Source organism: Nipponia nippon, unplaced genomic scaffold (assembly GCF_047370975.1).
Source record: "Nipponia nippon isolate SJK-2023a ecotype South Korea unplaced genomic scaffold, ASM4737097v1 scaffold_7, whole genome shotgun sequence".
Classification (NCBI taxonomy): Eukaryota; Metazoa; Chordata; class Aves; order Pelecaniformes; family Threskiornithidae; genus Nipponia; species Nipponia nippon.
Window position 1 is genome coordinate 35,537,922 of NW_028262391.1, and position 140,000 is coordinate 35,677,921.

At 41.2% G+C, this 140,000-nt stretch overlaps 1 long non-coding RNA gene across 1 annotated transcript; it reads right to left on the reverse strand.

Annotated features, from left to right (window-relative positions):
- Positions 1–25,393: 25,393 nt before the first annotated feature.
- Positions 25,394–93,151, reverse strand: LOC148051006 (uncharacterized). Its single transcript, XR_015700796.1, has 4 exons — positions 93,060–93,151; positions 90,829–90,915; positions 28,242–28,416; positions 25,394–25,537 (listed from the first exon to the last, which is right to left on the reverse strand). It is a non-coding gene; the product is annotated as an uncharacterized LOC148051006 (long non-coding RNA).
- Positions 93,152–140,000: the final 46,849 nt, after the last annotated feature.

The window sequence follows — 140,000 nt, forward strand, 5'->3', positions numbered from 1 at the left end:
AACCTATTAATGGGTCTGTAATCATTGTTTGGCAGCATGGCTTGATTTGCTTCAAAGAAATAAATACCCCAGTGCTTTAGGAGGCAATTTAATTTTCTTTTTCATGGGTCTTGGATCCCCAAAGAAAGCAAATGCCTGTAAAAAGACTGCATTGACTTTGCACTCATTACTCCTTGAAGGCAGCAGTGCGCGTGGGGGCAGGGGATGGGGAAAAAAATCGCTTTCCTGAAGTAAAAGGTCTATTCACTAAAGCATGTGATTCTTCTGGGCACCTCTCATGCTTAAATGCACACAGAAGAGGAATGCGACACCTTAACTGGGCACTACATTCCCACAGCTTCCCGGTGTCCATCTTCACAGCCAAACTAAGATCCGTGAGCCAGGTGATGTTGTTCAGAAAGGTGGCCAAACAAAGGATGCTTAAAAGTTTCCTTTTCATAGCTCCATAGATTCTTAAAACTGTATTTGCAAAGAAAACCATTGACAGGAGGGGGTGAAAGCTATTTGGAAAAAACAGGTCAGTTTAGCTAACTTGATTGACACCACAGTTTAACAAAAACAGAATTCAGCTGTAGTGGGACTTCATGTTACCTGCTCTTGCTGCTATGAAAAGGGCTAAAAGCAGAGATTTCAATATAAGCAGCAGTATTGCGTTTCCATGTGCTTTACCATATTCCACAAGGTGATCGGGATTTCAGCTGGCCATTTTGCTTTCATGGTCTTGAGCAAACCTTGTCTGAGTCCTGGTGCATAACATTAGCAAGGCCTGAATAGCTGGTACATAAAGGCTCTGCAAGGGACTCAATAGCCTGGTCGTGAGCCCACACTTAATGGATGCTTTTTCTAGGCTGCAGTAGCGTACCTTCTGTGTAAGTAATTTGCAATATTCATGTTGTATTTGTAAACCTGGATTTTCATTCTAGACCTGAATAAGCTCATAGGTAACTGGAAACTTGCACAACTAATCACAGCCAGGGGAACGTTAAAACCAAGTTAGTCACAACCATTGCAAACAACCAAAGGAGTCTCGTCCTGGCTCTAATGTACACAAGGTTGGAGGCGGCTTCTGGTATGTGATTTGAAGCCCATGCTGCGTATAACAGGCAGTTCCCACAGGGACTACACTGCCACTGTCCTCTTCATCTCTTGGCAGCCTCTACCTTATAGTGTTTTCTGACTGGGTTCCCAACGAAGTCTAAGAGAATTAGCTGTCTACTGCTATCAGAAGCCAAGAGGATTTGGATACCCAGCACTGCTTGGCTCCTCTGCAACCCTCAGCTTCAAACAGTTTCTCAATATTTCATGGCATTCTTTGCTAGATAAAATAATCCTTCTAACCAAAAAGAAAATTAATATGTAAAAAATAAAAATAAGACAGACGTCCTTTTCATGCCCTGCTATCTGTGCAGAAACTAATCAGGTTGCTAAGGGTTAAATCTGATCGTGAATTGGCCCAATCAGGTTCATTTTTACCATCTTATTAGGTTAAATAAATAGAAACTTCTTGCAATATCCATCCATAACGATAAGCAATTCCCACTATAATGGATGGCTAATATATAAATTCAGCCCACATCAGTTTTGTGTCAACTAGCAAAAACAGAAACAATGGAAACTAGACAGTCATGGCTCTGCATAGGTCAACAACCAAGGTTATCTGTATTCAATTACTGGTATCTGCAAACTTGCATACTGTCAGCTGATCATAGACTAAATGAAAACTTATCATGCACAGAGGCAGCAAATACATTTATTTGAAGCAGGCATCATATTAGTTCACTGGTTTGACTGTGGTTAAGGGAGAAAAAGTGGTTATCAGTCTTTTGGGAAATTCTTTCAAATATAACCTGCAGCGAATATCTAAAATTGGGGATTATCTATGTTATAAATCTTTGTTCAAAAAGTAGAAAAGGAACAGAAATTGCTCCGTAGCCCTCTAAGACGATAAATTATATTATTTAACAATAGATAAACTTAGGGCACCTTTCCTGTGGTACAGCCCTATTGTGAATTAAGCTTTAATCTGCTTCACCTCAACATCTGTTCGGTGGAACCAAAGATCTGGCTGTATTGGACACAGACAATAATTTGTTTGTTAACCGCTTCTCCGGAACAATATATCATTTCAGAAAACAAAGCCTACTAACACGGCGCATATTTATCTGTTTCCTCTATCTGTGTTCCTTTTTCCATAAGTGCAAGTTCAGGCTTTTGAAATGTTTTCCTAGCGATAATTTGTGATGCTGTGAGACTCATAACCCTGGAAAAATAGATATTTTTTTTCAAGGTTTTTTCATCTTTGACCAACAGATGTTCTGTTCAAAATCTGAAAGTACTCATGATGTACGTACTAGCAAATTATAATTGTTAACGCCCCTGTGGAAGGAAAATGTCAATAAATATTTGCTATCACTAGACTGTTTGGAAACAAAGGCATTTGCTTCACAGAAGTTCATGTGCTCAACCTTCCTATGCGGCTTTTCCAACAGTCTATCAATTACATATTTAACATTTTGTTTCTTTTCAGAAGAGGAAGTGAAAAATAACTTCACAGAAACAAAAATAAAACATAAAAGCCTGCGAGCATCCTATATTCCATTGTAAAATAACACTTCAACTCATTTCAGTGATGCAGAGGTGACCACAGAAATGAGCTGTGATCCAGCTCCAGCATTTTACCACTGCACACCAAAGTGGCAACTGAGGAATAAAATACATCTGGGATTGTGATGCAGATAAATGTCCAAACATCTGCCTTCTAATGAGAGCTAGCCACCCCTACGGATAGTCTCCCCTGGCCAGATGACTTTGCTAAAAATCGTATTTACCTGCGAGTCTCCACCTCTCGTGAGAGATACAGTGATTGGTTGGTTCATACTTCCCGCTAGTATTTTTAAAGGTCAGATTCATGCCTCCATTGAGGGGGCTAAAATGTCTTTCTTATTCTCTGTCTTTCTCTCTGTCTTTCTTTCTTTCAGCTTGAAACAAGCAAATCACTATAATTTTCCGCAGCAGGATGGTGAGCTGGTGTAGACTGTCAGAACTATCCTGCAGAAATATCATAAAGCCATATCCTGCCACTTCAGCAAAGAGCTCTACGCCATCCCTGTATTGTGTTGTATTGTATTGTGTTGTATTGTATTGTGTTGTAGTCGCTTCTACTCTATTCTATATGTCATTGAGTTCTTTTATCTCCCTCATTGTATCCCTGGGTGTGTCCGAACCCCTGATAGTGCTATACAAAAGAACAGGACTAATGTCTAACACATGCTGTGATGATTTGGGGAATCAATCTCTGTACCGCTAAAATGAATTCCATTTTATAGCGTGGACTACACTTCAGACAGCAAACCCCATATGGGCTGGAGTTTCCTGGCCATCTCTGCAGCCTCTGTCCTCTCATTGATGTAATGACCATAGGAGATGCAGGGTACATCCTCTCACCTGGCTACGGGGCTAACAGTGGAGCATTATTAAAATGGGAAAAATCAGCCATGCAAGTCAGACAGAGAAATGGCTGCCACCCAAGGCAGAGGAACTTTTCCAAGTCTAAACCCTATGCAGGCAGCAGCTTAGTAACTGTTTGTTTTGTGCATTCATTTGATGAGCTGATGAAGCTGATAAGAGGGCACCTGAGGTGTTATACAAATCAGGAGAGACTGAGAATGCATGTTTCTGAGAAGTCAGAGGCAGGAACTTGTGTCTAGAAGAAGAATTGTGACCTACTTAGAAGAGTCTGACTTAAGCCCCAAATAATGCTCTTGCTCAAGCATGAATTACAAGCAGCTGAAGAAAGATGAGCTTTTGCACTTGTGCTCCAGCCAAGTTTGCCCACATCTAATGAGGAAAAGTAGGACTCGGTGCCATTTTGTATTCCCATGACATGGTGCAGATGGAGAAGCTGCTCTGAGTGTGGATCCAGAACCCACTCCTCCAGGCGCTCCACACGTCCCGCCTCGTGCCTCTCCTTGCAGAGCCCGGAGCTGGAAAGCGTCAGGTTCGAGAGTGGAGGAGCAGCAGCAGTTGTGAGAAGCTGCCTTAAAATGGGAACCGGAGCTGGCAGCAGCACCGGTGTGTCGGGGATGGACCAGGCTGGAGCAAAAGAATTAAAAGCCCCTTGGCCAGAAGTCTGGAGCATTAGAGAGCAGCAGCCACGCATGGACGGAGGGGAAATGCTAAGCTATCACACCTAAACATGGGTACAATAGTCTCAGTATGGTAAACTTCCCTTGGGCAAAGAAGGTGGTGAAACTATGGGTCCCATTTCACCCCTGTGCTGGGCAGATGCCTCGCTGTGTGTCGAGTCTGGGCGGATGCCTTCTGTGTTGTGTTGCTTGGGCCAAAGTCCCACAGAAAAAAAAAAGAGTCCAAATTGAAAGATGCTATGAGTCAGTCTTCTGATGAAAGAGAGGAACATGATGTTGGGGCTGGCAAACTTGATAGTGCTGTGGAAAAGAAAAAGAAAAAAAGAAAAAAAAAGAAAAAAAGAAAGAAAAAGAAAGAAAAAAAGAAAAAGAAAAAGAAAAAGAAAAAGAAAAAGAAAAAGAAAAAGAAAAAGAAAAAGAAAAAGAAAAAGAAAAAGAAAAGAAAAAAAGAAGAAAAAGAAAAAGAAAAAGAAGAAAGGAGGGGAGGGGAGGAGGGGAAGGGGAAGGGAAGGGAAGGGAAGGGAAGGGAAGGGAAGGGAAGGGAAGGGAAGGGAAGGGAAGGGAAGGGAAGGGAAGGGAAGGGAAGGGAAGGGAAGGGAAGGGAAGGGAAGGGAAGGGAAGGGAAGGGAAGGGAAGGGAAGGGAAGGGAAGGGAAGGGAAGGGAAGGGAAGGGAGAGCCCTCAGGGAAAGGGCATGCAATTGATGGGAGAAAGAGCGAAATAGGACATATTGTTCAGGGATGCTTCAGACTGATTGGTTGAGCAGTTTGTCAATGGAAGGAATCAAGAAGACATCTTCTTCATCACAAGCACCGGACTGGGCTTTAGGCAGTGTGCAAGAGATTCCCGGGGTCCCTGGCAGGGCTGGGACTGCCCTCCGCTCGCCGCACGGCCCGCCTTCGGCAGGCAGGTCTCAGTTGCTGCCTGGACACTGTCTCACAATTTGCAGTACCAGGGACTTAAAGTATGTATATATTATGGAAGTGCAAAGTACAAAGCGTTACATAAGTTACAGCTCCTTCTGTCTGGAGAAATTTGGGACTTACTGGTTTATGAGCACTATTCAATATAAAACCATCTAAAAATTAACTTGGAAAATCTTCATGTTTCTCTCCTCCCCTGTGAGGCTTCCCCTTCCCTGAAAAGTGAATGCCTGGCACTGTGGGTTTCATTGCATGGCTGTGACTCCAGAAGCTGCTGGTGCCTTTAAGCAATCAGTAACTCGACTTTACCCACCAGCCAGAAGGGCTGATTATAGACGTGCTGTCCAGCTGTGCCTCAGACCGGTGCGACCCTGGCCCTCGGCAAGCATCGCCAGCCTCATGGCTTCAAATGGTGGTTGCAGTGGGAAAAGTCGCTCCCTAACACCCTTTATTTTCTGCTCCTGCATCTGTGCCATAGCTTTCCTTCTTCAGGGGTGTTAGCCAACCCCAGATATGGCTTTTTGTTAACCTACTCATCTAACCCCAAGCAGTTTCCCCCATTGTTTCGTGTCCATTCTCACCTCGGCACGCTGCTGGCCGGTACCTAGCCAGATTTTCATTGCTACATCCCTGCTTCGCCTTCTCCTGGAGCGTTGTGGCTTTAGCAGTGAGTGAGATCTTCCACTTGGGATTCAGAAGTCAGAAAGATGTAAAGAATAATAACTGAAGCATGACAATGACCTTCACCATAAAGGTGTGTTAGTCTGGTCTTAAGGCTACCTGGGATTCTGACATAACCGCATCCCCTGGATGTGGGAAAGCGCCGGGTATTGCATGCTGCGAGGCAAACCTTCATTGAGAGGCATGGCCTAAAAGTCACACAGTAATCACTCTGACCCACACTGGCAAAGCAGGCAGGCCTGCAAGCCGGCACTTCCTAGGACCACAGCTTTAACTGAGACTAACTTGAGTTAAAACTCGAGTTTTAATCATCCCCTGTTATCTGCAAAAGGAAAAATGAACACTGGCATCGATACTGCCTGGCAAGGGCAAAGGGAAAGCAGGAATTGCACAGAGGGCACAGAACAGAGGAAAAAACTGACTGTGAGGGATAGCTGACCTCTACATGGTTTTGGTTAGCAAGAGAAGTGTTTTCTACATAAAAGGCCCCAGATTCAAAGACACCGTTTTAACTTAGCCACAACAGCGCTGGCAATCCAGGCAGGGTAAAAGGAAAAGTAGAAGAGATGGCTGTTGTCAGAAAACAGTTTCTGGAAAAAATTAAAGTTCTCTTGAGGCATGTAGAAAATTTCCAGGACACTGTATTATTATTGTTATTATTATTACCCTTGATCTTTTGGGAGGTGGGGAGGGAGCACATGCAGTTTCAAAGAAAGAAGACAAGACATCTGTAGCCTTTAAAAAGAAAAGCACGAAAGCTGCTAGGCTCTCCTTACAACATTTTTAATTATCTTCCTTAAGTTTCCCAAATAACACATCGCATTGAGCCTCACCCAATAAAACTATGTGGGTAGATACAATACCTATTGTCTAATCAATATCATATTGCTCATGGCTTTGGCTTGTTCAATAGCTGGGATCACTGACTCCTGAGTTGCACCTAAGGATGCCAATATCTGCTTCGTGTTGGAGAAACTACATTTGTCATTCCCAGTAACTGAGTTCTTTAATCTCATTAATAACCCACAGATACTAAAATACAGCTTCAAATAAACTGGCTGGAATATGCCAGGTTTCCAGTGTGCACTTTTAGCTCAAGGGGTAATGTGTTGCAGGTTAAATAAGCTCACTGGCCCTGCAGAGGATGCAGCCCTCCTGAACTCAGACACCCGTAAATAGCAGCAATTGCAAAAAGATAAAACCCAAGAGAAGCTGTCAGATGTGGAGCATCAGAGGCTGCGGAAGATAAGAGAAATGCTGAATTGTGTTTGTATTATTTGCATCGCAGACCCCATACCATGTTGCCTGTTAGTTCAGTGCATGCAGCAGTGACCTTAACCCTAAGTGCTGGGGAGGCAGGGGACACCTCCTTGCTCCTCACGCCTCCTCTTCCTGAGCTCGCCTGCGTATGGCAGCAAACCCGCATACTCCAGCGTAAGAAGTATGCATCAATAAATTATCTTCATTGGAAACACATTGCAAACAAAATGCAAATGGCAAGAAAGTGCTTGTTCTCAAAGGCCTGACTTGAGAGTTCATCTACCCAGATTATAAACACTTGATAAGTATCCTGGTTTTCAGGCTAACTGTCTGTATGGCAGATCCCAGGACTAGGCTCCTGGGATTTCAAAATGTATCATGAAATAAAAACAGCTGCAAGGGAAACTCATATGACTAGGATAGGTGCCATATAGCAATTAACAGCCAGAAGTTTTGATCTGGAAAATCACATTTATTTTAATTGCTTCACTGTTGTGTTCATAAAGAATTTGGCTCATTTGATTATTTTCCTTATTAGATATACTACTTAACTTTGGAACAATGTAGTCATTAGTTCCATTGTTCCAGGTTTTTCATTGCAGTGAAATGAATGACAGAGACATGTTCTGCAAGGAAGATTGTTTATAAATATTTATCATAGCCTTAACAGATATTTGTTTAATCCATCCTAATTTTTCTAACACATAATTCACCAGTTATTTAATCTGTTGCATGATGAGCGGCAGGGTTCTTAACCTGTGAGTTCAATAAGGTATTTAAAGTGTGTGATCTCTTATCAACAGAACAGAACAGGAGAGCAACGCTTTTTTTTTATATATTCCTTTGAAAGCTCATATTCTCTCCATTGTCCTTTAGTGGTCTCATTAAAGAAGATGCACATGTCTGATTACTTTCGCCTCTGTCATTTATTTATTTTTTGACTCAGCAAAACGGTATGGATAAACCCTACCTTCAGAAGCCCCTGCCCGGCTCCCTGGGTACCGACGTGCGCAGGACGGGGCCGTGCGCGTGCAGGCGTGGCAGGGAGCGAGGGCACAAGCACGCGCCCGGGCACTCGCAGCCGTGACGTTGTGAGTGCGCCTGAGAGAGGGGGTTAGCTGAATCCTACCTTCCATACTATAAAATATGCATAGACCCTTCTGCGGCAAATGAATCTGCCTAATTGAAAGGAATCGGGAGGTGAAAAGTGAAATTTGGCAGTTCAGCTCCGCTCCGCCATTTGCTGGTTGTTGTGGGACTCCAGCGAAAGGGAGCTATCACTGCGGGCATAATTTACTTGATTTTTAAGGATCTGTATGAATTCTGGCGACATACCAAGTATCCATTAGCTATGAGGAGTGTTTCCCGACGCTCATTTGTTTTCCATGTGTGAATTTTCACTCTTCCAAACTTTCTTTAGAAAAAAAAGTATTTTTTTCATCATCAATTCCATGTGGAAAATACAACAAAAATACAGATAATAAATTATTCAAGAAACAGAACAGAGTTGTTTTTTTTTTTTTTTTATGGAAAAATACCAGTTCTGGAATAAAACTGTCAGCTTGCTTTGATTTTGATATTTTAAGTTAAGTGTTATAAAATGATATGCTTGTTCACATGCTCAAGGATAGTCTTTCTGGGCAAATTATCCTAAATAGGGTAACTCAATAGCAAAGTAGGCAGGCTTTTAATGCTATTACTATTAGGAAAATACCATTAATATGAGACATATGCAGGATGCTATTACATCAGTAGGCTGCATTTATTTAGTCAGTATGCAGGAACAGTCCTATGGATCAGAGCGGAGATTCTGGGCCTTTAACACATGTAGCTTGGCTTAGTCTTGAGGTCAAAATCTGCTAATGCAATTTTCTGTATAAGAACAAGAATTTAAAATCCATGTGGTTTTAATGACACATTCCAAGATTGGGGGAGTGGGGGGTTGTTAATTTTGGTTGTTTTGGTTTTTTTTTAATTTGTCCTGCTAACATTAAATGTAAATTTCAAATTCTTTGAAATGTGTATGTGTGTGTGTCAGACACTGAAACTAATTTGTGAAATAAGACAAAGTTTAAAAAAAAATCTCCATTTATTTGCTTGAAAAGTTTGATTTTGGTCAAGTTATGTTTCAAATTAAAAAGATCATTATTGGTAATTTGCATTTACTTATTGAAGCATTACATAATAAACCAAAACCATGTGTCAAAATGTAACTCATAAAATAAGTGCACTGAGATAAAGGGGCTTCAGAGATTTAAAAAATCAATGTGACACTTAAATAAGACATCTAGAAAGGGTGCCTGCCTTTAAAAAGAGAGTGTTTCTATTTCAAATAATTAATATGTTTTGGTTTCTTCATTTTTGTGGTCTCGTAGCACAACTTGTATATAAAGCACTATGTTGAACATGCATATTTTGGACCGAGCTCTTGTTTGTGTCTATTTAACAACTACTCACAGCTGTCTCTGCTTTAAAAGTATTGGGATAAAATTTCATCACAAGCCCCAGTCCATACAAAGCACTAACATTATTTTAAGTGTCCCTGGCTGGGCTGCGTGGCCGTGGCTGGAGGGAGGCTGGTGCAGGCAGGGTGCAGGCAGCTGCCTGCCCGCAGCGCTGGCCGCCCCTCCTCTCACCCAGGTGTCCCTACGTGCTGCACCACTGCTGAATGGCACACCTTGAGTAGATTTTCCTTCTGGACAGACAGTCTGCAGCTTATCTGATTAATACAGAGATTTATATTGCAAGATTTGCTGCTAATTTAACTGTGCAAAACAGACCTGCCTGCCTGAAATGTTAGCGAGTAACGGGGAAAGCAAAATTGTAATTTGCATTTTTCTTGGTGTACTAAGAAGAAAGAGAAAGTGAGTGGTTGCTTACTGGGTCTGGAAAGCTTTTATCAGTGTGAAAAGAAAACACAGAACAGGGGAAGGTTTCATGATTTCACTTACTCAAAAAGTTACGGAAATGTTGTATTAAAAGAAGACTTCTCTCCTGAGATGGCAGTGTTTGATCCCTTTTGCCATTCAAAATTCAAACTATAACAGCTTCTGATGGCACACCGGCATCGCCCCCTCACGAAGATGAAGTGCAAACGAGCACGCGCCAGCACACCTCCAGCCCTCGGGGCAGGAGGCGGCCGTGGCTGGGGGCTCTCGTGGGGTTACAGAGAATTGCAGCGATCAGATGCTCTGCTCAGAAAGGGAAACAGTTTATTGCTGTAACAAGCAAGAAGAAAAAGCATATATTGAAAGCAAGAGGCAGCATATATATACAAGAGGGTGTAAGTCCCCTTTGCTGCAGAACTCCAAGCGCTGGCCACCACTCAACTCCGCATCAGGGCAGCACACCAGCACCTGAGCAATCATTCACCAATATCTGTAGGAGACTGTATTTTTAAGGTTAAATATGCTAAAGAGCTCTCCTGACCATGTCTCTTTTTCATGTAAGCGTTCTCTCTAACTCGAATTTAATTTTCATTTTAAATTTAATTTTAAGGGCTTTTCTTTGACCTCACTAGTCTATGTGAATCCTGGCCAGATTTTATAACCAAACAGCCCCGTCAGATCTCCTTTGGAAAGCTCAGTGGAGGCTGGTGGGTTTGCATGCACAGAGCACGAGCTGAGCAGCTTACGGTACATCACGGATGATGAGACGTGTGAGGTGATCAGCTAAATTCCCACATGCTGATAAATTGGGTGCCAGGTCACACCATACCTCTGCGCTCTCTCATAGGGGCACATCTCATCTTACTCTTCATGTTCACGCATCCTACTTATGTTTCTGTTTCCTGCTGGTACCAGAAGAGCTGAGCACTGAAGCTGAGGTGAGGAGAGTCACCTATGGTGTGTGAACTTTAACATTTGCCTTGACCTGCTTCAGCCATCCCCACCAGCCACGTATATGGTGGGACCCCTCCAGGTCTCAGCCTCCGTCTCCCCACACTGGCTGCGGTGGCCGATGCCGCCTGTGCCCTTTGGGGTCTCACAGCCCAAGTTCAACACCTGGGGGTAAAACTTCAACTTGTGACAAGCCCCTTGGTGCATGAGGAGCTGATGTGTTTTAAACACTGGTGATGCTCACGTAGCCAGCTCTTTGTGTCATGTGAGGCTCTGAAGCGATGGCATGGCCATGCTGGCAGTTGCGTCGCAGCACTGAGGTCCCTTCACCACGTCACCTGCACCTGATGGGTGGGGAGCAACCTCTTCCCTTTCTGAGTGTTTGGAAGTTAAAATGGCCAAGGGTTTTTTCATGATCTCCAAGCATGTTGTTCTCATTTTTGTTTCTATTTGTGAAATCAAACAAAAAGACCTCATGTAATGATTTGCTCCTTGTGCTTAGTCCCCTTTTGCCCACAGAACATCACCATTTAGATAACGTCCCTCAAAACCTTTTTCTGTTTATATACCTTTGTCAAGCATTGGTTTACATAATTTTTCATGCCTTATATTAATTAGCAGTAGGTGAAATGCAATAGGCGACATGAAGCACAGGGTTTTGGTTGGCGTGCCCGGTGGGGTGGTTGAGGTGTGCCCCTTTCCTGCGTGCTGGGCAGCGGGGTACGGCGATGCCTGCCGGCTCGCAGCTCGGCCATCACTCCCTGCCCACAGGCCAGGATTGCAGTGCTGGGGTTTCAGTGTCCAGCAGTAGGCAATGTTCCACACCGCAGGCAGAAAGCCATGGTATGCTGCAGGTAGGAGGCCAAATTGTCAAGGTGGCTCGATGGAAGTTTTGAAAGCTGCAGCAGTACAGGCTGGGTATTATTTTCCCAGCAGGTCAGGCTTAATGAACTTAGTGGTCCCCACAACCCAACGTGGCACAGTTTGGCTGCCTCCGGTGCCACTGGTCATACTTTGAGAAATCTTACTCTCTCTCATCGCCATTCCATGGTTTTGTCCTCCGTTTGTAGGTTCCTCCAGTGTGGCCATGTCTCCATCCCCAGCACCGACTTCTCTGCTCCCTCCCTCACCGGACTCTACTGCACACATGGCTCCCCTCCTACCAGCGCACAGGCCAGGCTGCTTATATTTTATAATTTAGTCTTAGTAGATAGGCTACATATAGCATACACTATATGTGTGTGTGTATATATGTATACTTATCTATATGTATGCTTATATATACACACAATGTCCATATAGCACACATGGGGTGTGTGTCTGTGTATATGTATATATGTATCCACACATGATTTACTATGCATACATATATGCATATACATCATACACATCAACACACATATACATGTATTTATATGTGTGTGTTACAGATACATAAGCCAGCGCTTCCTTCTGTTACCTCCCAGCCTCCTCTCTCCTGCTGTTGTTTCAGTCCTGGCAGCATTACACCGCATTCTGCTTGACCCTGTGATGACGACACAGTCTTGCATGGGGTTAGCTGTGTGTTTGGGGGTTTTCTTTTGGTCTTTTTTTTAAAAAACCACCTGTTCCTGGAGATTATCCCTTGAGCCTTACACCTGACAAAGGCCTCTGGGCTTTACCGTTATTCAAATGGTACATTCATAATACTTACAATTAGCTTTGCTAAGCATATTTTTGATGCTTTTAACATGAACAGCTCTCATTTCATTGACTGTAGCTGCAGAATACTTTTACAAAATTTTAATTATAAACCTAGTAATTATATTAACTTAAATTATTATATATTAACTTATAACCGTGATATGCCTTAATGACAACAGCAACACAGACAGACATGCATAAGAAATTACAGTGAATTGCTCCATAGTACAGATGACTTATGCTCTTTCAAGAGGCGAGCTGGTGCTGGGAGAGACAGACTCTGTTCCCAGCAGGCAGAACTTTTACACAAAGAAAATAAAATTCTTTTTTTTTTTTTTTTTAACAACTGCTCCTTTTCACTTTCTCAGTGAACTCCACATCTCTGTTTTATGGTGCAGCAGGCCTGGCTTTCCAAAGTTTCATTCTTCTGGTTTGCAATACCAGAACCATACAACTATCTGTGTGAATAAGGCATTTTCTCCAAGAACATGCCTAATGGTTAAAGTCAGTCTACCAGATGGGTTGTAAAACACTTTGAAACAACTCCACTCAAAGGATATTATACTCCTGAAGCTGTATGTTTGTTTTATTATAAACAGAGCTTTCTAAGTAAAAAACGTAGAAATGCTGTCTACTTCTGAAGCAAACTGACATGTGGAGCCGTGCTAGATCTCTGCTGAAACAAAACTTAATTTATCGTTCCCCCTAAATATCAAAGGGGCTTGAGGAGGAGCTGTATCACTTTTGGTCTTTTTAACTGAAAGACATTGTGGGTGACTGAAAAGCCCCCGTAGTTTTAATTTATCATCTAATTGATAAGCATTAGATGGTCTGCCTCCAGCGAGCTGATTTCAGGCCTTCCCTGGTCTAACTCCTGCAACCTCAGCAGCAGCCCTGCGGGTGTGAGGAGCACCTTTGTAGCCAATTTTTCTCATCTTATGTCAGCCTAGAGGGCCCTGCAAACCTCAGTGCTCAGCTGGAGGCAGAGCATCCAGCTGGCGAAGCGCTCCTGGGGGGACCTCCTGATGGCGGACAGGGCTGAACCGCTGGCCGCGGACACGGCAGCTCCCACATGCTCACCTGCGCCAGCGTTTACTGCTAACAAACACCACCAACAGACATCATGTCAAGCCCATTTCAGACTGTACCTTACCAGCCATATCCATGCATGCTACACTTTAATTATAAAATGGTCCTTTGTACAATTTTTGTGTAATGCGAGATAATGCAAGACCAAGCAGTCTGCTTGACTATGTTAAACAAGTAGGTCTAATAATTCTCCCAAGAAGTAGGGAGAAAAGTCAACATGTTTCTGTGCCACAGAAGTACCATCAGCCCTTCGGTGGGGGTAGAGCTCATAGCACTATTGGCCTTCTCCTCTTCTAGGGTGTGATTTTCCTGCCTGAAGTCAGCAATAAAAGTTCCCCCCAACAACTCACACTTAATCTGACTTCCAAACTGTGCCATGCATGTGAAAGACAGCTGCTCAGAAGAATCCGTATGCGAGATGGGAAGAGAAGCACTGACTCTAAACAGCCACCATCTACAGTCACCGTTTTATTCCTTCAAAACCTGAGAAACTGGAATTGTCCCTGTAAAAACACAATTAGCGTCCACATTATGATTCATCAAATACTCATAAGAGAAAAGCTAAGCGGATTTTTTAATCTGAATTTGTACAAGCTTTTCTGTCATTCTTTAAGCAGCCTCATTATTACTTTTTCCCATAATTTGTATAAAGTACTTAGCATTCAAAACAGATCCTTTTTAACCTTTTGCCCAACTTAGCTTTTTGTACTTTTTTAAAAAAAAAGGGGGGGGGGAGATGGAAAGGGAGAGAAACCCTTTAAGTACCCTGGGCCTGGGTTCCTTCAGTATGCAGGCTGTAAATGTTTTACTTTGATTTGAGATACATGACAATAAATTAGGGGACATTTATCAAAGCTGCTTTGTTGCATTGCTGACAAAAGCTGCTTTTTGCATAAATTACTGCATTATACAAATACACTTAGCAGGATCCTGTTTCTTTGATGTTAGTGGAGGAGATTTATGTCCAATGGAGTTTTTATTTATCTGCCCTGTTCACCTCAACAAGGGCAGGACATATTCCTCAATTAGTTCCATACCCCTAGAAATGACATATATATCTCACAACTAGAAGCAGAGAAATTTAAACAAAACAAAACAAAAAAGCAAGTGCACTTTTTCTGGCAAGTCTAAACTACTGTACAGTGTAAAAAGTAAATATTAGGCTGGAGCTGTAGCTTTGAAATCTTTGTTCTCAGACTGCTTTGAAAACTATTTAAGTAGGCTAATTTTGACAAAACAATATTCCCTTTGCAGAAAAGCTTTTCTAGATTTCATTAAGAGACTAAGTAAATACAAGTCCATTTCAACAAATACTGGATAGCTGAATGAGTAGGTTAAAAGAATAGATTCCCTGGGCACTAATCCTCTCTGGAACTGTATTTATGCTAAAATCTCTTTCGATGAATATCTAATAAACTAATGAAGGCCATCTTAGGCTAAATGGTGAATTAGGATGGTTAAAAAGGAACTTGTCAAATGAATAAACTGGCTAAACAGTTACATTACTTAAATGAATACAGAATCTCTTGAAAACCATTTCTGAGTGCTATTCTTCTGTCACTCACCGTCTCCATACCTCAGCCTACACATAATTTATTTTGTTCCTAGGTCAGCAGTTCAAATGCAGCCCTACGTGGCAACTCGGAGCTGTTGCTATACAATGGCCTGAAATCATTCCAGAGACCTCTTTTCTGTCCCAGATCTAAAAAGAAAAAGAAACAAAAAGCAGAAATTTACTATTGCCCTCCCCTTAATACATATATAGTGACACTTCTCAGTCTTCAGTGTGCTTTTTTTAATTAACGCCAGCTCATCACTGAGCAAGACCATGCAGAGGATATGATCTGTATTGGAGACCACTCGTTACAGCCCCAAAGTTGTCAGGACTTGTGTTAACTTTAAAGCTACGCCAACGAAATGAAAGATTTGACGATGAGAGGGCTGAATCAGCTCAAGCAGACCGTTTGGAGCATTGTCCTCCCCACCCTTGGACAGTGTTTCCCCAAAACTGGAGAGAAGTCCCTACCTCTCCAGAGCCCTCTGCTGAAGCTAAAAGGGCCCTAATTGGGTCCTCTCATATTTCACACTTTCTCTACTGGCCTTTGCAAGGCACTTTTTTGATCAAAATGTTTCTGTTGCAATGACTTTGAGCTTTCGTTCATTCATGTCTATGAAGTTATTGAAGGTTTTCAACTTATAATAAAATTCTTTTTCAAAAATAGTTATAAAATTTCATTAGCAAACTCTTGTTTTGTTTGAAGGAAAAGATGTTCTTACATGTTAATATTTTTTTTTTAATCAGATCACACTCTTTTTCAAAAATTCTGGAAAAAGCTCTCTCCTTTCCCCTCCATCCACCCCTAAGGAAAAAAAAAAAAAAAAGAGAGAGTGAGATCCTTTGAACATTTAATGAAGATAGGGAAACAATAAAATTATACAAAAATAGATTTTCATTATTCAGGCGGCTCTGGGGAACATATTCCACCCAGTGCATTTCAATGATCCCAGACAATGGATTACTATCATAATTTGTTCTTAAAGTCTGTTTAATTGGCTTACTTAGCCACCTGTTCAGAATAGTTACCATGAAAACAGTGGGTTTGCTGAATTTCTGAGTGCCAACCTTTCATCCTTTATCCTGCCTCTTTCTCCCATTCTGGCCGTTATAAAGTATCGAGCAATGCTTAGCACAGATTTAAAAATAATCTCATAGCCATACAACATATATTTTAACTAATCAGGAAGGAACTGCAAAGTTATAACAATAACATGCTAATCAGGGAATTTACTCACTGTCAGCTCGCTCTGTTCCTGGGTGAGTGTCAATTTATTACATCCCACTGCACATATAATAGTGGGGGAAAAAATGTAAAGAATGATACGCATGTTTAATGTATGTAAATAGATAGATACTACGCACCCCTGTAGCTGAATTATATCAGCCAATTTCACATTAAGAAGTTCCATAAAAAGCATTAAAATTGCGAGAGGAAATTCAGCCAAGGACTTTGAAAATGTTGTCCTTTCCTCCACAAAAAAAAAAAAAGCAAGCAGAGTTAAAGGCATGAACTTCCATTTAGTGCCGCTTACCACATTAAAAAAAAAACAAAACAGTTATAAAGCACTGGGGCACCCTTTGTTGCCTGCTGCGAGTCAGATTGCTTTCCCCAAGACTGGTGTAAAGTATTTTTGCAGGACAGCAGATTCTGAGAAATAGAGGGGTTCAGCAGCAGAGCGTAATTAGCACTCTCTAAAACTGGAGCTACAATGTAAACAGCTCGAGTCTTCATTGCACAAAGCAAACAAACAATCCCAGCTGAGAATTCCCTGGCAGGGCTCGAGCAAATACGGCCCTTGCTGCTGACTGCTGTTATTGCTATGGTTGCTTAATCTAAACAGACAGCAGCATGTAAAAATGTAAATATTTGATATTTGTTAATACAGTCCTAAGTTATTGCTCTAGCCGGCTGTTTTGGTTTTCATGCATAGGGCCGCCTATGTGCAACCCACTCTTCATAGATTCCAGTAGAGGAGTATTTTTAAGAAGCCATTATCTAAACTGCTGATGTAATAAGGCACCGGTATATGAAATACACTTAATAACTCAACTTTAGTTATTTATTGTGAATGAGGGTGCATTCTCCTTGATTCCATTTCCCAGCGAAATATAAGTGGAGCTTTCATCATGAGTGCTTGAATTTATGGCAAGCAGACCAAGTGACATTAAGAAAGCCACACAATCCCTTCATTCAGGCTTTAATAAGGAAGCCAAGGAAAAATTATCCAAGCTGGTTTGCGGGTGACAGCACAAGAACTTTTTGGAGTCAGAAAGTTAGCACGGAGGCTCCCTGTCAGCCCATTAAAAAGCAAGGTTGGCATTCCCAGATATTGGAACCATGTGTGCAGAGGAATTTTTCTTCTGGTAAGACATTCCAAATATTGTCCCAGAGCCAAACACTTCGGTGTTAGACTAATTTAAGCAGTATGTTGGAATCAGCTCTCAGGACTTTGATCATATGGAGATCGTTTGTTACAAATTGAACTAACCCAGTCTCTATTTCTGGTGGATCAGAACTATGGATTTGTTGAATTAAATGCCTCATTTAATGCAGTTTGCACATGAAAAGAAAGCTGCACTCAGGAATCTGATAGTGAATTTTTCACCTAACCAACAGGTCTACTTTTTTATTACTTTTAAACCTAATCCATACTCAGTCCACACTGTTCTTAATAAGCCCAAGGCTGTTTGGAGTGAAGGTTTAAATCAGCTCGTATGTTATGGGGGGGAAAGCATCACTGAATTATCAAACCGTGTAATAAGGAACACATTTGAATCCAATTCAAGAAATAATTTTATGAAGAAAAATAAATTAGTCCTCGGTTGTTATTTACCATCCAAATAGCGCAGTGCTCTTTCATGACAGCAGCGGAGGGAAAGCTGAAAAATGATTTTGCAGACATACGATTTTCTCCCTGCCTCTCGTTGCTGTCCCCATTTTTGCAGCTGAACTATTGTGAGGGTTAAAAGTGCACAAAATAAAGCATTTCCACATATGGCTGCACTTTCTTTTCATTTCTTGAAGTTATAATGTCTTTAACTGTTGATAATGATATTATAAACTGTCATTTAGTGCATTTTGAGTATATTAAATACATGAAACAAAGATGTGTAGTTCCAGCTGGACCCTGATCAGAAACACTGAGATCTGACTCACTAATACTGCAGATAGCTACGTGCAGGGCTTGCAAGGAGCATTGTGGAACAGGTAGTAGTTGCAATAGTAATAGAATAAAATAATAGCATAAAATAAAAGAACTCGGCATCAATTATTACTCCAGGAGTGGGACGAAACTGAAAAACAGGTACCCAAATGATAACTAATAGAAGAGTCATTGGCATGCTGCTACACAGTGGGCTGATACAGGACTCAAGTATATCACAATTCTCTGCCTTGGGGAACTCAGGATTTACACTATTTTCAACACATTTTCATCTGGAGTCTTGCACAAAAAAAAAATGGGAATGCCAGCAATTCCCAGGAATCCTTCCCCTTGGTCCCACGGGACCACAACACAACAGAGCTTATTTTGAAGGAAATGGGAACACTGGTTTCTGCCCAGAAGGAGCAAAATGAATGTCTCCAAATTCACTGCTTTGAAAGGACCCTCTAGCCGAGTTGAAAACCTCTGATATACGGATATAATTTTTGAAGACATGTCTTACTATTTGACTGGTTTAGCAGAGAGATAATATGCCTTGGTATGAATAGCCTCAGCCCCTTGGTGCTGTTACAGGCATATCTGGCCACTGCAGCTGGCAAAGGAAAGAAACTGAAGGGTTAAAAGAAAAAAAAAATCATAAAATCAGTGTCCAGATATAAGCCCTGAGCAAGACCCCTCCTTCCGAACAATCAAGACTTTTCTGCGTCTTAGAGACAGGAACAGAAAATAGTGACATGCAAATAACATGGAAACACCCTAAGCTTGACCAAGGCAAGCTCAAACCTCAGCTCATGTGGATCACAGTATTTCCACTGCGATAACACAAGTGCTAAGGCAACTGGCCTGAGCTTACGCTGTCCTTAACCAGGCCACGAAGAGGGGATCATGAGATTGCCACAACTGATGCAGAACACAAGTCAGATGGGGGAAGCAATAAATGTGTCCTGTGCTCTAAATCCCAATCTGGCGGGGGGAGTAGGAAGGCTCTCCCATGGATTGTTCCTTCTATCTCTCATTGCATGCACACAGCAGAGTTCTGGGAAACTGTTCCTTTAAAAAAAAAAAAAAAGTTACATAGCAGATACTGATTTATACACACACACACACACACACATATATATTTTATTGGCAAATAAAGAAAGACCAGATCTTTAATGAAATCAGGATGGGTTTGGGAGGTGAACTTGAGCTGAACTCCCCAGATTTTCATAGAACTTCAATTAAAAGAGTTTCAGAGGAGTTGCTGAAAGCCAAGCACTTGCCATTGAAAGCTTAATTTAAAATGAGAAGCATTTTTACACCACATTTCCCAGTGAAATTCCAGCCCTGATCCTAATTATGTATTTTTTTTCTTGAATGATAAGGGTTTTTTTCTTTTTCAGATAAGTTGTGTAGCAATGTATATAAGTTTTATGCCCAGGTGTTATGACCAGTGCACATGTAGTGGCTACACTGACAGAAGAGCCAATCATTACTGTGCAGAAAATTAATCTACCCTCTCCACTCTAAAACTAGCGGTGAAATTTCAGTCAGCTCTTGTTTTCATGTGCAATATATAAGGATTTAGATGTCTGATAAATGCTATGACTAGCAAAAAATGTGGTTTTGGGGAAAGGAGGGAAATCTGGCTTCAGAAAACAAAACAGAACAAAATAATTAAAAATAAAGATGTTGGTTTAATTTCTGCTTACCAGCCTATTCTCATACAATCCTAGGAATACAAGGTTAATACAAAGCCTCACTGTAGGGCCCTTTTGCATACCAGTGGAGTCATGCAATTCAGTCCGTCAGCTTTGCTTTGAAAATGTATCCCTTGCTTGATCAGATGCACTACGATTCAATCTGAGCATCAGCTTCTGGGCGTGGAAAGGGGACACCAACAGTGTTTGAAGACTGACCGAAACTGGACAGTGGATCCTAGAGTATCAATGGCCTGAAAGCATTAAGGGAAATGATCTTGTTTTAACCAGGTACTGGGAAATAAATTACTTCGGAAACCATTTAAATAAATAATACTTTACTGTATAATGAAACATGATGGAATAGAAATTATTCTGAAACTGTTTTAAGTAATGGTGGGGGGAGTTGTGCCTAAAATAACAAAATCCAACACAGTTACCAAGACAAACTTTATGTGTTGTGGGGCTGAACCTCTCCCCCTGCCTGAGTTATCTGCAATGCAATTGAATAATAACAGATCCGTAAACTACAGCTGAGCTCTTGGTGCTGTCATATAAGGAGCAAGCACTGTAGTTTCATGGTCTCACATGCAAATGGCAACAATAAAAAGGCATAATTCCAATTAAAATATTAATTTATCATATTTCTTCTGGTTTTCATTTTACTCTAATCATTTCTTCTGTCCTCACTGTAGACCAGAGACTTTTAACTCACTTAAGAAAAGGTAAAAACAAATCATCCGCAAAGGCTCCCCTTCCCAGATGCTTTGTGAGGAGCCTCGAGAGGAGGTCTTCTTTCACCTTTTTGGGAGATCAGCCATGTCCTAGTACCTTCTCTGACCTCATTGCATTCCACAGCTGTGGGGAGTAAACTCCAAAACAGTGCATTTTTGTAATCCGGGAGATGAACTGAAAGTTCAGATTGCCAAACACGGGCGCTAGCAAAATTAGTGTGCTGGATTGTCTCTTAAAGGGCTGAAATATGGTCTTAAAATTGCCTGAATACTCAGAATATTCAACCTTCTCATTGTTCATCCCCCATGAGATCCTCCTCATTTATACCACAGGGGTGGATCCTGCCCTGCTGAAATTTTGCAGTGTGAGAGCATCAGGGGGCAGCCAGCCATTCCCAGGTCGGTATAGTGTGACTGGGTTGGTGATTAATGACAAGCTCCTACCAGAGCCTAGGACTGAAAAGCGTCCTGTTAATGTTCATAGCCAACTGTGCCTGACCAGATACGCAGCAGGACAAACACAATGAGGCTCTGGAGAGGGGTATGGTTGCGGCTTTGCTGGGTTGACCAAAGCACTCAGTTTATGCTGGCTGGATGTCTACTGATGGAGCAGTAGACAGCCGGCACGGCATGGACAGACAGCGTCTGGTCTTGCATACAGACTGCCCAACAACAATTTTTATACCTGCAGAGTGGTGGTATACCAAATCAGATCTCTGTATGGTGTGTTCATGAGATTTTGGGTTGGTACCAGAGGCCCTACCACTGGGATTGACACACCATTGAACCATGTACTAGGACAAGTGTTTAATATAGAAACAGATAACCTGGTACGAGTTAGAGGAAGCAGCTTGTGAGCTAGTGCCTCCCCCTCAGTCTGCTGCACAGACCTGAGCTGACACCAGCTAAACCAGGCTGCTTCCAAGATGTCCAGGATTTCACAGATAACGAGAACCTTCCAATTGATGTTTTCAGCCCGCTACAATGCAGCAAGGGGAAAATCAAAGCAGATTTTTCTCTCTGCTCATACCTTCCATTTGAAGCATTTCCTATTTTACAAAGAGACTGATGCTATTTAGAACGCCAGATCCATTAAATCTTTTGTTTTCTCTAAATAAGAAAGAAAATGATTGCTCACAGTTTTATGGGAAGCCATCGATCTTTCCCAAAGCAACTTACTGTACTGAAGAAAATAAACATCGCTGTGTATGTAAAGCAGAGCAGAAAGGCTGCAGTCATGGGCAAAGAACTGCTTTCTTTAGCAGTAACAACATATTAAAGACAAATGTAGTCCACTGAAAGTGACATAAATAAGTGGATTTCCCATCTGAAACATTGTTTTTAGCAAGAGAAGCTTTTAATCCCCTTAAGTTCATTTCTAATCTGTCTTGGAAGTGCTTGTCTAAAGAATATTACATTGATATAAAGGATTTAATTTATTAAAACTAAACAGCAGCCAGCATACTACTGAAGAATATCTTGTACGCAGTACTCTCCCAAATGAATAAAGCTGCTACAGGTAGAAAAAAAAAATGCACAAACACTTGGCACAGCATTCATTAAAAATTCACACATTATGTTCCTGCACTCTCTTGCTCGCTGTGCTTTTCCCAATAAAGCAAACACTTTAGAATTCATAATACCTCTTTATCCCATGTGCACAAGTGACCTCCTCTCCTTTATGCACCTAGCAAATGAACAAGTACAAAAGGGAATAGAGTAAGCAGAAAACTAAACATGCCCTCTCCTACCCAAGAGCATAAAGAGAGGGCAAGCAGAGGTTCTCTGAAGGGTTTAGAGCAGCCTCTACCAAGATGCCAGTGCTCTCGCTACCCATCAGTTTTGGCTGGTGCACACTGCATAGACAGCATCAATTATACAGTTCATCAGTCAATTAATTTTAAGGGATCTTTCTTAAGATAGCAGTTTGAGGAAGCAAAACCTGCCTTCAAACTACATTTAAATCACTCGTTAGCCACAAGTTTGGCAGACTATTTAATAAGCAGCAAGAAGCCAACGACTAAATGACAAAATGGCCTTCTTGTCTCTTTCTGAGGATATGAAAATTTCTCCATGTTTCTAGCAGTCCACCTTGCGACATCATGAGACACCTCCCTGGTTTCTCCACGAGTGCTTTCAGTATGTAAGGTGGTGTCCAAACACAGTAGTTTCAGACAAGGTCCCAGAGATCTTTTAATCCTGCACCCCAATCGTGGAAAAGACCTGCAGAAATTTTGTGAAAGTGAGTAACCATCTTAAGGGAAGATTTAGTCCACAAGGAACAACCTACACATTCAAAAATGTACTGTTATGTATAAGGCCTCTTTCCTGAACTGTGCAGTTCAATATAGTATAGATTTTCAGGATTTCTTTTCCTGTCTCTTGCCAAAAGAGACATTATTTATGGAGAAAATTCTGCTCTGCTATGGCACAGTGTATGCGTTGTGACTCATCTTACATTACACCCATTGATTTCTTCTGAAGTCACAACGGAAGCATACTGTTGCAAATGAGATCAGCATTTGGTCGCATATTGTTATCACACTGGATCTTAGATGAAATTATACATGACATAGTTTCCGTTCATTTTAATAATGGCCAGCAGCCATACTGCCTCCATTTCGAGCCTGCATACTTTAAGTCAAATAGGGTCAAGATTGGTCAGAGCTGGAAGGTCTCCAAAGAAAACCACGAGGCAGGCGGAGGTATTATTCAGGGATTGAGATTTTAAACCTGCTAAGAAACATGTTCATGAGGAGTCAGTGTATTAGTGGGTGTTTTTCGCAAGGCAGTCTTGGATTGGTGCTGATGCTGACTAAACACCCCCTAACCAGTCTGACCAAAAAAAAAGAGTCAGCAAGTCATGCTGGCTTTTGCCCTACTACATGATACCAGCATCAAGTGATTCTCACACTATCACATACACGCAGTCATGGCAGTTCTAGCAGTATCGGCATACGGTTGTGTGAGTAGAAGGAAGATTGGCTTTCCTGAGCTCTTGCAAAAGAAAAAATGTTCATGAAACTGGGGGTCTTTCATAGGAAACCATTTTTCTGTGGGTGTTATATAGGTGCACGTTTAACACAATAAGCAAAGGCAATGACAAAAAAACCTCTCCTTTAAGGAAAAAATTAATTAGCACAGACAGTAAAGGCTTCTGTCTAATAGGAAATCCCTTTTCTTCCCTGCATTCTTCCCACCATTTTAGATGGTGCTGTAGCACAGTCAAGTGGTACCTACTGACATTTTTATTTTGGGTAAAAGCCCATGAAAACATTAAAGCATGAACAAGTCATCAAGTCAGTTTATGAATCAATATACAGATTTCCTTCATGCCCATAGCTGATTTCCATAACCATGAGCGTGCTGAAATCCTGTCTAGATGCCAAATCAATTTTTCTTATATATGAACATCACAGCTACTTGAGAAAGGGAATCTGTGCCAAAAAACCTCACGCTCTTAACTAATTATTTCTGTGACTCCCTCCTTGCAAAGCACAATGACTGCCACATAAATACACACAACATTTATTAGGAACAGGCACACTTCCCACAGGTTCAGCCTGAGTGCAGCAGCATCCCTGACAAGCTCATCTTCCCGAACTGCGCAGCCAGCCTTTATCACAAGAAATAGTTCTGCTTTTCCCAGGACTTTTTTGCTGTGAAGTACTCGAGCACTTACTGTCTCAGGCAGGGCAGCCAGGAGGGTATGGAAATTTGCAGCTCTCCATAGAAGCATCCTGCAGAGAGAATTGTTGTCTGGCATTTGCTTTTGCTACTGGTCTTGCCTAGTGTCATCATGTCCTCCCATGTGCCCCCTCTGCATAACATCCAGAGAGATATATCTCCTAACAGATGAAAAACCTGTTAGATCTCCTCCTGGACCCAAATGTATTGATAACATCAATTTGCACTTAGTTTGTCCTGAAGACAAACCCCTAACGTGCCTGGATTACGGGAGGGAAGCAATAGTGCTGCTGGGAAACTCTGCCGTAATCTCTTTGTCATGCAGCCTCACACTTGGATAGGGGTGCACTGCTGATGGGATATCCCAGCGTTCGCAGCAGCTGAGCTGCTCCATGAATTCATTGCAGGGTCTCCCTCTCACCCAGCCCGGAGCTGCTGTCTGTGGCACAATACTTCATGTAAATAATTTCCAAGTGGAGGTACTCATTATTAATGCAGACAGTTCTGAAGGTAAAAGCAAACAGCATTTGGCAGCAAGAACTATTAATGAGAGTGTCATTAGGGAATTCATTCTGCAAACCACACGGCGATTTGCAGGGCATTTCCTTACAAGGCATCTTGGAGCAGATGTTGTGCAAGTACCACTGATGCGGAGCAGGTGAAAAGTGGGGTTAAAGTACCAAACCAGCACAGATGACCAAGTAGAGAGGAAGACAAGAGGCTGCCAGGATAGCAGGGCCTGAGGAGATGTGGGTTGGTATTGGCAGACTAAAAGTGTGCTGATGTAATGAACTACCATTGCACAACAAGGACGGTGCTGGGGTAGGTGATGGTTAGGTCCTGTTTCCAGCCTCCAGACATTGTCGGGCTTTCTGGACTTCAGGCACCATTATGCATCTGTGTGCATGTGTGCACAGGCACTTGTGTGTGTGTGTAGGCATGAGGAGCAACATCTAGGCTAACTCTTCTAGGCTACCCTTGAATCGGCAAGTCTTGTTAAAAGAGCATGAGATCAGTGATGGACTAATGACTCCTGTGGGCTGCCCTAGATACTTGTTTCTTGGCGTTTCTTCATATTTTCACAGTCTCCAACCATCTGAAAAAAAAGGAAAAAAAATTATAAGTACAAAATAATATACATTAAAGTAGGGAATATAATAAATAAAATTAGATAATAATTTTAGCTAGTAGATTAATTTACTTAGATAATAAATAAAATATATAATATAATAAATAAAAATATTAGAGAAATTATAAATAATGGTGTATAAAAAAATGCCCTAAAACACAGGAGGTAAGGAGAGCAGGAGCTCTTTGCTCTTGCTGGAAAGGCAGGGGCAAAACTAATCTCAGACCATTCTCCCTCCCCAGCAGGTCCTGTGGAAGCATGTAAAATAGCCAGCTAAACTGACCCACCTGTAACATTAAGGTTTTGAAGGGAAAAGGGCATCTGTTCAAAAAATACTACTCTTATCTTTCAAAGTCGGTTGGACTCGATGATCTTAAGGGTCTTTTCCAACCTTGACGATTCTATGATTCTATGAAAGTCGGCTTCTGTCATTGAAAAATAAAGCGGGTGCAGAAAAGGAAAAAAATCCCTCCCTTGTTTTCCACATTAATGTATACTTTTGTTGAACATACTGCTGGCTCCCGCAGTCCCACCGCCCACAGCCTGAGCTCTTGGCTACCCTTCCCCATGTAGTTCACTTGAGAAAGAATAAATGTTCATCATTTCAAGCACTAGCAGTAACAAAAAAAGGAAATGTCCCACTCAAACATCTCCCAAATTACCACATACATAAGTTACAAATTAAATATATTATGCAAAAATCTGAATCACTTACATAATGCAAAAGGACAGAGTGCATTCCAGGCTGCCCGATAATGTGCTGGTTATCTGAAGAAGGTCTGAGGGAAAACTGCTTCCCTCCTTAATAAGGTCTGGGGAACATTGTGCAGTGTCCTTCACCAAGGCATTTACAGGAGAGGATGCCACCCAAGAGCAGGCTGACACCGGGCAGTGTATTCACTGCCAGAGTTAGGACTGGAGTCCAAGTCCCCTGAAAATCAGCTGAGAGCAGCCTGTCGCTGTGCCATGGCCATGCGATGAGGCACTGCGTATTGAAGCACTAATTCTGTGGTACTTTCTGGTGCTCCAGAGCCTTGGCCCAGCACCTGGGACAAGTGTTGGTACCCTGAGCATCAGTCGAGCTCTGAGGATTTGTCTGAGTACGTCAACAGGCACTCTCACGCTCTCTCCTAATTTATAGTGACATTTCACTTCACTGATGGCAAAGTTTCCCGGCAGCATAGCCCTGTCCCCTGTGCTAATCCCCCGGCGCGCACAGGGCGCGCTGCCAGCTAGGTGCTAAATGCTGGCACGAAGAGGATTATCACTTTCCCTCCCTGCCCTGCCCCAGCTGAGCTGCGGCGCAGGAAATGCCGCAGCCATCGCACACCGCAAAGCAAAGCTTCTGCAGATTCCTGTTGGGGAGAGAACAGGAAAAGTGGGTTCTGAGCTAGTGCTCTCTGCTGCGATGAGGCTGAGCCCTTCCCAGAGGTCTCACAGAAACTGCCCATGTTACCTGGCAGGGCAAGCAGTCCAAGGCACTGCTGGGGGACAAAAGGCAGCCAAGTGCTCACTAAAAAACTTCGTGAACACTGCAAAAGTCATAACACTCAAGGACTGCAATGCTGCAAGCAGTATGCATCTTACCCAGCTGAGACTTTTTTAAACCCTTTGTTTCAGATCAAGCACATACGGTCCCAAGCTCCGTACAAGTACATCAACCCATGGCACCTCTGAGAAGCAAATAATCGAGTAATTGTTTCCAACACACACAGGCAGTACCATTTTGTAACATCATCTTGCCATTAGCAAATATAATCTAAATACCTAAGTAGAAATAAAAGCTACAGACAGGACAAAGCGTGCCTATGTAACAAATCCATAGCTTTTCTAGGTACTTGGTGCATCAGTATCCTAATCAGTATCCTAATTCTATTACAATCTAATGGCTAATTCTTGATCAAATAGTTAACACTAATGATATCAACAGTTATTTCTAAATGATTTAAAACTTGGGGAGAAAAATATCCACCTTATGCTTCTTGTTTGTGGATGTTTGGTTTTGGCGTTAGAGCTGCAAAACTAAAATGCTTACTATGACTCAGAATTTACTATATTCTATCTCTGTCCCCTAGTTTATATAAAGAGATCATAACCTCCTCTGGCACCATAAATAACCATGCTTCTACAGCAGCAGAGGCAGGCACAATGGACAAAAATCATCAAAAACACTAACCAAACAAGCAGAAGGGGTTATTAAAGAACGCTTAAGCTCCCACATGTTTATTTTCAGTGATTTCCACTGTGAGCACTGCCTTGGCTCTCCCAAGGAGAGCCAGGACACTGATTGTGCTCTCATTAAACAATGCCCTATCATCAAACAGAGATGCTGGATAAAATGTATGGTTATTAATCCCTTCAACATAATTATAGATGACGAGAAAAAAGAGGGAAGACCACTTCAGTGGAACAACTTCGCTCACAAGAAGAGAGAATAAATAAGTATGATAGCAGAAGTTATAAATGTTTCTAATTCAACTAAGCTGTAATTTTTTTGTTTTTCCCAGTACCATCCATTGGGTTTCACCAACAACTATATACATACACTACTTGGTCAATAAGGTTGGAATTCTAATAAATATAAAAGAAGGCAATGTTTTTATTAAAAATAAAATTAATTAGCCTTTATGTCATCAGCAAAATTAGTTTTTACTTCAACAAAATGACAAACCTTCTGTCACAGCTTGGCTGATAACCTGGTGACCCGGCTCCAATGTACGGTTTCCATCCACATTTTGTGAAGCCATGGTTATGTCTTTGGCTGTCTTTCATTGCGTCTTGTGGGTGGAGGAGCCAGGCGCAGTCACAGCGGGTGGTGTGTTGATGACCAGGACAACAGTTTTCAGCTGAGAAAAGAAGGAAATGGCTTGATGAGTAACAATTTTCTCCAACCTTTTTGCAAGAGGCTGTGGAGACACCACATGTGAAAGGAGGCAAAGTTAAGGACTTCTCGAAGGAGAAGGAGGGACCTATCGACAACCTCTGATTTCTTATGCTTTCTACAGCAAAGCATGGGAGATTCAGGAATCGTTTACAAAGCTTGTGTGACTTAGTGGACTGTTGAGTCCAGGATGAGGTGACATGTGTCTGGGGAAAGACGTTCCTGAGCTACAGAAGAGGCGTTGGGTGAGTCGGGGAGATGGCAGAGGAGCAGGGCTACAGCAGAACTGTGGTAAGTGAGTTACAAGATGGGAGCGGGAGCTCCAGGAACACGTGAGGGTCTGCAGCTATGGAGCCTTTGCTGCACAAGAATTGATACCAGATGACTCATCCGTACAAATCTGATACAGATCACACTATGGACATGTGACTGCTTCTACCAAATTAGATACAGCACATGATGCAAGCTTGTGCCAGCTTCACTCAGACTGCTGAAAGACAGACAATAAGGATGAATAGTTTTGAAGACAGCATGGAGCAGTCAACCACCACCTATTCAAACAGAGATCTTCTCCCCAGAATTTACCCCTCCAAAACAGTGAACAAGCTTAAACCTGTGATGTTTACTAGATCAGTGATTTGCATTGCAGGGCCATAACATTTTCCATTCAGTAGCTGGAAACTTAAGCCAGATGAGCTGTGTCACCAACAGCAGTCAGTGCCACACCATGTGCAGGAGGAGGAGGACGTGCAGTGCAGTCCCACGGCGGAGGGGCTCTGCTCTAGCAGCTAGGAAAAGAAAGAAAGGAGACTAATTTCTACCTGAGACCCAAGAGAGCAGATTATGTTGAAAAGTCTGACTTTCTCATAGGCCTGTTGTAGAAGATAGGTCTAAAACTCAGACTATACTGTTTGCAGCATCCCTGGAACTCTGATTTGCAAAACTCTGAAGAAAACCAAAACAACACCAAAAAAAACCCCAAACAAACAAAAAAAAACCAAACCAGCAACCCAGACCCCAAACCCAAACGTTCTGGCTAGTTCATTCAAGGCTATTTTTCATTCTACTTATCACTGCCACCAACATTTTGCTTAGTCTTGAAGAAAATGTTGTCATTCCGCAGTCAGATGTTTTTACATGTACATCCATCATCGCCTGATGTATCCTGACCTTAGTTAAAACTTATGTTTTCTAAATTGTACTTTTATGTTGAGCAAGCCCTTAGGCTATGCTGGTAAAAGTTTACGTTGAAAAATCATTTATAATTGGTTTGTTTGAGTTATGCCTGTTGCAAAGCCATCAGAGAGGGCAGTATTAATTAACAATGGCTTACATATAGTCTAGACAATAAAAAAGTAAGTAATTTTAGCTTTTTAAGAAGCTTTCAGTATTTTACCAGTTCTAACAAATGATACTGATATAAATTACATTTAAGAAAAAAAAAAATGCAGTATGATTTACAACAAAGCTCGGCCATTTGAAGAATTTATTTTTCGTTGAAATATTTTTATGATATACACACATTGCTCAAATAAAAATATGTTTATTGTGAAACTGAGACAGCCAACAAAAAAATCTTAATTAATTCCATTTGCTGTGCAACAGCTTGGTTGGAGGATTAAACAATGAATTTCAGTTTATTGCATAACATCCTAAGTTTCACTATAAAAGATTTGTTTTCATTTTGGATACATAATGATGATAATTGCACAGAATATTTAAATAGCGCGCACAACAAAAAACCTTCCAGAGCAGTAGCAAACCCTTAGCTGCATGTATTGTTTCAGCGAAATTAAGGAGGCAGTTCATCTGGGTTAGACACTGAAGGATTGAGCCTGTATTTCCAAACATCCCCTCTAAGTGCCTGACATAACTTTGCGAAGTCTTATTAAACATGTATTAATGAATCATTGGAGTTGATTTTATTTATTCACAATGTCATTGCGAAGAGGCATAGGAGTTTTGGATCATGGCACTTTGCAGCAGATGATGTTATTTTAGTTCATAATTGGTGGTGACAAAGCCACAAAACAGTAACAGCATTTGGTTAATGCCAAGAAAAATATAATAGCAGTCAAAGAATTTATCTTACATCTACCTTCATTTGGAAACAGATTGCTTTGTCATCCTTGAGGAGACTGACAACAGATCACAATTTCTGTATCGGTTTGGATCATAACTTGCTTTCTGCCCAGGACCACATATGTTGCAGTTTATCCTACTGTCACCTGATACCATGGAGGTCAGCGTGGCGGGGGGCGAGGAGGAAGAACTGACAATACAAAAATGACTGCAAGCAAAAGGCATTCTTTGGGGCTGATTCTGATCTCAGAGCAATCAAAGATCAGCATGTATTTAAACAGATAGGGTTACTTTAAATAAATGTACAGTAGCAAAAATTCCAGGAAACCCTAAGGCAAACTGGAAAAAATAATCTGCTCTGTTTCCTTGTAGTTCTTTCCTATTTTGTATTGGAAAAAAAAAAAAAAAGGTGGGTTTTTTTTCCCAACAGATAGAACAGCTGAAATGAGGGAAAGAGGGAGGACTAACATGCTTCTACCCCAGGGCTTCACTCAGCCTGAAGACAACCACTAACTCAAGAGACATTCCCTTCTTTCATCTCTCCCATTTTTCACTGACAAAGGCAACAAACTGTAGATAAACAAGGACAAGAAATATAAAGCTCCATCCTTGAGCTGTTTCTTGATCCCTTTCCTATTCTTACCTCCCATCTTCTGTTCTTCTTTTACAGACCCATCCTTTCCCAACAGCTCCAGGCACACATTTTTGAAGTAAATTAAGCTGATTGAGATCTTGCTGACCCAGGTTAAATACAGATTTATGTCATGGAAGCCAGAGGAGCTGTATCAATATCAAACCGGTGTGAGCAAAAGTAGAATCAGACCCAGTAGTATAACGGTATGGAAACATATATGTCCCAGTCGCCTTTTATTCACATCAGTTTAACATTAATGAGGTGCCATTGGCTTCGGTGGAATGGTTGCTGACTTACAGAAGCAGAAGTAACTGGAGATGCCAACAACGCATGTGTTGTTTGGCACCGCTCTCCCTGTGCAGTGCAGGAGCAGAAACACCGGGAATGCCTTTCCCTGCCTGACCCTGCCCTGAGCCCTCTCCCCTACTCCCGGCTGAGGTTATTCTTGCCCACCTGCTCTGGCAAGAAGCTCCCGCACATGTGCTTGGCATGAAGCACGGCCATGGAGGTTCTCTCTATCCTTTGGCATCACATTCGGGTACGTGGCTGAGGTGTAGTGGACCGGCTCCGTGGCACAGCCCCTGTTTCCACGCACAGCATATTTCCCCATGAGTCAGTCTCAAGTGCCGATTTGTACCCAGTCTCACTGCCAGGTTAAAGAGCAGTTACCACAGGCAGAGGGAAAGAAATATTTTACAGGTTTGTAATTCATTAAAGCACTGGACGTGTTCCAATATGAGTCTACTGTTGGGTAGGAAAGAAGGGAGACATGTTCAGACTGTGGTCTACAGCAACACACCTGTAGAATTTGGGAGCATTTCTCCTGATTAAAACTCTGTTTTCTGGGTATTCTGTCTGTGCCAAGAGACTCAAGCACATAAATCCAAGGTAATGCTCTTTTGCTTGCAAGATTCAGGCTTGTGTCATTTCAAGTTTTAACGGTAGATTTTGAGGGTCATTTCAACCATGCCCTATTAGACAAACACTCATGAAACAAAAAAATTCCAGCATAGCACAAACAACAAAATTACCTTAGATCTTCTTGGGTGTGGTTCTTTGGTGCCTTATACTTCAGGGACTTCTATGCATGTGAAGGAAAACACTTCAAGGATCCTTCTAATACCACTATAGTCACACATTTACCTGGTTGGAGAAAAGAGTTCTTGTCTTTTCTCTTTTAGAAAACTTGTAAAATATAATTTACAAGACTTCAGAGTCTTTGGCCAAGATCCAGAAATCAGTACATATCTTTGTATTAACCAGAAATTAAAAGTTTAAGTAGAAGTCGGTAAAATTGTGTTCTCTGACAAAACTGATGACCATCTAGTAGGATCCAACAGCATTGACCTTCAGATGCCAACCTCAGTCACCTGTTACTTTCCATCACAGCTCTAACCAAGGTCTTTCACGATATAAATAAAAACTTTTTTGTTTTTAAAATTCACAGAAAGCTTTAAATTCCTCCTCTGTTTTCAAGAGGAGGCAACATATGTGTGACACCAGGGGAACACTTAAAAAAAAAAGTACGTGCCAAGTAAACATTCACAAAATGTCATGCAGATTCAATACTTCATGTTCTAACTTTCCTTCTAATATTTTACCTGCTACTATCAAAAAATCCTTCCAGTCCATCCAGTGTCAATTTGTACACACTTATCCAGTGATTTGTACAACTTATCACCAATAATTATACTCAGCAGCGAATGTGTTTTTCAGAATAATAGCTAAATTAGTATCCTAAAAGACAGAAAGGTTGAGGCTAACGTAAGGGGAAAGAAAAAATATGAATTGAAAAATAGATTCTCTTGCTTTGCCCAGGTTGTAGCTAAATGCACAGAGAATGGAAATAAGTCTCCCAGGAATATGTCAAACCAAGCAACATAAATGCAGCCTGAATGCACAGAGAGTCAGCAGCAGTGCTGCGGACCTCAAATAGTCACAAGTCAGAAATGATGCCCTAGAAAACCAGGAGATGTTAAAGCTCAATGAATGTAAAGGGGTTTTTTTTATTATTTGTTTGTGAAGTTTGCATTTGAAATTCGTGCTTAGAATCTTTTTTCTATCCCTACAAAGCCTAAAAACTTTTTGTAATAACTAAGCTTCCCATATGACTCCAGTAGCCAGGGAGTTTGTAGAAAACATCAAACACAGAGAGCCTGAACAGGCTAACTTGACAAACTAAACAGGACGTGAAAGCCATGCCACCGTGGCTGGAAGTACCCTGTAGACCTGGTGAGAAATGACCCCAACGGGATCGAGTGCCAGGCCTGGGCCAGCTGTGCAAAATCACGCTCCCTGCATGCAGTCACGGGACGGCTGGTGCTTTTCAGTCCTGGCCTCGGGGTAACGCATCTCCTTCTGGTTCAGAAACTTCGGGAAAGTTTCTTATGGGTAAATATAGGCCAGGCAAGTACATTCTGCTTGGAAGGAGGGCATTTCTGAATAAACATGCCCCATTTATAACTTTACCTGGGGCAAATTGTGTGTCGGTTTCCTTACCAAGACAACCAGCACCACAAAGAGAAAAGAAACACACCTTTAACTTGTGCAATAAAATCTGCAGAGCAGTCAGAACATTAGGATTAGCAGCCTTGGTCTCTCTGCCTTTCATTTAAAAACAAAAATGCTATTTTTTTTTTTAATGCACATCAGTCTATGTATTTCCTTTGAACAACATTCAGGAACCAGCGCTGTTTATTACAGTTCCTTTCCTGAAGAGAGCCAGGAAGCGACAGAAACTTGCTTCAGAAAGCTAGCCAGGGCAGCCACCAGCCTTCACAGAGACATGTGTTGGATGTCTTAAAATCACTGGGACAAACTTTTTTCTACACTGGTGCAGCATCATTGATTTCACAGGGGTTATAGTGCTTCAGTGAGTGAAATTTTCCCCAGTTACAAAATTACAGCAGCTATTATTGGCTTGTAGTAGTTTACTCAGACCCCTTAAAACAGCAGACCTGTTTTTTATTGAGAGAGGAAATGTTGGTCAAAATGCCAGTGTTATTCCATTTCTTTTCAAGAAAAAAGGGTTTGGTGATCTCTAAGTGCAGCTGTTCTAACATAGCACAGAAGTGAGCACGCTGGGAAATCAGAACGTAAGACATGAAAATGAAAAGCTAACTTGTGCTTGTGTGATTCTGAAAATGCACCTCAATGCCTGTGGACCTCCACCCCAACAGAAATTTTATTCTTGTATCTTAATGACTTCATAACAATTTAATGAAAAAGAAGAGAAAAATGAAAGGCATACACTCTTTCTGAGAATTATGGTCATACAGTCAGTACTTGCCTTGTGGCAGTAACTGCATCAGCTGAACAGGGGTGACTCAGACGGAATCAGGCAAAGGGACTCAAGAGCATTAGCACTGGCTGACAGCCGTGTGGCCAGCATCCCCAGTCAAGACTTGTCTCTTCTTCCCAGGGCTGCCACTAGAACAAACTTTTCCCCCGGGGCCATCCAGGCAGGGCACGGGGTCCTCCAAGAGGCTGTGAAGTTCCCATCTGTGGAGGTTTCCATGGCCCTGCTGGATCGAGCCCTGAGCAACCTGGTCTGATGTCCCTTTCTGCTCCAAAAGACTCAGGATCTCCCGAGGCTCCTTCCAATATGAATTATACTCTGATTCTGTATTATAACAGCAATTACCCTAACTGAGAACAAACCATCGTCCTCTACCATGTTTCACATGATAAAGCATAAATAAACAAACCCAAACATAAGCAAATACAGAGATAAAATTGAAGCTCACATATTAAAACACTTTTGACACTCAAGAGACCCCTTTTTAGGCAGCGTTTGCATGGAGAAGTGATTCCCTCTGTCTCCACTCCTTCCCAGGTGCCCCCTCCCTCTACCACACATGATATCCTCCAGGTTGCTGCCCTTCTCATGGTTTCAGTGCTCCAGCTCAGCTCATACTCTCCCACGCCCATGTCAGGATACACCATCCAGTGATGAAATCCACCTTCATCGAATGCCACAGCAAAACCCCAAGGAGAAGCGAGGCAGGGTTTCACTCCCGTTACGGGTAGGAAGCCTTCATGCTCAGCCTGGAATGAATTAGGAGCTGCAGTCTCGAGTGCAGCCTCTATCGCTGAGGCTCTTTGGTGAGATAATGCCCTTAGTTTTAAGCCTCTGTCGCAGGCAACGCACACAGCATTGAGAGTTTCTCACGTTACGGTCAGATGGAAGCTCCCTGCAGCCTCCCATTGCAGTGCCCTGACACAGAAGAGCTGAGAGTGTTTCATGACAGTCAGTCTTTCCTGTTGCCAGATCCATAAGGTATGCCAGCAGGTCCCTCAGCAGCTCCCAGCAGCAGACAGACAATAGACAAATAGATATATAGCTATAAAGAATGAAACAAATTTTATTTTCTACTCTAGGAACCAGTGTAAGTGGCTCATTGGGCAGTAGACTTATGCAATAATTTACATCCTTTTAAATTGGAAATTACACAGACAGCATAACCACAAGCATAAATATGTTCCTATCCTATTGAAAATAAGCTTTGCTTTCAATTAAGCAGTTGTTAAAAGTATGTCTCTTTTTAAAGAACTGGCTTATGATATGGGATATTTCTTCCTTGGCATTTTTAGTACATAGGAGCTTAAATTTAGGTTACAAAACAACCAGCCTGACCTTTTCCCAGAGCTTTAAACCCTAGACAATTTCCATGGCACGCAGAAGTTGCTCAGTGCTTTTGAAAACTGGACCACTTCTTTGAAGTTCTAGGACCTAACTTCCAGGTTCCAGTCCTGACAATGCTGGACTAATAAGTTTCAGAAAACAGTAGTTTCCCTTAGTTAAATACAGACAATTATAGTCAAACCTTACTGGAATCAGATACACGGTCAAAAGTTTGAAATGCTTTGTGTCAGTAATACTTCAACAAACTGTGTAGGCAAGAAGCACCAGCTATCAGAAAGAGTTTTAAAAAACACAGATCATCTGTTTTTCCATCTATCCAAATGGAATTCTGAAATGTCATCAGTTTAAGGTTTCAGACGAGAAGATATTTTTATCCATTTAAGAAAAAAAATCCATTTCCCATGCATTAGATTCATGCGAAACTCTAATGTTAGAGGATATGTCCATTCTGCTCACTGATATAAATTGTACCCTGACAATCCCAGTGATGGGATTGGAAGTGGGTTGAGCACCACAGCATCTCATACGATGGTCTGGCTCCTCAGTGCTATTCCTGCAGATAAGATATAATTCGTGCTCCCCTCAGGCACCAAAGGCAATGTACCAGTGCAATAATCTTCTGAGTATCCCAATATTTACAAATAATTGTAAAGACCTGCTAATATGGTTTAGTTCAGCAACTCTTCACAGTGCTGAGTGCTGACAGAAATGACAACTAAGAGGGTATTAAACAGCCTTAAGAATGTCTTGAAGGAGCAAGCTTGTGAAGCAGTTATTCTAAGGAACAAGTACCGAGAAGCATGTTGAACATTTCACAATTGTGGCCTCTCCAGCCCCATGTTTTGTTCATAGACTGTACGAAAGCCAATGTTTCAGGGTTTTATAAAACTCCCTAACAAATGGTACTGGAAGTACAATGGTGAAGTTACAGCACAGTCATAGAGGTGTTGTTTGTTCACTCATGTTCAAATTCTGTTTCTAAACTGATATTTAGGTTGAATAATGGAAGTATCAGTGAAATTGGTGTGTATATATCTGAACAAAATGACTTTTCCTATTTTTTCGACCACTCATTCATGCCTTCTGAACACTTCTACAGATACAACCTTGACTAAATAGCTCATCTGAAGTAAGGTATTAATAACAAAGAAATATGTTACACTTCTGCAGTATTTACCCCTGTTCTTCCCATCCTCCATAGATAACACATATTTTCCCTTGTAGTCACAAAATTAGTTGAACTAACACTCATGAGATGAAACAAGTCAAGGCACAGATATATTTTAAATGTACTTATTCAGAGGGTAGAGAAAGACCAAGGCAAAATTTCGTCAGCATTAATAAAAACATACTTTCCAATACACTGGGAGACCAGCGGTTCTTGAGCTCCAAGCTACACATCCTCATAGGTGGCTGCTCCTAACTGCTGGGTGTCAGCAGTCACATGCAAAGCAGGTGGCAGTGACCTTCATTAATAGTGGTTTTTTTTAAAGTTTGAAGGGGTTAAAGAGCCCTGTAGGACAAATTAAGGAGTCTTGCTTGATAGAAGTATTTAGAATAACAATTATTACAGGGAAAGACTGTTTTCGCCAGTGGAACAACAAGTGACAGAGGAGCCAGAAGTGTTGAGGTTTGCAGTACAGAAGAAAACCAGAAAAAAAAAAATATCCAGATATATTCACTCAGATGCCCCCTGTGTTAACTCCCCTGAAATTAATGATGTGAAGTGATCAAGGGAATAATTTTTTTGGTGTCAGTTGAGACAATGTTTTGTCCCATCTCCCTTGTGTCAGAGGCAGGGTGTGCTGTGCCTCCTGATGCCTCCAGCAGGACTCTGGATCTCCACTTCTCTCGCCATGCTGAGTTGCACAGCAGGAAGGAGGTATTTGGTACCAATTCCTGCCAGTGAAATGCTCAGGAAGTCAGAGCTGGTGTCCACAAAGTCACTATGAAGGCCTGGAAGTCCCTGCCAAACTTCAAGAGATACTCAAGATTGTGCCTCAAATTTTCTGTGGAGTTGTGACCTCCTATGGCAACACTCCCAAGACATCTCAGCAGAGAAGCAGTTGTAATTTTTACACTAAGAAAGCAAATTTAAAGCTTCCATTCATTTTACTTTTGAAGTTGGATAGGAGGAGTTAGAGCAGTAAATAATTATTAACTTTCTGGTTTGTTACAGATTTCTTTTAGCTTACCACTGAGTCTGCCTCTGCCTCAACTATCCCATCCATTAAATGGTGTTACCATTAATTCCGTCTTTCACATAAGCATCTTAAAAGTAAATCTATAAAAACTGTGAAACACTCAAACCACAATAAGGTGACATTTAAGTACCAGAGAGAGCTGGCAAGCTCGTATATTGCTTAAAAGAAACCAGAAAAAAGCCATGGTTTTCAGCATTTTTTTCTAATTATGACTGAGAATGCATTCATCTTCCATAAAAGTGTCACTTTATATCCTCACATTAAATTTATCAGACTTTTTCATATAGTGCATATTTCTGAGAAAAATGCATGCCTACAACAACAAATGAGAGTCAACTAAGAGACAGTCACCCATATTTTATTCTTCTGGAAGTGGAAAATCCAAGCACATAAATCAAAGTGACCCCAAAGCAGTGACCAGCATGCCCTGAGCAGATCAACAGTGGTTTCATTGACCTCCAGACTCATACAGGGTCATATTTTCACACAGATGAACTGGTCTTGAACTGCTTTGCCATTGCATTGTGCACAAAGAGACCCCAGCTGAAATGTGTCTCTGCTTTCTGTTAGGGTAACCTGGATCGCTTCCCAAAACACAAAAATCAAACCCACATTCCATTTTAAAAAGTGTTTCTCTGTCCTGACATTTTTCTGGATCTCTTTCTTCTAGTCTTGATTTTCATAAGTACCATTGCATGAATTTACTGTTTACATTCATATTAAAAAAAAAAAACAAACAACAACAACAAAAAAGAAGAAAACCAATCCTCAGAATTTGTTAATAAAGCTTATTCTTTGTTCCTGAAGATTTTTCCAGGGCACTTTTTCATGCTTGTGAGACTCAGACTATTCAGTAAGTGCATAAACTCTGGGCAGCTCGTTTGAAATCTGTACACTTTCCTTCTAATAGGCATACGCTTATGTGTCCCTTACATTACAGTAGTATTTCACAAATGTTAATGCGATTAACCTTGCAGTTTTCCTGCTTGGCGGGAGGGAGCACTGAGGCACTGACTATAAACAAGAAGTTCAGCCCTCTGCTGAAGGACACCACAAAGCTTACATGCCATTAGAGTTTTCTAAATATATTTGTATAATGTTCAACCAGTGGGTAAGCCTTGTTTGTCTCTCAGTATCAGATGGCGTCCAAGCCTCTAGCTGGCTCTCGGCACAGGGATGAATTTGAGCGTGCCATGGCCATGCAGCACATCTGTGGCACAGGCAGGAGCTGAATCCAAACCAGTCCTAACTCCCAGTTTAATGCTTTAATCACAAACTTGGCCTCGTCATTATCCTGTAACATCTCTCTACTCGCTTTTGGGAGTGCTCCCAGGGCAAGAAGGAGAAGCAGAAAGTGAAGGCAGGAACAGACAGAAATGGGCGGCTGTGCAGGATATGTCACCTCCTGGAGAGGCGCGTTCTAGTCCCTACCCTAAGAGTTTTCCACAGATTTTATAAAACAATTACGGCAGCTTTGGGGGGTGACTTCTGTGACAGAACTGTGAAAAATAGAGGCAAAATTTCCATCTTTCACAGGCCCACATTTTGTTTCTAATTTCAGTTCCACTGTTCATATTAATGACAAATTCACAATGCTTTTGTTGCCGCCTTTTTTGCAATGGAAGTGATTTCTCTCTGTCAAAATCAATCATCATATCAGTTTTAATCAGATAAAGCTTTTGGTTTCTACTATCTAAATTGCCCTTCCCACAGTGCCTAAGACAAGCATCAGTACTCCATCACAAAATAAATGTGTTGATATTTGATAGCTCATTTGAACACGGTGGTATTTACATCTTAGTTGGTTAGATTTTCATTTAACACAAGTTATGGGTTCACATTGAAAATAAAAACAATACTTCTCTGTTCCTCTTGCCATTCATGTCTACTTTTGTTTCAGCCTAAAATAACACATTGCTGGAGGGTATTTTCTTAACACTGCCAAGCCTGAATGCAAGCCCTGTGGAAAATGTTTGTGTTGGGCTTGCCATGGTCCAGGCTAATAACAACGTGATGATGTATAGGTGAATTCCTGCTCCTCAAGTCCTCTGTGACATACGGATTAGGCCTGCCCTTATCTTCTAAGACATCTGGATGAGTGTCTGGGTTTTAATTTCACAATGAAATCACTGGGGACTAGAGTTATGTTATGTGCTTATGAACAAAGTGGAATATCCCTGGTAAGGGCAAGAGTGGATTACCTTAGATAACTCTACTTAAACCAGGGAACATTTGAGAATGTTGAAGAAAGGAAAGAGGTTCCACCAATAAAAACAAACACAGGCCTAAATTTGTGTTCTGTGTACTAAACATTTTAAAGCTCCTGGAGGTTGAAATATGACCACATGTAAATGGACTGATAAAGCTAAGGCAACTCTTGAAAGACCAGATCAGGCTTCCCAGGACAACTACCAGCACTAAATCCTAATGGCATGCATAAATCATTTGGAGACAGATTTGTTCAGAAGATGCCACTTTAAAGTCAAAATGCTCTGCTTTAATCACCAGAAATAGTATGTGCATGCTAACATCTGCAAAAAATGCTCTAGGGCAACATGAAATTAGTATCCTAAAATTCCTAAATACATGCTTTTCCTAAAATGAAGATTTTTATTTCTTTATGTCCTTAAAACTGTCAGAAAAAAAGACCTGTGAGAGCATAAAAGGGTCAGTCCTGCCTACTACAGCACAGCCATGGACAACATTAAAAACATCAAAGTTCATATGATGTTCATGGCTGGGATCTGAGTCTTACAGAGCTGAATAATCAGGTTGCCAGCCCCAAATCCTGTGATCCAGGACTATTGCAGCTTCCCAGCTTCACTGTAGTCCTGAGACTCTATTCCCTTTTTGCAGCTTTTGTAGAAATTTCCTCCACGCTCTCAGCCCCTAGTCAGGCTATAATCCCAAGGGTCCAAGCCTGCCTTGCTTACTTGTGGTCATGTTAATGTATGTTTGGGTCTGGCCTGCAAGACAGCACAGGCTTGGCAGCTTGGAGATAGGCTCCTCCATTGCCCTGATTTAGCAACACACAGAAGAAACAGGAGGGAATCAGACTGAAAGCCTGAAGGATCCAGGCTCATGTTCCAGTATTGGCTGCAAAGCGTTCACCGTCTGCTTGCACATTTAAGTTGCGGAAGTGCTGAACGCTTGCACCATGGAAAAAAATGAAGACACAAATAATGGCATTGAGAGTAAAACTACCAAAATCCCATTTTGTTTAGCCTATTAACTACATGTCTTTGAATCTGTTTATTAAGTTAAAATCAACCCAGACATATTGAAAGCTTTTAGTAAACCACAGAGATTAATATATACTTAGGAAGGTTTCAGTTAATACACTATTTTAGTTAATAAATGTGCAACCAGCTACTTCATTTTAAATAAGTAACAATATAACCTGCAGAAGTTGGGGGTTTTTTCCCTTAAATATCAATAGGAAATACAGTAGATTTCACTGAAAACCATGGACAAACTTCTGTTGACTTTGGTGGGGTCAAGATTTCACCCATTGATTTTTCATTTTTCATCACTGCTATCAAATAAAACATTTTCCTCCTCCTTATATACTTATGTACTCTATTCACAATTTCTCTGCCTAGATAGGAAAATGTTTTTAAAATTAAGTGTCGGTGCTATTCCCGTATAGACAAGTTGTTCTATTTACGCTAATCCAGTCATGAAAAGAGCTAAATGAGATGTCGAGCCTTCTTTTTGATCCTCGGTTTAACAAGAGTTTTAATCAGTAATAGATCTAACATACATGTGATGCTCTGCAAGTAATGCAAGAAAAGTATATCAGTTTCTTTTCTGAGCACTTCACCTGCTTACTTTGCTTAACAAGAAATCAAAACACAGATCCTGTCTTTACTGTTCATATGTTAGATGCAAAGGGGGAAAGCTCCATGCAACTGAACTTCCTCTGAATTTGTGTGACTGCAGACTACAGACTGCAATATTTCAAGGGGAAAATGCTAACCTTGCCCTCAGTGGTGCACCTGGGACACTGGCCCTGGAAAAATGAATGTAGGACACAAGGCATCATTACATGCCTTTCTTACACGTTATTCACAGCTGTTTCTTAACAGAGTAAAATGTCTAATATCCCACCAAAGAGCCTGAGGCCAACCTTGTGAGCAAAGATGTCCTGCTTGGCTGGAAAGTTGGTGGGGTCCTTTAGTATATGAAATTATATATCACTGATCCATTTGAAAGATGCTAGAGAGATGGCTGAGACTTATTTTTCTTTTTATTTTGCACAGAGAGCCTACAGCTTTGGGCAAGGCAGACAACAGCCACTGAGGTTGTAGTCAATCTCACTGAAGCTGTTGCCACCATCAGGTGCCTGCTGCACTCCTCCAGCAGCAGTTACCCCTCTGTACTGCAGGGTAGAAGGGGATGCTCTCAGCATATCAAATTTACAGACCAATCACTGGTAAAATGCTGGAGTAGTCTTTCCAGTTGTGCCATAAGGGCAAACAGCTGGGTGGCAGCCTCATCTTCAAATCATGCATTTATCACTGGGAGCTGTTGCCAAATGGAAACTGAGTCAGAGCACTAAAATCGGATCAGAGGCTTTAGTGTGTGGATAGGAGCCAGGTCAAGTGCCTAAAGAGTCTGGGCTTAACCTCACACCTTCTAGAAGACAGTAGGTTGGTGAGAAGGAGTTTCCTCATCTTTGACAAGTTAACAGGTGTGCTTGAGGATGGAGGCAAAGCTCCAGGTTGCCAGAGGAAAGCAGCAAAGCTTCCAAGACCAAGCAGACTTATGTGCCGTCTGACAACTGTGGGCAGGCTGCGCAGATTTGCTTTCAGCATTCAAATGAAGGCACCAGCGTTGAGAACAGCAGTGGTACCCCACCCACCGAAAAGATTCAGTCTCAGCTTTCCTTCTCAAGCATGTGTGGGCCCACCTCAACTACACATCTCTCCTGTTGTTCTGCGGTCACCTGGCATGTTTGGTCTTGCCAACACATGTACACCTAGAAGGGCCAACCTTGCAATCGTTTACTCAGGCACATGGGTTGCACATAAGTAATGAGCTGCTAGCATCGGAGCATGTTAGACAATATGCTGACAATGTCATAACATTATTTCATCCTTCTTAAAAGATAAGACCCAGCCTGTTCTAACCTGCTCAGGTCATTATCTTGTTACCACAAGATCCTGTCACTAACCAGTTTAGAGTATGTAAGGCTATAATTTGCACTAAAATGAATTATGTATTGTTTACAGTTTACCATTAAATTACAATGAACAAAACCAAGCATCTAGGATCCCTGTTTCAAAGTCTTCCAGATGAGTTTAAATGTACACAGAAATTAAAGTCTTGATGCAATACCATCAGAAATAGACTGGAGCTGGGTTGGCTAATTTTCATACTAACTTACTTAAAAGCAAGAAGGAAAACAGTGAAGATCTTTATACGGGCCATCAAAAAGCCTGACTGCAAGTGGTTCCAATTTGCTTTAGTAATTAAATCGAAAGGAGTTTAAGGGTTTTTCACCCAGGTCATTTACTACTTTGGAATTTTACTGCTTGCTTTGCAAAGAAAACAAACTGGAATGAGTCACTAGTGAGTATAAAGGGTGAATGGATGAACACTGCTAAACAAACCAAACAGTGAGCTCAAGTGGATATAGAAAACACAAGTCAGAATTCTAAATATGGATCTGAGAATAGTGTAAAAGGATTAGACGTCTTTGTCACATGAAGAGCAAACCCGCATGCCAGCATGCCTTTCCAGTGCAAGCAGCCACTGATCAAAGTAACATCTACCAGTTTGTAAATATGCTAATCTGCATGTTTACACAAAAGTGTCAGCACTTGCTTTACATCACAAAGAGCCTCATACAGTTGAAGATTAATTACTTCCAACACTGAGATAGTGTGTAAATACTGGTTTCACCAGAACCCTACCTTTTGCTGTATTTGCACAGCTCAGCAGAGGTGTATGTTGCTAAGACAGATAATTCTGGGACACTTACAAAGTGTCAAATATCTCCAGCTTTATTCGGATAGCTAGACTTTTGACAGGTATTTTTTGGTGATTTTGTGGAGCAGAGATTAGGCACGTTTAGGATCCATGTTGTAAGTGCTGGATGGAAAAATATTTTTGCCTTTTTGTACAAATTTTAGCTCTGAATAGCACTGTCTCCCCTAAACCTGATTTGTGCCTTCAGCTTTTACACTTACATATGATTACAAAACATTAAAAGCTACTTTTTCCACTCACTAGGTTAATATCACTTTCCTGAATTATAATGGCTTAGAGCCACCTCACAGTCTACTGGGCTCTTGACAGCTTCCGTATCTGCTTTCTGAATGCCCTGTCCTAACTCCTGTTTAGAGAAGGATAAAAACTATGCCAGGGACACATTTCAGGAACCTTCAACTGTGCTATAAAACAGGGAGAATAATTACAATGCACATTGAGACTGAGAGATCAGTACCTAATGTTGCATTGTTGCAAGAGGGAATGACAGTAAGAAGATGAAGCCAAAGTAAAACTGGATTTCCAAGGCTCAGGTGCTTAAGTCATGGCTTGTAATATCTCTTTAAAAGATATTTTACATTTTCATTTCCATTACTGTGTATCCACTTGTGCTGGTTTTGGCTGGGATAGAGTTAATTTTCTTCATAATAACTAGTGTGGGGCTATGTTTTGGATTTGTGCTGGAAACAGTGTTGATAACACAGGGATGTTTTTGTTATTGCTGAGCAGTGCTTACACAGAGTCAAGGCCTTTTCTGCTTCTCACACCACTCCACCACCAAGTAAGCTGGGGATGCACAAGAAGTTGGGAGAGGACACAGCTGGGACAGCTGACCTCAACTGACCAAGGGGATATTCCACACCATATGACGTCATGCTCAGCATACAAAGCTGGGGGAAGAAGAAAGAAGAGGGGAATGTTCGGAGTGATGGCATTTCTCTTCCCAAGTAACCGTTACACGTGATAGAGCCCTGCTTTCCTGAAGATGGCTGAACACCTGCCTGCCGATGGGAAGGAGTGAATGAATTCCTTGGTTTGCTTTGCTTGCATGCGCGGCTTTTGCTTTACCTATTAAACTGTCTTTATCTCAGCCCATGAGTTTTCTCACTTACACTCTTCTGATTCTCTCCCCCATCCCACCACGAGGGAGTGAGCGAGCAGCTGTGTGGGGCTTAGTTGCCAGCTGGAGTTAAACCATGACACCCCTGCAAAAAAAGTGATGGCAGTTCTAATACTAAAGGGCCACCAACAGTAATTAAAAAAAAAGGGATTGCTTTCAAGTGGGAATTCTCAATTCTCTTCACCTCTCCCTCTCTGTTAGTGCTCAGCACAATGATTGCCACAAGAATATCACCACTTGCCAATAAATACTATCATCACATTTGTTTCCTATTCTAAGCTCAGAAAAAAAAAAAAGTGAGATGTGGGATGTTGGCAAATGCCAGCATTACAAGATTGCCAGAGTAAACAAGAGTGAATAGATGAGGATAATTTGGGGATTTAAAGAAAAGAGAATCAAAGGCAATGTTTAGAGAGTGAGAAAGAAATGGCTTCCATGTGAAACACCAAACTGGAGTAGAAATTCTTCTATATTAAATACTCAATGATGTGTTTCACAGGAGTACTGGCTGTCCGAGTCAGCCAGTCTTGCATTTTCCTCTTTACTGTGCATGCAACAAGACGGTGTTGGTACCGGGAAGTGCTCTCAAAGCAAAGGGGCTGACAGCAGCCAGGCAAGATCGACAAGGTGGCACATGGGCCACTCTGTCCCCAGTCCCCGTCCCCATGAAGGCAGCTCCGAGCCAGCAGACCCCAGCCCAGGCGGCTGCACAGGCAGCGAGGGCTGCAGGCAGCGCCACGACAGGTTGGTGCACATGGCAGCGGCAACGTGTGGAGCGGAGACCGAGGCTGGTGTGGTTAAATCAACATGCTCCATCTCACGTTTGCATAGGGCAACACAATCATCAGATTAATTACTAATTACAGTGGATTGCTCCTAAGTAGGTTCACAGCAATAATAGTAATAAAAAGACTAAATGAAGCATTATTAGCATAGTTAATTATATGACCATTGGCAAGATTATTGATGGAGATACAAAATGCTGTTAAACAAGAAAGATATGTTTGACATTGCTTAAGAGAAGCTTTGTTATTGCTTCACATCTTTTTGGATTTTTCTAATCATCTCATCTGTGTTCCAAAAGTGCAAAAAAACAGTAATTATCTCTGTTTGATCTTTGACTAACAAATGTTTATGAATCTAATTGAACAATAGTGTCTCTAAAATGTAAGTAAACCCAGTAATCTTTATCAGCATAAAACCTTCAGCCACACTGGACTGGGTTATGGGAATCTGTCATGTGATGAAAGCAGACAATAGTAATTTATTGGTTTAGTCATAATCCTTTCAGTAGTCCAGATTGCTGTTGCAAATTTGTTAAAAATCTGCTACCATTCACTGAGCAACAGTACAACACCTGAAGCAATAACATGGGTGGGGAATGTAAAGAAGCACTCAGATATTCATGTGTGGCATGAGTTAGACAAGGCCACAGAAAAAGAGCTGAGAACAACGTTGCACAAACCAGAGGGAGATTCCTGTTCTCCCACAGCATATATGCAATTTAATCTCCAAATAGAGACTCGGTTTTTAAGTTTTTCAAATGCTTCAAAAGTATGAAAAAGAATTATTCACTCAGATGTTATTTCTTATCCTTTACAGAGTGGCCATGTGCTCCTGTGGAGGACCTACTGCAAGGAGACACCATCTACATAAAACTACACTCCCATTTGAAAAGTATTTACATTAATACATGCTATTTTCTCTTTAATTTTCCTTATTTTGTGCACTTGGCAATACATAGCTTACTGTTCAGCCAGCCAGTTGGCCCATTGTTTAACATGGCAACTCCAAAAATAAATATTAATATTTTTAATCATCTAGTTTGGCAAAGGAACTGAGAAGCAGCTGCTGTATGTATAGCTACCTTTAATTCATGTTCTGAAATTTAAAAATATCCTAGAAGGCAAACCCCTATTGGAGTCTAACTTTGGCGGCAGATACAATTACAGACTCTCATTGAAAGGGAGAAAAAATTGTGACCCAGTGATACAAATCTGTTTTCAGAGCAACACTCAGCAAACAAACAGTCCTCCCAAGCGCTTCAAGGAAACACAGCACAGTACAAATGGTTGTATTAGCACATGTTTCTCCCAACATTATATTCTGGTTATGTTCTGATCACTTAATGCTAGTCATCACATTTTATGAACCTCACCCATGAAAACCAACATGCAAACTGAAATTTAGGACTCCTGACCTTTAACACAAAACGGCCATAGGTGTTCCCGCAGCTGTTAAATAAACCTATGTTTATGGAGTCATAAATGTAGTGCAGGTGAAGTTTCCAGTGATGTAATAACAACTTCCATCGCTGCGCAGTTTGTCATTTATACAGCAGTGTACCATCACCGGTGAATATTGTTTTACAATAACAGCACAGGTTCCTTGGATTAAATCACTGTTTCTTCATTTATGAGTCATTCGACCTTTAACCTTCCAGAGGAAGATCAAACCACTTCTGAAGGCCCCACTCTTTTAACCAAGGAGCACAACACTTGGTTAGATAACTAAGGAGGTTGGTATGTGCCCCCAGGGTTTCACAAACAACTGTCCTAGATCTTTTATAAGATAATCTTAACATAATCATGTAGCCACAAATTGTCGTGTAAATTCCCAATTAAAAACACCAAATAGGAGCTGTAAATCATGACACAACTGCCACCTTTTCAGGACTGAAATACAGTTTGAAAAGGAGTAGAGAAGCTCTTGTTTGTGCTTGTTCCAGCACTCAACAAGCCAACAGCAAAACAGTCCATTTGATTTACAAGTGAGCGACAAAGTCATAGGACAACTGAAACTGCTGAAAATTTAACCTAAGCAGCAACAGAGAACATAGAACTTACAAAACTGCTCCATCTTCCATTCAGGACTATGCTTGTAAAAACGAGCATTTGTGTTGGCATGGTTCCACACCCTCTCCTTGTCCCAATTTACATTAAATTGTAGTGCACTCTTGTTGGAAGGATTGATGGCAATTTGGAGGGCAGGAGAAGATTTTGTTTTAAAAAATGGCAGCTTAATTACAATACAAAATGTTAGACAAATAAATAGTCATTAAAGCCCTTGATTCATGGCTGATTGGCTTCTTTCCACAAACTTTAGCAAAGTTTGGATCAGACCTGAACTGAAGACATTATCCTGAGCCTGCACATGGAGGGAAACACCCCATCTGCCACAGCGCTTTGGCAGGGATCCAGCTGAGCGGCAAGTAATGACTCATGGTGGGTACAACGTGTTCATCAGGACATGGATTTCCAGCCTAGCTCATGGTACCATAGGTGCCTCGATCTGAGACACCTGTTCTTCTCCTGCCATCATCAAAAGTCAATCTCTGTTTCCTTTGTGAAGGTCATTCTGCAGCCTCAATTATTTCAGGATCAGGCTTTAGTACTAAGCATCTTGCCTGCTTTCTCTTCACATGCGCACTCACTCGCAGATGCACACAAACACACCCCTTCCCTGTAACATCCTTCCCCACTCTGGCAGCCAGAAGCATGATCAGAACGGGTTTTATAGGTTGTGCATAAGCAATCCCAACAATTAATTAAAAAACTTTTAAAGCATTCTGCAAATGTCTTACTCTGTTGCTGTCAACAAGCAGTCAACCAACGCAGATCGAGTTTTTCTCCTCCTACTTCACACTTTCCGTATTTCCCAACACTTGCCAGAATGTTGTGGTGACAGATGCAGACAATAGATGCTTTACTAAACATGTCCTTGATATCTGCATAATCTCCTTTAATATATGTCATTAACTTGGGCCAGTCCCTTGTTATTGCTTCCCCAACATTGCTAGCACATCATGATCTGGAAGGAGCTATTTATTGCTCCAAGAATGTGACTCTCTTGCCCAACCAGTCAGGCCTCAAAATTTCACTTACTCATCCATTTTAGCTTCTGTTCCCTCCAGTACCTAACACAGAAAGGACTAAAATGAGAACTTGCAGCCACTGTCTTGCAATATAGCATTCCTCCCAAGCACTTCTCCACACTGCTAAAATCTGGGCATCTGCAAATCCAAAGTTATGCAAACGTATTGTGGTCATCGATGAAATCCCTCCTCTAATCAATTTTTTCAAGTGCAAAATATAGTCATTCGTGCTTGTGAGGTGTACAGGATTTGAATCCTCTGAAGGGAAACTCACATATCTCAGGACAGAAGAGTTTCAGAACTGCACAGGGGACACCTTCCTCTGTGTTATCTGGTAAAAATTTGCACTTGGAACACATGATAGAAACAAATTGCATTGGCAGAAATGTGGAGAAGTCAGCAGTAAGAGCTGTATGCTGAAGAAACAGCATGTTGAAGTGATGGGCAAGGCCAGATTCTCAGCCTGAGTAACCCTGACTGAAGTAGAGCTCAGGGAGTCACAGCTATTTCTCCTACCCTAGATTTACTGACTCAGCCCTGGCACCACAGGCCCTAAGCAAATAGCCTCAGATGGGGCAGCCTGCAGTGAGGAAATGCTTGGATGTCTATCTAGGGTCCACATCTCACAAAGGAAAAACAAACCTGGCTAAAGGCTCCCTTGCTGTGACGCAGCGAGAGTTTGTGGTCCCTCAAAGCCAGCTGGAATGACCTGGCTCCCGAGTCATGAAGCTGCCCTGATAACCTACTGCTGTGCAGTGCTCAACAGGGCACCATCGTGCTGGCCACGAAGGCAAGCCTGAGGCTGACCTCATCAGAAATGCTCTCATGTGCGGCACAGGCTGCTCCACCGCACTGCTCTGAGCCATCCTCCTCCCAGGGGGTCCCAGATAACACAGTACCACAACTACCCCTCCTTCACTGTCCCAGGCATAGAGCACATAGCACATTTCATGTTAGCAAAATAGCCTCTTTCTTTATCTCAATAACTCTGTGCTGCTTCCCTCGCCTTTTTTTTTTTTTTTTAAATTAAAAAGGACAGCTGTCAACCTATCAGAGGACAATACCAACAGCCTCTCCTTTCTTCTCTGCCTTCTCACCATGGCCAGCAACAGAGACCCTGTGGGAACAATGGTAATACCTCACACTATCTGGCACTTTTGCCCAGCATGGTACTATGGTCAAATGTAGCAATATTCCCAGTGTTTTTTCCTGCATAAATACCTCCACAAGGCTCTTGTCATCCTTTCTTTTGGATAAATCCACTCAGATTTGGACATTTTCTATATACTTCTTAAGAGTGGCTGTTTCAGGAGTCACTACAGATCCATGCCTTGTGATCCTTAGCAGTACATGAGGGCTATGGGGACAGCTGCGCAGGATATAGTATCTAGCCTGCTTCATTTGTAAGGCACTTTTCAGATGCTAAAGCTTTAATCCTCACACCATGCCAACAGACTATTCTGCTTTAGGCCACACTCATGCCAATGAGAGCTGACAGCAGACGTCTAAAGCTACATAGATATTTATATAGGCCCTGCAAGCCTTTCCCAAAATGCAGAGTTCAGTCCGGTGCAACCTTATGAAAACTGCTCTGGGATCAATTTCATTTTTGATTGTTCATAAGTCCTGAGTAGGAGCCTAGAAGTTTTGCTCCTAGGACCTTAAATTTGGTACAGACTGTAGGCACGTTTGTTCTACAGTAACAGAAGCCGGGACACGCAGGCTGTGTCCTCCCAGAGGGAGGCAGTCAGATACGGCCCCTTCCTTTTTTTTTGCAAATGCCACAACAGCCTCTGCTGCTCCCCAGACAGTCCTGAGTGAAGGCAATTCATCTTGCAAGGAAAGGCCAGCAGGTTCACTGACCTAACTAATAGGCATGCTACAGGAACCCTAGAATGTGTACAGACGACAGCCTTTTCAATTTCGGGTAAATGCACGTGCCCCTGTTTGGAATTTCCTACCCATTGTATTCTCCTGCCAAATTCAATGCACTACCCTTTGCCCACCTTTGCTGGGCTCTAAGTCTATATATCCTATATCACTGTAGCAGTCCACTGTAAGTCTGATTTTTTTCCCCTGGTAATCTCTGCTAAAATCATGACAGAACTTACACAAATATAAAATGGAGGCATGCAGGGCAATTTTCTCCTTTGTTTGGAACAAAGCTACCAGCAGTTGTGATAGAAACAAAGCAACCAGGTTCAGTGGCCAACCAAAGAAGGCCAGGAAGGAGATAAAGTGTTACCCACCCTGAGTTCCACTGATATCTATATTTTTTTAACTCTTCAGCTGTTATTAAGATTTCAGTACTACACTGGCAATATTCAGGACCTGATTTACATTTATTATGAAGATGAACATTACTGAAAACAAGCACAGCAGGAGCGTATTTCTCCTTAGCTTTTGTTTTTTTGCCATTGCCATTGTGAAATCTATCCAACTGCTCATGAAACTCTGGCAAACTGAAACTGGATCCTTTTGCCCAAGTCCCGTAACACAGAACCTTGTGCCAGATGACTGTATTTCTTGCATGCGTAAAATTCGCTTCAATCAGTTGACAGAAGGTTTGGGGTTTTCCAAATGTTGTGAACCTGGTTGAGATTATTGAAATCCTCAACTATAGGAGTGTTGGGTTACTGTTCTTTTAAAGCATGCTTCCTCTGACAACAAAATGTAATTAAGGAGGCCATCGCTGTCATGTTACGGTCTCTTTTTAGAAGGTCTGGAAGAATGTAAAAAGGGCATAGCAAAAGTTGCCTAACCTTCCTAGAAACAAACGTCCCTAACATTTTTACATCTTCTCTTTGGTCCATATTGGTCACAATGATGAAACAATTTAAAGGAGAAAAGGTCATGGCAAAGCAGTGAACTTTATGTGCTCTTCAGTGCAATAAAAGTTTCTTAATGTATTAGCATGGGAAAGGTATGCCTAGCAATATGAGAGAAGAGGATGGATTTCAGATTATCAGTAGACTGTTCAGAGAAGAAAGGGTTTGGGTATCTGTGTGAATCAAACACCAAAAAAACGAAACACTTGCAAATTTTCCTTCTTATCTATTTTCAGCAAAAGGAAGAAAAACTAGATTCAACCGTTCCATCCAATATTCAACGCACACGCAGTATCATGGAAAACCAGCCACCTCACTTCCAACGCGTGTGTTGCATGGAGGGTAGGTTCAAAAATTGGCATGGTTAAAATTGTCTCTAATTTGTGCCAGCATCTACAGGGAAAAAAAGCTAAATTTGAGTCAGGAAGATTATTTTAGGCTTTATCTTGAAAATTTAAATCATACCTAATTTTTTATCATATGTATTTGCTGTTTTGCTTATATGCAGCCAGAGTATTCAGGAAAATTCTTAAATCATCTCCAAGTTGTTCAGAAACCACCACTTGCTAGAAAATTCACCTTTTCCTCCTTGTTCTCATGCTGCCAACACAAACACAACTCCGTCTAATAACGCAAATGTCAAACCTTTTAAATCTTTTTTTCTATTAAAGCCAAAGATTCTGCAGAATTTTTTTTTTAAAAAAAGGAACTAAAATCCACAATTTCTTGTTAATTTTTTTTAAAATTATTTTTCTTTTCAAAGTGGCTGGAGTTAAAGGCAATCATTTTTGCTCCCTAATTTTAGAAACTGCACTGGGGGTGAGAGTGATTTTATTTTTATATATTATTTCCCAGAGTAAATTTTCTTCAAAATCTCCACATAAATCCTTTTTAAAGCTTACCCTGGTTTTCACCATTCTGGAGGTTCACTTTTTTATGTGTTTCTGGCTAGTGTCAAAAGAATTTTTTTTTCCAAGCACCATATTTTACAAAAATTTGTAAAGGATATTTGCATTAGGTCTCACAAGTATTCAGAACATCAACTGATTCTAAAAATTGCACTGATTCAGTCAAGAAGAACTATATTGTACCGTGTGACCAAACAAAATCACTCCAAACTTTAAGTCCTGAATATTCAAAACCTCCATGAGTAAACTATAACCAAGAAGAATCCATTATAATAATTTGAAAAATGAAAACTTGAGAAAGTTGTATCTGTTTGTGAACAATTCACGAGCACAGAATGAGGCACAATTCATGGAATGAATTATTCTTTGTGAATTATTGGCCCAGTGTTATCCTCGTAACCAATGAGACACATGATTTACATTTCTTTTACAGGCAATAGTAGCTAATTGATGTCCTGGTGTGATATGGAATGAAGCACAGTCATATAAATAAATTGTTTCCTAAATTCTTCACAAAAACACATTAATATCTTAGACACCATGCAATTGTATGCAGTGAACACTGCTAAGACAGTAATCGTGTCATCAAGAGTTAATTTATTCTCAGCAAGTCCATGTAATGCAGATATTAATCTCCCGGAGCACACACTGTTGTTCAGGGTTAAAACATTCACAGTTTCTGAAACATAAACAAGTCTCACACACGCAGCTGTTCTGCAATAGCCAAACCGAGCTGCTGCTCAATGAGGATTTGTCACTTAGCTGCCTTAAGAAATTCAGAACACAAAGGGAGAGTGGGCTTGTTCATATTTCCAGAGATTTTTCTGCTACCTATAGGTTACAGCTACTGAGTTACAGACGCATATGAATTCTTAAAAAGTGAGCAATGCGACTCTTGGCAAGCGGCAGGGCTACCCGCACGACTCAGAAGACTCAGAAGAAACACTCTTTTGAGAAGACAGTTTGAATGTAAACATGACTTAAAAAAACCCCAACCACTTCCTAAATCCACCTTGCTGTGTATTACCTTAGTTTGCCACCATACAATTAAAAATTGAAAGAATACCCACAGCAGAGCAAAGCTAATGATTACACAGAGCTAGCTGTTGGCTTGCTTTTCCAGGCAGCCACCAGCAGGACATGTGCAGGGCCACCGCTCGAATAACACCAAAATGACCCTTGCCACATCCAGTGTACAAGGAGAACAGAAGTGGCCTCTGAACAGGTGGCCACCACAAACCCGACATGCCTTTAAGCCTTCAAAATAAGGCGAGGGTAACCCCACCTGCCCCATGCCTCATGCAGCTGTGTGCAGGGCAGGAGGAGCCCTGGATCCGGCCCTCCATTCTCCGTGCTGCTGCCTCTGGGGAAAGCTGCGAATGAGAAGATTTGATACACTTCCCTGAGGTGTTTTTTTTTCTTTCTTTCTTTTTCTCCAGTTGGCTGCCTTTAATATGGGCTCAGCACAACTGCTTTATGATATCTTCATCAACCATTTGAAAGCTCTGGGTCAGAAGCTGTGAGATTTGAAGGTAGAACTGCGCTAATTGGCTGAATGGCCCTTTTGACCATAGTCAATTTCTACTAATTAGAAAAAAGAATAATTAGGTAATGTTGGGGAAGAGCTTTGAAGATGAATAAGCTATGGGGAAAGCACTAGGCATTATTAGTGGGGAAAAAAGTTTGATCCTTTTTTAAATTTGTATTTAAGTAGCTCAAAGTGATTATAAATGGACCAAATGTAATGACTAACCACCATAAGATTAATACAATGTCTTTTGGGAAATTACAGTTTATATTATACAATTAAATATTATACAATTGCTTTATTTTAAGGACTCCTCATTGGAATTTTCTATTTAGTTCCAGTCAGTATGCTTTTTATACGTCATTTAATCCTTCCTCTTACCCAACTAATTTGTACGGGTAAATTATAATTACTATATAAGAATAATGGCAATGGTTAGACAAATAAATGTGAGTCTGCACCTCAGAAACATCATATTATAAAACAGTCTAGTATGAATGACTCAAGCACGTTGTTTTCCATTCACTGGATGCTTTGTCTACGTACAACTCTTCTCAGAAGAGCATTGTAAACACCTTCACAGAGTGGATATGATGGGCCACATCCTCAGCTGGTTAGATCAGCACAGCCCCATTCTTTATCACAGTCTAAAGCAACAGTTAGCCTTCTTTGAAATGGCATGAAAATGGCAAAGCAAAAGGTGAAGTTCTCCTTTCTTCTTGCTGAATTCTGAGGGTATTTGATACGAAAACTTATATTTGTATAAGTCTCTTTTCTTTGCAAAAAAAGCATGGTGCACACTATCCAGGACTGAAACATTGCTGGGGCCCCAAATGAGACTACTCTTTGGACAAAAATATTCCTTTCATTGCCAGCTCCTGTAAAAAAGGTCTATCTTTTGTGTTACCACTAGTACAGAGCCTGTTCCCATCTGGGTATGCTTCCAGGTACTTCAGCTCCAACAGCATGACCAGAATTCCAGCATGAGTAACACGCTGTACTTCTCCTGCAGGAAGGGCTGTACTTTGGCTTACCAAACCAGCAGCTCCTCAGAGACACCTCTCTAGCATGAGGTACATGTTTGAACATATTAATGTATGTTGCTTTTCTCCCCTCCCTTTTAAAACTGCCACTCAGAAATAATTTAGCCCCTGTTAGCTGGAATGATAAATGGAAGATATATTTGGCAACCTTCATACCTGGTTTCCTCCTTGGCCCCTCCTCTTGCTTGTAAAACTCAAGATGAAATTACCATTCCACTGTCATTACTATTCCATTGCCAAAAAACATCTGGATGGCTTATATATGGGCTAGAGAAAAGAAAGGAGTAAAATAAGCTTTGGATTTCTATGTTGATTCCTACGATGCTTTGTAGACACATGATGCAAAGCCCTCGGGTCCGATAACATACCATTTTGTGCAGGAGTAAACTAAACGAGGTGTCATGACATGAAGAATCAAGGCTTAAGCATCTTTTGGCATCTCAAGTTCAAATAAAAGTGAGAGGAATGTAGCTTCCTTCTGAGATGGATAGGCTAGATTGATCTACTGCACTGTGTGGGCTTCAGAAACATAAAAACAAAGTCTCCGTCTTCTGCATATGGCAATAAAAACTAATGATATTCTTTGTAAGAAAAAGGAATTATCCAGTGGACTTGGCTGTTGTGTGACCTACTGTCCATTGGACTATTGAACTGGTTTTTAAGATGCCTTCTTGAAGTGGGAAAAAGAATATGCATATGAACATATGTATGAATATGTATATTATATATTAATATTTTTTTGTTTGTTCATTTTCAAAAAAAAGGAACAAGTTGTAGGTAAGTTCAGGAACAAATATTTTCAGCCAAAATCTGCCTCAAGCCTTAAACAGATGATTATAACTTTAGAGAAGGTTGACAGTCTGCCAGGCAAAGCAAGTCAAATCACAGGGGACCAGCATGAAGAACCTGTTGTTCTCACAAACCCAAAGTTTAGTTTCAAGGAACTGCAACCATGACAAATCATGAGTTTGTGGATGTCAGTACACCAGGGATGGGTCATTCTCATGTACTACTGATCCCTAGGGTAAGGAAAGTCCGGAGGGAAGGTACCTGAGTGACATTTCAGCTTTCATGTCAAAACACAGGACAGCGAGCAGCTGTGTGGAGCGTGGCTGTGTGGATGGAGCCCTGCATTTCCTCAGCAGTTCTGCCGTCCATCCTCCCAACTTCCAGTGTGGGTCTGGGCAGTGAACTCATTCAAAGCAGCAGGATGGGAATACTGTAATGAAAAACTATCAGGCAAAAGCCGCTTATTTTCCCAAATAACCAAGGTTTTCTCTTTTTTCCCCAGACATTTATTCTTATCCCACTCTGTAGTAATAGCTAGAAAATGACATATACATAGCTCCCTAACATAAAAATAGCAACAAAAGTGATATTCCAAACCAGTCTACTAGGAACAAGTCTTTTCTTAGAAGTAGGAAAAAAGCCTACAAAACATACGAAGCATCTGAATTAACTAGTGCCAGTGTTTCCAAAACCACTGAAAGCAAAGGAAGATCCGAGAAAACACTGATATTTATATATCTGGGCTTTCCTATCAGATCTTGCAATGTGACAACAACACATGTCAGTGTCAGCGCAGGTCCTGCTGGCAACACCTTGAAAACTGTGTGGAGGTATAGAAAATAAACAGCACTGGCTGTGATTTCTGTGATAAAATACGAATGTAAGGAAAGCCTCTTGGGATCCATAATCTGGAATTGTCACGGGATACAGATTGTCTGTCTTTCTGATAAAAGATGTCAGTTCCTTTTCTGGGTTTTAAACAGAAAGAAGCACTTGTGATTATTAGGCTGGCTGTATACCATGAGGTCTGTTGACAGAATCACTACACACAGCAGATATGTCTGCTTCACCCATCAATGTTCCTAAAATTTCTGTATCAAAAGAACAGTGCAGCCCAGTCTCAGCCATAGAAAACCCAATTCCCCGACTCCAGAACTCCTAATTTCCCCTAGTACACATAGAGAAACAAGACTAAAATTTCCTGGTATCTACACAGATCAAAAAGCTTCCACTAGGTTATCCCACATTAGGCATTCATAATTTTAAAATGCAGCTGATTAATTAAGATTGATGAAAGATCAGGTTGTTGATGCCATTTTGCAGACCTGGAAGCTCACGCTGTGAGGTGCACAACGTTTTGTCGGGGAAGGATGTGCACCCTGAGCTAACACAGGCTCACATCCTTGTGGGAAGTACTGCCTGGCTTTCAGAAGGGGAGCCCAAGCTGCAATATGCTGCCTTTAAAATTAATTAAGAAGAGCTGCATTCCACACTGAGAATTATTATACTCAAGTACTTTTAATAGTCCAAAGAAGGCCAAAGACTGAAATATTGACCTTTCTGCTGCCAGCATCAACTCTGCTGCCAACCCCATGAATGGAGAAGTAAACCCTAAACAAAACAGGCTTGTTGCTCAACGTTAATTTTAAAGTGTAGGACTGAAAAACATTTTTCCAAGTGCCAGTAATAAAACAGAACCCACATGAGCACTCTGAAAACAAGTCTCTGGCTTGAATCAGCAGTAGCTCTCGTTTTGCACACCACAGCCTGGCTGGTGAAGATTCCCCGGGTTTGCACAGCAAACACCAGGACCTGCACTTCTGCGAATCCCTACTAAAGATGACCGGTGGAACCATGTTGTGTTTGGAGACATGACTCCAAAGCTTGAAATGACTCTTCTCAGAGCACAGAGCTGGGAGTGTAGGGATTTGTCACTGTGGGTGAATCTGAATGATGGTGTTCTTCTAACGTCAGATATCCTGCAAAAGCAAAGCAAAGAGGGACCGCAAATATGCTCTTTTCTTGTCTGATGTTTGCCCAACTGAAATTGCACAGCTCTCAGCCACTCCACTCCCCAGATTTACTAACGCCCTCAACCCAGTATAAACCAGGTTGCTCTCTGGTTTCCTACACAAAACCAACCGCATGTGCAAACAGCAAAATCTAGAGCGTCACACAGTGACCCAGTGAGTCATCCGTTTCTGCACTCACTTCAGGTGTACATCACTACCACAGGAACGTGACTGGTTTCCCTCCTGCACTAGTTATAACCCAGACTAACTCTGCTCAGATCGGTGGCACTGCACCTGGGTATCCAAGAGAAAGAGGGCTTTTATCCTTAGGCATTACAACTGCAAGCCTGAAAACATGGATTTCTGCATTAAATTCTTCCAAAACACCATTTCCACCCACACTGCTGTTTGTGACTCACATTTGCTTCACTACCTAGTGTGGGAGAAGTGCCTCAGCCCTGCCTGTTCACCTTAACGCTCCTCTTGCGGTTGCTTCTGCTGCCCACAAGATCATGCATCATCTACCAAGGGTAATACAGATACCCCTGAAACCCATACTTACGCTGACATACAGACCCCTTCCAGACTGCCACATGGCAACATGATCATCCAAAAATTCTTCCTCATTCTCTTTATGACTTGAATGGTCATCCAGAAAAAGAAAAAACACCCAGTTCATAACAACCACCTCTCTTTTACTGCAGACCACCAGTAAGAGGACACAGGAAAGAAAGAAGAAACTCAAACATAACTGGAGACTCGCTGACACTAAATAATAAAAGCCCTACAGTTTATGCCCACTGCAATGGCAAAAAGAAGTGTTAGAGCTTGTGAAAATATAGTTCCTGTACAGCTGCCAATGTTAATGTCACTAACAGCTTCAGCTTATTAGCCACACAAATGCTGTTCATGCAAATCAGAGCTATGCAGTGTTTAAAAAAATATTCCTGCAATCATGAATCGATATTCATTATATTTCTTAACCTGTGTTCTCCTCTCTCTTCCCTACATCTCCACCCACTTCTGAACTTCTCTCTCACCCCTTCCCTAGAGCATATCAGCTAAATGCCCAGCATGTAATCTATGTTGATGAGCAAGTAATTTTATTAATTAATTCAGGAAGCAGGGTATTGCAATATTTTTCAGGTAATTTCTTTCATCAGAAGCCTGGCTTTCAGTTGATTTTCTGCACACGTGTAATGTCAGTGGAGTACAGGGGAGTACAGTGAAGAGACAAGTCAGCTTCATTGGAGAGTGGATGCTTGTTGTCCAAAGCAAGCAGCTCCCAACAGCCAGATCCAAACCACTGAAATCAAAAGAAATACTCTTTTTCATTGACTTCAGTGGGCTTTGGATCAAATCCGTAAGCTTTACTAACTCTGCGATGTTATAAAACTCAGTGTTGCATAATGAGAGTGAGTGAATTACTGATGCCCACTCCCACTTTAATGTTTGTCCTAGTCTGACAAAAACATCATGTTACATGATTTTTTTTTCTGTTTATTTTTCTCTTTTCTTCTCTTTTGAAAATACATTTTGATTATGCCAAAAGGGCAAATGGCCAGTTTAACTGACTTGAGCCTTTGATCCTCATGAGTTACTTGTCTCTTCAGCAAGGTTCTCATTTGAAGTGCTTTCAGCACCTGATTTATTAACAGTCGGGTGGAGTTAGGCTGTTTTGCAATTCCTGAGAAGCTGATAATAAATCTGATGCTCGTATCACAGGTGGTGCTGATATTTTAGCTGAATTGCAAAAAAGTTCATAAACTGAAACAAATGTTTCTATATTGATGCTTCCATCCTGGACTCTAGAAGTGACTCGTGTTGTCCATTCTGGTGGACATGTTGCCTTTCATAGATTTCCTCTCTGATTACTCCACAATTCAATCTTTTAAATGTCTTCCCTTCATATTATACTCATAAATTTTATTTTAATAAAAATAGGTGTCTAACAGGCATAAACAAAAAATGCCAAAAAACCTTAATTCTTTTTCAAACCTTTTGCACATTTTGTTTAAACCAGATGTTTCCCCGACTTGTCACTGTGATGAAAGGAAACCCAATATCCCCTCTGCTTTCCAGTGCAGAGCTGCAGAAACAAGGAATGACAGAGGAAGAGCAAGAACCATCTTAACTGCGAGGTGATTATTACAGCTAGAAGAGAAGGAGCGAGGACACATGCTGATGGTGGGAGCTCATGTATTTGAACATTCTTGTTACCTTTTTTCTCACAGTCTAAAATAATTTTTAAGACTGCATCTGTGTGATTCAATACTCCAGCTGAAACAGTCAAATAAACTCCACCCACCTGTTAGGCAACATTCTGCAAATCCAGTATTAATGTCACGTTCCTAATTATATTTCACTTCTCCTGTTACATTTTTGCTATGATCCTGTCTTCACTGAAAGCAGCTTTCATCTTAAACACAGTTTTTCTCTCTTTCAACTCTCCATTTACCCACCCCAACCACCGTTCATTATGCACAGCTGGGTAATAGTTCCAATTTTCATGGATAATCTTACTCCCAAATCATTTACAGTAAAATATTAATTATATGTGTTCTTTCAGGCTGACTCACCCTTGACTCTCAAGCTATGCTTAGTTTATAAAGCCATCACAAATGGTATGATACATTTGAACAAGAGCTGAGAGCCTTGTAAAGCTACTTTACTGCCTGGAATAAAGCAAAAATATACTTCTCCTTCAACAAATTGCCATGTTGTCTTCAACATGAAGGCAATGTGAGGCAAAAGAGACAATGTACATAATCAATAAATATTTCATTCCTTTATCCAGAAGATGTCTTCTGCCTGGTAAATGCAAAAACTGGATCCTCCACAGATCCAGCTGCTCATTCAGCAAAGGATACAAGCCTGTGCTTAAAATTATGTAGCTGCTAAAAGGATCTCATATATAAACAAATTAGGTATTTATTAGAAGAAGCCTTCCAACAGGCTGACAGTCCCATATTGTGCATTTCAAAAGGGTCTTTTCCTTTTAGGGCACTGGTGACTTCCTTCTCCAATACCACTTTCCTATTATTTTAAGAGTAAATACACAACAGGTGCAGGAGCAAGACGCACAACTGACGAGAATCATCACTCCTCTTGAGGAAGCAGAGTCCCTATTTCCAACTTTTTCCACTCTTCTCCTGTCTTTGTATATTCAAGGAACCAAGAAAAATACAGATACTATACTCAAGGAATCAAGAAAAATAGCTATATTGGTTTTCTTTTTTGGATAAACAGTGCTGCATGGATGTGCTTTTAACATGAAACACAAACTTTGTTGTGAAGGCCTAGGATCGTTTTCTAAGGATGATGTTAAAGGGAAAATAGCATGCTTGGGAAAACCAGTCCAAATTCCCTTCCCCAGATGTAGCTTGCTGATGTAGAATTCAGACTTAAACAGGGAAGGAGACCTTCTCCTGCACTGTAGACATAAATCTTTTCTCAGCATTGCTGGAAAAGGCTCTGTGGCTTACATAGGTGAGACAGCTGTGAGGAAATACAGGGGATTTGCTATAGGAGAGCTTGTCCAGTTTCCTGCCTCCAAAAATATAAGACTTCAAGTTGATAGGCATCTTACTGCACAGATGGCAATGAAACCATTATGTTCTCCTTCCACGCTCATCCCCTGTGTGCCAGAAACACAGGAAGAAATAGGATCACCCAGTATATGCCGCTTTACGTTTCTTTCTTCTCAGTCTTTTTCGGTTTGGTTTGGTTTTGCTTTGGTAGCCAACTGCATCTCCATGGATAGTTAAGATACTAGAGGCGTTTCCTAACATTGAGCTCTTCTCTTCTTAGCACTAAGCCATAGCTAAACCTCTTCTTTCCACTTTGCAAAGCTGCATGTAGCTGAGGGTTTGAGAAATCTTAAATTTTATTCTCACTAATCCCTAATGGGTTCCAGGCTAAGAATGTCAGTCTCACTGATTTGGCAAAAATTTTACCTTACACCAGCGATTTACTGCCCAGCTGTCATTGTCTTGTTACCCAGGAGCTGCATGAATCTATTATAGCTGTTCTCAGAAGCAGATAATTTGTGCCTCTGTATCAACGCCCAGATGCCAAAATGAGGCCAAAGTGTTCTCAATGAGTGAATTGCACTTGCATCTGCAGATCTGGGACCAACCAGCCTTTCCAGAACAAGTCAGTGCAGCCCCTGACCTGTTGTGACTGGCACCTACATTTTATAGCTGCAAGGGACCAAGATTGTAGGCAAAGACTATTGAATAGATAAGCATGCCCTGGCTGCAGTTCGAACATAGTTGTAGGGATGTGACACAGGAGTTACAATGGCACTTATCTTCTACCCTAGGCTCTCCTATGCAGGGAGAAGGTCTCTGGGGACCAGCTAATCTGGCTTGAGGACAGATTTGCACCAACAGAGCAGGGCCCAGCAATCCAGAATGAAAATGTACACCTCCTCCTTAAACTGTGTGCTTGTGGTGATGTAAATGCAGGTCCTGGAACACAGGTGATCTAACAGTTCCCATGCACTGCTTACCCCGCTGGGGACAAGAAGGCAGCTTTGGCTGAAATTGCAGCTTAATTCACCAACTCCAAACAGTACTGTTTTTTCTAGAAGGGAGTTTTAGTTATGTGATTTTCACTGTTTTGTTAACAGTTGTAAAGAGAAGCGGGAATGCTTGGAAGGGTTTGAGAGCTGACATGACAGAATGCAACAGCCTTTCAGTGTCTCAGTGGTCGGCTGTGTAAATTAGTAGCTAGACCATTTTACAAATGTATATTATTTACCCAGCAGATGCTGTTACGGTCTCTTGTGTAAATTCATAATTAGACTATGTTCTGCTTTGTGAAAATCCTTTAATAACAAAGGTGCCACTGGGTGCTGAAATAATTAAATCAGCCCATTGGAAACAACACTAGTTCGCCACTTCGACTTGGGTGATATAATATTACACATTCCTGTAAAAACAGCCAGAGAAATTGAGAATGATCAGCTACAAAACATCAGATACAAGGGATAATGTTACCCATTCAGTAGCTTTGGGTTTGGCATGAGTCTAGTGTCACAGTTGAAAAAGTTGCAGCCAAAATACCAACAGCACAGACAAAGAACAGATGATCCATCTCCTCTGCCATCTATCATGCACAGCATTGCCAACTCCAGGGCTTTACCAGCACTGACATTTAAAACAAAGTATGTGTCAACCATATTAAATAATATACCAAGCTGTGGGTTATTAAGTGTGGGGTAATTTGACCACAGCAATTAAACTGAGATTAAAGAATGATAAAGGCAATGTTATATGCACTGTTCAGTGGGGTTTTTGGAACATATGGAGTCCTGAATATTTCCAAGTGTGAAAGCCACATCAGATATTAAGGCGCATGTCAGTCGCAATCAACATCCTCCTCCTGCGCCCTCCCTCCTCCCCTTCCCCCCATGAGATGACGCTTTCAAATGGCAATAGTTTTCATTCTGCATATATTCAGCCAAGGAAGCATCTTCTGACTTGTGTCTCCAGACTGCAGCCCAAGGGACGTGTTAGCAAAGCAATGGTTTAACGTGGTAGCACACTAAAAACACATGATTTGTCAGATTCTTCTGTAAGGCAACAGTGAGTGGGTAATCCATGGACAGTCACTGTGCACACAGGCCACAGACTCATTGGCAAACAGTTAATTTTCAGACCAATAAGCCTGGTGAAATATCTACTGTTTCCTCCTCAAAGGGTTTTGTGATTTGAGTGTAATGTGGAATTTGCACATAACCATCTTTTCCACACACATGAAAGCAACTGTATTCAGGCCAGTCAAGTTAAATCCACAGAAAACTAAAACCTAAAGGGCATAAGGCAGCTCATCAGCAATCTGCTCTTACATCGTGTCTGCAGGCATTTCCCCTTCCAACAGGGTGGCCAGACAGAGAAGCAGTTAAGACCCCAGGTCTACAACAGCCAACAAAAGGGGCATTGGAAAATCAGGGTTGCAATTTCCTAAGTATGGCCATATTCCTGGAAGGGTTTTGTTATTTAGAAGAAAAGACAAACTTATAATTGAAGGTGAACTCACATTTCCAAATTACACAGTTACGAAGCATGCTGTGAAAATGTCCTCAGGTAGCTGGGGAACAGACTTGCTCAGCAATTGCAGTAAGCGTGGGTCAATTATAATGCACCTAGCTTTAATGTGCACAAATAAAAATCCTAATAAAACGATTGAAGCTCATAATCCATTTATAAACAATGTCTCTTAGGATGATCCTGATGGAGAGAGCCACCACAGTGCTCCTCATAAATACCTTAGCCTTCCCTCTTTAATATTTCCAGGTGGCTGCCTTTGGGACATCTTTGAAAATTTCAAGTAAACAACATTTCTCTAGTATTTGCTCACCTCAAACCAGAACAATTCAGGTATAGTAAACAGAGGTTTTTGAATACCCATCTGTATTTTAAAAGCCATCTTTCCCAGAAAAAAAAACCAGCAGAATGGTAAAGAAAATTTAAAAATTAAAAAAAATAAAGCAACATTCTAACGAAACATATACGCAGAGAAATACATACATTAAGATAAGAGAACCTCCATTTAGAAATGTCAAAAGAACCCTTAAAATATTCCCAGGACTCAAAGAAACATAAATGAAAAAAAAAAATTAAAGTCCCCTGGAAATGACTGTGATATAAAACAGTTCACAATTGCTAAAAAAAAAAAAAAAAAAGGAACGTACCCAGACCTGACAGGATATTGACATTACTAAAAATGTAAACAGCTTGCCTCTTATTTGAAGGTCTTTATACATATTAAAAAGAAGGCAATTCTTGCATACCTTTCCCTACTTGCTTATCTGTAAGCACATAAGTAGTTCTGTTGCACTAAATGAGGCTGCTCATATTCTTAAAGATGAGCACATATTTCATTCAAAAGGAAAAGAAAAAAGGGGAGAAAAAAGGAAAGCTTATTGAAACATGGAAGATAGTTCCATTGCAGCGATCCCAAAGGAAGGAATTGTCAACACAAGCCCAGCCTCTGTGCTAAAAATAATTTCAAAAAGTTAATAAAATTGGTAAAATTATAGATTTGTATGGTCTTATGTCCTTATCCAATGTATAACACAAAATGTACGCCCTCTGCATTCCATCTCTCTTGTTATTTTCATTGTCTTTCAATGTTACATCAATATAATTCTTTTTCTAATGATATCCATTTAATCTTCTGTATTTAACTTCTCTTCTCTGGATCTTTGAATACATCCCCAATACTACACACCACTCTATTATCCCCAAATAGAATTTCCAACAACCTATAAATTTGCTTTAAAAGAGATGATCCTAATGTGGAATAAACTGTATTTACCCCTACAGAAGACAAAATTTATTCTAAGAGAAAAGCACAGAGACGAGAACACAGTGGCCATGGAGACCTCTGCAGCTGCAGTCAGACAACCAGACAACTTTTTCCTCTTCTGAAAGTTTCCTCTGGGTTAGGCCACAGCATGATACTGTCATACAATGAGTGTTATTAATAAGGCATCAACCATGAGTTAGACCTTCTCAAAGGAAAAAACAAACAGAAGAAATGGTCTCAGAAGTGAAGTTGCCTCATCATCATTCAGAAGAATTTCTGAAGCCTCCAGGGATGTCCAAGCCCTAGTGCTGGTCCTAGACCTCAGACTCTACAACACCCAGGCCATCTCAGGGCCACAAAAGCCAAACCAAAAGGGACATATTACCCGCTGCTGACTTTCTGCTTGTCTGCTGTGTAATGGGCTCAAAGTTCCCCAAAGGGCACCTCTTTCAAGACCTGGGCAGCAATTTTTATTCTGCTCTCTTATAAACTATTTGTCCACCTTTGCCATTTGCCACTAACACTAGTACAGGCACATATTTTTTCCTCATTATTTATTGTTTCTATGCTCATAGACCATGAGAATGAAATAGAATACAGTAAAATAAACCAGATTTTTAAATATTGGACTTAAAAAACCTTCTCTCTACTGTAATAACAAATGCCAAATTTTATAGCACCTTCTTCTTAATAACTGAGCTATAAACCTCTCAATAATGAGTCTTGTAATGGAAACGCTAAGCCTCCCTTTACTGCTGTGGCCTGAACTTGCTGCTATAATCAGCTATTTTTATCAGTTAGTTGATTACACCTTAGAAAAATTACTGCTGGCAGCAGAAGTCCTGTTTCATTAGAAACACTCTTAAATACTCCATTGTGATATTATAACTGAGAACTAAAAGAAAGAAGAGCGAAAGAGAGTGAAAGACAGAGTTAAAGAAAGAATAAAAAAAAGAGTAAAACTAAGGGGCGAGGGGAAGGAAGAGAGAAATATGTGCAATAGATGACAATCTCCTGACTTGTCATTGCCAGCTCTCACTAGCAATGCAAAAGGCTGCTTAACATGCATCCCCTGCTCAGGCAGGGTTGGTTTTGGCCCTGCGATCTCTCTGACACCTAGCCAGTGTCCTGTGCCACCCTGGAAATGTCAGCAGCTTCTGGGCTCTCCTGGGTAGCTACCTTTCCAGGTAGCCTTGCAGTCCTGAGCTCTGCAGGTCAAAGTCTACTACCACCATTACAGGCATCATAAGTTTTCCTTCTTGTTCTAGAAACCTTGTGGATTTCTGGTCATTTCTGAGGGTTTTTTCTTCTCCCTGGTTTCCCTGAAGACAGGTTTCAGCTGGCATATGTGCACCCAGTGTATTGAGCCTTCAGATTCCCAAAGCTTTCTGTGACCCAGTTTGAGATATAAGTGGTATATATCATATACCAATTTAGCCTATATAGTTTACTACCTTTCCTAAGCAAGTCATGAGTTTCCTTTAATGTTTTAACTGTGTCCATGCCATGTTGAAAGCCTACATGATTTCCTGCATAAATAACATGTAACTAACTTCCAGCTGTGTTCTCTAGAGAAGCAAAAGAGGACGCAGGAAAAATGTCAGTAGCTGGTCTTTTCCTGAAAGGTCTTTTAGAAATACAAGGGGCAATGCAAACCAGAAATAATGTATCTATTTTCTTCCCTTTAAAGAGTAAACCTAAAACCTTTAAAACTTCATATTAAAATGCCATTAACAGTACTATCTGTGCAGGTGCAGCTACATACTGAGTGTCCCAAGTCCCATGTCCCACACTGGCATGCTCTCTATCCTTATGTTACTCAGTGAGAGCTGGGGCCATTTCTACAAAAATCCTGCATTTCAACAAGCACTTTCACTTAACAGCAATGTTATGGTGTTGCTCACCAGTGAGATATGATAAAGGGAATCCATAAGGCACTTACAATACACAGTATGACTAATTACTGAAATGTACAGACATAATCCTTTGGCCTTGAAAAAAGTACAAGTAAAGTATTTGTAAATACAATTACAAAGGGCACATGGCTGCAACATAATGACAAACAACATTAAACATGCAAAAGGAAGGACATTCAAAGAGGCTTTTTTGCATGTGCAGAAATTGGACATTGTTTTCCTTGCTAGTGTCTCAGGCAGCATCATGCATATGCAGTTAATCATATCTTTGTTTATACAGACACATTACAATTACATTCCAGTTTTCCTAACTCTCCCACATTTAAATGAGAACCATAATGTTGACCACAAGACAGAGCCAAATACTGTCCTGTAAGGACAGACAACATAAATCCTGTGGATCTTGTCTCAGCTACAAGATGAGAAGGCATTAATTACATGACTTTATAAAATACTTTTTAGCATTGTTCCCTTAAAAACTTCAGAATTTAGCCCACTTGCCCCTCAAATAGCTTAGAAATCCTAAAATCTTTTGTGATCCTGCACTGTAGGGAACTTCCTCCTGACTTGAGCAGAGCCAAGATTAGACCCAAAGCAAGCTCCTCAGCCTTTGCATACAGATCGTGCTGCATTTCTTCCAGTCTTCAGGGACCAAAGCTAGCAAGATCCATACCCTTTAAAGACAAGCACTCATCTTCCCAAAGGACTCCTTGTTCCACTTTTGTAGCCCAAAGATGCTGGAAAAGTAGGAAACACTAGAGGGACAGGCAGTAGAAACAAGATGACCATTTTATATATTCAATCTCTACCAAATTCCCTGCCCCAGGTCTCTAATTCCCTCAGGAAAGAGCTCAAGAAATACTTCTGTCAGGAAACGTGTCTTCATGAGGGGAATGAGCTTTTCACACACCCACACTGACAGAATACATATTTGTATGGTTGCCCCTCTGGTGGAGTACCAATTTGGCACAGTTTTAAAAAACAAAAGAAAAAAGGAAAGTAAAAGACTTTTTTTTTCTTGCAAAGAAACAGAATAAATGAATCAATGATATAAGAAGGTCTGTGCAAAAATGCTTTCAGCAAGATGCATGTTGCATCCCTCAGTCAGGCAGCCCCATTAATATGAGTGAAGGTGAGCCATCTGCGAAGGTGAGCCATTGCCTCAGAGTTTCAGAGTAAGTATGAGCATCACATCCTTAGCCACAAGGCAAGTATATCACAGGTGTATTCCAGGGCAAGAGCACTGAAGCAGAGAATAGAATAGCATCACTCTTAAACAAAGCTTTTGTGGTTACAGAACAATTACAAGAGCTTTCATAAAACTGCACTGTTTTATTAAGCAGAAAAAGTCTCCTCTGCGATGTTGTGGAACAGCAATTCCCACAAGCGACTGAAGTATAGCCGCTATCTTTTTCTTTTTTTCCTTTTTTTTTGATAGCTTTAATTTGCTTGTTCTTTATGTTCATTGGCAGCCCTGCTATAATGTATCTTTACAACCTATTGTCTTAGGTAAGATTATATCAACAGCTCCAGATGGACCACTTTTAAAAATAAATTCTGCTTTCCCTTATCATTGACAGGAATCACATTTACATATTCTCCTGGTGGAACTGATAATGCACCAGATGATTAATGTGCCTCGATGTACTGATACCTGTAGACTGTTTGATCAATGTCTCGCAAAGAAAGTGTCTTTCATTCAGTATGCTCAGAGTCCAAAAACACTCTGTGATTAATGTAACTAAATGTTTGGGGTCAGCTGAAGCTACAGTTCTTGTTCCTGATTCAATATCAAACTAAAGATAGGTCACAGGAGAGTGGATTAGTCATGTGAAGAAAAAGTCTGAGTGTGCAACTTCAAACTATCTCCTTAAGGGAAGCTACAGAAGAGTTCTAGCATTTTTTAGTTACTACTATAGTCATCTGCACCTTTTTTTCACCTCATTGTTAAACAGAACAGCCCAACATGCTAAGCCTTTTAATGCCAGGATATTTTCAGTATAAAAATAAGTGGGTTTGATTCAGTCCTTGGCATTGAAGTTTGGATTTATTCAGATTTATTTATTACAGTTAGTGAACCATGAAAATCCAAGTCTCTGAAGTTATTCCCCAAAGAAAGCACTTCTTACAGTTGGAAGATAAACAAAATCGTCTAACAAACACTAGACCTTTTCCTAGTTTTACTTGATCAGCTGGAGAAACATTATTTCTGCTTGTTCTTACAACAGCTGTTTGGTGTTTCATTAAAAATAGATGGGAGATATAGGAAGCATGGGGACCTGCTGAGGGATGGCTTTCACTTCCACTCGTACTCCTTTACTCTTCTCCTCAAATGTGTAGGAGGTATAAGAGCCATTCAGCCAACAAGGGGAAATATCTCCTCTTGCCACCCTGCCAGCTCTTTTCCCATCTTCATCTCACTCCAACCACATCCCTGGCTAGGAGGCCAGAAAGCAGGCTAAGGAGAGAGACTTAGATGTACACTGTCAGCTAGCTCCCTACATGGGGAACTTGGTTGCCTTAGGCTGTCTCTATAGTCATAGAAAGTCCTTGAATTTAAGTGAGATGAATCCAGGCCAAAGTATAGCATGCTGGGAACAGATAAAGACATGTTGTAGGATATATACACATTGGAGCTGGAATGACTACTGGTTCCCAGGAGAATAAAGGTGATGTGCAGCTCCCTTAGTCCCACCTGCTGCTGCACTGCACCTCCCTCTCTTCAGCTCAGTACTGGCTTTCCATTCTGTAAACACAAATGAGTAAATACCATTTATGCTGATGCTATGTCCTTTTGGTGACTCATGTCCTCAGGCTTTTAAATAAGATCTCTATAACATCAGTTGAGGACTGTTTCCTGAGACTGACTCACATATGGCTAGTGAGATGCCTGAAACCTCTCTGCTATCAGACCAGGTGAAAGCCAAGTGCTGGGCTCCTGTGGAGAAGACAGCACATGAAAAAATAAAACACAAAGCTGTACTAGTAAATATGCCAAGAGAAAGGGAGAAGGAAGAAATCATCACATTTTCTAATCCAAACACAATAATTTATCTCTTAATTAAGCAATAAGTTATATTGATACAGAGATTTAGGGCTGAACCCTCTATGCAAATGTGCTTGGGAAGAGATACAACAGAGAGCGCCTTTCCTCTCCTCTCATGCACTCAGCCGGGGAACAGAGAGATCTGGTTCAGCTGCCACCGCCCCCTCCACCAGGTCCAGCCTGTGCCTGCAGGGCAGAGCTGACCTCAGGGACAATTCCCTCCAGCCCACCCCATTTTCTGCCACCGGTCCACCGCCGGTGAGAGTGGAAGTGACAGTAAATGTCACTATAGCACCTCAAAAGCCCAACAGATGAATCATCTGACCACCCTTCACACAGACAATGCCTTGTCAGCATACAGGACGTATCCTGAACTATACCCAGCCCCACTGATCCAAAAACCTCTTCCTATGCCATGTTGCCTCTTATGCTATTGAGTTGCCTGTCTTGCGGCCAGACTTCACAAGGCAATTAGTGACAGGGGAGATGACATCATCTCATGTGCAACATCTGGCAAAAAAGAAAGAAATGGTGAGATCCACTCTGAAAATTGCTGCTTTGCAATGTAGTTAATCTTACAGACCACGATGACCTCAAGAGTAAGGCGATAAAAGAGCAGGTAAGGAAATATATTACTCGGGAATTGTCACTCCTCTCCACATGCCCTCAAAACTGCCTAAGATGCCACTAAAAGTGTAGCCTGAGCCTCAAATTCCTGTGTTGCAAATGAGCATCTCCGCCAGCAAAACCCAGCTTGTGACTTGCTGAAATTCCCAACTGACGAGGGCTTCAGCCACTGACTCTTCTGAGCAGCTGATACATTCGCACATTGTATAAAGGAAGATGACAAGCCTTGTACCAGGTTTACACTTGCGAAATGTGATCAGCTTCAGCAGCATCATTTCTGACTTTCCTTACAGCAAACAAAGGTGTCTGGGCCATGTCTTGAACTGCAGTGACGCACAGGACATTCATTACCCTCTCTGTAACGTTTTCCTTAAACACAACTTAATATGCCACTTCATAATTGCACCGTGGACTTACAGCATTATAACTGACAATAGCTTTCAACTTAAAGAAACTATAAGAAGCTCTGAGATTGTATTTATTATTCAAGAAATACTCAAGACTAATAAACGTATCCTTAATACTAATATAGCTGCAAAAGTTAATGCATGAAAAATAACTATTATGAAAAGTATTATCAATAATTTTAGGAATAATGTACATGCATAATGAATGAATTTTGCCCAGGGGTAATAGCTTGCATCTTGGCCTGATTTAGCATGGAGAAACTCTGCATTATAATGAAAGGCAGAATTATCACATAGTATATCTGCTAGCTTTATCACTGCTTGGTAGGATCCTAAAACTGTCATCAAAATGTTAAAATTACACTCACTTAAATGGTCTCTATAATACAAAACTATGTGCATGTGGATTTATTGCCCTCAGAATAATGTGAACAACTTCACCATCACTGATTTGCAAAACGTTAATTATTCTGCTATAAAGATATACATCAAAATAAAACAAGAAGGCACTTTAAAAGAGGGTAGGCTTGAGGAAAAGACTTTACCAAATACGCTGTCTTGATTTTAAGCATGGATGAAATTATTTATTTGTCATTTGAAAGGTTCAGGTTTTTCCTATTTAATTTTTCAGGTATTTTTGTAAATGACACTAGTTTAGGCTACTAAAGCATAAAGGATTTTTCATTTCTGAGAACTAGATTTTATTTGTTTTTATAAACGCCACAGTAAGAAATGAAATGTGACTTCCTTGTTTTGGGAAGAAGTTCAAGTTATACAGTGCAATCGATCCCTGAGGAATGACTTAAGAGTGGATCTCTCTTAAGAGAGTAACTCTGTCTGCGCATATCCAAATCAAATGGAATAATAAAATGGAGTTGCTTTATAGACAGAATAAATGTATTGGGAAAATAAGTGAATGTTATGTACACACTGTTATACTTAAGTTTAGCATAGACAATATATGATCAGCACAACTACATCTCTAGCAAGGTTCTGCTACTATGTTAGAGATTTTATTGCACATTGCCAGTAAATCTGCTTTTCATCATCAAAAACCATTTAATTGCATACAATGAGTCTTATTAATGCACGATATGGCAATGTTTTAAATGGTATGGGCCCATAATGGATTACATAAAATATGAACAGTGTTGTTCATCAAAACTTTTCTCCTTATACTTCACATTTACCAACATTATTTAATTAAAACTATTTGTTAGAAAGATTAAATCTAATCTAGCCTTACCTTTAGAGAGACTTCAATGTAGCCTTTAAGGTCCTGATTCTGCAAGGATCCCTCTACCCTTTCACATTTCATTTTAAGGTCTTAGGTTTTTAAGATTTCCACACTTGTAATTCAGCAAACACAAACATTTGCAGATATGAAGACCAGAACAGAAATAATAGCTCATACACTAAATGCCTTCCTCCATCTTGTGTGTTAACAAATTTATTTAAGTAATTTTGTAATGTTGACAAACCTATAATGCAATATATATATAAAGTGCTGGGAAACTGGGGAAGGAGGCGCATGTATGTGCGTATAGTTTGCTTGTTTAATAGCAACAAAATAATAATAAAATGAAAATAACAGTTGACAGGGGAATTCTCACATTACCAACCTCAGTAAAATCCTGGAGGAAAAGTCAGTCCGATAGAATATGACTGATTATTTATTGGTTGCTATTATTATAACATCGTGGAACCGTGAGATTTATTTGCAGGGTACCTGATCCAGAGATGACAAAGTTCTCTAGTTTTTCCACCAACTTCAAAGGGTTTTTACCTCTCTGCCTTACTTTTATAGGACTAGGGCTACTGTGAATCCATGAATATGTTGTAAACCACACCTCAACTCCATCCTAGTCCAAGTAGGATTTACCTAGTATCCTCCAGCAGGGAATATTTCAGCTCCAAAATGAACTCAGTTCTGTTGCAGCTCATTAGAAATGCTATCCTTTCTTACAAAATGCTCAATTCTATAAAATCCAGCTACATTTCTCTTTAAAAAAAAAAAGAAAAAAGATAAGCATCTCTGCTGTATTCATCTCAGGCAAATTAGTTTCTTCAAAAACACATGAGTATATTGGGAGAAACACTTGGAAATGATTGCTGAAGAGGAAGGTTGCATGGGGTACATCTTCTGAGACATTGAAGAATGGAAGTAAATGGGAGTGAATGAACAAATTAATGATTAAGGAAGATTTTTTTTTTATTTACGCTGGAAGCTCTGTCCAGCTTGGCCTCCCAGGTTCGAGCAATCTTTCACTGTCAACATATGCCATGAGATTGATTCAATTAAGATTAGCGGCACTAGAGAAAAAAAGTGGCATGGTTTACTTTTGATTAGTATTGTCTTTCCTCCCATCTCACAGTGGCTGTGACCCCTACAACCAAGATAGTTTAAATATATTAGATGATGAAAGTAAATCATTTGTCCAGTATGTATGAGCACAAGAGGAAACAAGCTTAATCGCCACTTATATTTTAGATGTTTTTGTATCTTTGTGAGGATTCTTCTTCCCATTTCACATATTGAATTTAATTTACTTATGATTAACTCTTACTCGTATCTAAAATAGGGGCAACGGTACAGTGCTGGAAAAAAGGGGCAGGGTGCTGAACACAGTTTACTGCATAAAGTAGTGTAATTCCCAATATAATTACCTTTGAAGGTGGATTAGTTTCTATCCCTCCTGCATCTGAAGTGCTTTAAGAGTATATAAAGGACACTTAGTTCCCATATCACACATTAGCAGGTAGATTACATTTGAAAATTAGCTAGATATTCAGGGTGTTCATCTCCCTGCTGTCACTAGCATGGCCTACATTTTCTGCTGGTATAAATGGGATAAACTGTCTTGAAAACAATGGAACCAGACATACTTACAGTAGATGAGAATTTGACTGAAAGCCTGGTGTTTTTTTCCTTACACCAGAATGAAGAAGGAAGCTAATTCTCATATTATCCATTCTAGAGAAAAATGTTATGGCATTTTTTTTCTATTTTTCACAGTCTCCTAGGACACAGAAAGATGAAATCACTTAAATCAGACAGGTATCCTAGGCTTCATGCTAACACAGATAATAACAGGTAAAGGAACGCCATTTGCTAGTGTGGTTATGTTTTTGTCATTGTATAAAAAGGCTTTATTCAGTTCAACAGAATATATGATAAATTTAGTACACAGTGTACATATGTATGGTGCCTTTACATTTCTAAAGCTATCTCTAAATTAAAGGTTAACTAATACATTTATTTTAATTAAAAACAAACAGGAAGAACAAAATCTCACCTCTAACTATCATAACACAAAAACTCTGCAGACCAATATTAACAAACAGTAGCTTTTAGGAATATTGTCTTGGCCAGCAAAGGCCTGATTCTGATGCACCAGGGAAGTTTCTTCTGACTTACGCTAAGATTTCAATCATGGCACAAAGGTTTACTTAGTAAAAGATACTTATTTGCACTCCCAGTGTTTTATAGCAACATACATAAATTACAAGTTTTTTTCCCGAGATACCTGGGGCAGGATCCTTGTCTGGATCCATGCCAAATAATACTGGTTGAGGGTTGATGGGTAAAGGACATGAACACAGCCTTTTATCTTTGCCCCAAATTCATATTCCAAACCAGTCTCAGCAGTGAGTGTAATGAAATCAGAAGTCTCAGTTCGGTCCCTAGTGGCATTAGTTCACATTATAAAATCATTACACATCATTTGACAATGTTGTGCACTGTTAGCATAGAGAAGAACTTGTTCTGTGTCTCTGGGGGGGGGTGGTCCCCACAGAAAAGATCAGGTTTGCGTGTGATGAGGAGGTGCAGCGAGGAGTGCAGCTGGCTGGTTGATAATGAGCACTTTGATGTTTAGCGTTTTTAGTCCCTTAACACTCATCAAGACCAATATTTGTCAGAATACAAAGAGGGAAAAAAGTCAAATTATTGTTTTCTAAAAGGGCAACTGAGTAACATTTACCTAGTACAACTTTAAAAGGAAATTCAGATGTTGGAAAATACATGGAATCTATTAAAACACCTTTGTCTATTGCTATTGAAAACATCTTTGACTCTTCCTATGCTGGAACTTCAATGTAGAAACATGGACGTTTTCCTATTTCTTTTCTTTTTTCCCTTTTAAAGGCAGATTTACAGCATAACATCTGATCTCATACACTTGTCACCATGATACTCTCCAAAGGCCCCGAAAGACAATGGATCCTTCCAAGTCAAGCAAAAGAGCCAATGTTTGCAGACTTGGTGTCTACCGCGCATCTGGGGATACAGGAAAACAGAGACAGAACATGCCTCCGTTCACAGCCTCCCCAGCGAACATTGGGCTGTTTGTAGCCCACCTGCACAGCTTGCAACAGCATATCTTTAATTACTAGGAGAGAATCCTGTCTTTAATTGTAGTTGAAGAAATAAGTCTCTTTGCAGGCCATGGAGCATGTGCTTTCTCAAGTGAGATGAGCTGCAATCGTAATTGGAATATAAAGCAAGGACAAATCACTAAGCAGTTAATTAGCTCTGCAGTTTCAGTTAAAAGTTATGTTGGCTTTTCAGTCATGGAAAAATCATCGTTCCAAAGAGCATGGCTGGAATTATCTGGTCAGCTATTAGAAAACCCAGTCCCAAGCGGTCACCTAGAGCATCACAGCTGCAAAAACTAAGGATGGTGAAGTCAGGTAAAGCTGGGTGGAAGCCGTCGATTAGCTATAGCATGAGTACTTTCTCATGTATTGGTCCCACGATGACTTAACTGATGCAAGTCAGGACCAGAGAGTTGTCCTGTCTAAGCCACATGCTCCTGCCCTGTGCCTCCCTTCTCCTCCAGTGGGTGAAACGGCTCAGGAGGGGGTCAGACAGGAGCCAGGGCCAGGACCATGCTGGGGAAAGAGGACAGGAGAGAAGAGCACAGCAACCCTACTGGGACACGTCTAACCACAGCAGAACCATCACCTTACTAAGCTACATGTTGTATAATCTTAGCTCTGCCCTACCATAAGCATTACAGCAATTAAAGTGATCTACTGTAGACTGCAAGGCCTGTTGTCACATTCGTTGACAGAATAGAGGACTTTGGGTTGGAAAGCTTAAGTCTGGATCCCAATGGTAGCCATCAGCCCAGGGCCCACAAAAGCCATGGCTCAGGCCTTGAACACCATTAGCTTCTGGATTTGGAGGCATTTTACTTAAGCAAGTTGCACTTCCTTCTGTGTCATCCAGTTCTCAAGGTCTCAATTTATTGGGGCTTTTGCCTCATTTTCATAATTTTCTCTGAAACTAACATGTCACGGTTCACTTTTATTTTTAAGACTAATGTTCTGATACCGTCTCAGTACTTGAACAGCCCAGGTTTTAAATAGAGCACCACTTACACTGATACAATAAAATCAGAAGACCTGATGATACCAGATATGCTTTAGGTAACTATAAGCAGGTTTATCCACTGTTCACTTCAGTGTAAATATTTTCAAAACAAAATTAGGGAAACATGTTAAAGAAATGATTGTTCCAAGCCTCTAAACATTTCTGCTTTAAATTGCTTCTCCGGCAGCTGTAGTCTGGGGGCGAACGGGTCCTGGAGATATCTGGCTTCATTCACCATTCACTCTTAAATGGTGTAACAGTTTTATGGCCTTTCCCTAATGATCACCCATTGTGTAGTGGATTGCCAATCAAGGATCACTTAATGACAAAACAGAATAATTTAACCCCTATTCAAATGACAATGCCCAGAATTGCCCACGTAAATGTCTTGACACAACAGAGTCGTACAGAAAGTTTTTCAGCTGAATGAGGTAAATAACATTAACAAGCTATTATCCCATAGCTCTTCCTCGCCAGTTACAAAAGACTGACCTTTGAACTTTGAACTTTTTCTTTGACTGATCGCGACCATTATAACGTTTGTGTTAGTCATTTAAAACTGCAGGTGTAGCCACTTACAATACCTAATAAAACGTGTAGGCTTCAAGGGAGGAGAAACGCGGGCTCACAGGAACAAAACCGCAAGAATTAGCAAGGGCATTTCAAAAGGATTAATGTCCCGTAATTCTCCCGCAGCAGCGACAGGCCTGAGCAAGTCCGCCTCTTTGCTTCCCGTGTCCCGCTGAGGACAGCTTCTGCCAGCCCCGGGAGCCGCCGCGGGCGCCGGGCACCGCTGGCCACCGCTGGCCACAGCTGGCTGGGAGCGCTCCTTCACCGGTAAGGCCGACCCTGCCCCCCGCCGCCTTGCCCCCGGGGTTGTCACCTCTCGTTTTAGTGGGTCGGACACTGACTCTCGCCAACCATCTGGTACTAAGGTTACTCTGAAAAATGTTGCTTGGGTTGCTAAATCACGCAGATAGTCTTAAAAAAAAATTAACAGTGCACTGCTGTATTTAAGTACCACCAAGAAACAAGTGCACATACGTAGTGTGCTCATCCAGTCAGGGAAAGCTAACAGTATCGCTTCATTCAGATGACTGACCATAAGCTTAGGAAAAAGATGAAACGAACTGGTTGAGCATGATGGCAAGAGACGGGAATTGATGGGCAGGAGGTCTGTAAGTACCTGCTATTTCAGTGGAACTTCTTGGAAAGACTTAGGAAGAGGGAGGATGTCTTTTCAAATCAGATACGACTCCAAAGGATCTGCAATAGGCCAATGGGCATTTTAGGAGCCACACAGAAACTAAAGTTAGTGAATGCATTGCTTTCTTTAAACCACAGCCTGGGGTTTATTGAGCTGACACAGGGTACAAGGCAACTGCCCTGCACCTCGTTCAGTGTCTTTCAAAGTGAATAGAAATACAACTTGCACAGCGTCAATAACATGTGTTATGCAGTTCCGGGACAGCAAGGTAATCACCTTACAGTTTCCCTGTGATCTTTACACTTTCTTTTTTTTTTTTTTTTTTTTAACTGAAACCAATTAAAGGTAAGTGCAAAAATAAGTGTTATTAATTTTTATTTGAAATTTTACAATAGAATCACTTCTGTCATTTTATGACTCCTGTGTCTACTTCCTAAACACATTCAAATGATTTGATTTCACTGTTTTTCACAGAAGGTGAATTCAAAAGGCAAATCAGTACAACACAACCACTTATTGGAACCAGATTTTAAATTTGCACAGTACTTATAAGACTCGCCTTACAAGAACAGGCACAATTTCTTTGGATTTATTTGGACAGTCTGAAATAAGCCACCTACATTCCAGATCAAAGTTTCAAAATTATGATCAATTCAGTGAGAAAAACATGCACAATGTATTTGTCTAGTAATAAATTTAAAGAAATTTGAACACAGTTGTAGATGTACTGCAATTACCAAAAGAAGGTAAGTTGATCAAATAAGTTGTCATTCATTCAGCTCTATTTTAAATAATTGAAATAATGACTTTTTACCATTTTGAGTTGAAAATAATATCTAATAATGTAAGAATATTTTAGATAATTAGTATGTAACAGGAGAGTAAAAGAAAAGTTGTAAAATAGATAAATTAAAAAATGATTATGAATGGTCACTGAACATCACCAACCTCGAGGGGAATTTAGGAATTCTAAACCTATATTGTCTTAAAAAACCTTTTTTTTTGCCATTTTTCTAATGACGCCTCACAAAAGCAGACTTCCCCTGACCCCATCAGAAAGGGCACACAGATCTGCTCTCCTGAGTAGCTACTATAGTCATATGTACCTAAGTATTATGAAAAAAACCAAGGCTTCATAACTAGTAACCAACCAGATAAGTCCTAAAGACCTGGTCATGGAAACCCAAGCCTGACCTGGAGATGGAGTTCCTATCTTGATACATAAATACTCAGTAAATCAAATTAAACCATCTCTCTGCAATGTCAGAATGGATGGCCCAGGGATCCAAACAGGGACAGCAGACTTGCCCTTTTTAGCCCCTACTTTAAATAAAGGACTAGTCAGGAGTGTCCAAAAGTCTATGAATCCTCAGCAGGTTATCTGAATGAGATGGTCTTTATCGTGAAAAAAAAGACACAAATCCACCTCCACGATAAACACATTTCTGGCAAGATCAGTGAAGATGATAAAGGAAGAAAGAAAGATACTTTTCTTTTTTCTGAGAAGAAACGGGATGTGTGTTCCCAGGCAGGCATATCACTGCCTCTGTGCTTACTCTGCAAGGAGAAAATATTGCAGCATTAGAGCTACCAGGGCAGCTGGGCCAGACACAGTTCCCATGCAGAACCTCCCAGCTGCAATCCAGTTAGTAAATCTGGGTCTTACTAATGTACCGCACACATTGATGAACAGAAAAAAAGGCTACAATGTGATTGCAGTGTTCACTGATTCAAGACCAGGCACTCCCCACAGTTTCTGGTGTAAATATATGGATCTCCAATAAGGAATGGAATCCCACTGCCACTGTTTTCTTCCCATTTTTCGTTAGCTTTCTTGTGTTCAACATAAAACACACCCACACAATGTACCAGAAGTAATTACGTACCTCACAGAATAGGCTGGATACTTCAAATAATTGCCTACAGCATCCCTGATGTGACTAGCGAACAGCTGAGTGAGAAGGACAAAGAAAGTTTTTAAAGAAGTCTACGCTTCTTCTATAGGTGGACATCTGTTGTCAGTTATGGAATAGATATACTGGGCTCATGAATATACACAGCATTTACATTGAAGTACTTTTTTTTAGGCAAAAGAATCAAAAGAGAAGTTTAGGGAAATACCAAATACTGAAAATCACTTGAAGCCCCCAGCTTCGCTATGAGACGTGCACAAACCGCTATTTCTTCTGGCAGGGCTCTCTCCATTTCCCCGGAATTATGGGTTACTTAACCTATCTGGTGTTAACCGCAGACATTGACTGCGAAGCCCCACGGTGTAATGCTCCAGCTTACTGCAGGGTGAAGACACATATCGTTGCATAGGGATCTGACATTGTCTTATCTCGGGCCTTTTGCTGTTGACATTTGTCACCAGTTCAAAACTTATTATAGCCACCATCTCCGTTTAAATTTACAGATGCGTTTTAATTAATGGGGGAAAACGTGTTTATCTCCTTCAAGCAGCGCCTGGGTTTCAAGCATTTGTTATCTCCGGTGTGAAATTTAGGCTGACAAGAACCAACGCTGCTTCCCACGCCGCAGCTCCGCGCCGCGGCCGGGCGGGGAGCGGGGCCCGGAGCGGGGCCCGGAGCGGGGCCGGGCAGCGCGGCAGCCGCGGGGGCCTCCGAGACCGCCCGGCCCCGCTGCTGCCTGACGAGGGCCCTGCTTAAACAAGTGTGCAGAGCACATCTGCCTGGGCTCTGGGAGCTGGGGCTGTGTGACCAATTCGGCGTCTGGGAGTTAAATTAATGGTAAAGAGTTTAATTGTGAGTAAACAATGCCACATTAAGGAGCAGTAAACACAGCAGTAGGGACTAAAAGACTGAGTATGCGAGCACAGATGTGGCTGCTTCAGTGCTTTCATTAACGACCTCCCCCGCCCATACCTTATGACTCTGCTTTCGGCACTGCTGGTCGTTTAAAGGCGCTGCTGCCTCTTCCAGCCCCCGCTGCCACCTCAACAGCCTCTCAAAGCACAAAGCGCCCGCCGGCCGGCGGTGCCGTGTGCCCGCCGCCGTGTGCCCGGCCGCCCGGCGGTGTGTGCCCGGCCGTGTGTGCCCGCCGCCGTGTGCCCGGCCGCCCGGCGCACCGCCCAGGCATCGCCCCTTGGCTGCTGCTGCGGCTGCAGGGGACCTCGGCGTGGGGTGGGACACTGCCCACCACCGACCCACACGCCGGGAGAGGGACAGAGATGGAAGCATCAGCTCCAGGAACTTGATCAGACAGCATCAAGAGCTTGCCAAACACCTGTACTATTTTTTTAAATAACGTCATGTTTCTTTCTTCAGAATTGTTGACTGACTAAATGCGTATGTCACGCACCTGCAAACACATAGATCTGGGAAACGCGGGTACAGGCAATTTGGGAGCAAGGACTTGGTAGGCATGAATATTTACCCAGATTCTGACTGCCCTTGAGCAAGTTGCCTCAAGTTTCTGCAGCTAAACCCGAGGGAGTCGGAGCAGTTACTACCGTGACCATTGTGCCTTAGCTTCCTCCTTCACAAAATGGGAAGAGTCCTGATTCATGTGAGCAGGAGGCTGTCGGGATTATCTGCAGATCCTGTGAAATGGTAAAAAACACACACCGGCTGAATAAAGTATATGAGGGGAGACAGCGACTTCTTGTTCATCATTTTGTTTCTCCGTTTTCCCTTTACTCCCATTCTCCTTGCTTATTGATTTTTGTTTCCAGCTGACATACTAGCGACAGTCTATATTAAGACAACAGCAGCTGAAGCATCAGTAAGGTCAACATCGCCATATACCGTTAAGAAATCTGCTGTTTGATGATGCACGTTTACCTCTCCAAGAAATGCCTTAGGAACACGCAACCTCTCCTGAAGGGGGACTAGTACTAGGTGGGTGGGCTTCAAAAAATGCTTCTCTGCATGATGTCCAGTAGGAGAATCCCTTTCAGAAACAGTGAGATGGATGAGCTGTCATCGACCCACTTCATACCCTGCTTTGCAGGACACTCATAAAATGGGGAAAGGACAGTTCTGGTTTGTTCAACACAAGATAAAAATGCATGAAAGGTGACTGACATGAAGAAACTAGAAGTGTGGTAAACTGCTTGAAACATACACTTCTGAAAGCACTGATCTACTAGAATAACTCAGTCGTGTGTATCTTCTAGCTGCTGAAAGACTAACTACCATTTTAAAACAATTGAAATCCCTATATATTGTGAGTATAAGCTTTTAATTAATTTGCCATATTACATGTATCAACAGCTAGACAGAACTGGAGCTTAACAGCAATTTACCTTCAATCTGGTTTTGAAGCCAACACAAATATTTCTTCATTTCACCCTGCTTTTGACTCACTATATAAGTAGAAGCAAAAGAGCCCAAACCACTGCTGGCATTAACGTCACAAAAGGTGTAACCTGGTTTAAATCAGTGGCACTGACTCTCCTTGTGCCAGCAATGAGCTGAGATCCCTGTCTTCACTTGTGTCACTCTGCAATTAAAAGAATTTGACCCAAGAATAATTATGAATGAACTCATGAGACTCTCACGTGAAATGACACGGCCAAGAGGCTTGCATGGTCCTGAGGCTGCGTTTTGACTGCTAGGCAGAGACCTTCTCCCTTTCTGGTTAAGGAAAATTAACCGTGCTCTCTCACCAAAGCTACGCGCACCGTGCAAACCCCACACAAAGGTTCCCAGCAAGGTGCTCCCACTTCTCCTGAACCCACAGTGGAACAGGAGCCTCTGCTCTGTGCTGACAGCAGCTCCCTCCCACAGCGCAAGCCACGGAGGGGGCAAGGCTCCAGCTGGGCTTCTCCTCCTCCATGAGCAGGACACTCACCGATGCTACTAGCAGTGCAGTTGAGCAGAGAGAATTAGAAACAAAACAAAAACCAGCAGCAAACCACACCACCACCACCACCACCCCCCAAAAAAAAACCAAAAAAACAAACCAAAAAAACAACGAACATGTGAGGGAATAAAGGACTTTCCTGCTTATTCTGTCCAGGCTTTTCTGTTGAGATTGTCACCAAGGGTTTTGTGCTCGTGAAAATAGGCACCACCTACTTTCACTTGGCCATTGCATCAGCATTACACAAAGAGGGCTCTTAGCCTAGGCTTGGTATGATAGGGTAAACGAGGAATTCTCTCTATCTTTTGCCATTCAGTCCCACGCAAGTATTAATAAGGCAAACCTCCAGAATCCAGACACTCAAACCTGAGGAACGGTTCCAGAAGTGCAGATATCTTCAACAGAGGCTCAAGTGAAAAGAGAGACAACCTTCCCAAGACAGCCAGTCCATATTTGTATTCTCCAGTTTATTCAGTCTTCCTCTGATTATTTCATTAGCTCTTCACTTTCTAATGAGTGTAATCCCACAACTCCCCAAGCATGCACACTACACAGCCTGTCCCTAGAAATTATCTCCCTCTGCCTTGTATAAAAGCTCTCTCACAAACAGACTGCTCCACGCCGTACACACATATCCATGTAACTAACACAATTTGCCAATTTGCCAAAGGGCAAAAAACTCTAAGCTCCCTTTATTTGCCTTGCTGCTGAGTGATCTCAGCCCCGGTGACTAAGAGTCAAGCAGCGAGCTGTGGGGAGATGCCATGCTGCAGCTAAACTCACCTCAGCTGCAAGCAGCAGAGCTGCCATCTTGCTAATCAGCTTTAATTTAGCTGTCTCACAGCTTCATAAGTAAATAAAGACTTACTTAGTGTCAGAAATATCAGTATTTAACCGTAGAGTTAAAAAAAGTATGGTAATTAAAAGAGTGCCACAAGTCACAGCTCTGTGCAATCCTAACAGATTGTAGGGTTTGCCTTTTTGAACCTCTCAGCACGTTTAGAAACTTGAGTAAAACAACAAAAGGTGTTAATAGCTTTAAGGGGAGCACCATGCTGATAGATTACCCATTATGGTTATCCACTCACAGCGAAATGGCAAATAGGTTTGATCAATTCGATTTTAATGTAAAGTGGAACTTGAAAAAAACAGCAATGAGCAAAGAGAAGACCTTTTGTTGCTAATGTGTCTGAAAAAAGCACTTAATTGAGGTCATAATAATATTAGCAGTTATCACCATCAATAATTCAGCCTTATTTATTACTACACGGTAAAGTTCTGTCAAACAGGAATCGTTCAGGCTTTGTTATACATGTTAACATGAAGCTAGCTGTTGGATGATTGGTATATATTTCACCAGCTGCTCAAAACTGCGGGATAGCAAGAACTAATGATACTCTTTCTTGGTCCTTGCATTACACAATAGTTAATTTGCTGTACGCAGAAATATACGTTACAAATATAATAGTCCCACATAAAGTATGCGTAATAAAAAAAGCATTATATCTGAAACAGTGACTGACTAATCTTGCCTGAGCTATCTGTCATAAGGAAAACAATTTCAATTCCTGCATGATTTAGTACTCCTACAGCAGGAGAAACATAAATTCTGCCTCTTCACACAGTTCTAGTCACCTGTGATTAGTTATCTTTAAAAAATCTAAACGAACGTATAATTGTACAATTATAGATGCTAACTCCAGTGTTAAAATTTAAAATGTATTAGTCTCGTAAAATGCCTCATTAATCTCTGGTCTTAAAGGACATACTTGTCCGGTAATGAGCCAAATGCAGGAAATATGTGTGTGATGGTGGATGGGGGAATGTTAGCTCCGAAGTATTTTTTTTTTTTTTAACCTTAGAATCATAGTATTCTTACAAAATCTGTTTACCAAACACAAAGAAGTTGTCAGTGACAAAGTCAGTTGTAGTTCTCTGGTCATTAACTATGGAAATAAGCTGTTTTGAAGAGATTATTTTTTCCTTATACACGATATCCATGGATTTATAACAGCTATATAATTACTGGAACTGCAACCAGGAAGGTTGGGCAGGAATATTGATCTCTCCCTGTCTGCTAATGACCGCTTCTCCCCTGCGCTGATGGCAGGAAGCCTTCTATTAGGTTTTTACCACCTTCCTTAAGGAAAAAAAAAAAAAAAGAAAAGAAAGATCATAGGGGCACCTGTGAAAAACAGAGCTTATCCCACTTAGAGCCTGTCAGGCGGTGGCATTAGCCGCTGCGGGGTTTGGTGCTGGCAGCTGGGAAGCCCAAACGTGGGGGCGGAGCGAGCAGCAGGGCCCGGGGGCAGGGGCGAGTGTGCGCCCGGGGGGCGGGGGGCGTCCCCGGGCCGGGCAGCGACCCCCGGTCGGGGGGCGCCGGCAGCGCCGCGGAGCGCGGATCCGCCTGGCAGCGGCGAGACGGCTCCTGGAAGGAGCTACAGGAGACTGACACAATGGCCTGCGAGGCATTAAAATGTAGGAATTAAAAACTGTTAAATTGCACAGAGGGATTCTTAACCTCAGCCCTTTGGCAACACAGTGATGTTTCTTCCCTTTTTTTCTCTCTCGCCCCTTCTTGAAAGTGCCATATACAGTAGACTGTTTTTTTTTTTTCCCCCAGATGCCTCACTGATCAGACCTCACTAATTCTAGATGCCAGTTCCCTGCCGTACACGAACCCCGTTAATCACGGCTATAAAACGACCGCCTCAAAAAATAATCTCGCCTTCTGCTCCTGCCGCGCTGCCCCTCTCCCGCCCCGTTCAATAGCCGTGCTGGCCCTATCACTCAAAAGCACATCTGGATTCATAGATTTGAACCTTTTGATCCTGCAAATGTAACAGCTCCAGACAAGCCTTCCTTTGCAATTGGGGCTGTGCAGCAGATTCCCGAGCCAATTTGAATGAGAAAGGTGAGGCTCTCTCGTTTAAATGGACAAGCAAATGTTCAAAACGATTTTAAACTGTGGACCATTATTGTTTGCCCTGGAGCTTAAGTGGATGTAGGTTTTTTCCCTTTTTCTTTCCCCGAAACACAAGTTATCCTCAGGCTCAACAAACTGACATGCGGTTGATGACAATAATAGGGTATCACTCAGCCGGTTTGTAGAGAGCTGCCAAAACAGGCTCTTCTTCTTCCCTAGCTGGTGGGCTGGGTTGGGGGTTTTGTTGGTTTTAAACAGCGTGACATTTTAAAAGTTATTAGAGCATTAATGCTGCTTTTTAATGAATACAGCTTTATAAAACTACTGATATGGAATTAACATAAGTTTACCTCTGAATGCAAGTCTGTTTTTTCCTATTTTACTATCCATTACTTCATTAAATCAACACTGAAAAAGACTAGCCTTGCCAAATTTCTCACTGCACATTCAACTGTTTGCCCATGACAGTATTTGAATGTGCTTATTATTTCTAGTAAAGCCCTTATCATTTTCACTGTGAAATTTAAATCACCCTGATCCAACTCTTCTTAGCTAAAGTCAGCTTTATCAACCACAAGAGATGTGGGATTTTAAAAAGATCTGAGTAAATTCACATTGTTTGGATAAACTCATTCAGGGGGTTCAGCAAATGAAAGCTGAAATAGATACGTATTCCAAGGAGGTTACGGACTGCTCAAAAACAAAGAAGTTAAAGCATAATTAAAAAAAAAAAGAAAAACAAAGAAAGAAAAAGAAAGAAAAAAGTTAATGGTATCAGTATCTTTTTAATGAGGGCATTCACAGCCCAGGTTTTGAATTGGCATTTCTGTGCCTCCACAATAATTCAGGTGAAAAGTAAAAAAGCATTAAACTGTTCACAGAAAAATAATTTTTTTCTCTACAATCCACTCTGCTACGTTATCTGGTCAATGTTGTGCTATCAAAAATGTTAAGGGCTGCATTTATGCATTATCCCACAATTTAAGTAACTGTGTATCATGTATATTTAAAACCATCTCTCTGTAGTTTTAATTATCTCAGTCTGCAGGGACAAAACGCAGCTCCCATGCCTGAGACCGAAATGAAAGTGCTGCACGCTGACAGCTAAGATGTCTGTCCTAGCTTGTTGAGATTTCCTGTAAAATTTGCATTGAAAAGGCAGCTTTAAATATACTTAAAATAAAAAGAGCATTTGCATCTAATTTGCTACACTTGCAGTATTAAAGTTTTATCTGAATAAAGACATGTCAAATGGATTTATATAGTTAAGCTGATAGCTTTTAAAGTCAACACAGTAACATCAGCTAAATTCAACAAAGTAATGGCAGCAGCTAATGGCATTTATTAGTTTATCATCATTTACTTAAAAACCATAACGCAGATCATTTTATTTTCACATTACTGTTTGTGATTCTTTGACTCAGTTTGTATTGATTCCACAAATTATGGCAGAAACTGACATTTATCTAACAGAGTTTTCCAAGCTATAAACGTTGGCTTTAGCGGGAAGCAATTGAACACTTGCCACACAATGGTTTGAGCCATGCTAGAAACAACCATCTTCAAATAAACACATTTGGCAACCATTTTAAAATACGATTGTTGCTTGTCTGATAATGACAGAAGGGGTTTTGTTACTGATAAGGCTCTTATTACAAACCACTGCCTATGTAATCTACAGCTTGATCACACAAAGTGCTAAGCACATTCACCCCAACCCAGCAAAGCGCTGAAGCATTAAGCTTTGTTTTAAAGATATGCATAATAGCAAGCAAGTCTTTTTACAGTACTTCTCTTCTGCAGACGTCAAAGAACTTCACAAAAGAGATCATCACTGTTTACACAGAAGGAAACTGAGGTGGAGAGAATCTAAATCAGACCCACAGTGCTGCAGTGGGACTTGATGTTGTGAGTCCCAATTTAGTGTTCTGCACATTATGTTTTCCTGCCACCTTATGCTCCTATTGACTTCAAAGTGTCATCATCACTTGCCCAGACTTCAACGGAGCTACTTGCCAAAAGCACATGCTTATGATAAAGATTGTTGAAGCGGCCTGAATGTTACAGAACAGACTCTTGACTGTAAGCCCATGGTAAAAAGCAGGGCTTATGAATTATACTCTCAATTCTGCTATAGCTCCCTGTTTCCCCCTCTTTTTAATAATAATTACTCAGACCTAAATATTTACCAGGAAATACTAAGCAATGTTATATTGCCACCATAAAAACTAGGCACCCACACAGTTTGATTTGTAAATATTTTGGGTGCGGACACCTACATGTCATCACTCAATTTTACAACTGCATTTGAAGACAACATCAAAAGTTTCCAATCATGAAATCTACTCTCCTCCTCAGTGACATCTACGCTTGTTGGAAGAAAAAAACCAACTGAGTTGGAGATAGGGTTTATTTTCAGAACTATGCACGGAGGTCAACATTCTTGCTCACGGGAGGCCCATGTCTAATTCCCCATGTCATATCCTAAACCTTTAATTCCAAAGAGATCACCAGCTCCTCTCTTTTTTTTTTTTTTTTAGTAGCAAGGCTGTATTCCCAAGAAAAGTGACAATCACAAGTGACATTTGGCAAGAATTTGAAATGATCATGCTTTGTTCATGCCATTTATTATAATTCTCCCATACCAATGGGCTTTGTTCTACTGTGTCCTCACCCTGAACTCTGGCTTCTATTTCATTACACATTTGTAATTCCCTATGCCTGGGCTGAAGAGCACAAACCTCTGGCTCACTAGAACAGCCTGAGACAGCTGGAGCAATGGATTCTGAGGCATAGCCATCCTTCTTGAATCGCCATCTCACAGCTGGCCAACTTTCTTATGTGTAACTGCCGGATCAGGCAAAAAGGAGCGAGAAGGAACTAAAAATTGTATTGACCTTCACTTGGAGCCCCAGTCTGACCTCATTCAACTCAATAGGAATTCTGTTCTTATTTTAACAGCAGCTGGTTCAAGTATTTATAAGGTTTTATTTTATTGAAGATTACTAATGAAAAATTACTGCAAAAAGTTATTTGGGGAAAAAAAATAGAGTAAAAACATTATTTCTTTTGTTGTATAGGCTCTCTTCCTTCAGGTCAAGGAACATAGTTGCAACCTACTAAAAATGCGTACCATATTTTACAGCTATTTCAGCCATGCTGGACAGAATAACAACTCCAGAAGTTTCCATTGTTCCACAGAGACAACATGCATTCTCCTTCGGGCTGGAAGGGAGGCAGTGCCTCTAGCAAGACTCCTCTGGTAGAGAATATTATGGCACAAGTGTTCTGAAACAAAAGCCTAGAACCAGGTAGCTACAGCACTGCAAACAGCATCAATGTTTAAGAAGTAGGACAGCTCAAAGGAGAGATAATTATATTCAAAGTCAGAGAGAGAAAAAGCGACCTCTTGGTTTTCATCCAAATGCAAATAGAAAGCCAACGCAGCTGCTGAAGAACTGGTTCCTGCCAGCTCCACCACAGAAACCGGGCATTTTGCACAGTAGCAGTTAGAGCCTCCATATGGCTTTGAGGTACAGCCCCTAAGCAGTTTAGTTTGACCTGAAAACCCCAGGGCATGGGAGAAGTTTCCAGTCCCTGATCACAGACATGGGCTGGAGGAGTTCTTCTAAGCACTAGTCTCTCTAGAGTAACATGAAGCGGAGCAACCTCACTAAGTTCACGTCCTTTCAGTTTCATCTCACTATGTTATGGTGAGTTTTCCTTTTTATTTCACTCTTCATGTACTTCAAACATCTCATTCCTAACTTGTGTTAGCAATGGCCATTCTCCACTTTCATTGTCCCCCACTGAGGCCCTTCCTGCCCCACAGAGGAATGAAACAACAGCACCCCAGCTGGTGTCTACGCTGTAGCAGGCACGATAATGTCAACCAGATATAGGGCCACATCCTAAACCGATGCAAATTATCCTAACTTCATTTACTTCAGCAGAGGTCTTGGTGTTTTCTATCAGATAAGGATGTGGACTTTAGCATTAATCATGCGCAGAGCAAAACCCCACCATTTCAAGCTTCATTATGAAACAAGTGCTACATTAGCACTGAGCATGGAAAATCTCAGAATTTCCCTTTAATGATCTTGAAGATTATGTGCAGCAGGAAAGAAGAAGTGGAAAATCTGTCATAAATATCACTGAATATTTTTAATAGCTAAAAGCTAGGCTTTCTTTAACACTTCTGCCTGAAAAACTAGAGACTATTCATTAACTAGGAAGCAAGGGAATTGGTTTGTCATTATACTGTGCCCGTGACACAGAACACAATGGAAAGACAAAGCTCTCAGGCCTGGAGACAGCATAGGCTAGGAAAAATAGTAGATGGGCAAGCACAGCCATATTAAAATATAGTATGTATAAATATGGAAATGACTCTGAAAAATCTCAGGATACACTTATTAAATATTGGCTGTTGCAGCCTGTTCTTTTCTCATCCTTGGCAACCCTTTTAGTCACTACACATCATCTGACGGCAGCAGGAAATACCTGTGATGGTGACTTGCTTTTCAGCATCTCTAGTGACAGCTGGAGACAGCTTACATGAGTGGAGTCTGCAGTGGACTCCCCCCGCTCCCTGATCATGTGCAGTAGGTGCACAGAACACTGTAATTCTGAGAAGGCATCAGGGCGCTACTGCCTGAATTGATTGTTATGGTTTTAACTCTACAATGATAGAAAATGTTCCTCAAATCAACTTTAACCCCATTTTCCAAGCCCTGGCCTATGCTCATGCACTACCTCAGTCTGCTCCAGTACATGTGCACCTCCCAAGGATACCTGCAGTTGGCTTAGGCTTGAATAAAGACTTCTAACACTGCCCTGACCTCAGAGCAAGAAGTGGAATCCCATTTCCTCTCAAAGCAGCTATGGAGATGGAAGATGCTGCAGTTTTGCTGACTGTCTCAGCATGCTCTTATGAGTCTAATCCATACTGACACAAAACCTTGAGAAGTGTCCATGTAATGAGAATAATGCTTGACAGGAGGACATAAAGAACTAGTCAAGAAGGTTGTAGTTGTGATAGTGTTTCTACAAGGAGATCAACTTACTTCCTGAGATGCAAAGGTTGTGTGGGGCAAATGCGTCTTCTCTTTTTCACAGGAGCTGGAAGTCTGCTATGAATTACATGTTATTTGCTAAAAAGAAACAAACAAAAAATATTGTGAATACCTGTCTTCTATGGGAAAGGAATTAAGCCAGTATGTAGCGTTGTATTTCACTGAAGTTTTTAACAGAATGAATTCCCCAGAAAGCTTCACTTGAAGAAGGGAACTAGCAATGACTGCAGCCTTTATAAAAATTATCAAGTTCACTTTGATTGCATTGGGTGATGGTTAGAGGAGTTTTTTGTTTGGCTGAGTTCCATTACACTCCCAAATTGTGCTGCCACATATAATTTCACTTGCACTTGTCTAAAAAAAATATCTTTGTATCTCTATTTCCGCAAAATGATACCCACCACATAGCCTTACCCAGCAGAAATCTTTGAGTGTAGGAAAACCAGCCCTTTTTTCTTTCTTTCCCTTATAGCCCGTTAATGACACATTTGCCCTCTTTTTGGAGTCAAACTTTTGGCAAACAGAAAAACCAACAGCAAAACCTTTGTGAGAATTAAAAGAATGAATATGCAAACTACACAACCCCAAGGAGCCAAATAGGAAGAATAACAATAGAATTGTAATTAAAACATTACCATTCACTTTATGACCTGATTGCATGCTCCCTTTCCCTCTCCCTTCTGAACCAGTCTTTCATTTAGAGTTGGAGGGAGCAACAGAAATCTCTTGGTCTCAGCTGCTAACCAGTAAGGCCTAAGACTTATAAAGCAAGTAAGTTCTGTCTGTGCATGGCTTGTGAGCTCCCGTGTATGTGTTTACTGAAGGATGGTTCCCACACAGCAATTACATTGCATTTTTGAATACCAAAGATGCAGGTCTTGAGAAACCGTTTTACTTGCTTATCACCAAATAATGTGCCAAGTTGAAAAAACTATCTTCAGTGATCTGCTAATCAGTCTTTCCTACTACGGTTTACTCTATTGTCTACATTCGAGATAATGAATATTAAAATTGCACAATTCATCCCACAGGGTGTTTTTCAAATTATACAGAGCACAATAGAATCCCTTTTCTTGCTGTTGAAATTCCGTCTTCTTTAGGGTGGAAACACAGGAGATATGGATGAGTGGAACATAACACTGTGCAGCAAAGAGGGGAGGAGAAATCCATGCCAAATATAGCAGGGCAAACCTTTAATCTTACAGAAAAATGAAAAGGTCATTGGATCTTGCCTAATTTGATGTCATCAGCCACTGCGCACAAAATCAAACATGTCCATGTGTAAACCACAGCTGGCCAGCTGCATGCAAACAGAGCAGGTTGCGTAAACAGCGACAAGATCAGCATGCAAGTTACTGAGGCTCGCACATATATCTTGATACATGTGCAAGACAGAAAGGGCTATCTTATACCCATATGAAGAGAACAAGCACATACTTGCACGCTCAGGTCCAAAAGACAATCCTTCCCCTAAACTACAAAATACAGCCCTGGAGAGGTGAAAGGCAGCGTCACCCTGGCTGGGGGCTGACAGGATATCTAGAGCGTCTGGGAATTTCTAACTTGGTGTTTAGATCCCAAAATGTCTGTTCTCTGGAAACCAGGGAATGACACAGGGTTTCACTGTAGTTTGGTTTTATAATAAAATTATTTCCATTTATTAAATAATTAACAATTCTTTAGAATGACAAAAATTCATAAAGAAAGACAGTAAATTTGAACAGAACATTTGAAAGTGATCTAAAACGGCAAAACTCCTACTGGGTTTGATGAGAGGAGAGGCCCACACTGAAGATGTGTTTTCAAAGGTTTTAAAAACTTTACCTCAAGAAATTTCCAACTCCAGAATCAAACAGAAAATCTTTTCCAGAAGCCTATCCTGAACCCCTCATCCATTTATAATTAGACAGGCTGAATATTTAGCTCACACTTCCATGCCCTTTTCAGACCAGAAGAGAACCTCCAACATTTCATCTAATAACCAGAAACAGAGGCTGCTGCCTGTGGGGCAGGCATGGAGGGTGGGTATGTCTATACCCTGCAACTTCAGTGGTAGCTCAGCACCCCCTTCCCTCCCATCCAGAACTTCTCTGTGCATTGCCAGATCAGGCTTTTTAAAAGAAGTGGGAAAATACAGTGTATCGTGTTAACTTCCCTCCTTCTTTAAGATATACTGTACAGGTCATAACTTATCCTTTTTAATAAAAAAGAAATAAATTTACCTTTTGAGTGTCATTTCTGACCACTGCTACCCCTTTGCTAAAGCCACAGGGCTTCACAGTAGACAACCTGATGGAATTCCAGTTCACAGCTTAATTTTCCTCCTGATAAAAGAGACAAAAAGTTCCTTTCAGTAAAAATAAAATTTAATACGGTCCACAAATTTGATATATTACAACCTCTGACCTCAGCTTAATTGTTCACAAAGGGCTAACGGTACTGCTGGCAAGTAAATGACTTCTACAGAGTGTTGCAACTCTGATAGCTCAAGAGAAGGGGAGCAGCAGTCTGACAGATAATCAAAATTTTTAATGCGAACCATAGTGAGAGAGGTTATTCAGAGCACACCCAGACTGTAGGAGCCTTCCACAGCTGCCATGGTAGCTCCTTAGGATGAGAAATGCTTAAACATCATCCTCACTCAACTTCGTTAAGTGTTGTTGCTCTTAGTTACCGACCAATACAGAGTCTGCCACTGTACAGCAACAGACAGCAACGGTCTGGGATCTAGAGAGACAGAAACACAGTACTTAAATTTCTTTGAGGCCAAACCTGCCCTCAGTTCTGTGGCCCTGAAGAGCCTTTCTTAGAGTTTGACAAGGAACCAAGGGAAAGAGTATGAAGACAAAAAGAAAGGAGTCACGCAAAAACATCCACCACCGGTCCATGGCGGCTGACCTTTTAAAGGCTACTGCAGGGAGCAGGGTTTGAGTGAGGCAGCTGGGTCTGTCACTGCTGACGCAGGTTTGCAAGGGGCCATGGGGGCAGGGCAAAGGCAGGGTGGAAGAGAGGCATGAGGGAAGAAGTGGCGCTTGTCCTGGCTGTTTTGATTTGAGAAGTTAGGGAAGGACCAAATTTGTTGCATTATAACACATACACCACCTTACTGTCTGGAGAGTGCCAAGACTGAACACTCTGCACACTCTGGGTAGACACAAGAATATTTAATTTATGCTTCTTGGTTAAAGTTATACAACTCAACTTCAGATCCCTCTTCCTACTGAAACCGTTGTGACAGGTTGACCTTGGCTAGATGTCCACCCAGACGCTCTCTCACTCCCCCTTCTCAACAGCACAGGAGGAGAAGATAAGATGGAAAAGCTCATGGGCCACAGTAAAGACAGGGAGATCACTTATCAATTATTGTCACAGACAAAACAGGCTAGACTTGGGGAAAATTAATTTGATTGCCAATTAAAATAGATTTGGATAACCAGAAACAAAAAATAAAACACCTTCCCCCATGCCACCCCTTTTTCCCAGGCTCAATTTCACTCCCTCGTTCCCAGCTCCTCCACCTCTCCCTCACCCGAGCAATGCAGAGGGAATGGGGAACAAGGGGTTGCAGTCAGTCCATAACAGCTCCTCTCTGACACTCCTTCCTCCTTACACTTTTCCCCTGCGTCAGTGTGGATCTTTCCATGGGCTGCAGTACTTCAGGATAAATCTGCTCCTGTGTGGGGTCTCCATGGAGGCCACAGCTCCTGCCAGGAGAACCTGCTCCTCCGTGGGGTCTCTACAAGCTGCAGTTCCTTCAGGGATTGTCCACCTGCTCCAGCATGGGGGTCTCCATGGGCTGCACTGTGGATATCTGCTCTGGCATAGTCCTCCATAGGCTGCACGGAAATATCTGTTCCAGCACCTGGACAACCTCCTCCCCCTCCTCCGTCTCTGACTTTGGTGCTCTCAGGGCTGTTTCTCACACTTTTTTCCCCTCACTCCTCACTGTCTGTGCAGCATTCTGCCCGTTCGTAAATATGTTTTCACAGAGGTGCCACCAGCTTTGTTGATGGGGTCAGCTGTGCCCTGCGGTGGGTCTGTTGCGGAGCTGGTTCTGTCTGTGTCTGGCATGGGGCAGCCTGGTCTCTTCTCACAGAGGCCACCCCTGCAGCCCCCCCTGCTACCAACACCTGGCCACAGACACCCAGTACAGATGTGCAGTACATGGGCAACTTACCAAGCTGACTCTCCTCCCTACATGCTGTCCTGCTGAAGTCAGCAGAGACCTGTGACACACAGAGCTGCTGTGGGGAGACAATGAGCCCATGGAGTTTAAGGGACCATACTGAGACTACTACCAAACAGGTCCTTGCGTTCTTCTTGTATTGGGAGCACACAAAGCAAGTTACTTTGTGGTCAGGATGACAGCATGATCTGTAAAGCTGGTTTAGTTCATTGTCTTTATTATATTGGACAAAAGCAGGAAAATCACATAGCTGTCCCGGCAGTTGATTTGGTAGCTAAAGGAGAGATGGGTCAGGGGCTTACACAGATGAGCAGATGCTCACCTGCATAGTCTAAAGCAAACTAAAACCAGTACCGTTCTTGTTCCTCCAGGATATCGAGAAGCCAGCAGCAACAAAAAGCATTTATTTTTTCACTGCTAATCTGGGCAGGATTTTGAAGCTGTATAACATAATGAAAAGAGCATACCTATTAAAAATACAGTAGCAGTGTGCATGCATGTCTATAAAGGGAGAACACTTGCTGAAGTGCTGAACTGTGCATACGTTTACACCTTACCAGGCACAGGTCATTAGCAGATGTACTTATACAGACAGGGCTGAACGCAGTTTCCTTCTTCCCCTCCTGATTCAGCGTGGGGTCAGCAACATCAAACAGCTCACACAGGGAGCACTTGCAGCCCCAAGAGATCACTGACATTTGCATTTGTTCTGGCAAGTGTCGCTCACCCTCAGGGTCTGCTCCGTAGTGGGTTGCCACTCACGGGCTGAGGCTCACAGCAGAAAGGAACCCAAACTGTATTCTACTAGAAAAAGGAATTATAAAACCCACGTGCTGGGTGAGAGGGTACATGCTTGATGCCTCCTCCCCAAAACATGGAAGACAACAGTGACCTCCATGCTGCCCTGCGCAGGCACTCCCCAAGCCATGGAAGGATCCAGCCTCTCCAGGATCACCCCCGCAAACGCCACAGCCGAGCAGCAGCACCACCGCTCCAGCACAGTAACTCTGCTACGCACCATTAACAACCACGTTTGGCTTCTTGACAGCAAAAAGGGTGGTGAAAACTATACATGTCTTCGTGGTGGTGAAAGACAGCTGAGCTACCTACATCTGCAAACCAAAGGGAAAGAACGTTTTTAGATGAGAGAGTATCTCTGGCTAAGCATAGCCAAAATTGCCAGTCTCTTCCTAAATTAGGGGTGCTGATATATCCAGCAGCCGCTATTCATATTGGTTGTCTCAGTGTCACTGGAAAGCAACTACCAAAGCCTTCAGAAGTTCATATTTCAATTTTAAAGCTGAGGCTATTTTAGCTAATGCCCCCAAGGCAATTGTCTGGTCAAATGTCAGAGTTTATATTGCTGAATGAAATCTCTATGTTTATGAGATCTCTGCAGTTTGGGAACCACATTAGACTCCATTTGATCTTCTCAGATTATACTGTGTTGTGGATATCATCTCTTTTCCTCTCTGTTTGGAACGTATCTCAATCTCCTCATATTCCTATGAGCCATTGAAAATCTCTCTCTCTCTGTCATGTTTGAAGATGAGTTTCATTGTTGTGGGATTTTCCCCCACTAATTCACTTATTAAAAAAAAAAGAATCTTCCCATTGATGTTGTTTTTGTATGCTTTTGAGTCTAATATCCTGCAAATTGGTAATGTATTTACTTTTTCTTTAGCAAAACATTACCTGGATTTTGGTCTCTTATGACTAATGCCAAGCTTCAAACTTCATTTTAACTCTTTGACCACCCAGGATTCCCCTTTCTTTTTATCTCTCTGAGCTTCTTGGTTTTTTTCCCAGTCACTGCATTACTGACACCAGGGCTTGGCTCCTTTTTTTTGGCACAAGGACAGTGCAAGTGCTACCTGTTGCTGCAGATTAGCTCTGACAACTGGCTTCCATGTGCGTTATGCCCTGCCCATGTTCACGGGCTGCCACTGTGCTGATTGCACATGAGTAACCCAATGGTCATGTAACTGGATGTAAGGCATTTGGAGCCTTACATATCAATTCATGTGGCTTGAAGGCATTTCTTGATCTGCAAAATTGAAAGAAAAATCTTTTCCAACCACTATACTAGAGCACTTGCTCCTCTGCCAGCTCTGTCATTAAACCTTTTGGCCATTTTTCCTAGCAGTGGGTTTGTACTTGTGTTTTTAATGTCTCCTCTGGTTTGGGGTCTCTATATTTCTAAGTGCCCAGCTCATGACACCTACAAGCTAGTATCAAATTTCATGCACTGTTAATCCCATTGAACTTGTTAGTTCAAAGAGCTTGAGATGGACACCAAAACTATGGAAATGTGTTTTTTGAAGTTTGGCCTTGACAGAGGACTTTTACTTAGCCAGAGAAGCTGGACTGCTAGACTATATGGAAGAAAGCACTGATGATGGTGATGGACATAAGTGTGAATGTTCCTATTGCAGAGAGTTTTCCTACCAAAGCTTTTAACTTACATGCCCTACACTTTATTTTGTTAATATATAAAGGCCACTCCTAGAGCAGGCTGTATTGAACACTCTACTTCACAAAACTGAATCTAAATAATACACTATGTAGTGAAAAGCTACCTTTTTAAACACAGAAGAGAGTGAATCCACTTTCCTGTTTCCACAGAAGACAGTGGTTAAGACCCCCATTCCTCCCCGTCATGTTCCCACTCCCCTGCACACAGTTGTGTCACCGGCAGTGGCACGCGGCTGCAGCACCTCGGCACCCTCTTCACCCACCCGCAAGACCTCCCACCGTTCCTCTTGCAATTGCAGCATGTATCTGAAATAGGACAAAGCAAAAGGAGTATTTTAGTTGCAAGAGAGAGTGAGCGCAGTGAGGTTCACGGTATACTTTTTTCTTCTATAGTCGAGGTTTAACTTTTTTAGCTTTGTTCTCCTCACATTTCTGCTAGATCCTCTCCATCCTTGGGAAAGCAATAGGTATCAGATGCTGACAAGATAGCACTGAGCTAAGCCCAGAAGTTCAATTGTCATATTATCTTTCATATAATGAGCATCTGTACTTTTTGCATTTATTTGTCTAAGCAAGTTCCTCCATTTCCTTCTGGTATTTTTTTTTAATATTATTGGCTGATACCCAAGTAGGTAAAGTATTTCAGTGCCATCCCATCTCTAGGTTCAAATAAAAAAAAATGAAAGAAACAGTGTAAGGTTGATCACACACTTGTTATTAAGTCAAAGCCGGATTCAAGTGTTTGTGTGAGGTAGAATTATCTCATTCTTTTTGTCTGTGTCTTTCTGTGATCTACCAGTCAAGTATGTGATTGGATTTCAGCTCAACAAAACCTTAAATTACACACCTATTGTGCCTGAGCTAAGCCTAGTTTCACAGCACTGGAGAAGGCTCCTCGCTGCTCTTTTGGCACTGTTCGATCTGGCTTCTGCTATCGTCTGCAGGTTGATGAATGAGTAATAGGATTAGAAAGTCTCATCTCTGAAATGCTGTAATTGTCACATTTGGTGAATTGACAAAAGACCTGGGTGATGGAGAGGTGCTCCGTAATGTAAAGCCATACGTTCAACCTGCACTCACTAGCCAACGCTAAGAGAATGGGAGGAATAAAAAGAATCCCTCCAGCTCTCCATTCGCTCAACATACACAGATATCTGCACACTCTAAATTAACCTTTTATGCATGAGTTTGTTGGAAGGCAGAGTGCTCTGCCTCTTAAAGAATCTTATCTTGCTGCGAGGAAGATGATATATTTGTTGATTCTTTGGTTACTGCAGGAGATTAAAAAGTCTAGGAGGACTGGGAGCAGGTAGCAGACTTTCCCGTCCTCCCCAGGAATCTTAAATTCAAAAGACCAGGGGAGAGATTTTCCCCCAGACAAGCAGAAAAGCACAGCTCAAGCCGCGACTCAACAGCTGAGGATCTGAGCCTCTGTACTCACGCAGACTGCCCTTCCATCCACCATCGAGGAGGGTCAGTGGGATGCCGGTTCTGACAGAAATGCCACACATTCTCTCTGTGGGCCCCACCTATGTTAGCCAAGGTGCATCTGAAAATGGACAAAGTTTTCAGCGGCTCCTATTCCAAGTCTTATTTAAAAAGGTCAGATTTCCAAAGGGATTTACAAGCCAAACTTGGGTAGATGTGTTAGTAAGGTACACTGGGAACCTACCTGCCTAAATAGTTATGTGAACATAGCATTGAAAAGCCTAACAGCAGAAAACAAGCAGAACAGCTACGTAAAACCTTTCTATTGTTTCTTTCTCCTATTTACTGTTTTAATTTCCACTGTTTACAAGCAATGGCAACATCCCTGTTTTCAAATAGAAGGATGGAAAATTAAAAAATACAGTGAGCTAGTTCTGTATTCTAAAGTACCATTGACACTGCCTTCTCCTGAGAAATGGCTTCATACAGTGCATGCAAATTAACGGAGAACTTTATTCCTATTCACCTTTTATTAAAAAAAAATATCAAAAGCCAACACCACTTTTGCTGAAAGAAAGTGTCCCCAAATGCTCTACAGATGCAGCATGTGAGGTCAACATTTGCCATCCCCTTTCTCTGTCAGTGTGAGTTTCATTTTAATTACAAGTGTATGTTTTGCACATTGTAAAACTACCCCTGGCTCTGACCACCATAAGAAAAGGAACATTTAGCTCAGGAAACAGTAGCTGACCCTGTCTGCTCTTTTTCTTCCTTGGCATCAGCTTAGACTATTAACACCTTATGTGTGTTGCCTGTGTGTCCCACATATGTGTGCTCTGCATCCATTTCATGCAATACCTGTCGTAAGTGCATACTAAAAGCTTCCTACTGGGAATTCTCTGCTTTGTTAGACTCCTCTTCTTGGCATCTTGCTTAGCTATTGAATTCATCTGCTTGACAGAGAAACCTTTCTATGTACTAAAAGCTTTGTCCTTGGAAAGCTGTGACATTAGACTTAAACACAGAGGCCTTTTTCACCTCTCAGTTCACTTCTTAATTATTCATTCCCAACAGAGGAAATCAGGAGAAACCTCAGCAGCCAATGTAAACATTTTATAGTGGAAGGCAATTTTTTTTCTCCCCAAAAGCACAGTATGACCATGATAGTTGAGTGCCTTACTAAGAAACCACTCTGTTTTTTGTAAAAAAAGAAAAGGGGGGGAATAACAAACCTTTATTTTTTGTGGGAAAGGACCGATACAGAGCAAAACACAGCCCATTTGATGATGACTATTTTGCTCTGAGAGTCCTTTGCCAAACGATCTCAGAGAAAAGGGCCAAGTCTCCAATGTACGTCCCATTTACGGTTTTCTTCTTCTTCCACCCCAGCTCAGAGCAGCCATCATACAAGCCCAACTAGTACCTTGTAACACGGGATAAGATCGCCTGGTGACTGTTGGTTTAGAGATTTTCCACCTAATGTGGCAGCTACTCTAAAAAATCACTTTCCAGTAGAGCAGTGTCTCCCTGTGGGAGCACCTTCCCCACTTCACACACATGATCTGAAACGGCCATCTTTCAGAGCACTCAGTTATTAACAGCAATAGATGCCCTGTGCAAACAATTTGCAGAACCAGGGCTATAGCCAATATTTTTCCAGTCTCGCTGTAACCTTAGCTGCAACACACAATATTGGCCTGCTCCCAGGAACTGTCAGTGGGAAGCGCGTATAGCAACGGGCCACCCACTTACTGTTTTCTTAGAGAAAGTTTGCCAGGAGTGATATGTAGCTTGCACCACCTTCCTGAAACATTTCCACACTCCCTGAGCCTGCACAGGTCTGCCCCTACCAACATCTCTCATTTCAAACTGTCTTGCTCCACCTTCTGCTCCTTCCACGCAGCCCAGTCTTCTCCGATTGCTTCCTTTTTCTTCATCACCTTTTCCTGGCTTCCTGCCTTTTTTCATGCTCTTCCTAATGCCTGGGACAACCTCTGATTAATGTTCAGCAAACAGCCTCCTCCACAGATCAGACCACACCCAAGCATGCTCTGTTCCTCTTATTCGGCGTTATTCTGACCCGTGTCTTCCATCTTTCCAAAGTGAAGGCTCTGATTTGCTTGACAGGGAACAGCACCATTTGTTTCTTCAAAGCTACGTAACTTAGTGAGTGGGACACTTGCTGTGCAAGTACCACCAGAGCTTCTCACGTGAGCAGTCAATGGGACAGCTTATGTATGAAATTAGCTACTATCATCCATAAACAAAAGCAAAAGTACAGCATCATCCCAGAGCTGCACTGTGCTTTAAGCTTACTTGCGTACCTTTTAATCATGATTGATAAATACCGCCACATCACCTAGTAATTTTCTTTTTTTTGAGAACTAGTGGCATGATACCATTTTCCCTTCTCCGATTCTCCTGGGAGTCACTAGGAAGTGGAAATATCCTCATAGCTGCTTTGCTAAGGAATGAATAATACACTTGCAAGGGAGCCGCTTTTATGGTCCGTTCCTGTATGCTTTTTTCTGTCAGTCTTTTTTTCATTTTAATTTGTAGGTAGGTTACCAGGATAACCTGGTTTGTTGCAAGATGCCATATATCTGCTACAGTCTTGTAAAATCCATTTCCAGGAATCATTGTCGTTGGTAAGGCAACATAAAAAAAATAAACTGAGAACCGAAGGACAGTTTCTTTCAGTAATTGATCACGAACAAATATGGTATCATTTTTAGCTGTCTTAGACTGCTTTATATATATTTGACCTTTCAGGGCAAAATTTAACTTTCCTTCTTTGAGAAAAGGTAAGCTAAAATGGAAAACAGTTGGGTGACTTCTCACTGTATTAGATTTAGTTTTCTCAAGACCAGCAATACTCCCAGCATTACACTGTTTCTCTAATTCTGAAAGTTTGACAAAGCACACATTTAACACAGGTCAGCAGTATATTGACAGGATGTTAATTTTAAATTGTGTCAGCATTTCCTGTCTTGAGTGTTAATGTCAATTAGCACCTTGCTGCATAACCTCCAAGTCCTCCCTTATTACGGGAAAGTAGCAAAGCACGCAGCAAAAGCACTTCTATTCAAAACACCACTCACTATCAGCCAAACAAAGAGCTGTCATAACAAAACCAGTGAGGTGAAAGTGCCTAAGCTGCTATGGATTTGAGGTTAGAAGCCTTAGTCTTTTTCCTTATTCCTGATATTAAAAGTGTAAGTGTGTCAACTTGGAGCGAAAGGCTAATTACTTTGAGGCTCTTTGAAAAGTGTGTTACCATTCAAAATCTCTAAGCCTGACATAAAGCCCTTGGCTTTAGATTGCACAGTGTATAGCTCACTGTAGGTCATCCGTTAGTATCCTTAATGCTCTGAAATGTGCAGTCTTTTTCTGGGAAACAGGAGCATTTCTGCACACCTGCTTTTTTCGGTATTTCACACATGCTGTGGAAAGCACATGTTCCAGTCTCCAGCCTCCCAGTGAGACCTCACTCCCAGGTGCCCAGTGAATAAGCCTGGTGACTTCGTACATGTTTTCCTAAAGCACTATGTAAGGACTTTACAAACTTCACAAAATTCTCACCCTACTCCTTTATTTGACAGCAGCTCACAATATGTATATGTATATGAAGGTCTAGATGGATACACATCGAGGCCTGGTACCCTTTCTTGCACTTACCTACTCTGTTAAATTCAGCAGTGTAGACATCCAGGGTGAAAAATCTGACTTAAGTCAAGGAAAAGCTCTGCCATGATGTCATTGCCCTTCACTGCCTGTCTTTCTCAGAATACAGATGTGTTCCCAGAATGACAGCACAAATCTCGGGACATTTAGCCTAAATTCTGAAGAAAACTAGCTGGTACTGTAGCCTTTTGTGAAAAATAAATTTTAATGGAAAATAGAAAATGTTACAATCTTTCCCATCAGCTCTAATCCCAGGCCTTGTTGCCTGTTTTCATCAACAATTCAATTTAGAGCCTAGTGTTGGGTGTCTGGAAGCTCCTGTTGACGTCCATGGGTGCTCACGTTTTGAACAATGGTTGCTTACTTTTAAATAAGACCCTGGTCACTTTTGTCATTTTTAATTATAACTAGCTCGTCCTTCCAAAGAAATATTTTGGAAGGTACATTACCATCCATCTTGAGCATTACAGAAAACAAGAATAAGAGAGAAGCATCATACAAAATTATATTAAAATAAATTATTTCCATGCAAACCAAAAGCTCGATGGGCACAGCATTAACAATCTGCAGTGAGCTACACACTATTGCACCAAAAGGTTGTCACTTCATATTGAATTGTGTGTGGCTTTCCATTGAGGAAAAGCGGGGCTTCCTGTGGGTACGATTATTACCTGCTGTGTCCCAGGTGACCACAGTCAGTGATGGCAGTGAATGGCACCCATGCCAGAATTTACTCCTGCAGCTCAGGCAGTGTGTGTGGAAATCAGTTGTTCAAAGTATAAAAAGCATTTTCATACTCGCCTTCAACAAGCACCTTGTCACTTTGGTTCCTACCTTTGTTTCTCCTGAGCACGGACTCAAGGTGTGGCCAGGCATCACGCAGTGAATCTCTTGCTCTTGAGATCTGGTGTAGAGATGACACAGGCATTATGCACAGACATTGCACTGGGTGCCTATGCTCTGCCAGATTCTAAACAAATTGGCCAAACAAATTAATGCCACACACCCTAAATTGGCTGAACAAATTAATGCAACACGCCCTTTGCATAAGGGTGCCTTTGAAGGCCAAAGACTGTGCATGTTACAGCGAGATGCATTCTACTGAATAGGGTGTTTCAAACAAATCTGTTTTGAGAGAAGAGAAACAGCGTATTATAGTTTCAAGTTAGAGCAGGGCTTTCACCTGAGAGCTTTTCAGACACCAACACTGCGTGTTGACATTTAATTACTAAACTCTTAAAACAAATAATTTGTATGAGCAAATACTCCTCAATCATTTCATAATAACACAACTAGTGTTTCTTGGCAGTTAGAACAAAACCATAAGCATGTTGAAATCGCACACACAATGCCTTGTTCTGACATGGGAAGAGGTGCCAGATAGAGCAGTGTGAACCCTCCAGGCTGTGGGAGCTGATGGGATTCAGGAACCGGGTGCTGCAGTTTTGTTCTGAAGGGCTGGCAGCAAATCAGCCCCATCAGGTTCACTTGGAGGTTGGAGTTTACTGAATTTCATTCTCCAAACAACCCTCCCTCCTTCTGCTAAAGGTCCTTTCTTCCACCAAGCCCCAAACCTCCCAGCAGAGGATTAAGGGAGTGTGCATTCTTGAGGCTTGTTGAGCGAGAGAGGTAGCTGGAAAGGCAGGACCCTGGCAGGGGAGCAGCAGGTATATGCTTTTGTTGCTGTGTGAGTGTCGTGTACCTAAAGCAATGGAGCATTTCCTTCCACCTAACTTTCAGTGTGATCTATTGCAACATTTTGCACGTCTCTGCTACCAAGCAGCTAAGCTCAAAACCAGTTCTAGCCAACATGTAAAACCCACACCTTCGCTTTCTCACTTGCTCTGTTAGAAGGTCTGTCTCAGCGCAGCAGAAAATACTGCTCCCTGGAACAGTGCTGGTCTTAAGTCCTTCTTTTTCTCGTGTTATCTATTATGTCCTCATTTTCTCATCAAGCTCTTCAGGACAATTTCTAAGACTTGTCAAGAGATTTTTCATAAAGGAGCAAAATCGCTCTCCTAAAGCATGCTCCACATTCTGAGACTATCTGCTTACCTATGTAATCCCCTCTGTATCTGGGACTTTTGTGAAGAGTGATGTTAGAAGGATATTAAAAGAAACAAATCACTTTCTCATGAGACTTAAAATAGCTGCACTAAAACAGCTTTGTGAGTAGGAATCACAGCTTTGGGTTGCTGTGTTTCTCCAGGTCCAAGCCTCACCAATATTTTATTGTACAGCATCTGCTAGCTAGAAGATCTCTGTTTCCACCACACAAGTGGTGTTTTTTTAAAGAGTCTGGAGTTCCCAAATTTAATGTGAAATAATTTTTGTTTTGAGTCACGACACTGGGATTGACCAGGGCTGCTCCTTCTCTGTTCCCCTTCCCTCCTTTCACTTCCACCCACCCACTCCAAGTCCTCCCTTTACTCACTATTATACTCTGATCTCCTTACAACTTTCTCTCCTTTACACAGTAATCCCACCATTCCCCAGGCATCTTCTTTCATGTGCTTATCCATTGACACATCCCCCCTCTTTCACTCCTGTTTCTACATATTTGTCCCACTGCTCTTAAGTAAAGTTAGTGATTTAGAGTGGAAACTCAGGAGAGAAAACCCATCTATATAGCCAGTTGCTAGAAGCACACTGGTTTCAATGGTGCAGGACCAGGCCCGAGTTTGATATGCAAGCTTTCCTCATGAAGTTTCAACTAGAGAGTGCTTGTTTGTGGGAACTTCACCTAAAATGCCTTCTTGGCCATTAATGCTTTAATAATATTCCAAGTTTGCATTAGTGGTCTCAGGCTCACTCTGCCTCCAGTTAGCGGACCCGTGAAACACTAAGATTGTTCCAGCATATTGCTCTCCTCTCTAATTAGGAGCCACCTATTGTGTTCCATTTTTCTCTCGGAAAATTGCCACTGCAACCTTGCTATCAGCTCAGTATCTTACCATTAGTCAGGAGGGCAAATGTGTGGTGTCCTTGACATGTCAGCTAGAAACGTCTGCCCCCCTTTCTCTCTAGGGAGCAAGCCTATAAGCTCTGTAATGCATTTAACCTCTATCACCTCGGGGAGTAAGTCTCCACAAGCAGTTTGCTGCTGCCCCACCCCTGAGCTAACTCATTTACCTTATTTTTTCTTACCATGTTCAATAAATTACACTCCACCCTTTAAAAATTATTATGGTTAATATACGACTTGCTAAAGAGATGTTTATAATTCACATAACTCTATGTTATAGCTTTAATCTCATAACATAGAACATTAATAAATGTGGCAAGGCTCTCTGAATTAATAGCCTGACTTGTATTCGCATATTTAGACATGTTTGTATACTTATCATATTACAACATATAGGCCAGATTCTGATCTCCATGTCAAAGGAGAAGGAAAAAAAAAAAAGGGGGAAAGAAAAAAAAAAAAGAGAGAGAATTAACACTGTAGGCCATCAAAAGAAATATAATGCTTTGTTAGAATTACTAATTTCTATTGCAAAACACCAAACAGCTGGCTTTCACAATGCATCTACAAGCAAGAATTTGATCTGAGTTTCTGTTTAGTTTTCATTTGAACAGGCTGATCTTTAAAGACAAGTGTATTCTTTCTGCAGTCCTCAAAGGTTTATTAAATTTGATAAAGGCCATATCCCTTGGTTCTTGATAGTTGGTTCAATAATGAATCCAGCTGCTCAAATGTGAATGTTTAAAGTAAGACCAATTGTTCAGGCAAAAGCAGAGGATATGCAAGAGCCAGTGCTGGGCAAATACTTGAAAATTCCTTGTAACATTCGTTCCCATTTTTATACTTATTAACTTTTCACCTCTTTTTTGTGTTTGCTTTATCAAATATTCAAAGAGCAAACCAGGAATGTTCACCCTACCATGAAAAATGATGAGGACCCATAGAAAACACATTCCAAGTTTGCAAACCCAAGAACTCACACCAGAAAATGTTATTATTCTTGACAGGGAATTTCTACATATAAACCAAAAAATATGAAGTGTCATGAGACTTTCCTTAATTGAGTTATGCCTGAGAGAAATGACAGTTGTTGCCATTTGGAAACCACAAGTTTGAAAACGAATGTGTTTAAAAGCAAAACAAAACACAAGATGAAAAAGCCAGCCCAATAATCTTGAAGTTCCCTGAATTATTCACAGCATCAAATAATTTTCATAAATACCATAAGGAATGCAAAAGCCTGTGATTCTGGACAATGGAAACCACAGTCCTACCACAATTTAGGCCTCATCTGCTTTATTAAACCCAACCCTAGAGTCCCAGCTGCATGTTGGTGGTAGTGCCCATGTGCACGAACCTCTTTGCAGTATCAAACCCACATTTGAAACGTTTGGTGCCATGTAGGCCAACTTCTTACTGTGCAGCACTCCACACACTTCTCACAGAAGCATCACCAGGTGGGGAACTAATTTTGGTCATGGCAATAGAGAAATATTTTCAGCTCTACCTATGCAAAGATCAAATTGGGGGGGGAAGTAATATTTCATGATTTTCACTGCATCTTCTTGGATTTTGTTGGTTTAACTTTGTTAGAAAGTTGCAAGCCCTGTCTCCAAGTGAGCTTACACGAGAATCTCAATTAACATTTAAACAAAGGAGGTTTCTGTTAGGGCTCATAGTAGTGGAGAAAAGCCTGAAACATGAAAGCTCCAGAGTCAGAAGACACACAAAAAAATCTCAGCTTTAATTTTTGGGCAATTTATAATCAAATTCTTGATTTTTGTGTGTGTGCATGGGGGGAGGGGACCTAGTTATGACTTTTGCATGCTGCCACTGGCAATACTAATGTAAATTTTAAACTAAACTCTGTGCTATTTATTAATTAAATCAGCTCCACCCAATTTACATAATATTTTATATTAACCGCTGGCTGACTTGGAAACATCAGTAAATGAATAAACTACATTTGAAAGGAAAAAGAGGTGACGTGCTCTGAAGACATTATTGACAGTCCTAGGATAAGGATCTGCATCAGATCCTACTTTAAAGCATTTGGCCTCAGGAGGGAGGGTTTAGTAGTTGAAACTCATCCTATTCCATCAGATATATTAGTCCAGAGCATAGGATTCTTTTAAAGCCACTGTGAGAGTATATCAGCTATAATCTGCTACTGGGAAACGTCCGCACGTGTCTGGAAGTAACTGTGTTCACACTCATAACCAGCTATAAAGCTCTTCTTGGTACATCCTCTGACCATGCATTTGCTATCTGAATGCAGACCACAATCTCTATGCAGGTAATGGATCAATTCTTCTAAATGCAAACTACAAAGGTGAGAGTGTAACTCTGCTTCAGCCCAAGGGAGGCTTTATCAGTACACAGGGAAGGCTGGGCATCTTCCACAAGAACAAAGGAATGAACAAGAGGTTTGGAAATACTGGTAAAAAATAACAGTGTAAAAAGTGAATGCTTTTAGTGACTTGTAACAATAATAACTTTGCAGCGAAGTATGAACATTTCAGCTGGCAGTGACAGTGGATGACCTGGGCATATTTGTCATTCACAAGATGGCAAGCACGCTTGGTGATGTGGCCATAAAGAAGTGAAACACAATCCTAGAACATGAGTCAAGGCATGTCAGCCCCAGGAAGATGGGGCAATTTTCTGTAACATGTGGGCCTAGAGCATTGGGTATGGATCCCCTCATCTAAGGTATCAGAATTAAGGCAAATTCAAACTGAAACAGGCACAGAAAAAGGACAGTAGGAAGTTCAGGGGCATGAAGAACATATTCTAGGACAGGAGGCTAAAAGCACACAGTTTGCTCAACTAGGAAAAGAAGGCTGTTGCCTAGATTTGTGAATATGTATATTTAGTAGATATGTACTGAACGCTGCATGCAAACACCCAAAGTATAGAGCAATTATCCTTCTCTGTCAAGGGAAAAAGGGGAATAAATGATCTGGGGTAGGGAAAGATGAGAATGACAATTTCCCAGAACGGGCAAGAGGAACAGCACAGCCATACAATCACAAGGCCTTATTTGAAAAAGAATGGTATAATGTGGATGTTCAAGGCCAGATGAAGCAGGTTACTTCCAAACCTGTGTAGTCCTTCAGGGACTACAAGAACCACATAGCCAGCCAGGAAAGACTGGTGCACTAAGACAGATGGAAATGGAGCTTGTAGGCCTGGCTTGGAAAGGGGGGTCAGGGCAAGACAGACAACCATTGAATTAAAGTTTTTTTCTTTCTCCCAAGCTGGTGGGTTCAGTCTTGTAACCCCAAAAACAACAGCACCAAGCTGTTCAGGACATCCTTTTAGAGTGTCAGAGCTTTAGCTCTGACATTAAAGCTTCCAGTTTTAATGTCCCTACTGAGGTAAGACAAATACTCTGACTATCCACCTTCATTTAAAAATAAAATAAAATAATCCTCTCAAATGCTGAAATGGCCAGTAAATGAACTCTATGTTCCCAGTCTTCTTTTTCAACTGCTATGATGCATAAGAAGGTGAAGTGCTATTAAGCTAGTTTACAACACTAGGCAAAAGTGATTTTCTGCTTAATAAGGAAATATCTAGCAATTGGTCATAAGGCAAATGACATTAACGAGCGGGCCATTTGGCTCTAAATGAATGGATCATAACCCAGAAGGTTTTATCTGCATCAGCCTTTGCTCTTTAAGAGGTTTTCATTTCAGGAGTGAATCAGTGCTAAAATTATAAACTAAGGATGAAAGAACACATTGGGAGTAAATTTGGAAGCCAGTCAACTACTGGAATGAAGAACCTTTGTACACTTTATGTGTGGCTTTGGGAAGTCTCAGGACATCCCACTTCAGTTTCCCTGGTATGACTTGGAACATTCCTTGGACGTTGTAGGCAAAAGGAGGGCTGAGTCTCGGAAGATGAAATCCCTACAGTCAGGACTGAGTGTAGAGAATGGCAATTCTATACACTAAAAGCAATATAGAACATAAGAATTGAGGAAACGAGGGGTCTCCATGTGAAATTACTTAGCTAGTGACGGCCAGCACCCAGTGGAAACAAAGATCTAACAAAATTTTGTTTTAAAAACAAAATATATTAAAAAAAACTACTAAAAATCAGTTTGCAGCAGTTGAAGTTATTTCAGTTTTGAGTGAGTATAATCTCAAACAGCGAAAAACGTGTCTAGCATGTTTGCATTGGTGGAACTCTGCTGTTAACTGCCTCTGGAGGCCTGAACTAAGCCAATGATTTGAGCCATCCAGTGTATTTACTACATTTAAACAAGACTTGGATGTTTTAAAGAAAGCATTTCTCAGGTAGTGGTTCTGATTCAGAGCTCAGCTCCTTCAAATCCCTGTGCTCCATTTATGTTGACTTATTTGTCTACCAGTTGCATAGATAATTTAGGCTTAAATAATGATATATTAAGGAAATAATAAGAAAGAAACCCAAAACCCAAACATTTTAAGATCACATAGCTCTTTGAGAGTTTCAACTTTACTTTGCTAGCAAATGCCACTGGAAAGTAGAGGGAAACATAATATTTCCATGTGGCATGCTAGTCATCTAAACTCTTCCCTGCCAGCTCTCTTCAGCCTACAGAGTATAAGCCACAACTGTTTAATTATCATGTGTTCTGCCAAAGGTGCAGTCAAGGGTGTTTATAAGTAAACGGAGACGGTAAGCCAAATTTCATTTGCAGATCAGACACGCCTGCTAGCAAACAAAGCCAAGGTTTTAGGTACAGATGAGATCAGTAGTTCTGTCCTCCAGGGAAGGCGGCTGCACCTCAAAAATTAATGAGTAATTTTTCAAATTGATGTTGTGAGGTAAACTACTTATTTTCACAATTAAGTGCTTTACCAAGCATTTAGGAAATGGTAGTTTCTCATTGGACAACCAGTTCTGAGGCTCAACTGGAGAAGATACAATGCAAACCCAAGGTTATATCAAATCTACTTAACCACTGCATGAATACCGTTGGGAAGGACATCTCTTTGCAAGGCAGGGAGAGGACATTCCATATTACAAAGGCACTGGAGTCCAAGCTGGGTAGTTTTCCTGGACATAGTAAATCATTTTGCGTGCTGGCTATAAAGCCAACCTTTACATTATAAATCTTGCTAATAATTATTAGTTATTTTCCTTCTGAGTCCTGCACTGGTTTATAATAATAATAATCAATACTTCTCTGTTCCACTGGTGCAGAAATGATGAGGCAACACACAAGACTGGCCTTGATACTAACCACAGGGTCAGTGAATACATGCTAGCCCACTTCTCATCTCCTAGCACACCTCCAAGACAGTTTCCTCTTTTCCTTCACTCTGTGATGGGGCCATCCCTGTCAAACTTTTTCCTAAGCAAAAGCCTTCCAGTGCCCTCTGCCAGGCTGGCTATGGCTTTCTCACAATGCATCGCACATGCCAGCACAGATGCCAAGAAAATGCAACATCTCTTTTGGTAATAGAGGTGGTATACGTAGACTTGATGAACCGAACTCGCAGCGTGCTGTTTGATTTTAGGTAAGGTTTTATTCCTTGCCCAGCCTTACTGTGTACTACCAGATAATCAGTGCTTACATATGGGCTGATCCTGTAATCCTAATGCAAAGTTCCCTTTAAGGCCAGAGGGAACTTTGCCTGCAAAAGAGCTGTACTTTTGCCTACAGATAGACACTATTAGCCATTTCCTATCAGTTTTCAAAAAATTCATCGCAAACCAGTAGCTTGAAGCATTAACTTCTTGCAGCTACTGTGAGGGGCTTTACATATTTCATCCCACAACATGCTTCTTACACATATCCAAGACAGACATACAGAATGTCCTGCTGCATTTCCTGCAATCAGAGGTGGAACAGTGTGTCCATGCTGGAAAACAGCTGAAGTAAATCTACTCCTCCACCAGAGTAAATACTAGCTTTGTTGTTACTGCTTCCTGTCCTATTTATAACAGGAAAGCTTTTGTTGTGTTTTGTTTGGATTTTCCTTTGGGTTTTTTTTGTTCATCTGTATAGCAAAGAAATCACAAAGTTTAAATTGACCTGATTTGGAGCAGATCTGAAGTTTCATGTTAAAAAAAACCAAACAAACCCACATATAGAAAACAAATACAGCCCTGGCAGACAGAAATGAAGGGCCAGCTATCCCTGTTATGCTGAAGACGTCCACTTTTATTACATTACATATGATACAAGTCCTAGCTGTCAAAATCCTCAGGAGCACCTAAACAGATAATAAACAATCAGTGAAAGACTTATGGCTACATGTTTTTCATAGTATTGGAAATCACCTGGGAACCATATTTTAATGGAAAATACAGCTTGATGGAGACAAGCTTCATAGATTTATGAAGAAACTGCAGCACAAATCAAGTGGAGGGTTTAGCTTTCCAAAATGATATGGAAGTCCTAGAAAATAGCACCACAAAAAAAAAAAAAAAAAGAAGAAGAAAGGACAAAGAAGGACAACCAAAAAGGAAAGAAGAAGTGCCCTTCTAATGATTTATGCTGTAGAGAAGGAATATGCCTACTTGTGATCCTGTTACCCTTACTGCTCTTTGTGATTGTTATTCTTCCCCTAAGAGAAGTGGTCATGTTACATACTGACAGAAAGTTACACCTCTTCAATGTGATTTGTCCACTTAAAACAACATTTATCATGTTGCCAGTTTATAAATCATTTAGGCCAACTAGACTAAGGCTATAGGAAGCCAGCACCCCTAACTGATCCTCATGCCAGATAATTTACAGACCTGCATTTGTTTACACTAAACCTTATCAGCCAAAATGGTAGAGTCCGGTGCCAGCTGAACTCCGGTTCCTTCAGCTGAGTGAGAACACAGGATGAGGCACAGTTTTAACACATTGAGAGAGAGACTCCTGCTTTAAATGAAAATGTGCCTACATCAGTCCACACCATGCCAATGTCCTGGAAGGCTTCATTAACATGGACAGCTCTTCCTCTACACTTTAGAGGAGCAGAGCCTCTACACAGAAATAGGAGACAAGTTGAAGAGGTTCAAGGTTAGCTCACATATTTTACCTATTTTATATATGAGGATGTGGAAAATGTCCATTTTTAACCTACATTGCCCTCTTGTCGAATACACACAGAAACAAACCACACTGTGCTCTTTGCTCTATACTCATCATCAATTCCAGTAAATTGAAATTGTCGAACTTGAAATTGGCTTTTTGTCCAATTAAAACTCTTCAGATGTTAAGAGGAGGCTGAAACACCAGCTGGGATACACGATACAGCACGCATCACTGTATACAGTTACTGATACACAGCGGGTGCCAAGCACCCGCTCACAGTATGCTTTGCAGACGTACATGCCACGAGACAGCTTGTACACAGAATGCAGCCCCCAACTAAAACATGAGATTTTAATTTAACTTTGAATAAAGCCCCCAAGCCCACACTTCTTATAGTGCTAGGAGATTAAAAAAAAGGCTAAGCATTAAAAAAGGGTGAGCTTTGGATCCAGAGGATTTCAAACTAATTGAGAAGCAATTAATAACCTTAGGCCTGATGATCTTTATGTAAGAGACCTAGCAGAAGGGAAGAGGAACTACAGGGAAAACCTTGGTCATTTCATGTTCTTTGCCTTAGAGGTGATTTTTTAAATCCACAAGGAAAGCTGTATTAGTCTGTGTAGAACACTAGCCAGCCAAAGCTCTTCCACAGAATCATGTAATCTGAAGCTCTTCCATGTTTTGTGATTGTTGTTGTTTTTAAAACAGCAAACCCTTAGAAAGTGAATTATTCTTAATTCAAACTATAGATGACAAATTACAGGAACAATATCACCCTATTCACCTTAGAAGATACAGGATGCAGACTTAGCACACCAGGCCTAGATACTTTTCTCCACACAGCATCACAGGCCTCACTTCTGTTTCTAATTACAGGCACATGGACCAAGGGATCAGATTAAGACTTGGAGTGGGTCTTTTAGTGATGCTCATGTACAGCTGCCTTTAACAGATCATCCTGGAATATAAAGTAAGCTATGCCATATCACAATTACCTTGTCGACTGGGGCCTGTGCTATTTTCAGTCATCACCATTGCTCTTCCTTCTGCACCTAGTTGATTTTAATTTCTCCGTTGCTTTGATGTCTTTCCTCTCTTTGGCCTCCTGCAGAATCTTCTAAATCCCAGGTGTGAAATTCAGTCCTATGCTCTTCTTGACAACACCTAAAATGCCCAGCACTTAATGCTAACACCCACTTCGCCAAGGAGTTTTTCAAAGGTATGGTGATTGATTCTTCAGGAGGTGGCTGTACAAAGATACTTGTCTACCTCTGGCAGCCTGTACTGGAGAAAGACTAACATTTAACACTCAGCAAGGTTAAAAAGAAGCTGGAAATACACAGCTGATTTTTCAGAAACAGCTACTGATTTGGGAGCAACAGCTCAAGATGCCCTGGACCTGTTTTTTTTTTAGAAGTGCTCAGTATAATGCCTTGGCCTTGTCCCTTAACAATTAGAGAATATTGAATGTTGACATGTGTATTGGGATATTTACTGTTTGGGTTTAACCTTAAATGAGGGCTATCTGTAAAAAAATGAACAGAATAGTAACAAATGAGGCAAGATAACTCACTTCTCTGCAGAGCAAGAGAAAGGAACCCAAACAGCTTAATAAGAAAGCTTCCCTTCAGCAAAAGCAACTCTTCTTTGAAGAGTGATCGTCTGAGATCTGTAACACCCTAAGAGTTGAGCAAAGGCCTGCCTGGATCACCACAGAGGGAGAAGTGGCCAGTCATTGAAAAAAGACACATAGTAAGTGTTTGATGTTTTAACATTTTCTTTAGTTTCTGTTAAATCAAAGGCAAAAAGGATTTTAGGATGGATGGATACCTGGTCACCATGTATTGCTGGTGATGGACTCTTGAAGAAAACCGGCAGAATGAACTCAAGCAGACAGGCCAGGATCTGATCCGGTATGAATGGAAACCCATTTCCAGGGGTGAACGTACATCTGATATCTGAAAGGAGATACTGAGACAAGGGTAGGGACAGAAGTATAGCGCTTCTCTAATCGTGACCCTGAGCACTCACAAGCCAGGCAACATCAACAGGAGCCACTAGAGACCAATTCCTCCAAAACCCACTTTTGAAACATGAAATATACAGATTTACAGATTCAGAGCCTTTGTAATTATTATTCTTTGATTCTGCAAAATATGAATCCACTATATAGGCCATACAAATAGGACGAGACAAGAAGAATGAGCCCCTGGGCAGCATTTGACAAAATTGCCTCAGATAGCAGAAGCCCTCTTTAGGGAAGACTTTCTGGGTAGATGTACCAAAAAAAGCCTGCTAAACAAGGTTGTAAAAATGTTGGTATTTAAGTAACAAATTAAGGAATCCACAGCTTCTGTGTCATTCTATAGAAAACAGCTTGTAGTTTTTACAATGTAGAAGAAAAAAAACTCAGTTCTAAAAAGTTTTATACCAAAAGCAAAACTTCTAAATTTAGAAACCTTTGAACGTAACACATCATTGAAGATCCTCTTGAGCACTGAAGATTTAATGGCACTTTTGACCAGAGCTAGAGCTCGTAGTAATTTCCACGATGGGAACTCCATTCTCTCTACTGAACTCCCCCATTTCTTTCCTTCAGCATAAGATACTTTCTTACTTTCCACACCCAAAACATTGCACGGAGCCAGTGTCTCTGATTCAGTGTGCCACAGCCCGGCCCAGAGGGGCTGCCCTTTGATGGTAGGTAGATAATAAAGTGGAATAATCTGTACAAATTTGAAACCCTGGCTACACCTTTGAAGCACACAATAGGGGTTACAGAAGTTTTAAAGATATAAATGAGAGAGAAAAAAGAGAGGGATAAAATTATCAGAACGAGCATAATGGAATAACTTTTTTTTTTGTAGGAGAAATCACTGGATTTGTTTTCAAAGGAATCATATAATAAATTCATTAAATAGATGCACTACCCAAGATGTTTAACATTAATCTAAACTCAGCATAACTCCACTGGCTTCATTTACACTCCTCTGTACTCATACCAGCTACGAACAGAACTGAACCCAGGAGTTTAGTAGTTCAAATTCATTTCAAATAAATGCCGATATGAACCAACTGCCAAATGCTTAGTCTGCAGGTCTGTTTCTAAGTTTCTCTAGCCTCTTGCCTCTCTTCATTATATTCCTACTCAGCTTTTTCTTTCATATGGGAGATACTTCTGAACACTGAATCCTGATGAATTACAAAACCTGCCTCTTCTAATACTCAATCCAGGACTTGGCCCTGAATTGAAGGAAGCCGCCTCATTAGGACAACTGACGTTAGAACGAAAATAAATGACCAGATGAAAAGACGAATGCACGTGAAAGGGGAAGGCATCACTCTCTGGCAGTGGCTGCTCAGGGCCTGACACTGCTCCTCTGAAGCCAAGTGTGTGCCTGTCCCTCCTGCACCCATGTCCACACTCAGCCCGGGGCCCTCGGTTTGTGTCTGGAAGCGGACAGGGGTCACTCATCACAGCGAATCTGAAAAACTGGTGCTTGTTCTGCTCTACTCCAAGCTGCACGGTGATCCAGGAAAAGGGATGCTAAAATCAAGTGACTCCTAATCAGGCCCACTGAGAAAAGCAGTGGTGCATCAGACACACCAACAGCAGCAACAGTGCTCAGAAAGATGAAATGCAATCAGCGGTAGACAAGTTTGTTTAAGGGAGCAAAACTTTTCACCAAGGATCTCTGCATTGGTAACTGAATCTAGTAATTTGAATTTTGATTTATCATGTAATAGGAAAAATTTCTTGTGAAACCTTTTCCATGGGCAATAATTTCCCAAGAGAAGTAAGTAGAGCTCTATTAATGAAGAGTTTTAATAAACAAGACTTGGTAAAGCTCTAGGGAATATATATACACACACACACACACTATAGGGAAAAATCCTGCTTGGGAATAGATGTTATTAGGTGACCTCTTAGGTCTTTACCATTTCCAATTGCACTGCTCTTAAGAGCTTGGCACTGAAATGATGTACAAAGTGACACCAGTTTTTCCACTCATAACTGAGCTAGAAAAACTATCTTGCAACACAATTAAACTTAAGCAGACCTCACAGAACAACAAAAAGGTTTTACTTTGTTTCATCTTTACCGGTAAGTCACTGCTGCTTGGTTTAACAAAAGACAAGCCTTCTCAGGTGATGGGAGGAATGAAAAATGTGAGCAGTTAAGAACTCCTGATCATTGAGGAGATATTTGAGACACAGAGCTCAATTAACTGCTAGCTAAGAGACAGAAGAGAATATTGTTGCTTTTTGCCACTGTGTTTCAGCATAGCAAAGATACACACAAGATGTCAATCTTGCATCTGGATCTGAATGTCAACAGCCACAGCTGGGTAGGGGCTGACATTTAATTTGTCAAAATTTTTTTTGTAATTGGTTAATACTAATACCCACTGTAATCCTCAGGATGCCTTAATTGAACTTAAATTTCCCAGAATATCACATCACACAGCTTAAAACTACTGCAACTACTGTTTCTCTGCTGAAACAAATGCACAGCAAAAACATCATGATCTAATACCAATTCATAACTACATCCCACCTATACACGTCCACAGAGAACACATGAATTTTGGCTTAACAGTTTCTAGATCAAAATGCACGAGATCAGATAATATTTGCTATGGCAAAAAGACACGGAAGAAAACCCTCCTGACCTTGCTTTCTTGTGAGCAGAAGCAGCCCACTCATCTCCACAGCCCCTGTAGGGGTGGAAGGGAGTGAATCACTTTGATGACTCAGATGAAAATTCACCTGGGTCTAAGTCAGTGCCTGCACCTAACACATATGCCTGAAAATCTGCCAGATTGGAAACACCAGCGGCAGATCCTATTGCAATCAAATGTAAAAGCAGGAAGGCTTAGCAAAATTCAGATCTCAATTCAAACCTTTCCCTCAAATCCAGAATTCTAGGTCTGAGCTTCTGGGTTGGATGCATGTCTACTCCAAAAAGATCAGTGTGGGATGAAAGCTAATGCTCTTTACAGTAAAAGATGATTAAGTATCTGTCACCTGGAAATCTTTGGGACAATCTTTCTCAGTTGAAGCTGTTACAGATGTCACCTTAGCAGGACTTTCTGCTTGCCATAAGATTTCTATTACTGCTCATCAGCTTTTGTTGTAGCATCTCAGACTTCTGAAATGCACAGACACAGGATGGAGAGAAGAACTGAAAGCTAAGCCAGCATTCAGGGAGAAGTTTAAAGAGGTGATTCCTATTGAGTTGCTACACAGTAGAGACCAGTCACACAAAACAGGATGGAAATGTGTCTTTTTTAAAAGTGGATAACAATTGTTTAAACAACTTGAATGTAAATGGGAATGAAATGCTCTCCTAAAAGTTAAAACTCTCCTTTCAACCTCTTCAATTTGACCCCCCTAAGTGTCAAAGTGTTTCACATGTTTTAGGTCTCTTGGAGATCTGAGTGCTGACCATGGACCACCAATCAGCCAGAGTGCAGGAATAAGTCATGGAGAAGAGCAAAACCTCTTGCAATAGTTAATTTGAATTCAGCCTAAATGTAAACCATAATGAAGATTTCCAGTAGGGGAAAACACACCCAAAGAACTGATGAAATACAAAAATCTTTAATAAATTAGCACTCTGCAGGTACTCTTCAACCCACCAAATCAGAAAATGATGCACATCTTGATCACCCCAAAGTTCGGCATTGCTCATTTTGCAGGGAATAGGGTTGGTTCATCATAAAGACTCATTATCACCAAAATTTGAAAGTGTCTGGAAACCAGGTTTCTAGCCCAAATTCAACTTTTACCTTAACTCAGCCAAGCAAGTAACATCTTTAAACACTTTACTGAAAAACAACCTCTGAAAAGTACAGTGTAATTGATTTATGTCTGATAAACCACCAGTGATAAGGGATTGACCAAACATCTTCAATTCACCTCGGAAGCAACACAAACAACATTATCTGAATTAGCCATCCCGTCTGGTCCAGACTTTCTAGAAGAGACTCCCTACCAGAGCTTTAAAATGTTTCCTGCATACAGCTGTGTTACAAATGTTACTGAAATAGCCCCTTCACAGTTGTCTATGTCTGATCCCCACAAAATCTATTAAGATAAAAATCTGTTAAAATATGAGGTAAGTATAGTTAAGTGAATTAAAATAGTCTTATTAGTTTCTGTTCTCAATGAGAGTTCAGTTAGAACAGTCTACCCAGGTTCACCATTTGTTGTTCCTCAACCCCAAATAACATGATCTTGAGCCAGGTAGGAATCAATGTACATGTTTATTTTCCCTTAGGATTTGTACCCCTGTTATGCAATGATGGAGAGAGAAAGAAGCAAGATCATTAGGACGGCTAAAATGAGAATATTGCAAGAGAACAAGAAAGCCCTCTACTATTAATTTTACTCATAGTCTCTTAGTACAGTCATATCCTCTGAAGTTAGAGGCACACATATATAATCTGGGAAGTCTTCCAGATTTCTTTTTAAGGAAATGAAGTTCTCAACACTGGCTGCATTAAGAAGGGTATTTTTGGTTTTCCACAATGTCATCAGCAGTGCTGAGTAGGGCTCTGAATACATACTTGGAGGTTGTGCAGTATGTAGCTCTGTCCTTGTAGTGCTAAAAAAGCTGTCATCACCATACCATGTACGCTATGCATACAGGTTTCCCAACAACTGTGCTACATCACATGTTTGCGCATTACTCTACAACAAAACCCATCACAGAGCTGGCCGCTTACAGCATAGCTCTAATCCAGGATGTGAGCTTTCAATTTTTATTTTTATTTTTTTTTTAGAAAATACAGCTATTTTGATAGCTATTTCAGCTATTTTGACTGTGAAAATCGTCTTCAAAATGCACATTTAGTACACAAAGACATTTTCACTGATAACTACAAAACCTAAAGAATCTCCAGTATTTCCCAACACCTACTTCTCCATGTAGCAGAAGTAGTCAATGTGTTAATGCCACAGTGCAAAATTGTTTCGCCTCCCTCAAGTTTTGAAATTCTCATTCATTCCTCTCTTGAGTGCCCAGTCCTCCAGTGTTCCCTACCATAACTGCTATGAGGTATTTCCACAAACTGAGAATGAATACATTAAGTAAATAAATAATAGTTTTTTAAAAATCCATGGGATTGTATCAAACAAATTAGGGTAACTAGAAATCTCGGTACTTTAGGATTGTACCCTTGCTATGTGATGATGGAGACAGAAAGAATAAAGATCATTATGAGGGCTAAACCGAGAATATTTCAAGAGAACAAGAAAACCCCATCTGCTGAATTGTTTAATTGACTTATATGGAGTTACACTGATTTGCACAGGTAAAGACTGCTTCACTCAGCTGAACTTGCAAAGACCATCACGCGGAATGCAATGTCAAAATACAATATTCAGTACATACTACATTTGCTTATGTCAGGTTCGAGAACATCTCCATTTCAAAATGTGAAGAAGATATCACTGAATTGCCAGGGTGTCACAGAACCCAGGAATCTTGCCACTTGTTCACAGTGGAGTGTTTGGGATTAAAACATTTCTCGTGAATAAATTAATGAAGTAATATAAAAATTGACAGCTCAGCTATAACATCTGCTCATCCATAAAAAAGTCACTCCACCCAGCTGAGTGGGTGAAGTAAATTTTACAAGGTTGAATTAATATAGGTACTGATGGAAATACGACCTTTTTAATCAGCGTAATTTCAAAATAAATTCTTAAGTAATAAAAAATTAAAACACACATGCTATAGCGATTGGAGTGAGATGATCTGGATTAATCAACCATGGCTGTACTCTGTTAGTGAGCCTGTCCCATTAGCCCCAACGTTCTTCTCTCACACCTGCAAAGAAACCTACAGCAAATTGTATAGAAATCTGGCTTATGCAACAAACTGTTTTTTGAGCCAGTATTCAAGTGTGTTTGAAATGATCTGAAAAACTTCAGTCTATATTGAGTCATTTCATTTTTCAGGACAAAGTTTTCACAAATGACACATCATTTGAAGGGAGGTGGGGGAGGGAGAGGTAACAAACATTTGAACAAATTTTCTGAAGAGAGTCTGAAATGAAAAAGATCTCGTCAAGAAAGCTCAGTCCGTTACTAGCATAGGACATAAATGCCAACTCAACAAAATTAAGCACCAGCTGAACTTGAAGCAGAAATTTTCTTTCAAGGCGAGGTGTCCAAAAGCAAAACATCCCATCTTTAATGATGTGTAAAAGCAGAGGCAAAACTGATAAGAACTGAGAATTTCAAACATATAGGTGCCATGGGAAAACATGAGTGCTGTGTAACTGCAAGGCCTAGTTTAAGAATAAACCTACTTGAAGTAAGAGAAATGTAAAAATACAGAAACATGGTAGTTTATTGTGTATCTCCCTCCTTCAAAGGAGTGTTCTGTGAATCTGTCCACCTAATGGTTACAGGTATGAGATGTAAATGCTGGTCTGACCCTAGTGCACATAAGCACCTTGATAATAACATTTCTCTATCATAACCACATTAAAGCTGCAAATGTCCATGCATACACATTACACTGGGGCTACTCAGCTGCAGCAGGATTACAGTGCAAATTGGTTTGACCTATGTATGTAATTTTACTGTCTTCACAGGGATGCATTCTCTTCTTGCTGATATGCTCAGTGATTATTTCTTGTCTTTATCTTTTGTGCTTGTTTGTTTGCTTATTTAAGTGGTAGCAGTGTAGTGACCATGACAAATAGCTTGGAGGATTCCAAACAGTTGAGTATTTTCTCCTTTAGCAGCTTTATAGCAACTCTCTATCAGCAGCTTCTTCATTCCTGTGCCTTGAGAACACTTCCATTGCTTTGGGGTTTTTTCTTCTCCTGATACATGTACATCACTCACCCCAACACTCTGACTCCTCCAGTCCCTCGATGGATCTGCTCAGGGACTGTCTGAGAGTGCATCTGCCAACAAGAGTGGCTGCAGTGGCCTGTTAAGAGCTACTCTCCTTTTCATTCATTTACAATTGGCTCTTGGTGATGTGTTTTAAGAATGAAACTGTGAGCAGACCACTCAGAGGAGATCAGATGGGAAAAGACCCTTTGCAAAGATGCTCCAAATGTCCTTAGGGGCTGCTAACATAAATCTACACACCGCTGTCAGGGAACTCCTGCATTTTGGCTCTCCTAGGCATAAGTTTTTCCACCAGGAAAGTGCCTTATCTCTCTGACTGGCAGGAAGAGGAAAAAAAACCCACCACCACCAAAACATGTTCACAGGGCTGCTGCATTCAGAGAATAGTGCGCAAGGAGGGGGGAACAAGCATTTTCATTTAGTTAAGAAGACTGACCTTAGTGATGACACTGAAGCAGCTACACGAATTATGTTTAACACTGCAGCTTCGTGTATATTCAGAAGCCAGCCTTAAGTTAATACAGTGTATTTTCAAAGTTACTATACGGTGCATGTTTAGAACTCCAAACGGAAGCCATTCCCTTTGCTCAGCATGTGAGATAAACCTGGTAAATTAGAGATTTGTTTATATTCTGAGCAGGTAACAAGAAAACAACATACCGACTGCAGTTCAAGTATTGCATTTCAAAAGTGGGCTACAGTACATTTGCACTCTGGTATCATATTTACATTTGTAACTCTTGTGTATTCTGCAAGTAGCAGGAGTAGTTGCTCTCTAAAGCCTTTTGGTAAAAAGAATAGCATTTCTACAGTGATTAGACTTGTTTAGATGATCTTATTAAATTCAGAAATCACAATTCATCTGCAAACAGCTGCATTTCCCAAAATCTATATGCACTAGGGGTTTGTTGATAGGCAAAGTCTAAATAGGGAAACTCTAACTTCTGATTTTACAAAACCTGCTTTTAGCATAATTAGGTTTTCACTGAAGGCATATTAAGCACCTACCAAACCAGGGCCCTTACCCATGGCGGAGGCCTCCAGACAACTGCCCCCATGTAAATGATAAGTAATCACAACAAAACAAGTTCACAATTAATATACCTGTAAACTGCTAACTTGGTCAGAACCCAAGGTTACAGAGAGATGCTGAGCCGCATCAGCAAGTGCATACAGATTATGGAAGAGATGTAACCTTGCGCTACAGAGACCATCTCGGTTGTGTTTCATATGTATTCTTCACAATTCTTACAAGGGATAGTTCCAGCTCAGGAACAAAACCAGCCTTGCTCCAAGGGTATTGTATGTAAAGATTAACAGTGTCAAATGGTGACAGCACTATCGTAAATTCCAAGCACACAAAAACGAAGATGTTAAATCCTATCTCTATAACTTCTGTTCCTCTCAATGCGAAATTCGGAAGGTGTTGAATGGAAGTGATCACAGAAAGTAGTAGCTTGATTGATAAAGTCCCTATCTGGTCATTTACGATCTGGCTGAAGGAGAAGCAGCTTTTGCCAGACAGAAAAGCAATTAATCTGCAAACAAGCCGAGGAACAGCAGGGCTGTGCATTGGAGTCTCAGGCTGCTGGGAGCTCATGAGAGGAGATAAGACTGCAGCCTGCTATTTATTGTACATTTTAATTAAGTGCTTGTTAACGGCAGTTATCTTAACAGTCATAAAATTACTGTTGTAATGCATTTTGTTTGAGGAAAAAAAAATGGAGGGAGCCGAAGGACTTTATGAAAGCAGTCACAGATTGCTTTCACTTTAAATCAAAGAATAAATTCTGAAGAGGAGGGATGTTGCAATGATCTAAGCCGAGCCACTAATGGTTATTTAATGTGGCCATCAGTGTTTGTAAGTCCCTAGCATACGGAACGTACACAATAGCCTCCAAACCCTCTTTAACACTTATTTGAGATGACAGGAAAAATGAAACCGTTTGTGCTTTCAATGGAAAAGCAATCATTGGTACATTATATTCTGCTTGCCCTATCATGCTAATGCATGGTAAAAATGTCACCAAATGTATTTAAGGACCTGATGGAGTGTTGCTGTTTGATTCCTGTTACTGGGCTGATTAATAAAAATCTTCAATTTGTATGTAAATGCAGTGGGGTTTCATATCATCCGCATACCTGCACCTGGAGAAAATAATAAACTGAAGTTTAATGCAGCAATTATAAGCATTTATGGAACTCTTTAAAGAGGCTGCCTGCCTCCCCTGACCATCAAGATGAGATATTCACAGAGGAATATTACTGATGCTCAGACAAGCAGGGCTGCAGATGGTCCCCCGTGCAAATGCTGCCAATGCAGATTAACTCACCGACTCATACTCACTTTGGTACAACAATGTAAGCTACTTATTGTTAGACAAAAGTGTCATATTTTTCCCTACATCTGAAATAAAATCAAATTGAACTGTTCTTTGGAGTAGTATGAAGGGTGGTAATTAACATTTCAAATGAGGTGTGTTTGCATCATTTACGCTTTTCCTGACATCATTTAATTCCCTTGTGCATATGTTCCCATGACAACATCATCACCACAGATAAAAATTGCATCGGTACAACAGAAACTCTTCAAGATATATGACAACAGATGTTTGTTTATTTTTTTTAAAATCCCTCTAATGATCTTCAGACTTTTAACCAGTGACCCCCTAATGGCTGATCCTTAATAAAACAAAGTATGCAGCTATTTGCATCTTCACAGATGGATATTGGAAAGGGTTTGTGGTTTGGGTACTAATGGAATAATAAGTACCAGGTATTGGATATGGTCATGTGGAGGAATACATTACAACGTAGATAGATATCAGCTTTGATGTATGCCCATGCACAAGCTCTGCTCACATAGCGATCCATGATTAAGTGCATATGACATAGATGTTCTTAGTTTGTTGTAACCATTTGCTAATCTGCATTTGCAAATTTCAGTGAATGTGCTCAAAATGAGAAACAAACATATTCAACTATAATCCCTGAGAGACACTACATTGGATAAATTATTGTTCTATTGTTTCAACACTGTATTTTTATTGGAGTGCAATTCTTCACTAACTATTAGCAGGGTACCAATGCGTTTTAATGACTGTGATGCTCCTCATAGATTACAGCCAGAGAATGAAATCAGTGAGCTACCAAAAGCACAACTATAATTAGTCTCTTATTTAATAGTCTCAGACAAGGCTTTAACTTACCCCATCCACAGCTGAGTGCTCTGTTGACACTGAAGAGCTGTTTTTATTCAGCTTCCCATGGTGTATGATCAAGCCACTCTCCTTAAAGAAGTTTAGGGGAAGATCACCCTTGTTTTTAAGCCAGCCTCCAGCTTGTCACCAAACAATAGTTCTCAGGCCCAGCTGTGGCACATTTGGCTAGCACACAGCATGTACTGCCTGAAAAGCTGTACCTCAGCTTTTCTGGGGTAAAAGCAAAACACATACCCTGCTCAGATAGTAATTCAGTATTTTAACCAAAAAGCACACCAAGAGTCACTTTTGGGCATGCTCTTTGACAAGGAACTGTTCTAGAGGCAGCTTCCCAGTGTTGTGCATTGACAAACTGAATAAATCCTTACCAAGAAAGCCTCTCCCTCCAGATGTAGCTCTAAATCGAAATTCCAAGCAATATTATAGCTGTTGAGAGAAAAGCTTCTGTATTAGAGGCCTCCAGACCCAAAGAGAAGTCAGAATCCATTCTGGGGGAGAGGGGCTTGGCAATTACTAGCCAAACAATTGTTTGTTTACCATCCTTAATAGCAAGTCTAGATTCAGACAATCAGCAGCACAACAGCATCATGCTGCAGAGGAAAAGCTGTGCTACCAAGATGCTTCCCAGAATCATCAGTCACTATATTCACTGTTAAGCGACATGTCAGACAGAAACTAACCAGAAAGTTGTTGAAAGCAGACCCAATTTCTTGACATGCTCACAGACATTATCTGCTTTTTAGGCGGGGTTCCATCCAACCTGGTAAAATGCTGATCTGCTCTTGCACCTGCAGCTGGTGAACTTGCAAGGATTCAGCTCCTGCTGTGGTTTCATGTGTTTCACTGAATACAAGTCCTGTTACTCCCACACACCACTCTGCTCACCACTCCGTTCTGGAAGGACAGGGGGAAGAAGCTGAAGCATCACCATTGCCAGGTGGACACAGTGACTAAGACTATGATCTAAACACTTGATCTGAACCACATCAAACTAAATAGGAACTCTGTTCTTGTTGCCAGCAGACTTTGGATTAGAAACCTCAGGTCTCAACCAATTCCAGCTGTACAGCTCTGCCTACCTCTCAGGGAAAAATCACCCTGGTGCCAACGCTCTGCCAGTGCATGCCTCTGCAGTCACCCCGGCACAGAGGCAAGCAGAGCTGGTACTGCAGAACTAACACCAATGATAGTCCACTTTGTGTGTCATTAACAGAACTGGCCGCTAAATTCAGATGATAAAGTCTTTACTGCTGGTCAAAACACAAGAAACAGAAAGCTTGCGAGCCAGTTTTCAGATCCCAAGCAGGCTCTGCAGCAATTAGTAAAAAAAAGTATATGCCATTAATAGTGAAGGATAAATATGGATCCCCACAATGACAGTTAAATAGAAACATTTCTGAGTACATTTTAGGTAAGATGTAAGATGGTTGAAGTCAAGAAATTAAGCTTCAATTGCAAACAGGATTATAGAATTTAAAAAATCTCAGAGGAATTCAAAAGTCAAAGGTATTGTTGATCTTCACTTTCTTCCTCTCCTGCTTTGGACCAGAATCATGTTGGTTCCTATGTGATAATACCAACAAAGAGAACAGAGATTTCATCTTTTGATTTTTTTTTTTAATAGCTCTGCCATCATATTGGGATAATGAATCCATGTATATTGCTTAAACCTTGCACCTTGCCCCGCAGAAGTAAGGAGAAAATGGGAACTTAAAACATGAAGAGCCCTGCTTCTCAGAAGAGAAAATTCAAAATGATCCACCTGGATCACTACATTCTCTGGAAAATGCTTGTTTCAGTGCAAGTCTGTGTGTGAATAAGTCAAAAGTTAAAGAGCATTTTCAGGATGAAAATACTTTTTTTTTTTTTTAATAAGCTTGCACTGACGTCATACTGTCTTCAAGTCAAATTCATTTTACCATCCTCTGATACTGTTGACCTGGACTTAAATTAGCAAAATACTAAAGCTCATTTATACAACAACAACACGTATCGAGAATACGTTGTTACCACATTTACGTGTATGTAAATTCTGGTCCAACACACACACAGAATTGACACTGATGACTTGAAAACCCCAGTACATAACAAGATATATTCACAATGTTAGGTCAATAGTAAATACTGTAAATATTGAAAATGTGTTCAGAGATTCTGAACAATATTTTGTTGTCATTTTTTAACATACAGCTTCAAAAAATGCAGCTTGCTTAAGATAAATCTACATCACAGTGACCTCACAGCAACTTCAGATTTTGGGTTTTTTTTCATTCTTTCTTAGAAAGCTTTTAAAAAGCCCATTCAGCCACAAGCAGGTTTGCACTGGAGAAGCATGCTGCTTCTGAAGCGTAGTGTGTGGCAGGAAGTACAACGGCTTTACAGTTACTGTGCCGAGGCTCTGGCTTCGGCATGGTTGCACCCAACAGCCTGGGAGAATCACCCCCTCTGTTAAACAGAATCACACCTCTTGTACCACCTTTACAAGTATGTGAAGAAGTTTGACCAGTCACGTTTATAAAGTGCCCTGAAAACCTCAGCAGACGGGGACTCTGTACTTTTGCTGTTCCCTCCGTTCTTTATAACTGCTTATTAAATGACTAATTCGCTTTACATTGACCTACAGATTTTTGAAACCCTGTACCTACATCTTAGTGTCTACACACACATACATCTACACACCACTTATTTGTTTTCTAATTCTATAAACCTTTCAAGAATCTCACTATTAAGTCTTAAACATGTAGGCTCTGAGCATTTGGGCAACAACCCCAAGCTGTGGCTTGTAGAGCACATTTAGAGTGGTACATGAAATGCTTGTTGATGGCTTGAAAGGAGCTGGACAGCTACACAGTGATGGTATCTCATTTCTACCTCTTTGGACACCTCACCAGCTCATTACACAAGGAAGTAACATAAAGGGAATTTTAGTGTCATTCAGTTGGTGGGAACCAGGAGAAAGCCAGCTGAAAAGTCCTGACAGGTACCTTAATGTATAGCACATACTATGAAAAGATCTGTGGTGTCCCAAAGTTCAGTCTCCTATGACAAAGCCGCTCGGCGAATACAAATTATTTTGTCCAGGAAAAAAAAAAAATGTCCTTAAATAATGTACTTAGATATGCTTTGAATACTTAAAAAAATTAACTAATATAATACTGGATCCCTGCAGATCAGCTGGACTTTTAGACTAAGTCCATTAGTCCATTTTGTACTCATCACTGGTATATTCTACTGTCCTCTTCACAGGTCATTACAGCTCAGGCCAGCTTGACACATTTGCATGCTCATCTAGTTATATTTGTTATAGCACAGGTGTTTGTAACTCAGTGTAGTACAAGCTGCAGTGTTGATATAGTAACAGCAGCGTAAACATGCCCTACTTTTGTACAACGTAGGGCTGGCCTACGTGGTAATGTGACTGTATAATAAGCTGCAGTATTCAGGTATACTATTAACTCCACGCTAATTGCTGCACGTTCATATGAGGTGAGGTAGCTTACTCTTATGCAAAACAGAGCAAACCAATTCACACAAATGCACTCATACTGCTTGCTAAGGCTACATCTAGTAGCCTTACCAGTAAAACAAATTAAACATGCTAGGGAATATTCCAGGGCACCAATGCTGGATGGCCCCAAAGAGCTCATGTCTCCTCACTGCCAGAGCAAACGGGCTTCTTGCAAACCCCCAGCCTGCTCGAGCTCCCAGCCACGGGCAGAGGCCTTCAGCACAGGGTGGCTGGTGGTGGTCAAAAGCCCACTAAGAGCTTCCCAGCATGGCTTTCCACGTGCCAGCACTCGGGAATGCTCCCTGGCATTGTTTAATTTCCTAGTCTAAATGTAGCCTAAGTGTCTGCAAGGGGGACCAGGGTAAACACCAAAGCTATTTGGCAATCGCTCCTCCATGCGGGTAAGCATTTTTTCACTCCTGTGTATGGGAAATATCAGCACATTTATATCAAATTAATTATCAGCAAAGTTAAAAGCAGTAAAACTTGTGTTTAGACAAGGCTTTAAAACTCCTTCTCCATTCGGAAAGTTGGTTTTACTGTTCTTCTGCAGTATTTTCAATGGTTTCATGTATCATTCCCTGTTGAAGTCCAGGACTCTGCATGGTTTGCTGGAAAAGAATGGGTCTTATTACTCTGAGTTTTATTTTAGTTTTAAATGACCACTGTAAGGATAAATTGCCTCAAAAAATACCTCCAAATCATTAGAAATACTTCCTAACCTTGCCATAAAGATTTCTTTTACCACTGCGACCTTAATGAGAATGTTTCCCTTAAGAATTGCGGAGAGTTTTATGAGAAAACAACAACAAAACAGCGAGAAACCTTGGCAACACTGAGGAAAAAAAAAATCAATAAAAGAAAAAACAAAACAAAACAAAAATAAAATAATCTCTCAGAAAAAAGGCCAATACCAACTTTTAAGATGACCAAACTCTAATATCCTCTCATTTGTAAGTTTAATTTGTTTTCTGTACTATTTTTATCTCACTGAACTGCTATTATGTGAAGTACAGAAAAAAAGGTCTTTTACTTAGAAGAATTCTTGACTAGCTTTCTCCTAAATATGATATTCTTGGGAAAACAGGATATCACTTTAATAGATGGAAAGAACAGCCCACAGCCACAATACACAAAACCTGATCTACAGCCTTAGCTAACCCACTGCTTCACATATGCCTAGTTTGAAGCCTGTGACGTATTCCCTAAAAGCCACTGATTCCCATCAAACACCTCAATGGACCTAAAAGTGAAGCATCAGTTTGAGCACCCTGCCAAACCTATGCCTAGCATACCATCATATAACCTCAGCCTCCCTCCAAAAAACCAAGAGTAAATACAGCGTCCCAAGGAACGGCAATAAAGGCATAACCCTAAAGATAGTGAGAAGCTGTCACAGCCATAAAGAGAACATTTTGGAGAAAACCTGGCCTCACTGATATTCACAGGTCTTCTGCGCTCTGTTCCAAAGAACCAGGAGTTCTCTCAGTGAGCACACTTCGTCTACAAAAAACAGCCTGACGCCCCCCAAAAAACACACATGCTGTATATTCTTAAATTAGCTAATTCCATTTAAAACAATAATTTCTCTCCTCTCATTTTGGTTTCAAACTACGGCCATCTTTAACCCAAACTATTCGTGTTTTGCTAAAGTAGGGGCTCTATTCAAAAACACCACCACACAATAGCAAGGGCTTTCTAGTTAGGCTCAAGTGAGCAGTCTCCCAAGAAGACTCATACAGGTCCATGGGACCAGCTCAGATGTGCCCCAAGGTGCTGAGGGAGCTGGCTAACTTCATTGTAAGGCCACTCTCTATCATCATTGAAAGGCCATGGAGACACCCTTCAAACTGCCACGCTCGGCTGGCCTGATCTTCCCTGCTTAGAAGCTATTCATGAAATAAGCTCTGGGAAAGGAAAGCTCAAAAGAAAACTCTTGTATTTTGGCGCATTTTCCCGCTGCACATTCATTATTTGTAAACGCTCATATTTAATAAAAAAATTATGATTTGATGTTTGGATTTTCAGCAAAAATCCCAACATTTTAAATAAAATTTTGCTAAAGTTTCTGTTTAGTGAAAAAGCATTTTTTCTTCTCAAAACCCAAACTCTTCTGTGCAAAAAATGTCAAGCCTTTAGTTGATTAACAGTTCTGGGAAGGGACAGGGAAAGATATTCAAAGTCTTTTCACTAGTTAGCTCATTGATTTATTACACAATTACACCATTTCAAAAGCCGTTCTGAAAAAAATGCCTCATGTTCAGTTATACATTTTGAAATTTGGTGACTGCCACAGCTATCTGGCATTTCTTTTTTTAAAAAAGCAAATGACATTTCTGTCTTGAGAACTGGTTCTTCTTATATATTATTTAAAGAACAAGTTGTTCTTGAAGCAGCAAGAAAGTGAAACTATCCAAACAACAGAAAAAACCCTCAACATTGAAGATTGAAACTCCCCCAATTATATGTTATTCTGAGCCTTTATTCACAGTAATACCTTTCAAAGGGATGGAGAGGAGTCTCATACTCTATGTCCATGAGCTTCCCATTGAGGAAGCCAAAGAATTATGCGCTGCAGTGATTCTTCCAATATTCTCAATATCCAGACTGAGACCACCATCTTTTCTAAATCACAGATACAACGTGGCATAAAATACTGACCTCTTCCAAGTCGAGTTAAATAAATAAGTGAAAGAAGTGGTCCTACAATGAGACCCACACTTGATCAGACCTTAAACATGTCCAAGTAATCGCTATAAGAAGAGAAGTAGAACTCCGACTGCTTTACAGTTTTCTACAACTGCCATATCAGTTCTGATACCATATTTGTATTTGCAGTGGAAGCCAAAGAACCGAATAAAGTCTTACCTTCTGATCCCCTAGTATATTTGCTGACAAGTCCTTTCAGGACGTATGCCAATAGTTAGGATGTACACTATTTCACAGATCTTTGAAGAAAAGTAGTTATTTATGTGCAGAAAAGTACTTTTTAAAGTTCAATATAATGACCAATACTTATTTGGAGATCCTAAAGTGCTCTGCAGACTTCACAGACTGAACTATATAAGCAGGGAACATTTTACCAACCATTGAATTCAGGTATCTCAAGCATGGAAGACAGCAACCATTTAATGACACCACAATACCATATCTGAGTTGAAGATATGGGGAAAAAAAAGGACAAAAAAAAGTAGCTATAACTTAAACTAATCACTCAAACTCTGGCCAACACAACAAAACTTCCATTCCTTCTTCTGCTAGAAGCGCCTACATATCTTTAATGAAACAGCCACAATCTCAACATTACGTCTCCCTGAGAAAGTTATCATCTTCTCCATCCGGTGTCCCTCCCCATTCCCATCACTAGCTATTACATTGATCCAGAAACTGACTCCAAGGGAAAAATACCACTCGCTAATTACCATAGAGTGGTGTTCATTCAGCACTTCAGTTTTCCTTGGAGGCTTCTTACCCAAACATTAACCCTCAACCAAACCAACCTCAGCTGTTTCAACATTCTCTTTTTCTTTTTTTTTAGTATGTATATAAAAAAGAAGAACCAGACCAGTTGCAGTCAGACTTCTTGGCAATTTAACATTTTTAACCAAAGTAATTTATAAATTATGCAAGTGGAATATTTATTTATGTGAAGAATTTTGTGGGTTTTTTTAAAGGTGGGATTGGAACTGCTTTTATATAGTAAGTGACTGAGAAATCTCTGAATGTTGTCTTGTATAAACTTCATGCTAGCAGCAACAGAACAATTTTGCTTTTGTTGAGGGCATACGTACACTTCAATTAAATACTTTAATTATGAGACAGTTGCTTATATAGCTATGTGAACTGAAAACGGTTTGGGTGTTAGTTTTTGATCTGTCCTAATATAAAAGATAGTGTAATTTAAACATAACAAAACTAGAGCGTTCTTCTCTTTGCAGTAAGAGGGGAAAGACACGCAGCAGGAACTAAACGAGGACTTGAAAGGAGCCGTGCTGGCCGCCTATATCAGGGTCCCCCCTATTTGCATACCAAAGGTACCAGACATCTGGGGGAGAGTCTGTGCGGTGCCTCACGGCTGTCTTCTGCGGGGCCTGTGCCGAGGGAATTCTCCCCCAGCCAGAAACGGGGCTTCCAGCCCTTTTATGCTGCTCCGGCCTGTTTACCTACCATAACGGGGTCAGAGCACAGGAAGAAATCTTAACCCTACATTTGAGGCAGAGAATGCTGCAAACTGAAGGACCTGGCCACATGTGGGATTCAGTCATCGGCGGCAACTCTGGTAACTGGCACTAATGTAAACCCCAAAAGTAGAATAAAAAACCTCAGCTCAGCTGCTCCTGCTTGAATCCTACTTTGAGATTAAAGTCACGTTGGAGAAGTGCTCTGAGACATTATAACAGGCATCACAGAAATGCTAAGGGTTTGGGGTTTTTTTTCAGGCTATTTTTAGAAAATTACTGAAGAGCAAGACGTATACCTCTGCCATGTACATTGTATTTTCCACACATGCATCAATAACGCAGTCAGGTAAGTATGGTCATATGTGAACATACACACTCAGAGTGAACACCACATTATTTTTTTATTTTTCGGGACGTTCTTTGGAGACGCTTCCTCCCCTTCCCCAGCTGACCACCGAAACACCACGCAGCCTCACAATGTGCTGCTGTGCTTGGACATCCTCCAACTCTGGACACTCCAGAGTGTAAAGTCAAGTAGAGAAAGGAGGAGAATATAGAAAGATGAAGGGACCGAGAGGAAGGAAACTATCAAATATCACAGTCCCAACAAGTTATTACTTTTCTCTGGGATCAGCTAGAGGGTTAGTAATACTCTTCTAACTCCATGCCTAACAACAGTAGCAAATTAGTAACAGATTAGTAAATGTAGTAAAACAATGACAACCAAAATGGACTCCTTGCAAGCACAACTTTGATTATTTCACTCTAAAGCTCAAAGTAGATACTAAATGACACTTTTGTAAAATACCGTTTTGCATAGACTGACAACATGAATTGTGCCCAGATACATAAGACTGCAGGGGTTGGGGAGGGCAAATGAACTATTTTAACCCACAGCATATTAGCAGGAGAGCTGGCCAAGTACTACAGCATTTGAAATTTTTTTAAATGAAATATTTTGATAAAACTTATCTGCTGTAAAACCAGTTTAAAAATTCCCAGTATATTTTTTAATGGAATCCCAGCTCCAATGTACCAGGTAACATGTCTTAGTGAAACAAAGCATTCCTGTTTTTCAGCCAACTAATAATCAGGTTGCATTTGGTACCCCTTAATGGACAAGAACAACTGCTATTAAAGGAACATAGCAATTAAATCACTAGGGCTAAATTGCCACATCCTCCCAGTTAGCTTTAGGAGTGGGCTTTTTGTGATGCAATCTCCACCAAAATTTCTTCATGAAGATTCTCTTGCAATGTGTCACAGGGGGAGAAGGCCAAGGTTTGCTCTCCACCTCTGTCAAAAGCTGGCCCTAATCCTGGAGGAACTTTTAGATTTTGGGAAGCCAAAGCTCTCCGTTCAGAGGCCCCAGATTGCCACAGCCAACCAGAGCCATCTTTGCCATGATCTCCCCTGCTTTCCTTGAAATAGAAGGTCCCTACAAAAATGAATGTGGTTTGCAAATGTATCACCTTTTCATTGAAACTTTTCTGGTAGGAAGGTGCACGTTATTCACCTCTCAGCTCCATCTCCAAGCTATATTCACAAGCACATATGGTAGAAGCAAGTAATTGGGGTGGATATCACAACCAAAGTACTCCAGTTGCTGTTCTGAAAGCAGGCATTGAGATCTTCATGTAGATGCACAGATCTCAGAAGCATGATCTGGCCCCTGGACATGATAGGTTTCCTATAAAGAACAGTGTTGCTATAATCCCTCTCTTGTCATGAAATATTCAATTTTCTTTTCCATTCTTAGAAAATAAAATGCTAAATTACCCAGTTTAGTAGGTCAATGTCAAAACTTATGATGAAAAAGAATCTTCCTAAGAGAGTTTCTTAAAACCTGTATAATCAGGTTGGTAATGCTGCCCACAGGGAAAACCCATTAGCAGAAATCTCTAACACATTTCAAAAAGCTAAACCTAAGTGGATTGTGGGTGTGCCTAACTGTTTGTTATATTGCAAGCAGCCCAACTCATCTGAAAGCGTTGCTACATCTCAGTGCATTGGTCTCCCTCTGCACGTACTTGGCGTAGAAATCTGCTAATGCAGCCAGTAGGCAGATTTTATGAAGACAAAGAAAGTGGATTTCATCTTCCTCGCATAACTGGAAGAAATTTTGTAGCCGTTTTAAAGGGTTAAACTCTACTCCTGAACTTCAATGCTCAGAAATTCTATGCACTCTCTTTTTAGAGTACTCTTCCTTCCTTCCTATCCGCTAACACAATAGGGAAAGCTTTGTTATCATTAATCATCTTCAGAGCCTAGGGGATTCTCCAAGTACAAGCACTGCTGCAGCCTCACTGGAAAAACCCACACAGACACGCACCAAAGTTTCTGTCCGAATTCACTCGTGCAGATTTTCATTAGTGACTGGATTTACGAGCTGGGGATGTGCTTAATGGTTCATCTAAAGCCAAAGGAACTAAATCTTTGATAATTATCACCAGAATCAATATTTTCAAATAAAGGATTTGAACTTTTTTTTCCCTTGTGCCATGAAGATCTGTAATCTGAAGGGAAGAAAAAAGATGGATTTTTCAGTATAAAACCAAATAATGTCTTGCACTGCACAAAACATCACAAGATATTAGAAAAGGTAAGATAAACAGTCTGAACAGAGATGGGAATGTATCAAAAATGATACATTTTTGAGAGAGAATGATTGTGCCTTAACAGAGAACAATTTATTCAGACAAAACACCTTAAATAGCAGGTACTGTATAGGTTTAGCAACAATTATTTGACTAATTCATCTTGTCAGCCTCCTAACAAATAGCCCCCAAAAACGCAGCCTGTCTCGTAATTTCTGGAGACTTTAAAGGAAAAGGATATCCTGTAGAAATTAAAGAAAAGCAACGTGGCTGAGAAAACATTTGTAAATAAGTCATCAACATTCTGATTAGATCTCTAACTCCTTGATCTAAATGTCTTGGTTTTTTTCACGCATTCTGCTACATAAAACTAGTTTAAAAAATACACTCGGTGCAGAAATAAACAAAGACAACAAACATAGTCCTGATTTCTCAAACAGACTGCAGGTGCAAATTCTGCACTTATTCATAGCTGTTTCCTCAGTTTAATGCTTGCTCTTCATAAAAGTATAGTGCTAGCATTAATATAACCAATTGCCTATCTGAAGCTGGAAGGTATGAGGCTCAGATGTGGAGAAGTGAGTTTTTAAAACTCTTCAGACAACACTTACGAATTCCCCAAACAATCCAGCAACACAATTCTGTAACTAAAAATAAACCATCAGCTTCTGATTGAGAGTCCAGTTTCAGCATCCCCAGTGCCACACAGATTGTACAGAGCATTTGTGCTTAAAACTATGTGAACACTAAGTAGTTGTGCAAGTGCATGTCAAGTTAAATGTCCCTACCAATCCACAAAATGATTATTTTTATGCATAATTGCAGTAACTATGAATGCAGGTTAGGTCCATAGCATTGATTTTACATGCCTACCCTTGTGCTACTACAATATTGATAATTTGAATCTAATTTATTCTCATTGTTTATACAGCTAACAAGATGCTGTGTGTGTACACATTGGGCTGTGAGCTAAGATTTTGTGTCTTGCTCCACAGAAATTGTCATCTAAACAAAAAACCTGTGCACTGGAGAGCGGACTGGTCTTCACTCCACTGAGAAACAGAAGGGAGGAAACAAAAACATGCAACAAGAGGAACAGTAAGGCAGAAGGACTGGGCAGAGTGCAACAGAAATAACCAGGCACATGACATAAAAGTTCACAGCAAAGGTGACGACCTGGGACTTGGAGACTTTGGGAGGTATATGGAAACGCCATACAGGCTTTGAACAGTGGGACTGTGGGCTCATTACACACCAGATTTCCATCTATAAAAGGGATTTTCAGTGTTTTCCTACTTCAGGAGAACACTGAGAAGATAAATACAGTAAGGAAGAAGAGGTGGTGACCAAATAGCGGCAATAGTGACCAAAGCTGTAGATATATCTAAGGTAGATTAAGATAGGATCTGACAGGTTAGGATAAGAGATCTGACTAGGATGCAGTAGGAGATGCTAAATAAGTAACAAATTATCTCCCTTCTACCCCAGACAATGTCTGTTCCCTCACCTACTGAGACATCTCTCCAAAGGAAACAGGCTATAAGGCCACATTTATGACACAGTACTCTTTTGAAGTCAGCTTGCCTTTAGCAGGCTTCAGAGCAGGCACACCTGAGATGGGTGGTCTCATCAAGCACAGTAACCTCACACAAGTGTCTTTTATCTGCCAGCCCCCATGTTGTGGAGCCTGTTCTCCCTGATGCTTTATCCCATCATTTAAATGCTGCTTTAGACAACATTTTTTTCCTCCTTTTGATTGATGTCCAGCACAGCACATTATCCTTTCCTTTAAATTGATGTCACTTTCTTTAAGAGCCTAAGCATTACTCTAAACTGTGTTTTAATTGCTATTTATATGTCCCTCAAGTGTGCAGAACCATGAATTGTTCAGCAAAGGCCAGGACATTTTATAAATAAAATCCTCACTTGCTACTGAGAATGATAATATTAGCTGGCAGCATCTGGATACACTTTCAAAGTGAAGATTTTACTTTTACAAGACAAGGCTAAAAACACAGATGGCATAAGCTAGTGTGAAACCTGCAGAAAGCTTTTTTCCCCCCTGTTCTTCGAATACCATCATAAGTCGGTGAGTAGGAGGAAAGTTAAAGCTTACATACATCCCAGCATGCCAACCCATGCCCTACTGAGACACTTGACTGTCTAGTGCTTCTAAGCAGCTGGAAAAATGTCAAACTGTCATCACTGATTAAAATGGGATTTTATAGAAAGCATCACACATATTGTCAGAATTGTAGACTAATTTTACACCACAGAAATATAAAAAGTTGCTACTTTTGCTCCAAAACAGATTTTCTTCATGTTTTCCTCTGTTTTCTACTAGTATTTACTCAAGGCTGTACATATCCAGTAATTATGGACTCCACCTTGTTTTGGAGAGTTGGGGATTTACCCACCATGATTTTTCACTGGAAAGCCTGTACTCCTCCTAAACAGCCTGGAATCACACAGATGTCTGCACATCAACATTTCTGCCACTTGCTGTCTCCAGGCTCATTCCTGAGCACTTGAGTGGAGCTGATGCCGGTGATTTTGATCTCCACAGCTCACCTGCAGTTCCCTGCCTTTCCCTCCCTCAGCTAAGGAAGTAACTAGCTCCGTTGTAGCAAACACCTTGTTAGAGATAAGAGGACCACATTACCAAGGACATACTGTATTAGCCTTTACTATTCAACACAGACTTTTGGACTAACAACCCAGAGCCACTTGACTTCCTTCTCCTCTTGTCATCATGAGATCTACCATTGTTTTAACTTCCCTAACCTTGAGAGAAAGAGTGAGAATGATACTGTTTCACCTGTACTCTATCAGGTGGCAAACTTTGTGTGACATATGTAATCCCTTCCTATATGTGTGCGAAGATGGCATCAGCCAACCTTGCTGATATTCACTCACCAAAACCTCCATATGAGCAAGACCTAGAAGGTACTTGATGCTGAGGGTGGAAAGGGAAGATCTGAGAGCGAACAGCATGCAGGAGATGGCACCTGCCCCCAGTGGTGTTACAGAGGGGGACAACTAAAGCCTCTGCATGCCAGGCCAGTGCTGCACCACCAGCCTAAGACCTGGCTGACTATGCTGGGGCAACCTGACCCTGCTGGTAACATGAGGAAGAGTCTGAGCACCCTGCTGCAGGGCTGCCCAGCCGCCAGCCCCCACTCGCTGCCACAGAGCTGCCCGCAGCATGTGCCCTCCATAATGGTGTCTCATTGAAGGATTAATCACTTACAGGTTCAGCAAGTTCGGTGCTCCTCAGTACCACCAAAAACACAGCATTAAGCACAGCTCTGCACCGGGCACATCTTATAAGGCAAAAGCACTTACTGGCATTGCAGAGGCTGTGACAGACACCTGCACCACCCCTGCATGACCACAGGCCTTCCCCCAGCAATGGCCTCACCCAGCCCGGGCCCAGCAGCAACCTCCCCGGGGCACAGGCTGCCACACACAGCGACAGCCCCTTCTGTGTCGGGACAGGCTTTTCTACTGAGAGAAGCTCCACAGCCTTTGGCATGTCACCAGGCAGCAGACAGGAGCAGGGCCCACACTGACACACACCCAGACAGAGCCACACACAATGCACCCAGGACAGCCACCAGCAAGGCTGACAGGGCTGGCCTGGGCAGGCACTTAAATACCTCAGGCAGGGCTGGGATTGGCCAGAGGGCGGGACTAGGTGGAAGCAGAGCATTGGTGGCGAGCAGCTCTCTCTGTGTGGGGATTGGTTGGCAGCAGGGCTGTGGGCACCAGGGGCTGGGCAGGGCCCTGACGCCTACTGGGAGGCCCGTGGGGCAGCCCGGTGGGGTGATCCCGGCCCCACTGCAGTTCATCAGCCCCGTGGGGTGACCCCTGTCCCACTGCAGTCACCAGCCCCGTGGGGTGACCCCTGCCCCTGTCCGATGCAGTCAGGGTTAGGGGTGACCCAGCCCTGCAGCCCCTGGGGCTAGGGGCTGACCCCAGGTGTCCCACCCAGGGCAGGCACCCCAACCCCACACTGGGTCACCGCCGAGGCTGTGCAGCAGGGTTGCAGCACCAGGCCTTGCTCCTCACCTCTCAGCTAAGCACAAAAATTAGGGGCTGCTTTCACCACGTCTGGGTTTGGTTTCTTTCTTTTTCTTTTTTTTAAAGCAGCTATAACTATCTTGCAAGAAATGCACTATAGCTGCTCCAAGACAGCCCACCAAACCCAGCCCCATGGTGAGGCAGGCACCACTGTTCCTGTCTCTGAACGCAGCATGGACGTTGGTGGGAGATAATTGTGAAGCAAGTTCAAGCATGATGAGCTGGATATTGAGCCAGGCTTTTTGGATCACAATTTTGGCCTTAAAAAGCTGCCTCACCTGCATGGATGGCCCAGACCAGGTACCTAAGTCTTCTAAAGCCTGTCCTCCTCGTGCTTCCCTCAGCATCCAGTGAGTCCCTGAGCAGGAGAGCCCCCAGGGACGTCGCAGCCAGCTCCCTGCCATCCTCCCGCTGAGCTGAACCGCATCATTCTGAGGGACATGAAATGGAAGCCAACCTGGATTGCTGGATTCTCCACTGACGTTTATGCTGGGAGGACAGGGAGACAATCAGCTCATCTTGGAAGAAATGGGGCCTGTTGGTAAGGGACAACCAACAGAGCATCACAAAAATATAAGCTCTGTCAGAGCAATTATTATTCCTTTTTCTTTTTAGCCAGTCACTGCATCACTCTGAGTGATAGGAAATGGCCTGTACGGGGAAAATAAAGTGACCTTGTTGCAAACCCTTCCAAACAGAACAAAATGATGTAAACACAGCCCTCCACACACTGCGCCTGCAACCCTCTGCACCAGTGGTTAAACCTCAGCCTAACCCAGATCTCTGGAGAAAACAGAAGGTTAAAAAGTTAATTTTTCTCACCTGGACAGCACTGGATTGTTTTTAACCTGTCCTGGGACAGACTGCAATCAGGCAAAGGTGCAAAGAGAAATAGGTGTAGACTGACCATTTCTCCAAACAATCACAA